At 41.7% G+C, this 126642-nt stretch overlaps 2 protein-coding genes across 3 annotated transcripts; both read left to right on the forward strand.

Moving 5' to 3' along the window:
- Positions 1–12430: 12430 nt before the first annotated feature.
- Positions 12431–104076, forward strand: LOC142659104 (discoidin domain-containing receptor 2-like). Of its 2 annotated transcripts, none has more exons than XM_075834863.1 (18): positions 12431–12604; positions 61311–61417; positions 83784–83927; positions 84244–84346; positions 86657–86885; positions 88744–88891; positions 89052–89157; positions 89754–89940; positions 92238–92484; positions 93101–93202; positions 93762–93919; positions 93999–94197; positions 96907–97151; positions 97777–97898; positions 98815–99012; positions 99693–99927; positions 100031–100180; positions 101567–104076. In XM_075834863.1, exons 3-18 carry the CDS (start codon positions 83864–83866, stop codon positions 101705–101707), a joined length of 2634 nt encoding a protein of 877 aa, XP_075690978.1. In that variant the 5' UTR covers positions 12431–12604; positions 61311–61417; positions 83784–83863; the 3' UTR covers positions 101708–104076. The 2 variants fall into 2 exon arrangements, with proteins under 2 accessions (XP_075690978.1, XP_075690979.1); XM_075834864.1 differs by lacking the exon at positions 12431–12604 and adding an exon at positions 12610–12678.
- An 11709-nt stretch (positions 104077–115785) lies between these two features.
- On the forward strand, positions 115786–117365 carry GLIPR2 (GLI pathogenesis related 2). Its single transcript, XM_075834555.1, has 3 exons — positions 115786–116014; positions 116917–116994; positions 117202–117365. The coding sequence occupies exons 1-3, from the start codon at positions 115786–115788 to the stop codon at positions 117363–117365; spliced, it is 471 nt and encodes a 156-aa protein (XP_075690670.1).
- Positions 117366–126642: the final 9277 nt, after the last annotated feature.

The raw sequence follows: 126642 nt of genomic DNA on the forward strand, positions 1-126642 counted from the left end.
CCCACACTGTGACAGCCACAGATTTCCCCATACTGTGACAGACACAGATGTCCCCAACACAGTGACAGCCACAGATGTCCCCAACACAGTGACAGCCACAGATGTCCCCAACACAGTGACAGCCACAGATGTCCCCAACAGTGACAGCCACAGATGTCCCCAACACAGTGACAGCCACAGGTGTCCCCAGTGACAGCCACAGGTGTCCCCAACACAGTGACAGCCACAGATGTCCCCAACACAGTGACAGCCACAGATGTCCCCAACACAGTGACAGCCGCAGATGTCCTCCACCAGTGACAGCCACAGATCTCCCCCATACAGTGACAGCCACAGATGTCCTCCATCAGTGACTACCTCAAATGCCCCATACAGTGCCCGCCATAGTGACTTCCCCAAATAACATATCATATTCCCCATTTCAGACCAGAAGAAGAGAGGTCAGCCTCAAGCCTCATAGCAATTATCGAAATGGGCCCATTACTGTGGTGCTGGGATTTGCCACCCAGCACAGAAGGGCCTGGTCTTTGTTTTCCCTTAATGACCTTTCCACAACTGCTGGCCCAATTCCCCACCCCATTTTTGCATCTATGTGGTTCCTCTGGAGAGGGGAGTCCTTAACATGTTCTCATTACCTAATAGCAAAGGGAACCAAGACTGAGCCCCCATTCTCCAAGGGTCCCATGGGCTGCCCATATAGTATGTAGGCCCTTGACTAATATGCACACATTTCCCGTTCTACGTGTGACGTTGTGTTTGCCGATTGTGCACCATTGTGCGGTCCATTATTATTGTATGAATCATTATCCCTTCGAATAATCTCAGTTACCAAGAAAGAGGAATTACCATTACAAATCTCATTACATTATTTTCCCTTGGCACCGTAATAATGTGAGATTATTGTTAGTTGTGACATACTTCTGATGACCAGAGAGTACAACAAGAACACAGGATACACATTTGGTACAGTTACATTGCCAACCTCATTGAATGCCCGGCTTTCCTGCCCATATTTATATGCATTGGGTTATAAGAGCGCAGAATGACGACTATCTTACACTATCTTCGACACATGGTCATCTTGATGCCACCTGAGCCGGAACCACTCTTTCCAGCAGCGGTCCGATTGGCTCATAGGAGGAGGTCCAAAGTGGAGTGGTTCTTCAGAATGGGTAATCCATTCAATAAAGGGGAACGCCACCTGAAGCCAAAGAAATCTATTGCTCCACATAAGCATTTAGATATTTCAAGCCCGGGATAAACCATACATACATTCATGAATTAAACCAGCAACTCTTCTTACACAACTAAAGGTCTGTGGAGGCCCCTCAACGAAAGATTTGTCACCGGAAATTTTTGGGAACGGTAATATGGCCCCAATACCAATGCATAAAGAATATCACCATACAAGTCAGAAAAAAAACGTAGCAAAGAACTCTATACAGTTCTTAAATAATACCATCACCGGCACCAATGATGGGTCCAGCCTGGTGGAGATCCAAAGTAATAGAGGCTCTAGTGCATTTTTCCCCATGCTATAATCTTGCCCAATTTTTGGAACATTTATGTATTTTGTCTTAATTTAAAGCATTGGCACAACCTGAGAAAAGGGGAAGGTATAAGAAATTAGGTGGAAAGACAAAAAGGAGAACTGGAATGGATACCAGAGAGGTCACCAATAGTGAGAATTCAGAAGATGACACCGTCTTCACCGTGCCGGTCAAAATGACAAATACATGAAGGACTTAACATTGACACATGTAATAAGTGAGTTCAACTTTTTGGAACACCCTGCTTCATTCTCATGAACATCAGCCCACAGTTTGTCTCCTAATATCGATTAACTGGACTAAATGTGAGGGCTGCAGAATCATATTTTGAAATGAACAGATTTATCCAAGTTTCTGTTGAAATCCGCATTCTTTTTAGGTCAAAATGTGGGCAATTTGATGTCCCAGAGACCATCACATAGCCTTCCAGTCCATATTAAGCTAAATAAATGGAGGGAACATTGTAACATTCCCGGGCTAAACTGCTAAAGGGCCTGCCATGGGGTCCAACATCACCCCTCCAGACATAGCAGCAGGGCTCAATGAAGCATATGTCACATAAAGCTGTTAATTAAAAGGGTTGTCCCACGACAACCCCTCTCAATCAGACAGGTTTTAAAAAAATTTAAGTTGGGGAACCAACATCTTGAGCCCTTACCATTGCAAAAAAACAAGGGGACCTTAGTCCCCAATCATGGCTAGAGAGCAGGATGAGCATGCGCTGTCCCTCTCCATAGACTTGAATGGGGCTGTCGAATTAGTGTGTTTGGCTATTTCCAATGCTTCCATTCTATGGAGAAAGATCGCTCACGTTCATCCTACTCTTCAGGCACAACCAGTAACTAAGAGCCCCTCGTTCTTTGCAACAGTGGAGGTCCCAGAGGTCGAGCCTCCATCATTCTTGACAGGTTCTAAAATTGAAAGAGGGGATGTAGTGGGACAACCCCCTTTAAAGGCATGGTGTCGCCCCAAAAACATGTTTTTTTTTTAAAATTTAAACATTTAGTGTGTGGGTGATTAAACATTGTTCAAATTTTTTTTATTTTTTTCGCGAGTCAGGAAATATTATAAATTTTTTCAAATTTTTCAAAATTTATAATACTACCCATTTTTGGTCACTAGATGGAGCTGTTTGGAGCTAGTTCCCAAAATTGCAGCATTGCAACATTGGGTTAAAAGCTATCGCTCTAGTGAGCGCTCAGCATCCCCCCCTCCTTTATCCTGGCTAGTGCCGGGATAAACGAGGGGTTTGAAAGGTTTAACCTGCTACACTGTGTGTCGCCATTTTTTGAGGTAACTCACAGTGTAGTAGGTTTACATGCAGTAGTAAACACACACAAACACTAACATACATTGAAATCGCTTACCTGCTCCTGCCGCCGCGGCCCGTCCGCTCCCTTTGCTGCCGCTGTCCCATGTGCACTTGTCCGGAAGCCGCGACCGGAAGTAGTAATATCACTGTCCGGCCGCGACTTCCGGTCCACAGGAAAATGGCGCCGGACGGCGCCAATTTCGAATAGGACTGTGTGGGAGCGGCGCATGCGCAGTTCCCACACAGACGCCGTACACGGCAGTCAATGGGACGGGAGCCGTTCGCAGTCCCTATGGGACTGTGGCTGCCGTATTCCATGTCTGTGTGTGTCGTTAATCGACACACACAGAAATGGAACAAAAAATGGCAGCCCCCATAGGGAAAAAAAAGTGTGAAAAAAAGAAACAGTAAAACACAAACACACAAATGAAAATAAACGTTTATATTAAGGCACTAACATCTTTAACATATAAATAAAACATTTGTGATGACACTGTTCCTTTAAAGGAAATTTTTATTTCATTGTTTTCCTTTGTAATGAAGCATAAATACCAGCCTAGTTGCCGTCATGTACGTGATTAAACAAGGAAATATTGCAAATAGCTGACCCACATGTAACAGGAAGATAGTTGGCCGATACCATTATTAGTTATGCCTGGCATGTCAACATGTTGAGTAAAGCGAGAAGTGGAAAAGCTGTAAGATCTCGGAGCTCATCAACAGGTATTGAATGACCCATCTATTTACTTGTAGCTTCTGTGAGCATTGTCTTGTGTCAAGTATGAAGAAGATGTAAGTAATCAGCATGGCATCACCCACAGTATGCAAAGTGAATAAGGAAGAGATTTCCCCTTTGTTACATGAAAATACATTTCACTGACTGAAGTACAAAGAAATCAATAGTGCAATCTGCTCAGTGATCTACATTCAGGACCATAGCTTCATAGCAACGATAAAAATGAGGTGCCTTTCAGGAGCTGCTTGACACTAGCACACATTCCTAACCAACCTTAACAGGAGGTTCTGGTGCCCCCATCCCATTTTCATGATACGAATACATTTTCCACATTGCAGCCCCGGTGGAGATCGCATCCCTCTGTCGGTTCTCACCCCCCCCCCCCCATCAAGAATGGGAAAAGACCAACGTGGAATGGGTTGTCTCACCAGGGGTCCCATTGGCTGCTAGTATAGTATGAACCACATTGAATCTTACCTTCTCAAATGCTGACCAATAGCTACGATTCCTTGAAGAATTTAATAAAATATCCCCTATTAAAATTATTAGGGAATTATTGTTTTTGGACTTTGGCGCCTGAATAGTCCACTGTACATACAGAAATCTAGCTCAATAAATGGGATATTTAATGTTTATATTGGAATACGATTCTGGATGATATTATCGAGCTTAGAGAGCTCAGTGGTGTTATTCAATGTTGAGATGGACTAACATAGAAGCATGGTGGTTGGTGTCTACCAAAGCATGGAAGCATCATAAATGGAGTCGGCCTATGTTAAAACTGGGTTTACTTCCCAATTTATAAGCTTTGTATAGTAATGCGGATTGAGCAGACTACTGGAGTAACTCCTTGGTCAGGCTGCAGTATAGAGGTGTTCACCCCATGATGGAATCTGATTTTATGACACAACCACATGATGTTATACCCTCTGAATGTTCTAAACGAGCCTTGCCCAGCCTGCACCCAACTTGTCTCAGTGCTAGCCTTCAGACCCTCCATGGACACTTCAGATACAGAATAACACCCTGACACTTAAAGGAAAGGATAATGACACTGACACTTGGGGGACAGGATAATGACACTTAAAGGAAAGGATAATGACACTGACACTTGGGGTACAGGATAGTGACACATAGTGACACACTGACACTTGGGGAACAGGATAGTGACACACTGACACCTGGGGTACAGGATAGTGACACATAGTGACACACTGACACTTGGGGAACAGGATAGTGGCACACTGACACTTGGGAGACAGGATTATGACACTGACACTTGAGGACAGGACAATGATACACTGTCATTTGGGGTACCATTGTGATTACTTGTATTATTTGTAGTGTTGACATTGGCAGACACTGAGCTGACCAGTTGCACAATGCTTTGTGATGATTGGGGAGATCTATATAATGGAGAAAATGAGAGTCCTGGATACGTCAGTAGGAGGGTGATACTTGGTATCTGAGTGTGTTTCACAGGCGTCTGCTTCTATTCTGCTCTTCATGAAGACCACACACAGTCGAAGATAAACCATCACTACACACTTCACTATTTCAGGACCTTACTGTTCACATCCTCCTTTTTTATGATCTAACTAAACCTGCAGGTTATCTTCTCTCTAATTTCTGTGCATTTGCATACCATCCATTGTTCTATGTTATCAGCAATTTCTGGCTAGGGAGAAGGCGACTGTAGTGTATTCAAAGGGATGATTGAGAAGGGTCATAAATGTTCTCTGTGCCCCCGATCACTACTTTATGTCACATGTCTACAGTGCTGAGAACCTCCAAAAGACATTTAACGGGCTGTGGACGGGAAGTTTACTGGCCCTTTAAATACAAGGGGATATATATATATATATATATATATATATATATATATATATATATACACACACACACACACACACACACACATATATATATTTTATTCTTACTGCTCCTCTGAGGAATGTAGAAGAGAAAGTCTGCAGATAACACATGTCTTCGCAGCCAGCTCTGAGGTCTGAACCACTTCCATAATTTCACAATTTCTTGAAATGCTTCTCTAAATGTAAAATTGTGGGCTCAAAGGGTGTTAAAACTTTTGGGCAGTAATGTATAGAAGATAAAGGAAGTGAAAATACATACAGAATTGTTTGTGAGTATAAAATTGTTACAAAATACTTTGAGGAAATAAAACCTGCTGATTCTGGGCTTTGGAGAGATATAGCAACTTCAACAAAAATCAATTCACTAGGTGGCGACATTTACACACATATAATTCTCTTTCTATGACATGAGTGGCTTAATGATAAATGGGGACTGTTAGTCTAAGCATGCTACTAGGCTTGTAGCCTCTACATGTTAACCAAGTCTGCTGCATGTAGTGGCTGCTATGGCTCACACGACTGCCTGTAGAATCCCTTATGGAAAATGACTTTATTGCTCATCCTCAGCCATCACCTGCATGTTCTCATACCAGGGAATCTTAATGCTCAATTTCTCGGCCTTGCAGATCCCTGGAGACCTCAGAATGATGTCATGTGTCTTTGTAAAACTGGAATTATACAAGAAAATTCCACTTTTTTTTTTGTTCACTCATCAGTAGTGGCATTTTAGTGACATCTAGTGGTCATGTGTGTAATTACAGCAGTAGCTAGTATAGGAATTAGAGCTGTAATAGAAAAGAATGTGGATAAAAAGAGGAGGGAGAATTTAGTGGTTTGCAGGTTGAAAGTCTGGATAAGAAATTATCAAATAATAATAATGATAAATTATTTATTATTATTCAGCAATATAAGTGGCACAAATTATTTAGGGTCTTCTCTTTGCCACATATTTTATTATTGTATTTAATGATACACTGACACTTGGGGTACAGGATAATGACACGCTGACACTTGGGGACAGGATAATGACACACTGACACTTGGGGTATAGGATAGTGACACACTGACACTTGGGGTATAGGATAGTGACATACGGACACTTGGGGACAGGACAGAGACACACTGACACTTGGGGTATAGGATAGTGACATACGGACACTTGGGGACAGGACAGAGACACACTGACACTTGGGGTATAGGATAGTGACATACGGACACTTGGGGACAGGACAGTGACACACTGACACTTGGGGGACAGGATAATGACACTGACACTTGGGGTACAGGATAATGATACACTGACACTTGGGGTACAGGATAATGATACACTGACACTTGGGGTACAGGATAATGATACACTGACACTTGGGGTACAGGATAATGATACACTGACACTTGGGGTACAGGATAATGATACACTGACACTTGGGGTACAGGATAATGATACACTGACACTTGGGGTACAGGATAATGATACACTGACACTTGGGGGACAGGATAATAATACACTGACACTTGGGGGACAGGACAAGGATACACTGACACTTGGGGGACAGGACAATGATACACTGACACTTGGGGGACAGGATAGTGATACACTGACACTTGGGGGATAGGATAATGATACACTGACACTTGGGGCACAGGATAACGTCAAACTGACACTTGGGGGACAGAACAATGATACACTGACACTTGGGGGACAGGATAGTGATACACTGACACTTGGGGGATAGGATAATGATACACTGACACTTGGGGCACAGGATAACGTCAAACTGACACTTGGGGGACAGGATAATGACACACTGACACTTGGGGGACAGGATAGTGACACACTGACACTTGGGGGACAGGATAGTGACACACTGACACTTGGGGGACAGGATAGTGACACACTGACACTTGGGGGACAGGATAGTGACACACTGACACTTGGGGGACAGGATAGTGACACACTGACACTTGGGGGACAGGATAGTGACACACTGACACTTGGGGGACAGGATAAAGATACACTGACACTTGGGGGACAGGATAATGACACACTGACACTTGGGGTACAGGATAATGACAGACTGACACTTGGGGTACAGGATAATGACACACTGACACTTGGGGGACAGGATAAAGACATAGTGACACTTGGGGTACAGGATAATGACACACTGACACCTGGGGGACAGGATAATGACACACTGACACTTGGGGGACAGGATAATGACACAGACACTTGGGGGACAGGATAATGACACACCGACACCTGGGGGACAGGATAATGACACACTGACACTTGGGGGACAGGATAATGACACACTGACACTTGGGGTACAGGATAATGACACACTGACACCTGGGGGACAGGATAATGACATACTGACACTTGGGGGGACAGGATAATTATACACGGACACTTGGGGGACAGGATAATGACATAGTGACACTTGGGGACAGGATAAGGACAGTGACACTTGGGGGACAGGATAATGACATAGTGACACTTGGGGGACAGGATAATGATACACTGACACTTGGGGGACAGGATAATGATATAGTGACACTTGGGGACAGGATAATGATACACTGACACTTGGGGGACAGGATAATGACAGTGACACTTGGGGGACAGGATAATGACATAGTGACACTTGAATAATGACACAGACCACTGCTTTGAGACTAGTAGAGCTCCTCACCTCAGACTGGTTCAATGCTCCTTGCCTAGAAATGATGGGACCCTCTCTTTATGGATGTGGTATTACCTGATGAGGGGGAAATATTGTGAGTTGAGGATATAGGGGACCCCCTCTTCTCTATGTTCACCCATCACTGTATAGTTTCGCTCAGCAGCAGATCCTTGTATCTCTCTCTGACTTACTCCCCTGAGATCATCACTAGAACATTAGACTCCGCTATGAATCATTCCTGATGTTACATCCCAATTAATCCATTTTGACAGGTTACTAATTTGATGTGATTACGAGAAGATTCCCAGTAACCACATCAGCTCCGGCTGCGAAGGGAGATTTAGATTATCAAGAAGGTAGGAACTCAAAGTATCCTACACACGGGGTAAATCCCAGGAGTAAGTATAACATGATCTTACTATACACTGGCCTGTCAATAGAATAGTGGGCATCCAGAGATAAGAAACCTTAGAACGGGATTCTTTACTGTAAGAGTAGTAAAACTATGGAACTGACCTATGTGAGTGACAATGGTATGCTAGATAACGTTATAATATATCTTTATAGAGGTCAGAGCTCCCGTTTCCTGTTTCACATCTCCAAATGCTCGGCGGAAGCCCCTTTACAGCTCCCTCCTGACACTGTGCATTTATGTGAATGGCACTGTATTGCATACCAAAAGAAGCATGGCCCTTCATTCTAGGGATCTGTGTGGGTCCAAGTTGTCAGAACCTCCCCCGCCAATCACTAAGTTATGACACAGCCTACCTATATGCCATAATGTGTTATCATGGAAAAATGCTTTACAGGCTAAACATCTAGCTGCCTGCATCTGCCACTAGAGGGAGCTCACTGCAAAAAATTATAGAACACAAAGGGGTTGTAGAGTCATAAGAAATTGATGGCCTATCCTCAGGATCGGTAGGCGACACACTTGTAGCGGCAGTTCACGGTATTACAGCCTTCTCCTATTCACTTGAATGGTGACAACCAATATGGCTGCACTTCCTTTTGTTCCTTTAGTAAAAATTTGTGCTACAAAAATCACAGGATATGTCATAAGTGTCAGATAGATGCGGGTCCCACCTCTAGGACGCCCCCTAAAACCCGTTCTAGCTTTTTGTGCTCACGCGGACTCCCATCCACTTGCTGATTATATGGTCGGGAATTACAGAAACAGCGTAGCTCAGCGAGCAACGCTGTTTTCTCCTTCATGGTCGGAAGTCAGCTGAAACAGAGCGGTAGAACAGGGTTTAGGGGGCGCCGTTCTAGAGATAGTAGCGGGTCCCAGAGGTGGGACCTGCATCTATCTGACATTTCTGACCTATCCTGTGGATAGGTCATAAATGTCGCTTGTGGGAAAACCCCTTTAATAACATTTGGCCGGTTTTACGTTTTAGGTAAAATTCCTCTTTATATCCAGCAGGGAGCGCCATTTCAACACCGCTAGAACTAGAAAACACTGCGAATACGCGCTCTAAGTAGGAAACATCCCCATTAACTTTTATTGCAATCTACAAATTGAATTCAGTTTGAGAACAATTCATCAGGAAGAAGGGATCTCATAGGCTTCCATGATGAGGATGATGAGGATGCTTCGGTTCCAGACTACAAGGCATCATGGGCGATTAATGCTGATTGTATAATGTGACCTCAGTATGAAAAAACTAAGGCCGATAGCAGCACATGAAAGCCAATGGCAGATCAGTATAAGAGCCGTCCTGTGATGTTCATAGCTATGAAGACTCCGCTGCCCTTCCTCCGCTCTCCCTGCTGAGTTACAGATGTATTTCTGGCTCCGAAAACATTGTGTGTGGCTGTGAATATCTCATCTACATATTTACTGCCGATTCATGCATGCTTCTATGAGGTTAACAGTTCTGGCAATTTTACTCTTTCCTGAAATACTCTGTGCTACTTCCACTATCAGTCTGTGACCTCCCATATCATGACACGGGTACAGTCACTTTATGTCCTGTCCTCACCAACACTTATCTATATGGGACGATAGGACACTGCCATCCACAAGATCAGCAGCATACTCCGTACCTGAAATACTATGTGCTGCTGTGAGAGTTTGTACTATTCCACAGCCAGTCTGGGACCTCCCATCCCCTGTCCTCAATAACATCAAAACACAAGTAAACAGGTCACTGCCTTCACAAGATCAGTGCAATCATCTCCTGAAATACTCTGTGCTGCTGGGATCACGCTCCTCCCACTTATCTCCGTTCTCCTTTTCACATCATAATTCTGTCCCGGTCACATGCAGCCATGTCCTCACTAACATCATCACATGAGTGGACTGGTCATTGTCCCCCTCCAGATCAGCGTACCCCTTTCTTGAAATACTCTGTGCTGCTGGGACCCTGCTCCTCCCACTCGTCTCCATTCTCTCTTCATATTATGGCTCTGTCCCATGCAGTCCTGTCCTCACTAACATCATCACATGAGTAAACAGGGCACCGACCTCACAAGATCAGCACAATTCTCTCCTGAAATACTCTGTGCTGCTTGGACCCTGTTCCTCCCACTTGTCTCCATTCTCCACCTCACATTATGAAACTGTCCATGTAACATGTAGCCCTGTCCTCACTAACATTATCACATGAGTGGACAGGTCATTGTCCCCCTCCAGATCAGCAAAGCCCTTTCTTGAAATACTCTGTGCTGCTGGGAGATCTTGCTCCTCCCACTATGGCGGCACATTGCTCTTCTCATATATAACCTGTTCCCTTCCTGGCCTCTCTTGGGTCAGATGTAAATGACACATCTTCTTATGATAACATCTTGACTTATTGCTGGGACATATTGATCGCTCTGTGGACATATAAATCTGCAATTCCCTGAGCTGGAAATATTCAGGATTTACCGGGATCATCTCAAGGCGTGATCGACGTTCTCCACCTACTTATATCCCTAGAAGAATCGGAATAATAATATAGACCAAGATGGGGGATGGTATGACAGGACTCCTCCACTCCCCTGGACAAGCCAGTACTTGAGACAGTCTTGTTGCTATGGACACACTGCCTAACAACCAGAGCGCTTTCAGGCAGGGATCAGGCGGTGATGCAGCAGGGAGCGCCATCCCTACATAGAGTATAGGTGACAGTATTTCTTTAAAGGGTAACTAAACTTTTAAAAAACTTTTGACATGTCAGAAGTTCTGATCGGTGGGGTCCGAGCACCGAGACCCCCACTGATCGCTAAAACGAAGCGACAGAAGATCTCAGGTGAGCTCTGTGCCGCTTTGTTTTCTGATCGGCTTTGCTGAGTGGCCGGTGTACGGACTCCTAGACTTCCTATCGAGCCCGTACACCGCTCTGAGGAAAGCCGTTTAAAAACGAAGCGGCACAGCGCTCACCCGAATGCTTCAGACGCTTTATTTGTGCGATTGGTGGGGTTCTCAGTGCTCGGACCCCCACCGATCAAAACTTCTGACATGTCACTATGACATGTCAAAAGTTTTTAAAAAGTTTAGTTACCCTTTAAGGAAGCAGCACTAGCAATGTGTCCTAGAACATTTCCTTCAGGCTTTACGCCGGAGATCTCTGAGCTAAAGGCCAAAAATAAAAAATAATGACATCCTGTTAACATTGCACTTGCTCTGGGGGTTGCCATGTTAACATGAACAGATAAATGTTACCCAGTCTTGCTGATTTACCCATTAGAGTGTAGCCTGATTTAATTTCCACATGCCCGATCCTTTATTTCCACGGGAGATAAGTGGCGCCAGATATATCTGACTGCCGCTTATCTCTATTAAATTAATCATGCATGCTAGGCTGATCCAAAGAGGGACTTTCCTGGAAGTAGTACTGACCTATACCACTGAGCTTTCAGGTGCATGAATAGTATGCCAGTACTACAGTGAAGACTGACACACAGAGCGCTAAGTAAAAGGTAGCAGGAGGCGGATGCAACATATTGATGTCGTTTTATCTGTCTGTTAGGGTAGGTGGATAACGAGGTGATGACCCTAATAAGAGCTCTGTAATGGAAAATAATTTTTGTACCGCAGCATCTACAGCGATGATGAGTCAGGGGCTCATTCCAGGTAATTTTAGGGATAAATTGAGGAAATTAATTTGCTTTATATATTTCGGCCCTACAAGTCTCAAAAGATTGCATCCTGCCGCTCAGGAATAAGAATCGTATCCAGACTTTTCCCAGTGTACTGTGTCTTTAAAAGGCAAAGCCAATGCAGTGGCCCCCTCTATCTTTCCCTTTTCCCCTCCTCCTCCTCCTCCTCTCTAGCCGGAAGGGGGATGTGATGTAAAATCACAGTAAACTTTTGGAAGACCTCTCTGATTATTATAGAAGAGAACTCAACAAATCCCAGCAAAAAAGGCAACTGGGGGACTATCCGTAAAGCAAAGAAAGGGGGGGTATCAAGTCGGAGGCCGTGGAGACCCCCCGGGACATCTGCTCTTTATACACAGGTCAGTTGGAAACTTTTTGGCTGCTGGGATTATGTGATCGGAATGACAAACAGCGAGATGTTGCAGGAACAATGGTGAGCGCAAAAAGTTGCTAGACGGCAGAATTTTGGGAAATTGTCAAAAACATTAGAATGTTTTTTGAATTTTTGAATGGTAAAGTTTGATGCTTGATGTAGAATTTGGACATGTGAACGTGTGTTACATCAGTTGACACTGAGCCGGCCATAGACCCTAAGATTGACCCCCCCCCCCCCCCCCGATCAGCCGATCGTTCACGATCGAAGGGTCAGATTTCAGTCAAACATTTTGTCACCGTAAACGGCAGGTGATCGGTTCAGCCGCGCGTTACTGGTATACGGGGCTAAATTATCGATAGTCTATGGCCAGTTTAGGTGATGGGCGCAGAACGTTTTTGCCCCTGATACCATTATAACGATGGTTGTTGTTATATCTCACAGTAGACCAAAAATGAAATGTTGTCCAGCGTAGAACTGGTAAAACTCAACCGGAAAAAAGTTGGCGCAATGTTTCGTAATCCCCAATATTTTGTCGATAATATTATTAGATATTGTACATACTAATTCTAGTTACCCATTGTTTATATAATATACAGTATAGTAGACAGATTCCTCTATTTCAGCATTTGACAATCCAGAACAGAACTGCAGAATATTCTTCAATTTCACAAAATTAAGATCAGAATTAAAAGCTAAAAAGCGATTGCGCAGTCTTCTTAACGGTCCACTGTCTTTACAAGTAAAGTTGATTAATATACTTTTCTATTACTATCCAATAATCCAGAATATTTCATCATTTAGGTCTATTGATTCCGGATAAGAGGAATTGTACTGTATCATTGTATTTTATATGGAATACATTGTTATTTTTTTAGGAACAGCGCCACTCTTGATTATAGGCCATGCCTAGTATTGCATCTCTGAAATGTAGTAGTAATAATAATAATAAGAAGAAGAATTGTTCACCTTATGTTGGCAAAGGGAATATAACTAAAGCTGCATAAACCTGTCAGCCATTCAGATATAAAGTGCAGAGTGATGCATTGTGGGTAGCTAGTTAAGGACAGGGTGGAGTGCACATATCTGTGACCAGGTCAGGTCAGGTACGGGCCATGGTTATGTGGCACAAGTCTCCTTGATGAAATACGTTTTCAAGGCACACAACCTGGGAATGTTAGGAGCAAGTCAGATGGTCCAGGGCAGTGATCTCCACAGAATGGGTGCAGCACGGGAGAAGTCCTGGAGACGGGAGTGAGCGGATGTAATAAGGGATGATGAGAGTCGTGGGCCATTGGTTGAGAGAAGAACACGAGTGGCTTAGTAAAGATAGATTAGAGCGGATATGTATGTGCAGCATAGGGGAGAGCCTTGTAGAAGAGTCATGAATATAATTCTACAGGGAACCAGTGTAATAAGCGGCAGAGAGCAGCGGCGTTCGTATAAATGCTAGAAAGAGAGATCACCCTGGTTGCTGCGTTCATGGTGGAGTGAAGTGGAGCCAGTCTGTTTAGTGGATACCAGTTAGTAGTGAGTTACAGTAGTCCACTGCTTAGGGCCCGGATTAGTGTTTTAGCGGTGTCCGTGGTGCTGTAGGGACGGATATAGGATTTATAGGTGAAGGCAACAAGATTTGGCAATGGAGTGTATGAAAACAAGGACAGATCAGAGTCGAGGATAACTCCAAGACATGGGGCGTGATATCTAGGGAGGGCGGGAGTGTTACAGACGGGGATGGAGATGTCCGGTTTAGATGATGGAGGAATGGACAAGAGGGGTGCTGGTTTGTTTTTTTTTGGGGGGGGGGGGGGGAATCATCCGTCATTAATCTCAGCCATCCCATTTAACCATAAAATATTGAAGGGAAGATATTTTATGACGCACTGCAGACCTGTCTATATCTAATTGAAGGACATTATAATCAGCCTCTTCCCGACCTAAAATGCTGAGTTCATCCTGAGCCTCCTGCTTCACGAATAGAATGTCAAAGCTAAAGTAAGGACTGACACTTACACAGGCAGAGCAGTAAGGGAGAGGGAGGATGTAACTCTGTATAACATTGTAGATTTATATGTCATCTGTGGAAAGATCAACCCCTATGGGCACTATAATGGCGGCCATTTCTGGTTGTCACCCAGCATCTATCACCCGATACGAAGACAACCAAGAGGACAATTTGGGGGGGGTTATATTTCTGGGAAGTCAACACTTTGGAGGACGCTGAAAAAACTTGCACCATTAAATTTTGCTGCTTCTGTGTTTCCAGTCCTTGAAAATGTTTTCCAAATTACATTTTACATATTTTTGTACGTAATTAAGAAGTTCTGACAGAATCCCTCAGATATTCCGCGGTAACCACTTCGTTGTTATGACTCACCTTCCCTAGCAACCAGTCGCTAGGGTAACCAGCTTGCCCAGGACTTGTCAGTGACCGCTACTTAAAACTGTGTCGTTATCCTGTTCTAGACGTGGAGTCATTTGAGTAGAATTCCCCTTTAAATTGAACTCATTCCCTTAGCCTGTGTTAATATGTAGCGTAACCGTCAAACCTCATCCACACGCGTGGAGAAATTGAACTGCGGTGCAGGGTTACATTATTAAACTCAATGGGGACGTGAAAATCCGCAAAAATATTTCCGCTTTAAAATTAAAAAAAATTGGCCATAATCACCTCCCCTGATCGTCCCCGATCCCACGACTGTTCTCCTAAGACGTTTCCTCTTATGTGACCGCCGCAGCCAATCACAGGCTACAACTGTCACGTGAGATAAAGCGCCATTCCAGGAGGCCAACAACAGTCAGGGGAGCCGGAACGCGTCGCTACGGGAGGCCAGGTGGAGGCGAGTATAGTCTTTTTTTTCGCCCTCTGCTCTTAGTCGGACGAAAATCAAACACGATTTGGTGCGGACTTTCGGACAAAATTCCCAGTGAAATGCGGATCTGATTTGCTGCAGAGTTTTCCCATGTGAACATACCCTTAAAGGGGTTGTCCACTTTTTATTTTTGTTTATTTGTAGAATAGGAAATTATATAGTTTTCGAATATACAAGTATAAGAAATTCTGCTCTCGTACCTTTCTTATATCAGTATAGTTGGCCGTTGTCTCCTCATAGCAGAATGGTATAGTCCACAGATTAGTCCTGTGTAATGTATCCAACTGAATAGGACTAAACATGGCGTCCATCATGTAACCTCACACATCATGTGACCCCTCACACTCATCATGTGACTACGAGCATTCACTTAGTAACAGGGTTACATGACACACACGTGTTGCGGTAACACGGCGGGCACATCCATGGGCTAAGTGAACAGGTCTAATGGTGGAATAATGATAAACCTCTACTTCACTGTGCCTGTATTTGTATAAAATGTCTGTCTGTCTCTAGGTGATGTTGTTAATAAAGTTAACAGTCTAAAAAAAAAAAAAAGTGTAAAAGTTCTCACAGACACTGGCAGCCATGATGAGACCAGTGGTCACATAATGTGTGTGGGTGTCACATGACGGACACCATGTTTAGTCCATACAGTTATAACATAGATTGATTAATATGGACTAATATGTGGACTGCACCATTATTTTTTTAAGACAGGTCCTATATTACTGATATAACTAATGTATGGGAGCAGAATGTCATATATGCATACCTCCCAACTTTTGAATTTGGAAAAGAGGGACATTTTTAAGCCACGCCCCCTAACCACGCCCAATATCCCGCATAAACACATCAAATGATGAATTTCATTTAAATTTGTTGCCACACACAGCCCTCTGTAGATAATGCCACAGCCCCCCTGGTAGGTAATGCCACCCAGCCCCCTGCAGGTAATGCCACCCAGACCCCTGTAGGTAATGCCACCCAGACCCCTGTAGGTAATGCCACCCAGCCCCCTGTAGGTAATGCCACCCAGCCCCCTGTAGGTAATGCCACCCAGCCCCCTGTAGGTAATGCCACAAAATCCCCTATAAGTTACACCCATCCCCCCCCCTTCCAGGAGAAGTCACTGACTTCAATGCCCATATATGGACAGTGTAGTCACTGTCTTCTCCTGGAGAGGAATCCCCGGCCACAGGGTCGGGGCTTCCGCTTCAGAAGTGAGTGACGTCGCTGTGTCCATATATGGACAGTGTAGTCACTCACTTCTCCTGTAGCGGAATCCCCAATCCCCGGACAGGGATTGGGGATTCAGACTCCTACAGGGAGCAAAAAACGACCCTCCTCCTCCTGATATGCACTCTGTACTGTGAGGAGGAGGAGAGAGAGAGAGAGAGCGCGAGCAACGGAAGACACGGCCGTCACTCGGGACACATCCGGTGATGGCCGTGTATTACCCTGCCCCATAGACTTCTATGGGGGCCGGGTAAACTAACGAAAATAAGGCATGTCCCATTTTTTGACGGCCAGGTTTCCCGTGGCGTCAAAAAAATTGGTCGTGTGAATAGCCCCATCACTTACCGTCAGAAGAAGGCAGGAGTCTTGCAGCGGCGTTCTCACTGGTGTCGATGCCGGCCCGGGAGTGAACCAGTCCAGTCACCTGACCGGTGAGGTCAGGTGACTGTACTGGTCCACTCAAGGGCCGGCATCGATCCCAGTGAGAACGCCGCTGCAAGACTCCTGCCTTCTTCTGATCGCTGCTGCAATCAGCATCGATCAGCTGTTCTGATGCAGCACCCAGCGGGACATTTACAGACCGCCCGGGACGGCGGGACAGCGGTGAGAAACCGGGACTGTCCCGCCGGAATCGGGACGGTTGGGAGGTATGTATATTAGAAAATGGTAAGTTTTCCTATTGTACAAATAAATAAATGAAACAAATAAAAACGGGACATCCCCTTCCAGGCCAGGATCACACATGCAGTTTTTGGTTAAATGAGCCAAAAACTGCACTCTTAGGCCGGATTCACACGAGCGTGTGCGTTTTGTGCGTGCAAAAAATGCGGCGTTTTGTGCGCGCAAAAGGTCCATAAAAGCTCCGTGTGTCAGCAGCATATGGTGAGTGATTTTTGCTCAGCCGCCATCATTATGACACTCTGTTTGTATGTTTGTAGCACGTGGTGCTTTTCTGTTTTCATTCATAGTTTTAACTGCTGTTGCGCGGCACCCGGAAGTGCGTCCGTGTGCTGCGCGTGATTTTCACGCACCCATTGACTTCAATGGGTGCGTGATGTGCGAAAAACGCACAAATATAGGACATGTCGTGAGTTTTACGCAGCGGACACAAGCTGCGTGAAAATCACGGACTGTCTGAACGGCCCCATTGACTAACATAGGTCCGTGCGACGCGCATGATTTTCAAACACGTTAAACACGTTCGTGTGAATAAGGCCTTTAGGCTATGATCACATAGACAGTTTTGACGCAGTTTTTTGACCAAAAGCCAGAAGTGGATCCAAAAGGAAGGAAAAGTATAATAAAAAAATATCTGATGCCTCATTTATTTTGTGTTCACTCCAGCATTTGGCTGAAAAAACTGCACCAAAGTTGTGTGTGATCCTGGCCTAAGGGGTTATTATATAGATTGCAGCTACAGATGTTGCATTGCTGACCGGTCATAATCATTCATTTTGCTTCAAAATATATACAGGACCGGCCTTTGGGGTGCGCAACCTATGCAGTCACACAGGGTGCACCAGCTATCTCTACTAAAGGGGGCACCAAAGAAGGCCTCCTAAGACTTGTGTCAATTCATATCGTATTAATTGAAGAGCATTATTATTTAGATATGGTATAGCACTGTTATTAGCTTACTTTACGTATGAAGCTTTTATTTGAGCAGTGTATGGCGGTATTATATGGGCAGTGTATGGCGGTATTATATGAGTAGTGTATGGCGGTATTATATGGGCAGTGTATGGTGGTATTATATGAGCAGTGTACGGCGGTATTATATAGGCAGTGTATGGTGTATTATATGAGCAGTGTATGGTGGTATTATATAAGCAGTGTATGGTGGTATTATATGAGCAGTGTATGGTGGTATTATATGAGCAGTGTATGGTGGTATTATATGAGCAGTGTATGGTGGTATTATATGAGCAGTGTATGGTGGTATTATATGAGCAGTGTATGGTGGTATTATATGAGCAGTGTACGGTGGTATTATATGGGCAGTGTACGGTGGTATTATATGGGCAGTGTACGGTGGTATTATATGGGCAGTGTACGGTGGTATTATATGGGCAGTGTATGGTGGTATTATGTGAGCAGTGTGTGGTGGTATTATATGAGCAGTGTACGGTGGTATTATATGGGCAGTGTATGGTGGTATTATATGATGAGTGTATGGTGGTATTATATGAGCAGTGTATGATGGTATTATATGGGCAGTGTATGGTGGCATTATATGAGCAGTGTGTGGTGGTATTATATGAGGAGTGTATGGTGGTATTATATGAGCAGTGTGTGGTGGTATTATATGAGCAGTGTATGGTGGTATTATATGGGCAGTGTATGGTGGTATTATATGAGCAGTGTACGATGGTATATGAGCAGTGTACGGTGGTATTATATGAGCAGTGTACGGTGGTATTATATAGGCAGTGTATGGTGTATTATATGAGCAGTGTATGGTGGTATTATATAAGCAGTGTATGGTGGTATTATATGGGCAGTGTATGGTGGTATTATATGAGCAGTGTATGGTAGTATTATATGAGCAGTGTATGGTGGTATTATATGAACAGTGTATGGTGGTATTATATGAGCAGTGTACGGCGGTATTATATGAGCAGTGTACGGTGGTATTATATGAGCAGTGTACGGTGGTATTATATGAGCAGTGTACGGTGGTATTATATGAGCAGTCTATGGTGGTATTATATGAGCAGTGTACGGTGGTATTATATGAGCTGTGTATGGTAGTATTATATAAGCAGTGTATGGTGGTATTATATGAGCAGTGTATGGTGGTATTATATGAGCAGTGTATGGTAGTATTATATAAGCAGTGTATGGTGATATTATATGAGCAGTGTATGGTAGTATTATATAAGCAGTGTATGGTGATATTATATGAGCAGTGTATGGTGGTATTATATGAGCAGTGTATGGTGGTATTATATGAGCTGTGTATGGTAGTATTATATAAGCAGTGTATGGTGGTATTATATGGGCAGTGTACGGTGGGTATTATATGGGCAGTGTACGGTGGGTATTATATGAGCAGTGTATGGTAGTATTATATGAGCAGTGTATGGTAGTATTATATGAGCAGTGTATGGTAGTATTATATGAGCAGTGTATGGTAGTATTATATGGGCAGTGTATGGTGGTATTATATGAGCAGTGTATGGTGGTATTATATGAGCAGTGTATGGTGGTATTATATGAACAGTGTATGGTGGTATTATATGAGCAGTGTATGGCGGTATTATATGAGCAGTGTACGGTGGTATTATATGAGCAGTGTACGGTGGTATTATATGAGCAGTGTACGGTGGTATTATATGAGCAGTGTACGGTGGTATTATATGAGCAGTGTACGGTGGTATTATATGAGCAGTCTATGGTAGTATTATATGAGCAGTGTATGGTGGTATTATATGAGCAGTGTACGGTGGTATTATATGAGCAGTCTATGGTAGTATTATATGAGCAGTGTATGGTGGTATTATATGAGCAGTGTACGGCGGTATTATATGAGCAGTGTATGGCGGTATTATATGGGAAGTGTATGGTGGTATTATATGAGCAGTGTATGGTAGTATTATATGAGCAGTGTATGGTGGTATTATATGAGCAGTGTATGGTGGTATTATATAAGCAGTGTATGGTGATATTATATGAGCAGTGTATGGTAGTATTATATAAGCAGTGTATGGTGATATTATATGAGCAGTGTATGGTGGTATTATATGAGCAGTGTATGGTAGTATTATATGAGCAGTGTATGGTGGTATTATATGAGCAGTGTACGGTGGTATTATATGAGCAGTCTATGGTAGTATTATATGAGCAGTGTATGGTGGTATTATATGAGCAGTGTATGGTGGTATTATATGAGCAGTGTATGGTGGTATTATATGGGCAGTGTATGGTGGTATTATATGAGCAGTGTACGGCGGTATTATATGAGCAGTGTATGGCGGTATTATATGGGAAGTGTATGGTGGTATTATATGAGCAGTGTATGGTAGTATTATATGAGCAGTGTATGGTGGTATTATATGAGCAGTGTATGGTGGTATTATATAAGCAGTGTATGGTGATATTATATGAGCAGTGTATGGTAGTATTATATAAGCAGTGTATGGTGATATTATATGAGCAGTGTATGGTGGTATTATATGAGCAGTGTATGGTGGTATTATGTGAGCTGTGTATGGTAGTATTATATAAGCAGTGTATGGTGGTATTATATGAGCAGTGTATGGTGGTATTATATGAGCAGTGTATGGTAGTATTATATAAGCAGTGTATGGTGATATTATATGAGCAGTGTATGGTAGTATTATATAAGCAGTGTATGGCGGTATTATATGAGCAGTGTATGGTGGTATTATATGAGCAGTGTATGGTGGTATTATATGAGCAGTGTATGGTGGTATTATATGAGCTGTGTATGGTAGTATTATATAAGCAGTGTATGGTGGTATTATATGGGCAGTGTATGTGGGTATTATATGAGCAGTGTACGGTGGTATTATATGAGCAGTGTATGGAGGTATTATATGGGCAGTGTATGTGGGTATTATATGGGCAGTGTATGTGGGTATTATATGAGCAGTGTACGGTGGTATTATATGAGCAGTGTATGGTGGTGTTATATGAGCAGTGTACGGTGGTATTATATGAGCAGTGTATGGTGGTATTATATGAGCAGTGTATGGCGGTATTATATGAGCAGTGTACGGTGGTATTATATGAGCAGTGTGTGGTGGTATTATATGAGCAGTGTATGGTGGTATTATATGAGCTGTGTACGTTGGTATTATATGAGCAGTGTATGGTAGTATTATATGAGCAGTGTATGGTAGTATTATATGAGCAGTGTATGGTAGTATTATATGAGCAGTGTATGGTAGTATTATATGAGCGCAGTATACTTTTAGAAAATTATGTTTAATTGAATATTACGATTTATTTTACTTAATTGTATTTATTTTTAATGTAATTGTATTTGAATAATAAATGTTATAGTGATTTTAGGCAATTCTATTTTTAATTTTTTTTAATTTTGCTTTATTTTTACTCATTTATTTGACTTTTACTTCATTCTATTTTAATTTTTTATTAATTTAATGTATATTATTTTTTTAATTTCATTTTATAGTTACCCTTATTTTATATTAACTTCATTTTATTTTGATTTTATATTAATATTAGTTGTAGATTTATTTTCTATTTTACTTTATTTTCATTTTAACAATTGTTTTTTTAATTTGCTTTATTTTTACTCATTTATTTTACTTCATTTTATTTTAATTTTATATTAACTTTATATTTATATTTTTTATTTTACATAATTTTCATTTTTTCTCTTATTTTTATTTTGCTTCATTTTATTTTGCTTTTATATTAAATTTCTATAATTTTTTTTCTATATTACTTATTTTTACAAAATGTTATATTCATTTTATTTGAATAGATCACATCCCTATGTTTTATATAACAAGGAAATGATCCCCGGCTTATAAACTGGGTATACTGTCCCCGCCGTGACACAGATCCGCTTGGAACATTTTGTGCTGTTCCTATAAACTATATCCCCTTCTACCTGCCAGACGTAGTGTCGTCCCCCGACTGCTCCGCTGTGCTGACACATGAACTCCCTGCAGCCACCACAACCGTCCTTAGCTGTAATTTGAGCGAATGGAAATCTTGTTCCCCGCTGCCAGCTGCTTAGCTCAGGCATTTTAACAAGGCCACAAATATGAAGTGGTAGAGATAGCGGGTCCGTCTCACCCGGCGATGAGCGCAGGATTGTCTCAGGAATCTGGCAGTCACGACCACTTAATAAATACATCCTGATTATTTATCAGGACACATCCGTCTTTTGTTGTTGTTGTTTTTTTTTAAAGAACGCTTCCCCTTTAAATGTTTTTGGGAAGGTTGGGTGACAACCAATATGGCCATCATCACACACTCTCAGTGGTTGTCACCTAGCTTACTTGGACTTCCAAACAGAATTTGACTGGCCTCTAGGATCAGTCTGCAGTCAATGTTATTAAAGGGGCAGTGTCATTTATTTATTTTTTAAAAACTCAGACATATCATTTAGAAGTTGGGATTAGCGAGGGTCTGAGACCCTAAGATCGATAAAAAATAGGGTCTGCAGGTGCGCTACTTAGTACCTTTTCCTTGCTTTCATTGGAAAACTGAATACAAGCCATAGATAGTATATGACCCATACTCAAATCCCCAAGGAGAGCAGATGATGGGGGTCTCTGTGCCCGAACCCCACATATTCTGCCATGTCTCTACTTCCTATGATATATCAGATATTTGCCTATCTATCCTGATTGTCGGCCTCATAATGAAAGGTATGGACCTTTACTTAAAGGGATACTAAAGGGGGTTTTAGACTGGGCAATTATCTGGCAAACGCTGGATCATCCGCTGGTCGTATCGTTTTAAAAAACTGAAATATTCTCGTTGTCGGCAGCGCATCTTGGTGTGTAAACAGGGAGACGCGCTGCCGACATAATAATGTATGGGGATGAGCGATCAGAGTAACGAGCGCTCGTCCCCATCCATAGCTCCGTGTGACAGGAGCAAACCAGCGCCGATCAACCATCTGTCTCGTTAAACGGCGCTCGCTGCACCGGCCAAAATCGTCCGGTGTAATAGGGGCTTAACCCTGAATTCTGTCTTATCTCTATTTGCTGTGCAGGTCAATACAATCTATTGTTCCCTGTTATCAGCCATTTCTGACAGGGAGGAGCCTGAATTTAGTGTTCTTTAATGGGATGAGTACCAGGAAGTGCAGAACACATGATCACTAATTAATGTTCCATATCTCCAGTGCTGAGACCCTCCAGAGAAATTTACATCCCTAGGTGAGTCTTATAACGCTGCCGCACTATTATAAGCTGCTGATTTTAGGGTTAGTTGCCCTTTAAATGCAAGTTTAATATTGACATATGACTGTAACACTAGGGATTCCATATATTCAATCCCACACTTTTCGGTAGGATCAGCCAATAAAAACTGTATACATCAGGTTTCATATTTTTAGGGGTGGGTGGCACCCAATTTAACCCCTGATTTAGGCCTCATGCACACAAACGTAGCCATGTGCACGGCCGTGATTTTCGGGTCGGCCGGCAGCGGACTGTCACCCGCAAGCCGCCCATAAATCGCGGGCCGTGTACATGGCCGCGGCCATTATTTTCAATGAGCTCGGACCGCAGAACACGGCCGTAATAAGACAGGTCTGTTCTTTCTGCGGTGCGGGCTCCCGGGCCATGCATGGACCGTAAAAACTACTGTCGTGTGCATGGCCCCATAGAAATGAATGGGGCCGCAATTCTCCCGTGGATTTTCGGGGGAATTGTGGCCGCAAAAGCACGTTCGTGTGCATGGGGCCTCAAGCTCTGGCCTGGTCATTGTTATATAAGAGCGCCGGTCTGAAGAGCATGAGATCATCCGGTTATCTCATCCAAATATTCCTGTACGCACCTGGGACAAGTGAGAACATTCGGTGGATTACTTTCTGCACCAAAAACACATTATATTACTACAACCTACTCATCTAATAATACCAAGCAACATGATCAATCCCTGTAGTGACCTGGCCCCATGTGGTGATTAGATAGATAGATAGATAGATAGATAGATAGATATGACAGTAGAACAAGAACCGCTCTCCCCTTTGGCTAATAGAGGGGTCCGGTGACCTCCCTTGTATCATGTCCCATATGCCCTGTGGACAGGAACCCCCTTTCCTTCTATATTGATCACACAGGGCCCCCAGTCAGTGATAGTCAGCCTCTGTTTACCAGGATGAGCAGAGATGTAATATTTCTTTAATACATTCAGTAAGGACACTGGATCTTGTTTTATTCTTGTCCTGAGCCCCCCAGGGCTGTTATGTTGGGGGGAGGGGGAGAGGCCCCGGATGATTGAACGCAGAGCTGGTCAGAACACATACACTCCTCTGCAGGACCAGAGGAATCAAAGAGAAATTGTCTGGTGTGTAAAGTGCTAGGAATTAGATGATCTTGGAAAAGACATTATGGGGGGAGGATAACCACTTTTCTTATCCTACGGATTTATGAATATAATTCCAGAAGAGTAGTGAAGACTGACACACAATCAGACAAGTAGACAGGAACCATAATGTGATGAATACTTATGTGGCATTCAGGCTCTTTAGAAAGAGCTGGATGGCAACCTTAATGGGCACAGTAATGGCAGCCATTAGTAGCTAGCCAGCATTTGTTAGAGATCGTAGCTCAGTAGCGATGGTCCCTAAAGCAGGATTATCAATGTGTGTGTGTGTATGTATGTATGTGTATATATATATATATATATATATATATATATATATATCGCAATATTACACTACAGTATACAGGGTAAGTCCGGTCAGTTACCCTTACCTCACAACCGTCTCGGATTCAGCGGGACAGTCCCAATTCTGGCCGGCGTCCCGCTATCAACCTAATTCTGAAGCAGGGAACCATCAGCTCCCTGCTTCAGAATTAGTTCATAGCAGAGGGAGCTCCTCCGCTCGCCGAGGACTCCCTGGGGAAAAGCGCAACTTTAAGCGCTGTGCTCGCGCAAGCCCTTGGCATTAATGTCCATATATGGACATTGACGTCAGGGACTTCTCCTGGAAAGGAAACCCCAGCCGGAGTCGGCAACAGGAATTCCGCTCAAGGAGTAGCCGCTGACGTCACTGTCCATATGTGGACAGTGACTTCAGGGCTTCCTTCTAGGAGCGGAATCCCCGGCCTATGCTCTGGCTGGGGATTCCGCTCCTAGAGGGAGTCCCAATGGCGCTATCTACGGGACGGGAGGGGGGGGGGGGTGGCGCTATCTTCATGGGGGGGGGCACCATCTACATGGACACTGTGGCGCTATGTACGTGGGAATTACCTACATGTGCACTGTGTCACTATCTACAAAGGCACTGGCACTAGGGGCAACTAAGGGGGCATTATACTGCATGGGGGCATCTGTACGGGCATTATAATGCATGGGAGAATCTGTGTTTGCTTTGTACTGTATGGGTTCATCTATGGGGCAGTATACTGTATGGTGGCAGCTATGGGGGCATTATATTCTGTGGGGGCAGCTAGAGGGCATTATACTGGGTGGGGGCAGCTATTTGGTATACTGTGAAGGAGGCACTATGGGAGCATGATACTTTGTGGGCTGAATCGGGAGTGTATGGCTGGGGATCGGGTGGGATTAGAGGCGTGGCTTAAAAGAAAAAAAATTTGCTGCATCGGTCGTCCGTCTTTGTGATACTTGAAAGTTGGGAGGTATGCAGTTACCCCCAATATGGCGAATTTCAATATGGCGGGTCAGTAAGGCATCATATTAGTCTATCATACCCCCTCTGCCTGCACGATCATATGGCCGTGACATGTTGAAGATGCTGTATCCTATCCCCGCTGCCACCCCTTGTCCTTGTGTGCATGTTTTGAAGAGGTTGCCTGGCACGGGGGAAGAGATTCCTGTGGTTGAGGGGTCATCTAGGGAGCTTGTTCATCTGCTTTGTCCTTGTGTAATTGCCTCCCCCCTGTCCAGCATGTACAAAACATGTTCCTCCTTCATCCAGATGTTCTCCATCTCTTTAAGTATTCATTAGAATATCCTCGATGCTCTAATTTGGCACTGAGATGGTTAAAAGGGTCCTATACTTTTGTTTGTAAGTATGGCTCACGTATACATAAGGATGAGGAGTGTTGCGGTTCTGTTTGGCACGCTGGTTGCTCGGCTGTTTCCGTAACTCCCATAGGTGTGAATGGAGAAAGCCGCTCTCCGTCTGGATGCAGCGGCCGGCTGGTTTATGAATAAAATGCCAGAACCGCAGTAAATACTGATATGTATGCAGGATGTGACTATATTTAGCATTCAGAGTCTGTGGAAAGCTGGGTGACAATGGGAAGGGCAACATTTTTTTTTTTTTATCTTGATCCTTCATGACCAACAAAATGTTTTGCAGATATAATGATGCTGGATTTACTATAGAGTTTAAAATAGAGTGTATAATAGAATGGGAGCTTACTTTAAAACTTAAAGGAACACCCCAGTTAAAACTGATACATGTATGATGCCTTGTACAGGGTCTGGGGGTCGGAGCATGACACAAGGATTCTCTCTTTGGTGTTATTTGAGTCATACACTAGACATAAACAAGTGTATCAGTTTAATCTGGAGTGTTCCTTTAAGGGGTTATATAGTATCACTTTTAACAGAGATTCCTATAGACACAAAATGACATTTTTGGGGGATGGTTTCCCGGTATAATGAGCCACAGAGCTCCGTAGAGAGCCTGAACCCCTTTACTGCTGCCCAGAAAGTTCCTTCACTGGCGATAGAGCTGTAATTATTTCAAGAGGACTTCCCCTTTAAGTCGCAGATATTTATTTAACAGACTACCCCCTCAAGCAGACAGTCCATGCTGATGACTCCTTTGTTTCTTTCATCTGCTCTTTCCAAACAAAAAACAAAGGACACAGAACTTAACCCCTTAGTGACCAAGCTTGTTTGGACCTTAACCCCTTCCCTCTTTAGCCACTTTTGACCTTCCTGACAGAGCCTCATTTTTCAAATCTGACATGTTTCACTTTATGTGGTAATAACGTTGAAATGCTTTCACCTATCCGGGCGATTCTGAGATTGTTTTCTCGTGACACATTGGACTTTAAGATAGTGGTAAAATTTGGTCGATACATTCAGTATTTAATTGTGAAAAACACGAAAATATAGTGAAAAATTGCAAAAATTAGCATTTTTCTCAATTTAAATGTATCTGCTTGTAAGACAGGCAGTTATACCACACAAAATTGTTGCTAATTAACATCCCCCATATGTCTACTTTAGATTGGCATCGTTTTTTGAACATCCTTTTATTTTTCTATGACATCACAAGGCTTAGAACTTTAGCAGCAATTTCTCACATTTTCAAGAAAATTTCAAAAGGCTATTTTTACAGGGGCCAGTTCAGTTGTGAAGTGGTTTTGAGGGCCTTATATATTAGAAACCCCCAAAAAGTCACCCCATTTTAAAAACTTCACCCCTCAAAGTATTCAAAACAGCATTTAGAAAATGTCTTAACCCTTTACACATTTCACAGGAATTAAAGCAAAGTAGAGGTGAAATTTACAAATTTCATATTTTTTTGCAGAAATAAATTTTTAATACAATTTTTTTTATAACACAGAAGGTTTTACCAGAGAAATTCAACTCAATATTTGTTGCCCAGTTTCTGCAGTTTTAGGAAATATCCCACATGTGGCCGTAGCGTGCTACTGGACTGAAGCACCGGCCTCAGAAGCAAAGGAGCACCTGGTGGATTTTGGGGCCTTATTTTTGTTAGAATATATTTTAGGCACCATGTCAGGTTTGAAGGGCTCTTGCGGTGCCAAAACAGTGAAAATCCACCAAAAGTGACCCCATCTGGGAAACTACACACCTCAAGGAAATTATCTAGGGGTGTAGTGAGCATTTTGACCGCACAGGTTTTTTACAGAAATTATTGGAAGTAGGCCGTGAAAATTAAAATCAACATTTCTTCAAAGAAAATGTAGGTTTAGCGATTTTTTTTCTCATTTCCACAAGGACTAAAGGAGAAACAGCACCGCAAAATTTGTAAAGCAATTTCTCCCGAGTAAAACACTACCCCACATGTGGTAATAAATGGATATTTGGACACACGGCAGGGCTGAGAAGGGAAAGAGCGCCGTTTGGCTTTTGGAGCTCAAATTTAGCAGGAATGGTTTGAGAGGCGATGTCACATTTACAAAGCCCCTGAGGGGACAAAACAGTGGAAACCCCCCACAAGTGACCCCATTTCGGAAACTACACCCATTGAGGAAATTATCTAGGGGTATAGTGAGCGATTTGACCCCACAGTTTTTTTGCAGAAAATATTGGAAGTAGGCCCTGAAAATAATAATCTACATTTTTTCCAAAAAAATCTAGGTTTAGCTAATTTTTTCTCATTTCCAGAAGGACTGAAGGAGAAAAAGCACCACAAAATTTGTAAAGCAATTTCTCCCGAGTAAAACAATACCCCACATGTGGTAATAAACGGCTGTTTGGACACACGGCAGGGCTTAGAAGGGAAAGAGCACTATTTGACTTTTTGAGATCACATTTAGCAGGAATGATTTGCGGCGGCCATGTCACATTTGCAAAGCCCCTGAGGGGACAAAACAATGAAAACGCCCAAAAAGGGACTCCATTTAGGAAACTACACCTCTTGAGGAATTCATCTAGGGGTGTAGTAAGCATTTTGACCCCACAGACGTTTCATAGAATTTATTAGAATTAGGCAGTGAAAATAAAAACAGTCCTTTTTCTTCAATAAGACGTAGCTTTAGCGCAAATTTTTTCATTTTCTCAACAAATAAAGGAAAAAAAGAACCCAAAATTTGTAAAGCAATTTCTCCCGAGTACGGCAATACCCCATATGTGGTCATAAACTGCTGTTTGGGCAAACGGCAGGGCTCAGAAGGAAAGGACCGCCATTTGGAGTGCAGATGTTGCTGGATTGGTTTCTGGGCGCCTGTGGGCCCAAAACAGTGGAAACCCCCCAGAAGTGACCCCATTTTGGAAACGACACCCCTCAATGCATTTACCAAGGGGTGTAGTAAGCATTTTAACCCTGCAGGTGTTTTGTAGAAATTAGTGTTCACTCGATGTTGCAGAGTGAAAATGGGATTTTCTTCCATAGATATGCCAATATGTGGTGCCCGGCTTGTGCCACCATAACAAGACAGCCCTCTAATTATTATGCAGTGTTTCCCGGTTTTAGAAACACCCTACATGTGGCCCTAATCTTTTGCCTGGACATATGACAGGGCTCAGGAGTGAAGAGTACCATGCGGAGTGGAGGCCTAATTTTGCGATTTACAAAGTATTGGTTCACAACTGCAGAGGCTCAGATGTGAAATAATAAAAAGAAACCCCTGAGAAGTGACCCCATTATGGAAACTGCGCCCCTCAAGGCATTTATTAAGAGGTGTAGTGAGGATTTTCACCCAACAGGTCTTTTCCATAAATGAATGCACTGCAGATGGTGCAAATTAAAAATTTATATTTTTCCCTAGATATGCCATTCAGTGGCAAATATGTCATGCCAAGCTTATGACACTGGAGACACACACCCCAAAAATTGTTAAAAGGGTTCTCCCGGGTATGACGATGCCATATATGTTGACGGAAACTGCTGTTTGGGCACGCTGTAGGGTTCAGAGCCGAGGGAGCACCATTTGGCTTTTGGAGAGCGGATTTTGCTTGGTACTAAATTTTTTGAGTATTGCTGGTGTTTTATAATGTGGGGGTACATGTAAGCGGGGCGGAGTATATAAGGGGCATAGTCAGGTGGTATGAAAAAAAATTAATAATCCATAGATGTGTGTTACGCTGTGAAGCAATCCTTTCCGCACAGGCCGGTCTCGCACTGATAAATGGTGTAATTTCTTATCCCCCTTTTGGTCCACACTCCGCACCTTTGTAGTTTGGGGAATTTTGCTAGGAAGTGTTGTCCTGGTATAATACGGGCACCGTCGCTTCCAGCGGATATGTTTGGGCCCTCCCTTTCCTGGTTCCCTAATTTTAAGTCCTTGATAAATCGCCTCTTCAAACAGATGAAATGTTCCCCTCGGGCACAACTGCATATTTTTTTATTTCCTGACTTATTGGAGCCATAACTAATTTTATTTTTTCATAGACGTAGCGGTATGAGGGCTGGTTTGTTGCGGGACGAGCTGTAGTTATTATTGGTACCATTTTGGGGTACATGCAACTTTTTGATCACCTTTTATCCTATTTTTTGGGATGCCAGGTAAACAAAAAAATGCAATTCTGGCACAGCTTTTTTCGTTTTTTTTATACAGCGTTCACCATGCGTTATAAACTACATGTTAACTTTATTCTGCGGGTCAGTACGATTCCGGCGATACCTAATTTATAGCATTTTTTTATGTTTTACAACTTTTTTCACAATAAAATTACTTTTGTAAAAAGAATGTATTTTTTTTCTGTCGCAAAGTTGTGAGAACCATAACGTTTTAATTTTTTTGTCGACGGAGGTGTATGAGGGCTTGTTTTTTGCGGGACGAGCTATAGTTTTTATAGGTACCATTTTTGGATACGTGCGACTTTTTGATCACTTTTTATTCTAATATTTGTAGGGCAAAGTGACTAAAAAACAGAAACTCTGGTAACGTTTTTTACGGGTTTTTTTACGCTGTTCACCGCGTGCAATAAATAATACAATATTTTGATACCTCAGGTCGTTACGGTCGTGGCGATACCAAATACATATGGTTTATTATTATTTCTCAATAATAAAGGACTTGATAAGAGTAAAAGGGGGATTGTGTTTTATTTGATTACTTGAAACTTTTGTTTTCAAACTTTTATTTTTTGCACTTTTTTTTACACTTTTTTTACACTTTTCTTCAAGTCCCACTAGGGGACTTGAAGGTCCAACGGTCAGATTTTTTTTTTTTCTAATACATTGCACTACCTATGTAATGCAATGTATTAGATCTGTCAGTCATTCACTGACAGCAAGCCGATTAGGCTTCGCCTCCCGGCGGGGCCTAATAGGCTTCCGTAATGGCAGAGCAGGAGACCATTGTGTCTCCTGTTGCCATAACAGCAGTCGCCAGTCCCGATTGCCTGTCAGGGCTGGCGATCTGCTAGTAACCGCTACGATGCAGCAATCGCTTTCGATTGCTGCATCGAAGGGGTTAATGGCAGGGATCGGAGCTAGCTCCGGTTCCTGCCGTTACAGGTGGATGTCAGCTGTACAGTACAGCTGACATCCACCGCTGATGACGCCGGATCAGCTCCTGACCCGGCGCCATCTTGCCGGCAGCTACGGAAGCCGATCAGGCTCCGCCGCCGGGCGGATCTTGACCGGCTTCGGTGCTAGGCAGACCGGGAGGCCAGTATTAGGCCTCCGGTTGCCATTGCAGCCACCGGAACCCCGGCAATTTTATTGCTGGGGCTCCGATGAGCTGCAAACACCTTAAGTGCAGCGATCGCGTTTGAGCGCTGCACTTAAGGGGTTAATGGCGGGGATCGAAGCTAATTTCGGTCCCCGCCGTTACCGTCGGATGTCAGCTGTAAGATACAGCTGAGATCCGGTGATGATGGCACCGACTCAGTTTCTGAGCCGGTGCCAAACATTTGACGTACATGTACGGCATTTTGCGGGAAGTCAATGCTTTCCATGACGTACATGTACGTCAAATGTCGGGAAGGGGTTAATGACCAAGCCAAATTTGTCAAATCTGGTATGTGTGACTTTATCAGAGAATAACTCTGTGAAAGTTTTGAATATCCAAGTAATTCTGACATTGTTTTTTCGTCACATGTTGTACTTTATTTTAGTGGTAAAAGTAGACTGATACGATTTGCGGAAATAACTTAAAAAATAGAAAAATTGAAGAAATTTTGTAAAAATTATCATTTTTCCCTATTTTTAACTGCAATATGTCACATATGTACACACATACTGTACAATTTTTTTTATTAAATATATATTTCCATCTCTTTACTCTATTTTGGCAGCACTTTTGAAAAAAAAAAATAATTTTTGAGCAATTTAGAGGACTTACAAGTTAAGTAATAATTTTATACATTTTGTAGTACATTTTGTTTTCCTGCACCAAGCCAGGTTTTCATAGGCTCATAGGTGTCAGAATGGTGGAAACCCCCACAAGTGACCCCATTTTGAAAACTAGACCCCTTAAGGTATTTATTAAGGGGTGTTGTAAGTATTTTGACCCCACAGTTTTTTTGTAAGAATTCATGCAAAGCAGGCATAAAAAAATATAATTTAACTTTTTTCATAAAAGTATCACTTTGAAGACCGATTTCTTTGTAAAGCGACCATGAGAATGAAGAAACACACCCAAAAATCTATCACCCTGTTTCTCCTGTTTCCAAAAATGCCCCCATTGTGACCCTAATGCGTTGCCTGGACACACGACAGGGCCCGAAAGGGAGGGAGCACCCAGAGGCTTTCAGGACTCCTATTTTGCTTGAAAATGTTTTAGGCCCCACTGTACATTTGGAGAGGTTTTGAACTACCAGAACGATAGAAACTCCCCATAAACGACCCCATTTAGAAAACTAGACCCCTTAAGGTATTTATCTAGGGGTGTAGTGAGTATTTTGACCCCACAGTTTTTTGCTAAATTTAATGCATAGCAGGTGAAAAAAAATAAAAATTCACTTTTTTAATAAAAGTATCACTTTGAAGACCGATTTCTGTGTAAAGCGACTATAAGAATGAAGAAACACACGCCAAAATCTATCACCCTGTTTCTCCTGTTTTCAAAAATTCCCCCATTGTGACCCTAATGTGTTGCCTGGACACACAGCAGGGCCCGAAAGAAAGGGAGCACCCGGAGGCTTTCAGGACTCCTATTTTGCTTGAAAATGTTTTAGGCCCCACTGTACATTTGGAGAGGTTTTGAACTACCAGAACGATAGAAACTCCCCATAAACGACCCCATTTAGAAAACTAGACCGCTTAAGGTATTTATCTAGGGGTGTAGTGAGTATTTTGACCCCACAGTTTTTTGCTAAATTTAATGCATAGCTGGTGAAATAAAATAAAAAAAACACTTTTTATATAAAAGTATCACTTTGAAGACCAATTTCTTTGTAAAGCGAACATGAAAATGAAGAAACACACCCCAAAATCTATCACCCTGTTTCTCCTGTTTTCAAAAATACTCTCATTGTTGCCATAATCTGCTTATTAGACCTGTGGCTGGGCCAAAAAGAGAGGGAGCACCCTTTGGCTTTCAGTGCACAATTGAATAAATTCTAGGCCCCATATCATGCATTTAGAGGCATTGAGCTGCCTGAACAAAAAAAAACCACGCAGAAATGACCCCATTTTAAAAACTAAACCCCTAAAGGTATTCATCTAGTGGTGTAGTGGGCATGCGGACCAAAAATTTTTTAAATGAGGAAATAATGGGTATCATTTCAGACACTATGGGTATATAATGTTTTCTTCAAGCTTTTATTACGTTTCCACATGAAATAGAGGAGACGTGGTAGAAGGTTATTTTGTTAGAAATACGCCACATTAATAAATTTGTGCGGCACAGAATAGAAGTGAAGCCGTGTATTCATAATGGATACATGTCGCTATAGACGTATTTGCCTGTACTTGTGACTATGTCTTGCTGAAGAAGCAGTTGGTGCCATTATGATGTCATTGTGGACAGAATTCTGTCCTAATATAAAATCAGTCAGAGAGGAAAAAATAAACTGTACTGGAGTGACGGGCAATATCTTCAAACAAATGGAGGAAAATGTATCCAACTATGTTGCAAACTCGAGTCTGTTCACTAGATAGAAGAACACCTGCAGGGCTGTCATGACAAGGATTTTTTTTTTCAGTGACTGGTTGTACAACGTCTCTTTAGCTCCATCAATCCTTATGAGGGACGAATGTGCCAAGTGACGCGGTACACCATAACAGGCCCCTGCCCGGCAAGGTAGGAACCGCTATGTGCACAAAACAACCAATCACCTACAGAATATATAAAAGGACAGTGTCCAAAACCATCTATAGGAACAGTAAAGGATCACTAATCCCCAAAATGATGTCAGTATTTCCAGAAGAACCGTAACAAAGCCCATGGTGTATTGATAAGGAACAGCTCAATTATTAGAAATCCTCCAAATAAAAAAAAAAGATCATGCCCGTATCACGGTACAGAATTAGGAATGTAACAGCTGTATGTGGCAGGACATAGTCATAAGAACAGTCAAAATAAAAAAATTGTGGATGTGGGATTTTGTACTGGACAATTAATTCCAGCACTTGATCACCCACAAATAAATAAAAAAAAATCATAAGGGGTAAAATTAGTTTCACGGTCTGAAAAAAATGTGCTCTACAACCTCTCCCACAAGAAATAATCCCTACTTGGAAAGCCCACGAACTAAAAAGAAAATATAAAGAAATTGACTCCCTAAAAAGGCCCCCAACCCATTATTTTTTTTGTGTTAAATTCTAGTAATTTGCAACCGTGTGAAAGGTTTCGAAACAGGGATAGTTACAAAGGGCTGGTTTTGATGGACACATGGGGCAATAAAAGCGGGTATCCCTCCTCCTGCCATGCTTGCTACATACCCGACACCTTTTTTGGGGATATTTTTGGGTCTCAGTGGAGGGAATAGGGTGTAAAAAGTGGCGCTCTGAAAGCCTGCGCACATCCTCAGATTCGCAGGATTGTGCCGGTATAGTGGACTCAAAAAGGAGATGCTCAATGACCTTCTCCTGAAATTGAAGGAAAGTGAGCGTTCCTTGGGCTTTTTTGAAAATAACAAAACTGTTATAGGTAGCAACCTGGATGAGGTAGATTGCTACCTTTTTGTACCAGGCCTTATTTTTGCGCTTCACCAGGTAAGGCTGAAGCACCTGGTCGGAAAGGTCTACACCCCCCATAAATTTGTTGTAGTCTGTTACACAGACAGGTTTCTGCTTTGCAGTGGTAGCCCCCCTCTCCGTAATTGCCACAGTGGTGTCCGTGTGTACGGTGGACAGCATGTAGACATCCTTCTTGTCGGCCCACTTCACTGCAAGCAATTCCTGACTTGCAAGGGCCATGGATGTTCCCTTTCCCAAACGCCTGGACACCAACTGTTGTGGGAGTCCCACTCTGTTCTTCCGTACTGTCCCACAGGCCCCTGTATTTGCAGCATGGAGGGCTTTATAAAGGGCAACGCTGGTATAAAAATTGTCTGTATAGACGTGGTACCCCTTGTGCAGAAATGGCTCCATTAGGTTCCACACAATTTTGCCAGAGGTGCCAATAGTTTCTGGGCAGCCTGGGGTATAAATTTGGCAGTCCCTGCCTTCATAGATTTTGAAACCGCAGGTGTAACCCGTTGTGCTCTCGCAAACTTTGTACAATTTCACCCCATATCTGGCTCGTTTGGAAGGGATGAATTGACGAAAGGAAAGACGCCCTTTGAAGCTCATGAGCGATTCATCTACTGACAAATTTTTGTCAGGGGTGTACAACTTTAAAAATAAATCATTTAGAAGGGTGATTAATGGCCTTAATTTATTAAGCCGATCATAAGCTGGGTCACTTCTTGGGGGGACTTGGGAATTATCAGTAAAATGCATGAATCGCATTAGGGCCTCATAGCGGTTTCTGGACATCACTGCTGCAAATACAGGGGTAGCGTGGACAGCACTACAAGTCCAGTAGGACCGGACAGAGGGTTTTTTAACCAAACCCATATTGAGGGTAATGCCTAAAAATTTTTTTCTTTCTGGGACACTTGTGGGGCTCCACATTCTGGAGTACATAGACACAGGCTTTTGTAGAACAAACTGCCTAGCATACAGATTAGTCTGCTGGACTATCAAGTCTAGGACCGTATCACATATAAATAAATTAAAAAAATTATAGGGGGTAAAATTTTGGACGTCGACACTAATTCCTGGGGTCGCTTCAAATTGGGGTACTTGGGGGGAAAATGATAGTGCAGGATCCCACATCACGGGAGGGACTGCAACACTCGGCCCTGCACTTGACACCTCTACAGCGACTGACGTATCCACCACCATAGGACTATGGGGTTCAGCGGTGGAATTAGAATCGTCACTGTCACTGTCTGGAACAAATTCTGAAGCGGTGTCTGTTTCGCTTTCAGAAGTGTCGGAACATAGCAAGGCGTAGGCTTGCTCCGCGCTGTACATACGCTGAGACATATTTATAGATGTGTATGTATATATATATATATATATATATGCCCTATAAGTCCTAACCCTAAAGTAAACCTAAAATCCTAAAAACGACACAAATTTTTTTATTTTTTTTATATATATATTTTTTTTATATATTTTTTTTTTTTATATAACAGACGTAAAATTAATTCTAAACGGCCCTAAACACGAACGCTAAACTAGCCCTAACCCTAAAGTAACGCTAAACTAACGGTAAACTAGCACTAACGCTAAACTAGAACTAACGCTAAACTAGCACTAACGCTAAACTAGCGCTGACGCTAATCTAGCGCTGACGCTAATATAGATTTGATATATTATATATATATATATATATGTATGTATAAGAACGATGATTTTTTATCACTTTTTTTCTTTCTTCACAGCACAGGACTTAGACTGATTTCTCTCTCCTCTCAGAACAACTACAATGGGAGGAGAGAGAAACACAGCCCATGTCCTGGCTGTGTTTTGAAAATAACTGTCAGTGATCTCTGTGATAGGTTTTATCACAGAGATCACCTGATCAGGGACCAGTCACAACGGTCCCTGATTGTTGCTGTGCCAGATGACGACACAGGTAAGTTATGCAAAGCGCACTCGGGCGCCATTTTGGGGGGGGGGGGAATCGGACCGTGGGGGGGGGATCGGACATGAAGGGGAATCGGACGGGGGGGGGGGGGGGGCGCACTATTTACCCGTTCTCTCTCCTCTCTAAGGAGTTATTCCATGAGAGGAGAGAGAAATGGCGATTATCCGCCGGTTTAGCGTGAACGCCGTGAAATAGCGATTCACGGCGATCACGTGACCAGAGACCACTCGTTATGGTCTCTGGTCGTTGCCCCGAACTCTCAGCTACCTCCGGTAGCTGAGAGAACGGAGCCCCGATCTTTAATTTCGGCGCTACTTTAGGCTAATGCGATCACGTTAAAAGGCGTCGCATTAGCCTAAAGCCCATTAGTGAGGAACGTAAAAAGGCGTACTGTTGGTCACTAAGGGGTTAAACAACACAAAAACTCCTAATAGACCGACCAGTTCCAAATACCAGATCAGGACGTTACCAGTTGTTGACTGTCGACCAAGAGTCTGATCCTATTCAAAACATTCATTGTGAGCCTGGAAGTGAAAATAATTTTACTGGTGTACGGGGACGGACTTACTGGTTTGGGAGTGGCTTATTATCATTTGGGAGGAGCTATATTAATAAGGCGGGATCAGTTTCTCCCGCCAATTTGAGCACCAAGAAGAGGTGAAATAGAGGAACTCTCAGAGCTGGACTATATAGTATGGAGAAAAAGGGGCAGTTGCCCTAGGGCCTCCACCATTTAGGGGCATCCATCTCTGTCTCTGATGTCATAGCGGTCCTAATTAAGAAAAGCATTTCATAACGTAATTATTTGGACACTATTTTGGCACTGTTATCTGCTCACTGTATGGCAGTATTATGTACTATGATATTTAGATACTTGAAGTCATATTATTCTTCTATTATTCTCCATTTTTCTTCTTCCACAAGCAATTGCACAAGGCCCCCATTCATGTTTGCCTAAGGGCCTCTACAGACTATGAGCCAGCCCGGGTCACACTCATTCTGAGCCAAGAACATATTGTAAGTACTATGGAGAAAGACCTCATAGAAAAATCAGGAATGGAGGTCCTAGTTCAGGTTGACTCCATCTCTTGCCCAATGGCGGACGTGAATCTGTTCAGGGCTCCCCCAGAGGGTGTTACCAGGTGTAGCGTTAGGGGGTAACCAAAGATGCAGGGTGGGCACGACACTGTGGACTAATGCACAGCCAATGATTGCAGCACGGACGGCTGCGGAGTGTCATCCGCGGGCCGCCTGCAAATCACAGACCGTGCACACATTGATTTCAATGAGCCCGGACCGCAAATGCGGCCTGTATAACTACTTGTCCTATCTTTTTGCGGTCAAGGCTCCCGGCCAATGCATGGACCCTGGAAACCATGGTCGTGCGCATGGGCCCATAGAAATGAATGGGTCCGCAATTAATCCACAGATTTGCAGGTGAATTGCGGCCGCAAAAACACGTTCGTGTGCATGAGGACTATATGTAAAAAGGTGCTGGGAGCACAGACTCAACAAATGTGTAACAATTACACAAAAAGAAAAAAAGTCGCACATCCAAAACAATATAAATTACTAAATTATATTACACATTAAAAAGTACAAACAATGAGCACAAAAAGTACTCAAAAGGAAAAGACATCGAAAAACCAAGAAAAAGAGAACACGTCCCCGGCCTGAATAAGTGCCCCACCATTGCCCCATTGGAATTTAATCAGGAATATGTCACTAAAAGAAAGGACAAGTCTGCATTTGGATACGTTGAAATGCAATGTCAAACATAAAATGCAGAGACAATGCAAATAAATTAAGAAACAAGTGTGCAGGATAAGAAAAATGTCCCATTACCAAACCATGCTGGTGAAATCAACGACCGGGCAAAGACCCCACGCGTATCGCCGCTGGTACGGCTTCCTCAGGCATAGCGTTGGCAACCAAATCAATGCCAGTCCTTCCTGGTTTGGAAAATAGGGTGGACTTGGATTTAAATAGCCAAAAACACAAAATTGACCCAGTTTTCAAATGATAAATCCCATGTTTTTGACCTGCTTTTATATGGAAGGTACAACCATAACTAATATCCAGGCCTGCTACACAACATTGTTTTGCTAGCTCATGTCCACAGCTTGTAATGGTATAGTGGGGGGATGGGAAGGGGGTTACGTGTTAAAATACTTTCCATCAGGTCGTTGCCTCTCAATAGACATATCTGACTGAATGAGATCCCACAGAGTAATGAAGTCATAAGCTCGAAAAACCACAGGAATAATTTAAGATTCTTTATGTCTGTGTTAGTTTCCTGATTAGATTTCTGGTCCTGGAGAGCCACCTGGATTTATTAATCTACAAGTCCCAGATCAGAAATCATGTTACCTTATATCAACGGCTGCGGGACCGGAGTATTTATTTTGGTTTATTCTAATTACAGTCATTGTTGGTGAACAAGAATATAACTACTAGAATACTGCCCCCTATAAACAAGAATATAACTACTATAATACTGCCCCCTATATACAAGAATATAACTACTATAATACTGCCCCTATATACAAGAATATAACTACTATAATACTGCTCCTATATACAAGAATATAACTACTATAATACTGTCCCCTATATACAAGAATATAACTACTATAATACTGCCCCCTATAAACAAGAATATAACTACTATAATACTGCCCCCTATATACAAGAATATAACTACTATAATACTGCCCCTATATACAAGAATATAACTACTATAATACTGCCCCTATATACAAGAATATAACTACTATAATACTGCCTCCTATATACAAGAATATAACTACTATAATACTGCCCCCTATATACAAGAATATAACTACTATAATACTGCCCCTATATACAAGAATATAACTACTATAATACTGCCTCCTATATACAAGAATATAACTACTATAATACTACCCCCTATATACAAGAATATAACCACTATAATACTGCCCTTATATACAAGAATATAACTACTATAATACTGCTCCTATATACAAGAATATAACTACTATAATACTGCCCCCTATATACAAGAATATAACTACTATAATACTGCCTCCTATATACAAGAATATAACTACTATAATACTTATCCTATATACAAGAATATAACTACTATAATACTGCCCCTATATACAAGAATATAACTACTATAATACTGCCCCCTATATACAAGAATATAACTACTATAATACTGCCCCCTATATACAAGACTATAACTACTATAATACTGCCCCTATATACAAGAATATAACTACTATAATACTGCTCCCTATATACAAGAATATAACTACTATAATACTGCCTCCTATATACAAGAATATAACTACTATAATACTGCCTCCTATATACAAGAATATAACTACTATAATACTGCCTCCTATATACAAGAATATAACTACTATAATACTGCCTCCTATATACAAGAATATAACTACTATAATACTGCCCTCTATATATAAGAATATAACGACTATAATACTGCCCCCTATATACAAGAATATAACTACTATAATACTGCCCCTATATACAAGAATATAACTACTATAATACTGCCCCCTATATACAAGAATATTTCTACTATAATACTGCTCCTATATACAAGAATATAACTACTATAATACTGCCCCTATATACAAGAATATAACTACTATAATACTGCCCCCTATATACAAGAATATAAGTACTATAATACTGCCCCTATATACAAGAATATAACTACTATAATACTGCCCCTATATACAAGAATATAACTACTATAACACCTCCCCCTATATACAAGAATATAACTACTATAATACTGCTCCTATATACAAGAATATAACTACTATAATACTGCTCCTATATACAAGAATATAACTACTATAATACTGCCCCTATATACAAGAATATAACTACTATAATACTGCTCTCTATATACAAGAATATAACTACTATAATACTGCCCCTATATACAAGAATATAACTACTATAATACTGCCCCCTATATACAAGAATATAACTACTATAATACTGCCCTCTATATACAGGAATATAACTACTATAATACTGCCCCCTATATACAAGAATATAACTACTATAATACTGCCCTCTATATACAGGAATATAACTACTATAATACTGCCCCCTATATACAAGAATATAACTACTAGAATACTGCCCCCTATATACAAGAATATAACTACTATAATACTGCCTCTATATACAAGAATATAACTACTATAATACAGCCCCCTATATACAAGAATATAACTACTATAATACTGCTCCCTATATACAAGAATATAACTACTATAATACTGCCCCCTATATACAAGAATATAGCTACTATAATACTGCCCCCTATATACAAGAATATAACTACTATAATACTGCTCCTATGTACAAGAATATAACTACTATAATACTGCCCACTATCTACTATAACAGCAGTCAGCAGAGGTGTAATTACTATGAATGATACAATGTAATCTGGGGCTGCCTTCCTTCCTGTACATGCCAGTTAACATTCTCAGTCATTGTGTACTAGTGATTTCTGTACATAGGAGGGTTGTGTGGCTGTTCGAACAGATAGCAATTTATGTGGAGCAATAGTTTCTGGGAAACAGGAGAACTATCTTTATTTGTTTGGGGGGGTTTTGGGATATGAGCAAGATCCTGTCAGGAAAGAAGCAATGCAGAGAAAATGTCACAAACTTTGAAAAATATTGAACAGAATTAATTATTATTAATAATAATAATTCAGAATTAATACCAACTATATTGGTCTTCTCCAATAAGATAGGTCTTCTTATTATAGGTCTAGAAGACGATGACCCTTCACCCTGGTCACACGTTTTTCGTTGAAGGTTCTCCTCCATGTGGTCAAGAATTTGTTTTCCTGTTTTCCTTACTGTCCAATGTAGTCTAAAAAAGACTTCTAAGGTGTCATTACCTTATCCCAAGGGGGACAATGGGGTTACAAGGTTGTTTAGACTGGCCCTTAGCCGCCTTCACCATGGATCAGGTGACTCAGGTGTAAATATTCCATCTTCACAACCTTCAGAATGGTAACACACAAAGAGGGTCAAACTGGCTTGAGATCTTTCTCTGCCAAAAATGGTTGGGGTGGGGGCTTCTGACATCAGGTCCATTAGGTTCTTAGGTTATAATCCTTTAATACGGTCAATTGACAAGTGGGACTGTGGACATTGTAGGATGTATGTTAATGTATGTAGATGATGTGCACATTGAGTAGGTCTTTGCATTCCTGAATGGAAATCACTAATATGGTGCTATGGAGATCGGGGTGTTTGGGACAGTGTGGGCCTACACTTGACCTAGGGTTGATTGCAAAAAAGTTTATTTTGGCCATGAGGCCTTCCCTAATTTACAGTCAAGTTAGTGTAGAACATCATTAATAGGGACATGAAACTGATCTTGACAGCTATCGGCCTTCTCCTAGTGGTGGTCCACTAGCTTGAACATGACTCAACCCAATGTTTCTTAAGATACATTGATGTTGCATACGGCAAGTTGTCCCTCGATGCCTGCTCTCATCTGTGAAGGCATTTCCATTAAAACCGTATTCTAAGGGGTTAATGGACAATAAGTTGATAATCCAGTTTTGGTAGATATGTAGCATTTTCATTAATAAATTCTCTGCAACAGCACAGATTTCTTCTCTCTCATATATGCACTCAGGAAGAAGTTATGGCAGCTATTTTGTGTAGCTATAGAGCTATCATTTAGTCTTAGAGTCACCCCGGCTTCATAGATATTCACAGTCCCTGCTCTCTACTCCCTTTACACTCTCTCTCTATGACTCCTCCCATTAGTTTTTACATTGATTTCATTCCAGCGCTAGAGCTATGGCAGCCCGGGTAGTGAAAAACTAGAAAAATCACGCTACACGAAGTATGACAGATGTACCCATTGAGATCTAGGAACCACCGTGCCGCCCATTAAGTTCAATGAGTATGCCTTCAGTTGGTCCTCCCATGCTCGGGCACAGATCACCCCTGTACAAAAATGTAGACGTATCCCCTTTAAGGAATAGACAATTTTACACGGACCCCTCTCTGGCCACAGCCCTGTAATATCAGGAAAACAATTGTGGGTGAATTGTAGCTTTAAAGCTTTTCTCTTTCCCGAGGTCTTGCTTTGTAACAGAATATTACTTGGCGCCGTCGCCCGGTATTCATTTTTCTCCAGTGGTTTTTCTGACCTGCTCTGAACCTCTGAAACGCTGAACATCACATATAACGTCTATTACTTCTACCCCTCTGTTGTCTGCGGACAAGGGCTCATTTCATGACCTAACTACCCGTCATGTTGCAAAAGAATGGTGTTTATATTACAGAGATGGATATATAGAAGACACATTACAGGATTAGATACACCTGCTCATCAGACCGTATCACACATAAGTCTTAGATATTCCAGATGAGTATACAGTATCACACATGACATGCTTAGATACACTGGCTCAATAGACAGTATCAAACATTATAGGAATAGTTACATCAGCTCAGCAGCACAGTATCACACATGATAGGCTTAGCTACACCAACTCAGTATACAGTATCACATATGACAGGCTTAGATACACTGGGTCAGTAGACTGTATCAGACATGATAGGCTTAGCTACACCAACTCTGTATACAGTATCACATATGACAGGCTTAGATACACTGGGTCAGTAGACTGTATCACACATGATAGGCTTAGAAACACTGGTTCAGTAGACAGTATCACACGATAGGATTAGATAAACCGGCTCAGCTGCACAGTATTACATATGATCGGCTTAGATACCCCGGCCCAGCAGACTGTATCAGCACATAATAGGCTTCGATACACCAGCTCAGCTGAACATGGTTGGCTTAGATAAATTGGCTAAGAAATCAGTATCAAACGTGATAGGCTTAGATACACCAGCACAGTATAACACATGATAGGCTTAGATACACTGACTCAGCAGCATAGTATCACACATGAAATGCTTAGATACATGATAAGCTTCATGCCAGGAGACAACTTTGGTCTATGACATGAGACATTACTGCCCATGTGTGACCTCCAGTGGTGGGATATAAATCTGTGGAGTCAGCATCAGGATGTGTGATTGTCTCATTGTGATGCAGGAAACGTCTGATGACTCCTCTGCTGGGAACATGATAGGTCTCTGCACCAGGTCTCTGGGCTGGTGGTGATGTCGGCCATTGATAGTGGTGATTTATGATGATGGGGGTGATGCTGTGGCTTGGAGTGATTTTTGTATGTGGGTTGGCAGAATGGAACTCTTGGCCGTCTTCCCTCCCTGCCATGGATTGGTGCCAGGTTAAGGAGTGGCACTTTCAACATTGCTCCCCACGGCTCTCTGCAAACAAAGACCTGCTTAATTCTACAACTCGCTCACCCTGTTCTTAGCAGGAGAATGATTTTTCTACTGTCTCATTTCATCCACTGGACTCCAGACAAGTCTGGTGGTTGATGGACAGTGCCATGATTACCTGATTAACCATTTCAATAATCACTCAGATGATCAAAAACTCGAAGCACAACTTAAAGGGGAATGGCCAACCGAACCCTTTATCTTGGCACACTGATCTATACGATAACTATGAAAGGTTTTGCTCCTAACTATCCGGCCCAATCAAGCACCGATTGAGGAGAATGAGAGGAAGAGCACCTCATGCTAATGACTCCTCTTACCCCCTTGGTCACATTCACTTCTTCTAGGCCTGTTCTGGTCTTCTCTATGGACCAGGAGAGCCCTTTTACATGTGGAAAGAAAAGTGACCACCACTTGTCCCTTTTTAATATGGATCTCCAGTTATTGCTACAAAGCTTCAGGTAGAGATGTCTCCCAGGAGAACACTACAAAAAAACTCTTTCTATCTTTTGAGTACCGGGCTGCATTGAATTCAGGGTATAACCGAAAAGGAGGAGCCACAGAGAGAATGTAGGGGGAGGTCAGAGCAGGGACTATGCAGGTCTATAAAGCCTGGTTGACTTTGTGACTAAATGATAGCTCCATAGCTGTAAAAAATGGCTTCTGCACCATAGCTACTTTTGGAGACCAGATACAGGATGAAGAAGAGATTGGTAGCATAATTGACTGATCGTGGTATACACAAAAGTGAGGGGGGGGGGCTCTCCATGGCAAAGACTAAACTGGGCCCCCTATTGTGGTGCCAGATTTTGCCACCCAAGACAGAAGGGAGTAGTGATTCTTTCCCCTTTCAATGATCCTCGGGCCTGTTCCTCACCCCCTCGTTTGCTAAAAATGTAGTTCTTCTGCAGAAGGGAGTACTGGATATTTAAACCGGAAACTAAACAGGACAGGAGCCTCCTCTCTCCAAGGGCCCCGTTACCCCTGTTAAACAGACAGGACAGAGGAGTAACTTAAAGTGCCAGGACCCAAATTCCAAACCTGTAATGAGGCTCCCAACTATGACATGTCGGTGACAAATTGGGCCCGTCAGGCATCAAGGCCCATGTACAACTGCAACCTCTCCACCCCCCATAGTTATGCCTCTGGTACTGAAACCTGATTAGTATGACACCATTCCCCCAAAATCAGCACTGCGCTACTGTAGGGAATGAATCTGTATACAGATAATACAGATCTAAGAAAACTGGATAGCAACCTATTCCTTGTGGAATTCAGTGTCTAACCTCACAGGCAGGGCCAAAAAGCAGGCACAGTATTACTGTGAAGCCTGGGTGACTCTGTGACCAAAGAATAGCTCCATGGCTTCTAAACATGACTGCTGTTATTTTCCAACTTTCTGGACCCGGCCAAAAGAGGAAGAATAGAAAGCTACATCTCCCTGCCATGTTGTGGACAGAGTAACCCAAGCCTCATAAGGGGCTGTTCACAAGTACAACTACTGCATAGCCCCAACCTTAGATATTCGGGCTGAGCAGCAACATGGGGGGAATTATTGTTTAATATTGTTATCTAAGTAAAGAGGGTTATAAATTATAATAGGCGTACAGTCACGGATGTGTTCCACTTGTCAGTAGTGGATGTGGTGTAACAGGGAGATATTTGTCTCCGTCTGGACCACACAAGGATGAATACAATCCTATATTGTGCATCCCCGACCATAGAATTCCTTTATACAACAAATTAAAAGCCCCGCAATGTTTATCCGAGCTGAATAAACTCATTCATTTGTTGATAGACGAGCGGCGTCCTGGAACCGCTGCATCAATGTTTTCTGCCTCTTCCACATGTAAACACACAAGCTCTTATGAGCAGCATATCATAGCTCCAACCACTCAAGGAGCAGGCCCGTCATGTACCGGGAAGAGCAGATGGTCCTAAAAGCTCACCCCGCACTAATGTAAATGAAGAGAAGAAATTCTCTAGACGTCCTTAGAAGGTTATGCAGATACGGTGCAGCGGCCAAAACACCCACAGTCAACACAAGAAGGTTCACATGGGAACCCACTGGTCACTCGGAGACCACAGGAACATTTGCTAAGGATAAAATGGTTGGGCAAAGAGTTTTGCAATGGCTAGCAAAACGGTCAATACTGTTGAGGGGCCACATGCAAGGTTTGTACTCTGTTGTATATACCTTTAGGTTGAGATGGGGATGGCCAGGGGGGTTGTCCACCTTTGCGAGAAGTCAGGATCAGCTTTGTAGGCGGTAGAGATGTTTTTGTTCACAATAGTGAGAACTCGGTTGCGTTACCCTTTTTGGGAGTAAAGTTATGCTCATACCCTTTTAGGGAAGTTTGGATTAACTTGTCCCACTTCAATAAGAAGTAGGGATCAGCTTGTCCCACCTTCATGATAGGAACCCATCAACTTGTTCCGCCTTCTTATGTAGTGTACATTACCTTGTCCCACTTCAATAAGTAGGGATCAGCTTGTCCCACCTTCATGATAGGAAGACATCAACTTGCTCCACCTTCATAAGTAGTATACATTACCTTGTCCCACCTTCATGATAGGAAGCCATCAACTTGTTCCGCCTTCTTATGTAGTGTACATTACCTTGTCCCACTTCAATAAGTAGGGATCAGCTTGTCCCACCTTCATGATAGGAAGACATCAACTTGTTCCACCTTCATATGTAGTATACATTACCTTGTCCCACTTTCATAAGAAGTAGGGATCAGCTTGTTTAACCTTCATGAGAAGTAGACGTCAGCTTGTCCAATTTCCATAAGAAGTAGGGATCGGCTTGTCCATACTTCATGATAAGTGGGGATCATCTTGGGGCCTTGAAGTTTATGCACATTAGGAGCAAAGAAGCGGATATCTGCCTGTGAGGATGCGTTCAGACTTTGTGGGTAGGTCATAGATTTTCCGTGCGGACTCTGCGCTGAAAATCTGCGACAATTTACAGTACAATACATGCGGATAGGTTTTCAAAACCCAATCAGTATGACGTAAAAAAAAAAAAAATCATGTCAAAATTCAGGGCATGCTGTGGATTTAAATATTTGGGCTGCAAAAATGCCCTAAGGCTACGTTCAGACGTGGCGGAAACGCAGCAGGTTTGTGATGCGGATTTAGCCCTGCACATCTGCGGAATTTCTAGTACAATACAAAATTATAAAACCCCATCCACATAGTGAAGAAAATTCACACGGAAATCGGGGCATGCGGTGGATTTAGAAATTCGCATCGCGCCCATACTATCGCACCGACGCATATCCGCAATAAATTCCTGATGTAAACCATGTAAATTTGCGACAGAAAAGGTCCGCCGTGTCTGGACGTAGCCTATGTATGGTTAAGCTATTTACACACGTTTTATTATTTTGATTTACTTTGCCTTTTAAATATTTTTTTTTTATATTTTTCCTTCACATTTAATTCACTTTTATCCTCTCGCTCCATTATATGTTCGCACTTCATTTCAGAATTTCTTTCTCACAAGTGTCACAATGGGATCAGCTCCTAATCTAAACAATAATGAAATCCTGTTATAAGACCAATCCCCGACACCCACTCTCAAGCCAACAAGAAGCTGGACCGCTGCCATGAGAGACTTAGAGGGATGTCTAATTTTAAAGTATCCGTTCGGACTAGATTTACTTGCAGGATTAGCATTAAGATTAACACGGTGAAAAATCCGGGGGCCCAGCCATGTTCCTGTATTGTAATAACATGATAATTAGAAAGGGTCTTCATTTACTGCTACGTTGGGCGATCACTGCACACAGTGATCAGCATTGTAAAAGATCTTCACAGAGAGACACACACACACAACCTGTGCCAGACATATACAGAGCCTATAGTTTTAGAGCAGAATTTCTGTCTGTCCCCTAAAACATAGTTAGCTGCTCAGCAGTGTAAACAATGGGGCAAGTACAGAATAAGGTTACAATAAAATGCAACATTATCCCTTTAAATAGAGCGGATTTACTTCGCTGATCCATACATTTGTGCATTGTCACCCATAATTGCTGTAGCTCCACTAATTTTACTGGAGACCGACCTCATGGAAATTTGTCATGCTTATGGCTTGTTAAGTGTGAGGGTCATCTTATTAGGAGATCTCTTCTTTCAATCTTACCCAGTGTGTGTGTTTAAATTACTAGACATAACAGAGCCAGGTTCAATAGAATTGGATCCCTTGATTTTGGGCACTGAATGGGATCATATAGGGACTACAGTATATTTAAATTAAGACCTTAAATATGCCATCAGATACATGAGCCACCAACCTCAAGGATCCTATAGGAAGGAACTATAGTGTATATGAACTGTGTGGTGGGACCTTAAGGCTATGTTCACACGGGGTCTTTTGCCGAGTTTTTTGACGCGGAAACCGCGTCGCAAAACTCGGCAGAAACGGCCCGAGAACGCCTCCCATTGATTTCAATGGGAGGCGTCGGCGTCTTTTTCCCGCGAGCAGTAAAACTGCCTCGCGGGAAAAAGAAGCGACATGCCCTATCTTCGGGCGCTTCTGCCTCCGACCTCCCATTGACTTCAATGGGAGGCAGGAGAAAGCGTGTTTTATGCCCGCGGCGCTCAATGGCCGCGGGCGAAAAACGGCACGATAATTGCTGTTCACACGGAGTATTTTGGGGGAGGAATATCTGCCTCAAAATTCCGTTTGGAACTTTGAGGCAGATATTCCTCCCCCAAAATACTCAGTGTGAACATAGCCTAAAGATACCAACAGCTGCATGGGCCACCAACCTCAGGGATCCTACAGGAGGGAACTATAGTATACATGAACTGTCTAGGACCTTACAGATAATATCAGATCATGGACCACCAACCTCAAAGATCCTAGAGGAAGGAGCTTCAGTGTATACGAACGGTGTGGTGGGACCATACAAATATCAGATGTATGGGCCACCAACCTCAAGGATCATATAGGAAGGAACTATAATGTATATGAATGGTCTCAGACCTTAAAGATACCAACAGATGTATGGGTCACCAACTTCAAGGATCCTATAGGAAGGAGCTATAGTATGTATGAACGGTCTGAGATCTTACAGATACCAATAGATGCATGAGCCATCAAATCATCAGAGACCAACATCAATTTCAAGGTTCCTATAGGAACTAGGACCTTACAAATACCATCAAATAATTAGTTTCCAGCTCCAAGGTTCATATAATACAGTGTATATTAAGTGTCTGGGAGCTTACAGATAGAATCAGATCATGGGCCACCAACTTTAACCCGTTAGTGACCGGCCCATAGTCTTTTTACGTCGGTCACTAACGGGCTTTATTCCGATGCAATAGACTTTTTACGTTGCGGCATCGGAATAAGTAAACAGAGCAGGGAGCTGTCAAATCTCCCAGCTCTCAGAGGTAGCTGAGGGCTGGGGGCGTCCCTGCTCGACCGGATGAGATCGATATTAGTATCGATCTCACCCGTTTAACCCCTCAGATACGGTGCTGAATAGCGTGCACCGCATTGGAGTTGTTTTGGAGAGAGGGAGGGAGCTCCCTCTCATCCCACTGACACCCGGCGATAAGATCGCCGAGTGTCTGTGTCTCCGATGGCAGCCGGGGGCCTAATAAAGGCCCACAGGTCTGCCTGTGGTGAATGCCTGCTAGGTCATGCCGGAGGCCTAGCAGATGTCTGTCCGTTTTACACGGACAGGCATAATACATTGCAATACAGAAGTATTGCAGTGTATTATAAATGCGATCGGAGGATTGCATAGTGAAGTCCCCTAGTGGGACTAGTAAAAAAGTTTAAAAAAAAGTTTAAATAAAAAGTGAAAAAAAAAAGTGAAAAAAAAAAGTGAAATAAAAAAGTGAAAAAAAAAAAAAGAAAAACCCACTTTTCCCCGTTACAAAATGCTTTATTATTAACAAACAAAATAAAGTAAAAAAGTTACACATATTTGGTATCGCTGCGTCCGTAACGACCCCGACAATAAACTTATTATTCCGCACGGTGACCGTCGTAAAAAATAAAATAAAAAAACATGCAAAAATTGCTGTTTTCTTTGAATCCAGCCTTAAAAAAAATGTGATAAAAAGTGATCAAAAAGTCGCATCTACTCCAAAACGGTACCGCTAAAAACAACAAGTCGTCCCGCAAAAAAAAGCCCTCATACAACTGCATTGCCGAAAAAATAAAAACTTTACGGCTCTTCAAATATGGAGACACAAAAACAAATAATTTTGAAAAAAATTGTGTTTTTCACTGTGTAACAGTAGTAAAACATACAAAATAGATACAAATTTGGTATCGTTGCAATCGCAACAACCCGCTGAATAAAGTTATTGTGTTATTTATACCACACGGTAAACGGCGTAAATTTAGGACGCACAAAAATGTGGCGAAATTGCTTTTTTTTTTAAATACCCCCCCAAAAATAGTTAATAAAAGTTAATCAATAAAGTCTATGTACCCCAAAATCGTGCGATTAAAAATTACAACTTGTTCCGCCAAAAAAAAAAGACCTTATACAGCTGTGTCGACGCAAAAAATAAAAAGTGTATAGCTCTTTGAATGAGACGATGGAAAAACGTAAAAAATAGCTTGGTCATTAACGTCTAAAATAGGCTGGTCATTAAGGGGTTAAGTTTCCAATATATAAAGTTTCCCGATGTTAATTTTACTATAGGAACTACAGTGTACATCAGTAGGATGACATCCATGGCCAATAGTTCTAGGGTGTAGAGAGGGTGAAGATCCATCATGTTGGCCATAGAGTCTTGCAGATTGTGAACCCTGTTAGAGCAGAACCAGCCTGTCATTGGGTAAATGGGGTAAATTATTTACCCAGCAATTATTTGATGGCCGACTTTAGAGATGAAATGGCTCTAGAGGTGGTGGTTGGGTCACAGGTTTACCAGTATCGGTGTCATAGTCTGTGTAGACAGTGACGGCTGGGATTGCAGGTCAGTCTTTGTAAGACACCAGAGAATATGTGCATTAGACAGCGGAGGACACTGATTGACTCATGTTCACAGAGTTCTGCTGTTCGGAGTACATGGCGACTTCAGCGGTGACCACACGTTGAAACTTCTCCTCTATTGACTATCCCAATAGTTGAGCTTTGTCGAATGGATGAATGCTGATGGACTATGGTGCATAAAGAGCGCCACTATAGGTTCAGGAACACATCCCGAGTCTGCGTCTCTCCTACAAGAGTCCCGTTTCCTGGAGTTGAGGGCTTTGCTGTTGTGTTGTGTTGTGGTTTCGCTCAGTTGTATCCGAGCTTACATTTCTTTGTTTTTATGGACTGACTCCCAGCTGAGTCCAGGCCGAGTGCCAGCCACAGGCCCGGAGTCCGTGTACAGAACAGTGAAGGATCTTCTTGACTTGTATTGCAATAGGCAGGGTCACCCCGTCATTTTTGATTTTCACCCACAATTCCCACTTTAGATGGATGCAATTAGAATCAGTTAAGAAATGCAAGAAAACTTAAGTAGCACTGTCTGTCAGTCACAATGGGGTATGAGGTCATCACGGAGATCCGTCACCAAAAAACCTTAGTGGTCATATGGTTCTCCAACGGTTGTAAAACTACAACTCCCAAAATGCAATATGGAGATCACTGGCATCAATGATGTCAACATCTTGTTTTTAATAGCAGTGTTTCTTTATTCCTCTTACTCCGGTTAACTACATTCTTCTGGTATTTCAGCTATTAATCCAGGAAAAAACATATCGCTTCTATGAAATCATCCATTACACATGGCCACCAGTTGTTTGACATAAGGAACTGGACTCTATGTACAAGCCATTAAGAGATAGATAACTAAATATATATATATACATAGAGATAGAGATAAGAGAATCTGTAGATTAAACCTGGGACATGTGCAGAAACACTTCAGTTTGTGAACTTTGCATGTTTACCTAAGAAGTTCACAATGGGGTTAAAATATAAACTCAACCACTGCAGTATTGCCCCCTATGGACAGAAATAAAACTACTATAATACTGCTCCCTATATACAAGAATATAACTACTATAATACTGCCCCCTATGTACAAGAATATAACTACTATAATACTGCTGCTATATACAAGAATATAACTACTATAATACTGCCCCCTATATACAAGAATATAACTACTATAATACTGCTCCTATATACAAGAATATAACTACTATAATACTGCCCCCTATATACAAGAATATAACTACTATAATACTGTCCCCTATATACAAGAATACAACTACTATAATACTGCCCCTATATACAAGAATATAACTACTATAATACTTCCCATATATACAATAATATAACTACTATAATACTGCCCCCTATATACAAGAATATAACTACTATAATACTGCCCCTATATACAAGAATATAACTACTATAATACTGCTCCTATATACAAGAATATAACTACTATAATACTGCCCCCTATATACAAGAATATAACTACTATAATACTGTCCCCTATATACAAGAATACAACTACTATAATACTGCCCCTATATACAAGAATATAACTACTATAACACTGCCCCTATATACAAGAATATAACTACTATAATACTGCCCCCTATATACAAGAATATAACTACTATAATACTCCTATATACAAGAATATAACTACTATAATACTGCCCCTATATATAAGAATATAACTACTATAATACTGCTCCCTATATACAAGAATATAACTACTATAATACTGCTCCTATATGCAAGAATATAACTACTATAATACTGCTCCTATATACAAGAATATAACTACTATAATACTGCTCCTATATACAAGAATATAACTACTATAATACTGCTCCTATATACAAGAATATAACTACTATAATACTGCTCCTATATACAAGAATATAACTACTATAATACTGCTCCTATATACAAGAATATAACCACTATAATACTGCCCCTATATACAAGAATATAACTACTATAATACTGCCCCCTATATACAAGAATATAACTACTATAATACTGCTCCTATATACAAGAATATAACTACTATAATACTGCTCCCTATATACAAGAATATAACTACTATAATACTATCCCCTATATACAAGAATATAACTACTATAATACTGCCCCCTATATACAAGAATATAACTACTATAATACTGCCCCCTATATACAAGAATATAACTACTATAATACTGCCCCTATATACAAGAATATAACTACTATAATACTGCTCCTATATACAAGAATATAACTACTATAATACTGCCCCCTATATACAAGAATATAACTACTATAATACTGCCCCCATATACATGAATATAACTACTATAATACTGCCCCCTACATACAAGAATATAACTACTATAATACTGCTCCTATATACAAGAACATAACTACTATAATACTGCCCCCTATATACAGGAATATAACTACTATAATACTGCTCCCTATATACAAGAATATAACTACTATAATACTGCCGCTATATACAAGAATATAACTACTATAATACTGCACCTATATACAAGAATATAACTACTATAATACTGCTCCCTATATACAAGAATATAACTACTATAATACTGCCCCTATATACAAGAATATAACTACTATAATACTGCCGCCTATATACAAGAATATAACTACTATAATACTGCTCCTATATACAAGAATATTACTATAATACTGCTCCTATATACAAGAATATGACTACTGTAATACTGCCCCTATATACAAGAATAAAACTACTATAATACTGCTCCTATATACAAGAATATAACTACTATAATACTGCCCCTATATACAAGAATATAACTACTATAATACTGCCCCTATATACAAGAATATAACTACTACAATACTGCTCCTATATACAAGAATATAACTACTATAATACTGCTCCCTATATACAAGAATATAACTACTATAATACTATCCCCTATATACAAGAATATAACTACTATAATACTGCCCCCTATATACAGGAATATACCTACTATAATACTGCTCCTATATACAAGAATATAACTACTATAATACTGCCCCCTATATACAGGAATATAACTACTATAATACTGCTCCCTATATACAAGAATATAACTACTATAATACTGCCCCTATATACAAGAACATAACTACTATAATACTGCCCCCTATATACAGGAATATAACTACTATAATACTGCCCCTATATACAAGAATATAACTACTATAATACTGCCCCTATATACAAGAACATAACTACTATAATATTGCCCCCTATATACAGGAATATAACTACTATAATACTGCTCCCTATATACAAGAATATAACTACTATAATACTGCCCCTATATACAAGAACATAACTACTATAATACTGCCCCCTATATACAGGAATATAACTACTATAATACTGCTCCCTATATACAAGAATATAACTACTATAATACTGCCGCTATATACAAGAATATAACTACTATAATACTGCTCCTATATACAAGAATATAACTACTATAATGCTGCCCCTATATACAAGAATATAACTACTATATATACTGCTCCTATATACAAGAATATAACTACTATAATACTGCCCCCTATATACAAGAATATAATTACTATAATACTACCCCCTATATACAAGAATATAACTACTATAATACTGCCCCCTATATACAAGAATATAACTACTATAATACTGCTCCTCCTATATACAATATAACTACTATAATACTGCCCCTATATACAAGAATATAACTACTATAATCCTGCCCCCTATATACAAGAATATAACTACTATAATACTGTCCCTATATACAAGAATATAACTACTATAATACTGCCCCCTATATACAAGAATATAACTACTACAACTGCCCCCTACGTACAAGAATATAACTATTATAATATTGCCCCCTGTAAGGGCAAAGCCACACGTGGCGGAATTGCTCTTGAATTCCGCTGCGGACACTCCGCAGCGTTAATCCGCAGCGGACCCGTTTCTCCATTGCCTTCCACTTCTTTTTAGTAGGCTTTGTTTAAACGAGGCGGAAAATTCCGCTGCGGAGCATAGGCTGCGGTGCGGAATTTGGTGTCCGCAGCATACAATGGATGTTGCGGACCAGTGGCGGACTGGTTGCGGACTCATTGCGGAAGTTCTCCATTGATTTCAATGGAGATTCTAAGTTCGGCAATGAAGTCCGCAGATGTAATGTACATGTTATGTGTGCTGCGGAGCGTATTGGTTTTTTAACATGACATTTCTTCATTCTGGCTGGACCTATGTATTTCTAGGTTTACAGCCAGACTGAGGAAGTCAATGGGGCTCCCGTAATTACGGGTGACTATGTGTGTGCACCCGTAATTACGGGAGCGTTGCTAGGCGACGTCAGTAAATAGTCACTGTCCAGGGTGCTGAAAGAGTTAAGCGATCGGCAGTAACTGTTTCTGCACCCTGGACAGTGACTACCGATCACAATATACATCAACCTATAAAAAAAATAGAAGTTCATACTTACCGAGAACTCCCTGCTTCTTTCTCCAGTCCGGCTTCCCAGGATGACGTTTCAGTCTAAGTGACGGCTGCAGCCAATCACAGGCCAATCACAGGCTGCAGCCAATCACAAGCCAATCACAGGCTGCAGCGGTCACATGGACTGCCGCGTCATCCAGGGAGGTCGGGCTGGATGCCGAAAGAGGGACGCGTCACCAAGACAACGGCCGGTAAGTATGAAATGCTTTTACTTTCACTAGGGGAAGTGCTGTCCCTTCTCTCTATCCTGCACTGATAGAGAGAAGGGAAGTACTTTCACCGCAATACGCAGCAGCTAGTCCTCATCAATTTACTGCACATTTTGGGCAGATCCGCCATAGAATCTGCAACGCAGATTCTGTGCGGCATTAATGCGGACAGTTGCGGAAGAAATCCGCCACGTGGGGCCATGCCCTAACACAAATATATCATACTGCTTTATGCTTGCATGCAGTCTTTTTCTAGTGCCGTATAGCGGACATAAATGTATTCTTTTCTAGCTGGGTTGCGTATTGTATAGGAGGAAATCTATTCAGATAAGGAGTCAAGTGGTAATAACTTCCAGACTTCATCCTGACCATTCATCAAACTTTAAGTGCATTCCAAAATCTGCGTTACAGCTGACTGTTCTTGTAGATAGGAGCAGTATTATAGTAGTTATATTCTTGTATATAGGGGCAGTATTATAGTAGTTATATTCTTGTATATAGGAGCAGTATTATAGTAGTTATATTCTTGTATATAGGAGCAGTATTATAGTAGTTATATTCTTGTATATAGTAGCAGTATTATAGTAGTTATATTCTTGTAGATAGGAGCAGTATTATAGTAGTTATATTCTTGTATGTAGTAGCAGTATTATAGTAGTTATATTCTTGTATATAGGGGTAGTATTATAGTAGTTATATTCTTGTATATAGGAGCAGTATTATAGTAGTTATATTCTTGTATATAGGGGGCAGTATTATAGTAGTTATATTCTTGTATATAGGAGGCAGTATTATAGTAGTTATATTCTTGTATATAGGGGCAGTATTATAGTAGTTATATTCTTGTAGATAGGAGCAGTATTATAGTAGTTATATTCTTGTATGTAGTAGCAGTATTATAGTAGTTATATTCTTGTATATAGGAGCAGTATTATAGTAGTTATATTCTTGTACATAGGAGCAGTATTATAGTAGTTATATTATTGTATATAGGGAGCAGTATTATAGTAGTTATATTCTTGTATGTAGTAGCAGTATTATAGTAGTTATATTCTTGTATGTAGTAGCAGTATTATAGTAGTTATATTCTTGTATATAGTAGCAGTATTATAGTAGTTATATTCTTGTAGATAGGAGCAGTATTATAGTAGTTATATTTTTGTATCCTGGGTGGGGGGGGAGTAACTGTAGTAACTATATTCTTGAACATAGTGGGCAGTATTACAGTAGTTATAGTATTGTACATAGGGGGCAGTATTATAGCATATGAACTTGTCCCTTTCCTGAAGAACAACATTTAAGATATATTTTTAAAATGTATGCAATCATTATTAATTTCTAGATCTTAGCTATGGGCTGACTGCCCCATGTAGAGTACAGATGGTTTTCTTATGACGTCTCACATTATAATAAAGGAAAGCTTTCGATGATTAAAATGTGATGTCCAGACTTCAGCTTGGTTCCCTGGGACTGATTATTTTCAGCAGATGGACTGAGGAGTCTTTCTCAGAGATGTTTGTAGAAATCAGGAGATGCACATCTGTGTAACAGAACACATTCTCCAGATGTCAATACTGACCCGGCCGATGACCTACAGTTTATTGCCATTCAAACTATTTTATGGATGCTTCAAGCTCTTTGGCCCTGAAAAGATGAAGTAGAACGTTCTAGATCCATTCTATCTGTAGTGTTCTTTAGTAAAAATCCTGCCCCCTTTATTGCTACTTGTCTGTGAACGTCCAGGAACGTTTACGTCCATACAGGTGGCTGATCATGTTAGCCCCTTCAGAAAGCAATTAATGTATTTTGAGCATTTGACACAACTAGATCTCTCCAAAAATCCAGATTCTATTAGAAGGTCCCAATTCTGGTTTCCAAAAATAGTCGCATAGATCTATGGAAAAAGGAGGAGTTTTTGTTTTTAAGATGGGGCTTGGAGAAATAACGTAGGGGGTGTATGGCTTAACTTAGTAACCTGGACGTCCAGAAATGATCCAGAACTGGAGTACTTAAACTTCTTAGCTGCCTATTACAAAATGGTATATTGAGAATTTGAGAGTTGTCCCAAAGTCATAGTTTCTTCTACGAAAGTACATAAGATATAATAGAGCTTCGTTTTAGTGATCGGTGGGATCTTGGTGCTCAGACCCCCCCCCCCCACTGATCAAAACTTATGACCTCACTATGATATATCAAGAGTTTTTTAAAAGTTTAGTTACGCTTCAAGAGTGTGCTAGCTGGCCCACACCCTTTATAGCCACAGGAACTTGGCAATTAGACGGTCTGATTGTGTCCGTTTTTACACCCGGAGTCATAGCTTGGCCTAGACCTTTTTTTTTACCCAGGGCAGGTTTAGTTTCCTGCCCTTAGTCCTGCATCTAAATACCCTGATCAAGGCAGAGTGGCATGTTGGTGCCCCCTCTGGCTAAGGCCCTGGACAAGGAATATGCAAAGTCCTTACCACTGGACCACTTCATATCCTGATAGAACAGTTTATGGTGGACTCTAAAGAAACCAATAAGAATTTAATATGTTCAATAGAATCCTCTGAGGTTTCTTCGCATGTTAAGCATTTGTAATCTGTTAGCAGCCACTTTGTGGGTGTTTGGTTTAGTCTGAAGCCTCTTCATAAATTCATCTCATAACCTAAAACAGATTCTGTGAAGCTCCCTCAGGAGGTCCATGAGTCTTATGAAGGTTCCACTTACGACACCGCTCTACAGCTAAGTGGAAAGTGATGTAATACAACACTTCAGCTCTATTCACAACTATTTTGACAGCTGAAAGAACTGACATTCTCCATCTCAAGGTTTCCAGAGCTCATGGAGGATCTAGCATGGTTATTTTACCCTGTAGGTTATGATTTATGGGATCTCAAAGCAGTTTTCCACTTAATCAATGAGATATTGCTGAGCAGACAGATGAGAACATGGAGCAGAACTATGGTGGATCCATTGGTCTGATCTTTAAGTTTCCAACCCACAAACTTGGTTAGGTCCACCTTTCAACCCAACGATTGGCAGCATAACCTATACTTCCCAAAGGTCTAGCTCTACGATAAGACCCACAGACCAAACCTTAATTAAACCCCTTGAAGTCTATCCTTATGTTCTGTAGTAGCTGAACCTCATCAACCTAATCCTCATGAGCAGTTTGACTTCAACCCGACCACCAAATAGCCCATCTACCAATGCCAAACAGCCTCACCCAACCCAACGTAGGTTAACTCATCCCTCTCCTGGCAATTCACTTACCCACAACCCACCTGTATAAACTTGCCCTACACAGCTCTTTTCTGGTGGATCTGTGGCTTCAACAGTCCTTAATGCTCAAGTGTATAGCACCTAGTCTCTGTTGGCCAGTGGTAACTTTCATGTTCTCAAATTACCTACTCTCTCCTTTAGTTACATCTGGGTGGTCTATAACTGGTGGCGGGCACCATTGGCCAATCATGTAGTAATATCTCCTACCAGTGCATGAAACTTGAAATGGAGTCACTGTCAAATGACAACGTCTCTATTCTCTTCAACACTAGATACCAGGAATCAAGTATATAGCCTGGGGGTATGAATTTGAATCTGAGCGTACCATTTCTATATGTTGGTATCATCCAAATTCTCGGGTTTCTCCCCACATTCCAAAAACATACCGATATGTCAACTGGCTTACTATGAAATTGCCTCTAGTATGTGAGTCCCACTGGGAGCAGGGACTGTTTTTAGGGCATTCCCTGTGGCATACTTGGTGCCATATCAAATGCTTTGGATTATTAGATGGTCAAGGAAAAAAATATATAAAAAATTTTTGTAAGGGTTTCCAAAAAAGTTATGCATAATCTAAATATATTAGTAGTACTGCTATAATGATATTGTTACTCGGCAGTGTGAGGACTCGTGGACTTTTTTCTAGATGGTTATTTAGTGAAATACCTTTTCTGGCATCATCGCTGATAAGAATATCTTTTGCATTTGTTCATTCCGTTACTCACACAACTGTATTTTCGTTTAATCTGCTGCAAAGTCGGCCAAGATCAGCTGTATGGAACACGAGCAAGCAAATTAAATATGGGATTGCAAACAAGTAACCCCTTCCTCTATGCAGTCCATTAAAAAAAAAAAGGGTCACTATTTGGAAACCATCAGCAAGCAGGATGCTAGATCTTACTTTGGCTGAGGTACAATAAAGGAGTTCTCTAGCACTCCTCAGGATAGGCCATCAATGTTTGATCGGTGGAGATCGGACATGCTGATTAGCGCAGTGAGTTGTAAACAACGAAGGGAAAGCAGCGCTAAGACTCCTTCATAGTGTTGACCGGTGGGGTTCTTGTAAGTCAGACCCCCATCAATGAAACGTTGACGACATATACGAAGGTTAGGCCATCAATGTCCATGTCCTGGAGAACACCTTTAATTCATGAAAACCTGAACAGTGTGATTAATCTATGAAGAACTGAAGAAAGACACATAATAACACTAATAGATTTGCCAACAGCAGCTTGTTGACTGTTTCCAATTGGAGATTTTTTTGGTTTCTACACTGCTCAGAGTAAATACAAACTCAAAAATAAAAGTAAGAATAAGATACATTCCAAAGGTGCGTGACCTTTCCTGACCATAGAGCCCGCACTAATGTAATCAATATTAACCCCTAAAGAACTCGTCTACGAATATGATTTGGAGGCTGATCAAATCGGGCTACAGAATTCTATATGTTATAAGGGTTGAATAGAAAAATAGAATATCCACAAACAAATATTTTTAATGGTCTTAAAATTTGGCACCATGATGCTTTGCAGCAGGCATTGCATCCGATCTCTCCCGAAAATGGGCGGTTCTCTAATAGGAAAACTCCGCCCTCTCTGACAAAATCAAAGTTAATTGCTTTGAGTATATTTAGACCGGTGGTTGTCCACTTTTTTGGCTGTGCTTGGGGGTCTACCTATAATATGCCAACTCTACCACTCAGTTATCTTGAAAGCCGTCATCTTGAATGCATTTTAAATTGATAGGATGATCTAGAAGATGTGCAATACGGTGTCCAGAGGGTAAACACACTGCAGAATGCCGATTTACTTGCTTTCCATTTTTATTTATTTTCAATCAGAAATCTCAAAATTTGAAGGATTTAGTGGACGTCTTCGCGTTACTGGACCAGGTCGACCCAGGAAACCTCATCTTTATTTCGGACATGACGGTCTGACGAGAGCTGAGGTAGGTACAGGACACAACATACTGTAATTGTTTCTGTTTTACAAGGAATTTTCTTCTAAAAGAAAAAAACTATTGCTGGGTGACCACCATTAAACACCGCCATTACAGCAGCATATGGGTTGTCATCCGGCTATCCATGGTGTAAAGGACGACACTGTTCCACAGAGTCACGTCTTATAGTCCCTCACGCCAACTTTTCATCTGTGTGTCAGTCTTTACTGACTGCATTCCAGCATTCTATTCAATAACCCGGAAGCTCAGGATAAGCGCTGCCATAGATCAGCGGTACATAGAATTGTTGGCTCATTCCTTGTAGGCCTTTTAAAAGGAGACGTAGCTGATATGGATTTAGATTTGGCAATGATTAGACAGAACCGATTGCAGGCAGGGAATAGAGATGACTAATTTGCTCTCATGTTGAGCACAGCAGCGTTTTAATCTAATAGTTTACATCAATGTTAAACAATTATAAGGAATACATTTGCCGCATATTGTTTTATATTTATGGGAACGGGGCACGGCGCCAGCTCCACACGTCTGCAAAATGTCCCACTGATAGTCATCCCTGAGCCTGGGATTACACTGCTCCCTGTATCTGATCCACCACCCGTCCTCTGCACTGGTACTAATGCCAGGCTAGTGTAAGCTGGGCAGCAGGACCCTACCGGGAATATTCGATGCTTACCGCCATATTAGGGACAAGGACTCTTGTGAACCCCTCTATCACTTCCCTATGTCCTAATAGGATATTTAGACGAAGGTTGTCCTGATGGGAATATTCAAGCCACTATCTGAAAGAAATTGTCTAAGATTAGATGAAAAGAGATCGTAGCTTTTATTCCAGAAACAGCGCCAGTCTTGTCCATGGGCTGCATCAGGTATTGCAACTTAGTTCCCATTCACTTTAATGGGGATGGGCTGCAATACCAGACACAGCCTACGAACAAGGGTGGCGCTGTTTTTGCACTCAAGAACATTAAAAAAAACTGAACACCACCTTTAATGTGGTCCCATCTCACCCAGCTGCAGTTGGTGCTAAGACACCGGTCACATTTCTTTGATAGGGGAATGTAATATTGCATGGCGCCATATAATAAAATCGTTGCGCCGAGTCCTCCAGAGTCAAACACTTTTAGCACCCCCCCCCACCGCTTTGGTTACTAGAGAGGGGATCCCGATCGAGTGACCTCCACATCCATATGTCCTAATAGTCCAACCGCAAAAGTGGTTGCACTGATGGCGCTGTCCCTTTAAGGCAGCCCTACAACGTCCATTGCTGCATTTGTTCTGCAATTATTGTGGTACCACAGGTCCCAGCTTTACCATGCAGATGTTAAGGTCTAGTTATGGTCTGCAGAGCGCAGGCAGATGTGTTGTGGCGTTCTGCATGGCGTTTGTCGGGAGGGCTGTTAGTACATAGTGGGGGTGATAGTTTATGATCTATGTGCATCCTGCCTTATACTGTACACACTGGAACAGAAGAGGCTGAAGAAGAATGAAGTATTTGGGAGACTCTCCCCTGAACTAAGGGAGCAGCTAAAAACACAAAACTTTCCATCCAAATGCAAACCAGGCCCTGGGGCGGCCAAGGCATGGAGAAGATGAGAGTTGCTGGGATTTTTTTCCCGATCCCTGCCCCCAAGTTGCGTGGTAATCAGCCACTCCAGGAATTTTCACTGGCAGTGAACGAATCCAGCTGGGCTCTCGGCCAAGCATGCATTTCATCTGGCCCAGGGAAGTTTCCGGAAAAAAAAGTTTAAGTGCAGTGGGGGAGGAGGTTAGAATAACTTTGTGACGCAGAAGGGAGTTTAACCCCTACAACACTATTAGAACTACATCCAAATATATACACCATTCTGATGGATGTCAATTTCCCCAAATGCCCATTTCATGGTCCAGAAAACCATAACTACATGGTAATAAATAGCAGAAGCCCCAGCGTCTACCCTACCTAGTGCGGGCCCCCTACCACCAGTTTGAGGACCAATTTTAATGCAATATAAACGTTGCATTTCAAAAGTGTAGGAGATGACAACCGCACTATAGCAGCGATATGCCCTCCCTTTATGGCAGGCCTACCATATCCAAGTTGTATGAAGGCCTTGAGAGAGCTACAAGAGAGGTTTGTGGTGAAATTTACCAGATGTTGACTGTAGCGGACCATTGCCACAAGGGCCACCCCTATTATCCAACGGGCATCATGAGATTTGTCACCTCCGCTGTTACAACACTTATGTACTGACCCTAAGTTACCTGCTGTATTATACTCCAGAGCTGCACTCACTATTCTGCTGGTGGAGTCACTGTGTACATACATTACATTACTTATCCTGTACTGATCCTGAGTTACATCCTGTATTATACTACAGAGCTGCACTCACTATTCTGCTGGTGGAGTCACTGTGTACATACATTACATTACTTATCCTGTACTGATCCTGAGTTACATCCTGTATTATACTCCAGAGCTGCACTCACTATTCTGCTGGTGGAGTCACTGTGTACACACATTACATTACTTATCCTGTACTGATCCTGAGTTACATCCTGTATTATACTACAGAGCTGCACTCACTATTCTGCTGGTGGAGTCACTGTGTACATACATTACATTACTTATCCTGTACTGATCCTGAGTTACATCCTGTATTATACTCCAGAGCTGCACTCACTATTCTGCTGGTGGAGTCACTGTGTACACACATTACATTACTTATCCTGTACTGATCCTGAGTTACATCCTGTATTATACTACAGAGCTGCACTCACTATTCTGCTGGTGGAGTCACTGTGTACATTACATTACTTATCCTGTACTGATCCTGAGTTACATCCTGTATTATACTCCAGAGCTGCACTCACTATTCTGCTGGTGGAGTCACTGTGTACATACATTACATTACTTATCCTATACTGATCCTGTGTTATATCCTGTATTATACTCCAGAGCTGCACTCACTATTCTGCTGGTGGAGTCACTGTGTACACACATTACATTACTTATCCTGTACTGATCCTGAGTTACATCATGTATTATACTCCAGAGCTGCACTCACTATTCTGCTGGTGGAGTCACTGTGTACATACATTACTTATACTGGACTGATCCTGAGTTATATCCTATATTATACTCCAGAACTGCACTCACTATTCTGCTGGTGGAGTCACTGTGTACATACATTACATTACTTATCCTGTACTGATCCTGAGTTATATCCTGTATTATACTCCAGAGCTGCACTCACTATTCTGGTGGTGGAGTCACTGTGTACATACATGACATTACTTATCCTGTACTGATCCTGAGTTACATCCTGTATTATACTCCAGAGCTGCACTCACTAATCTGCTGGTGGAGCCACTGTGTACATACATTACATTACTTATCCTGTACTGATCCGGAGTTACACATCCTGTTATATACTCCAGAGCTGCACTCACTATTCTGCTGGTGGAGTCACTGTGTGCATACATTACATTACTTATCCTGTACTGATCCTGAGTTATATCCTGTATTATACTCCAGAGCTGCACTCACTATTCTGCTGGTGGAGTCACTATGTACATACATTACTTATCCTGTACTGATCTTGAGTTGCATCCTGTATTCTACTCCAGAGCTGCACTCACCATTCTGCTGGTGGAGTCACTATGTACAGTGAAGGAAATAAGTATTTGATCCCTTGCTGATTTTGTAAGTTTGCCCACTGTCAAAGACATGAACAGTCTAGAATTTTTAGGCTAGGTTAATTTTACCAGTGAGAGATAGATTATATAAAAAAACAAAAAACAGAAAATCACTTTGTCAAAATTATATATATTTATTTGCATTGTGCACAGAGAAATAAGTATTTGATCCCCTACCAACCATTAAGGCCTCATGCACACGACCGTGATTTTCGGGTCGGCCGGCTGCGGACTGTCAGCGGACTGTCAGCCGCAGGCCGCCCGCACATGCACATGGCCGCGGCCATTGTTTTCAATGAGCCCGGACCGCAGAACCGTGCCGTAATAAGACATGCAATTCTCCCGTGGATTTTCGGGGGAATTGCGGCCGCAAAAACACGGTCGTGTGCATGAGGCCTAAGAGTTCAGCCTCCTCGAGACCAGTTACACGCTCCAAATCAACTTGGTGCCTGCATTATAGACAGCTCTTACATGGTCACCTGTATAAAAGACTCCTGTCCACAGACTCAATGAATCAGTCTGACTCTAACCTCTACAACATGGGCAAGACCAAAGAGCTTTCTAAGGCGGGATTCACACGACCGGGTCGGGTCCGAGCCCGAGTGCCGGCCGGTAAAATCGGCCATTCTGCCCGGCCGGTTTGCATAAAGTTATGCATCCGTGCCGGGCCGGGCAGATCCGGACAGTGACATCAGCGGCAGCTCCTGAAGGGGAATCCCCATGTGTTCGGGGATTCCGCTTCAGGAGTTTCCCCTGATGTCACTGCCCAGATATGGACAGAGACATCAAGCGCTCTGTCCAGGAGCGGAATCCCCGAACACACGGGGATTCCGCTCCTTCAAGGAGCTAAAGTGCGGCTAGCACATAGCAGAGCGGGGAGATACCTCCCCGCTCTGCTATAGTGGCGTCGCTGCAGTAGTAGCAGCCGCAGCAGCTGCTGCTACTAGCGGCGCCATCTAAGGTGTCGCCGAGCCAGGGTGCTTTTAACAAGCAGGGGAAGGGAGCCAGCGCAGCGCTCCCTCCACCTGCTGTACACCCCGGCCCTGCAACACAGTGTGCAGCGATGCCATTCGTCAGAATGGCATCAACTCCTCCTCCTCACATGCACTCTGCGCTGTGAGGAGGAGGAGATAGAGCGCAAGCGCCGGGAAACCCGGCCATCACTCGGAACACATTCCGGTGATGGCCGTGTAATACCCGGCCCCATAGACTTCTATGGGAGCCGGGCGGCCGGGTGTCCGGGCAAAGATAGAGCATGTCCTATTTTTTGACGGCCGGATTTTCCGGCCGTCAAAAAATCGGTCGTGTGAATAGCCCCATTAGGGGTCTATCATTCCTAATGCAGCCGGGTGCCGGCCGATTTATGAACGGCCGGCACCCGGACGGGAAACCCTGCCGTGTGAATGAGGCCTAAGGCCTCATTCACACGACAGGGTCCGAGTGTCGGCCGGGAAAATCGGCCGTTTTTCCCGGCCGGTTTGCATCCGTTCCGATTCCGTTCCGGGCCGAGTTGCCGTTTTACCGGCCGATTTGGACCCGATTTGCATCCGTTTTTTTCCCTGTCCGTTTTAAAATCGGATGAATTTCATTTAAATTTGTTGCCACACACAGCCCTTTGTAGATAATGCCACACAGCCCCCTGTTGGCGATGCCACCCAGCCCCCTGTAGGCGATGCCACCCAGCCCCCTGTAGGCAATGCCACCCAGCCCCCTGTAGGCAATGCCACCCAGCCCCCTGTAGGCAATGCCACCCAGCCCCCTGTAGGCAATGCCACCCAGCCCCCTGTAGGTAATGCCACCCAGCCCCCTGTGGATAATGCCACCCAGCCCCCTGTGGATAATGCCACCCAGCCCCCTGTTGGCGATGCCACCCAGCCCCCTGTTGGCGATGCCACCCAGCCCCCTGTAGGCGATGCCACCCAGCCCCCTGTAGGCGATGCCACCCAGCCCCCTGTAGGCGATGCCACCCAGCCCCCTGTAGGCAATGCCACCCAGCCCCCTGTAGGCAATGCCACCCAGCCCCCTGTAGGCAATGCCACCCAGCCCCCTGTAGGCAATGCCACCCAGCCCCCTGTAGGCGATGCCACCCAGCCCCCTGTTGGCGATGCCACCCTGTCCCCTGTAGGCGATGCCACCCAGCTCCCTGTAGGTAATGCCACCCAGCCCCCTGTAGGCGATGCCACCCACCAGCCCCCTGTAGGCGATGCCACCCACCAGCCCCCTGTAGGCGATGCCACCCACCAGCCCCCTGTAGGCGATGCCACCCACCAGCCCCCTGTAGGCGATGCCACCCACCAGCCCCCTGTAGGCGATGCCACCCACCAGCCCCCTGTAGGCGATGCCACCCACCAGCCCCCTGTAGGCGATGCCACCCACCAGCCCCCTGTAGGCGATGCCACCCACCCTGCCCCCTGTAGGCAATGCCACCCTGCCCCCTGTAGGCAATGCCACCCAGCCCCCTGTAGGCAATGCCACCCAGCCCCCTGTGGATAATGCCACCCAGCCCCCTGTAGGCGATACCACCCTGTCCCCTGTAGGCAATGCCACCCAGCTCCCTGTAGGTAATGCCACCCAGCTCCCTGTAGGTAATGCCACCCAGCCCCCTGTGGATAATGCCACCCAGCCCCCTGTGGATAATGCCACCCAGCCCCCTGTAGGCGATGCCACCCACCAGCCCCCTGTAGGCGATGCCACCCACCAGCCCCCTGTAGGCGATGCCACCCACCCTGCCCCCTGTAGGCGATGCCTGCCACCCTGCCCCCTGTAGGCGATGCCACCCTGCCCCCTGTAGGCGATGCCACCCTGCCCCCTGTAGGCGATGCCACCCTGCCCCCTGTAGGCGATGCCACCCTGCCCCCTGTAGGCGATGCCACCCTGCCCCCTGTAGGCGATGCCACCCTGCCCCCTGTAGGCGATGCCACCCTGCCCCCTGTAGGCGATGCCACCCTGCCCCCCTGTAGGCGATGCCACCCTGCCCCCCTGTAGGCGATGCCACCCTGCCCCCTGTAGGTGATGCCACACAGCCCCCTGTAGGTGATGCCACACAGCCCCCTGTAGGTGATGCCACACAGCCCCCTGTAGGTGATGCCACACAGCCCCCTGTAGGTTGCACCCATCCCCCACCCTTCCAGTATGGACAGTGTAGTCACTCACTTCTCCTGTAGCGGAATCCCCGGCCATAGAGTCGGGGATTCCGCTGCAGAAGTACGTGACTTTGCTGTGTCCATATATGGACAGTGTAGTCATGCACTTCTCCTGTAGCGGCATCCCCGGCCATAGAGTCGGGGATTCCGCTGCATTAGTGCGTGACTTCGATGTGTCCATATCTGGACAGTGTAGTCACGCACTTCTCCTGTAGCGGAATCCCCAATCCCCGGCCGGGGATTGGGGATTCCGACTCCTACAGCGAGCAATAAAAGACCCTCCTCCTCCTCACATGCACTCTGCACTGTGAGGAGGAGGAGAGAGAGTGCGCGAGCGACGGTAGACCCGACCATCACTCGGGACACATTCCGGTGATGGCCGGGTATTACCCGGCCCCATAGACTTCTATGGAAGCCGGGCGGCCGGGCACCCGGCCGAAAATAGAGCATGTCCCATTTTTTGACGGCCGGTTTTCCCGGCCGTCAAAAAATCGGTCGTGTGAATAGCCCCATTAGGTGTCTATTATTCCTAATGCAGCCAGGGACAAGATCATAGACCTGCACAAGGCTGGAATGGGCTACAAAACCATAAGTAAGACGCTGGGTGAGAAGGAGACAACTGTTGGTGCAATAGTAAGAAAATGGAAGACATACAAAATGACTGTCAATCGACATCGATCTGAGGCGCCATGCAAAATCTCACCTCGTGGGGTATCCTTGATCCTGAGGAAGGTGAGAGCTCAGCCGAAAACTACACGGGGGGAACTTGTTAATGATCTCAAGGCAGCAGGGACCACAGTCACCAAGAAAACCATTGGTAACACATTACGCCGTAATGGATTAAAATCCTGCAGTGCCCGCAAGGTCCCCCTGCTCAAGAAGGCACATGTACAGGTACGTCTGAAGTTTGCAAATGAACATCTGGATGATTCTGAGAGTGATTGGGAGAAGGTGCTGTGGTCAGATGAGACTAAAATTGAGCTCTTTGGCATTAACTCAACTCGCCGTGTTTGGAGGAAGAGAAATGCTGCTTATGACCCAAAGAACACCGTCCCCACTGTCAAGCATGGAGGTGGAAACATTATGTTTTGGGGGTGTTTCTCTGCTTAGGGCACAGGACTACTTCACCGCATCAATGGGAGAATGGATGGAGCCATGTACCGTCAAATCCTGAGTGACAACCTCCTTCCCTCCACGAGGACATTAAAAATGGCTCGTGGCTGGGTCTTCCAGCACGACAATGACCCGAAACATACAGCCAAGGCAACAAAGGAGTGGCTCAAAAAGAAGCACATTAAGGTCATGGAGTGGCCTAGCCAGTCTCCAGACCTTAATCCCATTGAAAACTTATGGAGGGAGCTGAAGATCCGAGTTGCCAAGCGACAGCCACGAAATATTAATGATTTACAGATGATCTGCAAAGAGGAGTGGGCCAAAATTCCATCTAACATGTGTGCAAACCTCATCATCAACTACAAAAAACGTCTGACTGCTGTGCTTGCCAACAAGGGTTTTGCCACCAAGTAATAAGTCTTGTTTGCCAAAGGGATCAAATACTTATTTCTCTGTGCACAATGCAAATAAATATATATAATTTTGACTGTGATTTTCTGTTTTTTTTAAAAATATAATCTCTCTCACTGGTAAAATTAACCTAGCCTAAAAATTCTAGACTGTTCATGACTTTGACAGTGGGCAAACTTACAAAATCAGCAAGGGATCAAATACTTATTTCCTTCACTGTACATACATTACTTATCCTGTACTGATCCTGAGTTATATCCTGTATTATACTCCAGAGCTGCACTCACTATTCTGCGGGCGGAGTCACTGTGTATATACACGTTACTGTAACTCAGGATTAGTACAGAATTAGTCATGTATGTACACAGTGATTCAACTTTTTCACGATACTGATCTATATGAAATCTATATGAATGCTATAATGTGGACATACCCTTTAACCTTATTTTCTATAAGAAGATAGAGATACATCTGGTTATATAAATATTCTATTAGGCCCCATGCACACGACCGTGCCCGCAATCACGGCCCGCGATTGCGGGCACGGCCGGCCGCTGACTGACAGCCGCATTTTCGGGCCGTGCTCCCATACAAAGTATGGGAGCACGGCATGCAAAATGCGAAAGAACGGACATGTTCCATAATTCCCGGAACATTTCCACGGCACTGACACCCTTCCGTAGTGCTACGGAAAGGTGTCAGTGTTCAATGAAAGTGGATGGCTCCGTTTTTGCAGACCGCAATTGCGGTCCGCAAAAACGGAGGTTTTTTGCTGTCGTGTGCATGTGGCCTTAGATAGTAGCACAAGATTCTTAAGAAATCAAAACGTCTTTCACGGCATGCGAGTTGAGGCAAAGTTATTTTTAGAAAGTTGGAACCAAGGTTAGAGTTCTGCTAAGAATTGCTTTACAGATCAAGCTAATCCTATATATAGAACGTAATATGCGCTGTGATTTTCGGGTAAGCCCTTGTTAAACTGTTTGGTAGAACAAGAGTAAATATATGTATTATCTCATCAATGTAAATAGCTTCAATATATACTGTAGATTTACAGGGACTGTATTAATGACATCTTACCTCTTTGGTGGACCATTGCCCAGGTTATACCAGCATGCTCCATATCACTATATACAAGAAGATGTATAACTTATACAATTATATACAGAAGATACCCAGGTTATACCAGCATGCTCCATATCACTATATACAAGAAGATGTATAACTTATACAATTATATACAGAAGATACCCAGGTTATACCAGCATGCTCCATATCACTATATACAAGAAGATGTATAACTTATACCAGGTGTACATATATAATTATATACAGAAGATACTCCGGTTATACCAGCATGCTCCATATCACTATATACAAGAAGATGTATAACATATACCAGGTGTACATATATAATTATATACAGAAGATGCCCATGTTATACCAGCATGCTCCATATCACTATATACAAGAAGATGTATAACTTATACCAGCTGTACATATATAATTATATACAGAAGATACTCCGGTTATACCAGCATGCTCCATATCACTATATACAAGAAGATGTATAACTTATACCAGCTGTACATATATAATTATATACAGAAGATACCCAGGTTATACCAGCATGCTCCATATCACTATATACAAGAAGATGTATAACTTATACCAGCTGTACATATATAATTATATACAGAAGATACCCAGGTTATACCAGCATGCTCCATATCACTATATACAAGAAGATGTATAACTTATACCAGCTGTACATATATAATTATATACAGAAGATACTCCGGTTATACCAGCATGCTCCATATCACTATATACAAGATGATGTGTAACTTATACCAGCTGTACATATATAATTATATACAGAAGATACTCAGGTTATACCAGCATGCTCCATATCACTATATACAAGAATATGTATAACTTATACCAGCTGTACATATATAATTATATACAGAAGATACCCAGGTTATACCAGCATGCTCCATATCACTATATACAGGAAGATATATAACTTATACCAGCTGTACATATATAATTATATACAGAATATACCCAGGTTATACCAGCATGCTCCATATCACTACATACAAGAAGATGTATAACTTATACCAGCTGCACATATCTAATTATATACAGAAGATACCCCGGTTATACCAGCATGCTCCATATCACTATATACAGAAGATGTATAACTTATACCAGCTGTGCATATATAATTATATACAGAAGATACCCAGGTTATACCAGCATGCTCCATATCACTATATACAAGATGTATAACTTATACCAGCCGTACATATATAATTATATACAGAAGATACCCAGGTTATACCAGCATGCTCCATATCACTATATACAAGATGTATAACTTATACCAGCTGTACATATATAATTATATACAGAAGATGCCCAGGTTATAGCAGCATGCTCCATATCACTATATACAAGATGATGTGTAACTTATACCAGCTATACATATATAATTATATACAGGAGATGCCCAGGTTATACCAGCATGCTCCATATCACTATATACAAGATGTATAACTTATACCAGCTGTACATATATAATTATATACAGAAGACACCCAGGTTATACAAGCATGCTCCATATCACTATATACAAGAAGATGTATAACTTATACCAGCTGTACATATATAATTATACACAGAAGATACCCAGGTTATACCAGCATGCTCCATATCACTACATACAAGAAGATGTATAACTTATACCAGCTGTACATATATAATTATATACAGAAGATACCCAGGTTATACCAGCATGCTCCATATCACTATATACAAGATGTATAACTTATACCAGCTGTACATATATAATTATATACAGAAGATACCCAGGTTATACCAGCATGCTCCATATCACTATATACAAGAAGATGTATAACTTACACCAGCTGTACATATATAATTATATACAGGAGATGCCCAGGTTATACCAGCATGCTCCATATCACTATATACAAGAAGATGTATAACTTATACCAGCTGTACATATATAATTATATACAGAAGATACCCAGGTTATACCAGCATGCTCCATATCACTATATACAAGATGTATAACTTATACCAGCTGTACATATATAATTATATACAGAAGATACCCAGGTTATACCAGCATGCTCCATATCACTATATACAAGAAGATGTATAACTTATACCAGCTGTACATATATAATTATATACAGAAGATGCCCAGGTTATAGCAGCATGCTCCATATCACTATATACAAGGAGATGTATAACTTATACCAGCTGTACATATATAATTATATATAGAAGATACCCAGGTTATACCAGCATGCTCCATATCACTATATACAAGAAGATGTATAACTTATACCAGCTGTACATATATAATTATATACAGAAGATACCCAGGTTATACCAGCATGCTCCATATCACTATATACAAGAAGATGTATAACTTATACCAGCTGTACATATATAATTATATACAGAAGATACCCAGGTTATACCAGCATGCTCCATATCACTATATACAAGAAGATGTATAACTTATACCTGCTGTACATATATAATTATATACAGGAGATACCCAGGTTATACCAGCATGCTCTATATCACTATATGCAAAAAGATGTATAACTTATACCAGATGTACATATATAATTATATACAGGAGATACCCAGGTTATACCAGCATGCTCCATATCACTATATACAAGAAGATGTATAACTTATACCAGCTGTACATATATAATTATATACAGAAGATACCCAGGTTATACCAGCATGCTCCATATCACTATATACAAGAAGATGTATAACTTATACCTGCTGTACATATATAATTATATACAGGAGATACCCAGGTTATACCAGCATGCTCCATATCACTATATACAAGAAGATGTATAACTTATACCAGCTGTACATATATAATTATATACAGAAGATACCCAGGATATACCAGCATGCTCCATATCACTATATACAAGAAGATGTATAACTTATACCAGCTGTACATATATAATTATATACAGAAGATACCCAGGTTATACCAGCATGCTCCATATCACTATATACAGGAAGATGTGTAACTTATGCCAGCTGTACATATATAATTATATACAGAAGATACCCAGGTTATACCAGCATGCTCCATATCACTATATACAAGAAGATGTATAACTTATACCTGCTGTACATATATAATGATATACAGAAGATACCCAGGTTATACCAGCATGCTCCATATCACTATATACAAGAAGATGTATAACTTATACCAGATGTACATATATAATTATATACAGAAGATACCCAGGTTATACCAGCATGCTCCATATCACTATATACAAGAAGATGTATAACTTATACCAGCTGTACATATATAATTATATACAGGAGATACCCAGGTTATACCAGCATGCTCTATATCACTATATACAAGAAGATGTATAACTTATACCAGCTGTACATATATAATTATATACAGAAGATTCCCAGGTTATACCAGCATGCTCCATATCACTATATACAAGAAGATGTATAACTTATACCAGCTGTACATATATAATTATATACAGAAGATACCCAGGTTATACCAGCATGCTCCATATCACTATATACAAGAAGATGTATAACTTATACCAGCTGTACATATATAATTATATACAGAAGATACCCAGGTTATACCAGCATGCTCCATATCACTATATACAGGACGATGTATAACTTATACCAGCTGTACATATATAATTATATACAGGAGATACCCAGGTTATACCAGCATGCTCCATATCACTATATACAAGAAGATGTATAACTTATACCAGCTGTACATATATAATTATATACAGGAGATACCCAGGTTATACCAGCATGCTCTATATCAGTATATACAAGAACAAACAATTTTTGGTGACCAAAGAACAAAAAAAACAAAAAAAGAAAAACTTTAATGAGTATTGCATTTTCACTGGACCTATTCTTGCCACAGACCATCCTGTCATGTGACGGCGGGCTATTGGTGACAGAAGTGTAATCACCAAATTTTACAAGAGTTTCTTAATTTTGATGATTTCTCTAACTAAAAATAAATGATTCAAAACAAAGTTTGAAAATTAATGCAATTAAAAGGATGTGACTCACTCCTTCCCTTATATCCTTCCTGGTACACATGACACAATATATGTGCAGACACAGTGCGGTTTGGATAATACAGCGTGGAATCGTGCAGTGCTTTTCACCCATAGGAAAACTTACAGATCAGACTGCTAAACTGGCTGTATCAACAACAATTAGCCTAAATATTATGTTGCTGCCATCTAGTGGCGATCTATCAAAATATATGACATTTCATCTCATCTCAATCTATCTATCTAATATCTCTCTCATATCCATCTATTCATCTCACATTCCCCCGCATAGTGAGATTTGAATCCAATACCCCAGAGCGTTTGAGACCACATTTCTTAACCCACAGCCCCTGATTGAATATATATTGCTGTATCTTGAGGTCATGGTTATAATATACGGCGTGAATTAATCTGCGCTCACATGCGCTCCTTCCGCTGACATGACATTTTACCATTTTCTCACACTGTGTGTGAATATTCTCCTCGTTTTCATCTGGTCTCGTGGAGTCTGTTGTACATTTCACCCCAAGGCAGACAGATGGTTATAATCTACAATGCGATCTACAACTAACCCTTTCTAGTGAACGCAGGACATGGGAATCCTGTATACGCCGCACAGCCACATTCATGTATGTGCTCAAAGGAAAAGCATTAGGGATTTCACTTGCAACTAAGGCCCTATTCCCAAAAGGGCCATTTGCCCCCTTGCAATATAGTCCACGATGCAGTAATCTCTCCAGCTATATGGAGCGGTCACAATGTATACTGGATTATAATGAACACTGTATAGGGTGACAACATCATATACGACATTGACTGATAGGTGGTAGGGCAATATATCATTTTTATACAAGAGCCCATGAGATTATAGGTATTCTTCTGTGTGTGTATATATATATCATAGATAAAGCCTATTTAGCTTGTTTCACCATGAAGCGAGGGTCCAACTCAGACCAGCGTTATATTCACCCATACGACCACCATATTCTCCTACATTGAATGGGAAGGTAATAAGTTCTGGGTTAACCTGTCCCAGGATGATCGGGTGTATCAGAGGCCTCTGTTTTGAGCTGAAGGGCTAGTTGCTACGGATACATTGCCTAGCAACTAAAAATGGGATTGTCAGGCAACATGTCCCTAGTAACTAGTCGGTCTCAGATTCTGATTTTCTACATGGTGTCTTGTAGTGTGTGGGCAAGGTAAACCCTCTCACCACCCAATAGCAGTTGGCATGGGACCAAACATGGCTGGGTCCTGTCTCTCCAAGGGCCCCATAGCAGACGCATGGGCTTCCATTATAAAAAGACGCAGAGCACAGGATGGCTGTGACCGAATTATTTTTTTTAGCCTAATGAAAAGCTCTGCAACTCTCTAAGGGCCTGTTCACATCAGAGTTCGATTTCCGTTCCAGGGTTCCGTCGGAGGTTTCCATCGTGAAATCCCGCAACGGAAAGTCAAACGCAAACCACAGATTCCGTCTGCATCACCATTGATATCAATGGTGATGGAAACACTGCTAATGGTTTCCATTTGTTCTACGGAATCAATAGCGCAGTCAACTGCGCTATGGATTCCGTCAGAAAAACGCAAACCTGCTGGAGCGGTGACAAACGGAAATCATATGCAGTATTTCCGTCACCATTGATATCAATGGGGATGCAAACGGAAGCTATGGTTTCCGTTTGACTCACCATTGCGGGGTTCACCAGACGGAACCCCGGAACGGAAAGCGAACAGTGATGTGAACAGGCCCTTATATACTATGTGTTCCAATTCCCCACCATTTTCTACATCTCTGCTTGCTGCCATTGTTTACATTCAGAAACTTAAAACCTATTTTGGTCACGACCAACCAACACAAAGCTTTTTACAAGAGAGATCTCCAAATATGTTAAACAAGAAGTGTAAGTGCAGCTGCATGAGCAGGACTAGGTCTCTACTGTTTTCACTCTCAATGTAAAAAAACCAAAAACGGTTACATTCACGGACATCAAGCAGAGATCTTGAAAAGGAGGAGGACTTGACACAAAGCATATTAGAAAAATGCATTAGTTTTCATTATATAATGATAAAACTTTGATTACATAACACTGGACAAACCCTTCAAATAAGATTATGTTCCTGATGATTTTGGCATAAGGGGCGGGGCTGCGACTACCTCATTTATAAATAGCTATTGCTGTACTATGTGTGCGTGTGTGTTGGACTGATAAATATAACACATGCTCAGGCGTAAAACGACAAAGAAACCGAGCGTTAATTAGAGTAAGTTCACATTTTGCGATCAAATCGCCATTTTTTGCGGAAGTTTATGCAACGTTGCGATATGACTGCAACGTGTAAATAAACCCTAAATTTCGGGTAAAGTTATTTTTATTTTTAAGGTGTTTGTAGTCCTTTAAATATCATTTTGTGTAAATATTCCATCGGTAGCCCTGCGCCAAAATCCACCGCCAGCGTTTGTTCAGCAGATTTCCGAGCGCCATCTTTTCTTATTGTAATTAGTATTGTTCAGAGAAGCGTTTAAATATGTGAGACCCTAGAATTCTGCAGGAAGCCGCCGCTGATCATTATAATACTAAACCATTAGAAGATCTCCGAGGAGTCGTATTACACAGCAGCTGTTTTCTCAGGCAGCGCAACCAGGACGATTTTTTTGGTTCCCATTTGTGAGAACGCTTCTACTCCCGAGTACAACGAAAAAGCACCAAAACGGCAAAAAAATGACTTTGTAATATTGCAACATATTATTTAATTACGCCAAGGAATGTGGCGAAGATGTCGCAATATTGTATGTAAGTTGTAGAATATTCCCTTCTCATTTCTGCCAAATTTCTGATGGACTTTTTTGGGCGACATTGTGATTACCTATACGTTGCATTAGTCGAGTCACCTCAGGAATCCGATGCGAAACAGACGACGACATTACACTGACACAATGTTTATGCTTTATTCAATTATCACGTAGCAGCATCGAGACCCCTAAATGATATCCTGAATGTAACCTTTATCCGAACATTTTCCTTGACCTTTAAGCCTATCCTATAACCACACTTTTCACGTATACCAACTAATCCTAATACCTAATCCTGTACCCCAAGACCCTAATGATGTATTATAACCCTCATCCTGTAACCTAACCCTAATATCTTATAACCCTCTACTCTATAATAATCCTTTACCCTAACTCTGTACCTTATACCCCCATACTCTGCCCTAACCATTTACCATGTATGTAACCACAGACCCTGACCACGCTTTTTTTTTTTTAGGGTAATAGGGGTTGTTCCCACTTCCTCTGTATTCTGTGCAGTGTGGTGTCAGGGCACATTAGTGCTGCGCGCCTGTCGCCAGATCTCCGGTGTCACTTTTTACTTCTTCCCCTTGTTCTGGTCCCTGCTGTGTTCTGTACTTTGCATCATCTCTGCCCGCACCCAGATTTATGGCACATAACACATTCCATATCATTCATTTTCCTCTTCGTTATGCCAAAACGCTGTCCAAATGTAAGATGGCACAATCTGCGTCATGTACAGGCCTGTCCTAATGAGAGGGACAAGTGCCAAGGTACAACCCGTACATGTAAGCTGCTCGCTCCTCATGTGCCAACAGTAAGGTTATGTTTCTGCCTGCCATATAAGACTGGGTACAGGCATCTTGAAGAGCCACCAATTATTAGGGGAACCCCCTATGAGTCAAACCACCGACTAAGGCCTCATGCACACGACCGTAGCCGTGTGCACGGCCGTGATTTTCGGGTCGGCCGGCTGCGGACTGTCAGCCGCAGGCCGCCCGCACATGCACATGGCCGCGGCCATTGTTTTCAATGAGCCCGGACCGCAGAACCGGGCCGTAATAAGACATGCCCGTTCTTTCTGCGGTCCGGGCTCCCGGGCCGTGCACGGACCGCAAAAACTACGGTCGTGTGCACGGCCCCATAGAAAAGAATGGGGCCGCAATTCTCCCGTGGATTTTCAGGGGAATTGCGGCCGCAAAAACACGGTCGTGTGCATGAGGCCTTAGAGGTTCTAGGTCAACCCAACAGTCCCCCACATTCTAGAGAATATCTGTGGAAGAGAATTCATGTCATAAGTTCTTGATGCAATGTTGACACCATGTGCAGATCTGAGTTACGCCACCAGGGGTGCAGTTCTATTTAAATCTCAAAATGTTATTGTATTTTAGGCAATGATAAAATACTTAAACGAGTTCTGCGCTTTGGACAATGCCTACTTTTTAGAGGCGTCCCTTGACAATAAGCTTACCCTAAAGTGTCCCGATGATGGGACCCCTAGCGATCAGCTATAATCTGTAGAGAAACCTGGCAGTAAGTGTTCAGTTTCCCTGCAGCGCCACCACAGGGGAAATGAAGCATTACACAGTGTCCATTCATATCAATGGGTTGTCTGTATAATACAGGACAGGGCAGGTCCTCCAGAGGCGCTCTATGTAGACACTCTTCACTCTGCCCAAGAGATGAGGATCCTGTACAGATGACCCCCCTCTATTAACTCAGAATTCCATAATAGGGTATATGAAGATAGGCTTTCTAAACTGGATGACCCCTTTAAGCGAATTTAAAGGGTTTTTCTATTAGGACAACCTCAGAATACACTACAGGCTACTGAAGTGAAGCTGATTTGGGACGAGGGTCTTGGACTATTTATTTTTTATATGGGTTAAACATGGGCAAAAGGGGCATTTGCCAGAGACCATCCAACCCTGCAAAATATAACAGTCACCCTTACTATAGACCCCTGGCCATGACAAGAATATAGAGGAACAGTGATGGTAGATGGGAAAACATCTCCACTTTTTGGGGATATTATTTGGGCACTGTATATTTTGGATACTGTATTGGGGTATTAATTAAGCACTATATGGCACGGTTATGTGGCCTTACTTTGGTGACATTATTTGGGCACTGCATGGTAGAATTGATTGAGCACTGTATGATACTATGATGTTATTTGGGCACTATATGTTGGTTCATAGTAATTATGATATTTTTGAGATACTGGATGTTGGCATTGTTTGGGCACTATGGTGGTATTATTTAGGAGCTATATAGCACTTTTACTTGGGCTTTGATATTATTTGGACACTGTATGGTGGTATTAAGTGAGCACTCTATGATAGTATAATTTGGGCAGTGTGTGGTTATATTATTTGGTAAGCATGTTTTTTGGGTGCTGTATGGTGGTCTTATATAGGAGCTATATGGCACTGTTATTTGTGCTCACGTTGGCGATATCATTTGGGCACCGAATGGTATTAATTGATCTCTATATGATATTTGGGAACGGCATGGTGGTATTTAGCAAGTGTATGATTTTTGGGTGCTGTATGGTGGTATTTAGCAAGTGTATGATTTTTGGGTGCTGTATGGTGGTATTTGGGCACTGAATGAGATTTGGGTGCTGTATGGTGGTATTTGGGCACTGAATGAGATTTGGGTGCTGTATGGTGGTATTATTTGGGCACTGAATGAGATTTGGGTGCTGTATGGTGGTATTATTTGGGCACTGAATGAGATTTGGGTGCTGTATGGTGGTATTATTTGGATACTGAATAATAATATTATTTGGGTACTGAATGAGAATATTATTTGGGTGCTGTATGGTGATCCGGTGCCTTCTTGTGTATACTGAGGTCACCTCCACCAGTCACTGCATATTCGATGGCTCTAGGTGTTATATCTTGTCACATCTTATATATAAATTTTTGTATATAAAATGATGAAGTGAAAATTTCTTACAAATCCTGATTACCTTCCTTTCGGGATGATCTGATAGCAAATTAAAGAAATCCTACGTTATTATGACCCAGTGAAAGACGGAGGCGGGAGCCTGAACTCCTGTCAGGTTAATCATACATCACACTCCACCATCCTCATGGGGGGGGGTCTTCCTGTGCTGATCCCTCCACGCGCGTAAATAATCAGCCTAATGTCATCTCCAGGGACAGGGCTGGAGCAAAACTTTGTCCTGATATCTGCACTTGCTCCACTGGCCCATCTGTATTCCCTCCCCCCACCCTGTATTTTTATTGGTTGTATGGAAAACAGTTTAACTTGGAAGGGAGAAATGTGTGGATGCAGCAGAGCTGGGTTTGTCACACGCAGTACAGCGGAGTTGGTCATTTTATCGCACTGTTCGATCTGGTTTTCCTATAACTGCATATAGACCTAGTTACAGAAAAGACTGTTCAATCAGCTCTGCTACACTTTTTTTGTAGCACACATGTAGCATAGTAGAATTTGTCATTGAACTGCATGTTTTATACAGCACGACAACTCACTAAGATAATGCATTAGGATTAGTAGTATAATTGTGGCACAACGATTCAGCTCTGCTACATCTGCACATGTAAAGATGTAGGAAAGCAAAATATATATTTTATCAGTTTCTATTACCTGCCCCACGTGTGTGCTCGGTGTATAATGTAGAACACGTGCCTCCATCACAGCTCTCTTGGGGCTTCTCACCCAACTTTCCCAGACCCCCTGAAAGACAAATTGCCTAGTGATTTAACACAGGAGTAGAGATCACTTCATACTTTCGGAGTCTGCGAAAGATGAGGGGAAAGCCCCTGTTCTAGCTATTTTGGTGGCCATACTAGTTGCCACCCAGCTTTCCCAGGAGCAGAAGTAGCTTAACAGATTACTTGATAGAAGAGGATGACTCCAGGAAAATAGGAGGAAGAGGCTGGGGTTTATGTGATGAGGAGCAGAGGGGAGGACATGGCGGTGGCATGAGAGCTGTGTACAGATAATTACATATGTTTTCTATTACGGTCACTCACGAGACTATTCCAGGAATTTTAACCCTGAAAATATCCAGAACAGGAGAAAAACAAGGAGGCGGAGAAGATGCAAATTCCTAGATGACAGGGACCTAAAAATCATCGCTCTGTAGGGCCGAGGCAAAGGGGGGGGGCTACTCCAGGCACCTTAGTAGGACGGTTACCCGCAAATCCAGGAGAAGGTAAATGAAGCGGACTGCGACTTTCTAATATAATTTGTACTTTCATTTCTCACCATTTTCAAGATCTCTGCTTGCTACCATTGAATATAAATTGTCTTGTTTATAACCAAAGGTTGAAAATCTATGCAGAGCCCATACTTACCACAGCTGAGAATATATTATAATTGTATTCGTCTAGACAATCCTCTGTGTACTAAACAGTCTGGACATTTTACCTGCACTGATACGTTGTAACAAACTATCAGTTTAGGAGAGAGATTTTTGCTGCTGATGTATTTAGCACACAGATGATTGTCTAGACTGGATACAATTGTAGCAAACCCTCAGTTGCGAGAAGTCTAAATGCTGTAATGTAAACCAAAATTTTCCTATTCACTGAGAGCAAGCAGAGTTTAGAAATAGTGAAGAATTGAAACACAATAGTATATTAGAAAGTTACAGAACTTTTCATTATACAAGGACTCCGCTTCATTTATGTATAACCCCTATCTTAATATAGATCAGTGGTCTGCCTGCTGTAACTCTCCAGGGGTTCTGAAACTACAACTCCTAACTTGCTCACATGCTAGGAGTTGTAGTTTCTCAACAGCTGGAGAGCTGTAGGGTGCGGACCTATTATATAGATTTATGTGATGCACAATGTCCCTCTTCTGTCAGGCCATAGCTGCTTCTGTTTTTGGGAAAGCTCGGCACCCAGCTTTCCTAGGCTTCTGATTGACAAATCTGCTTAGTAATGTTGTTGTACACCCCCACATTGCCAGGAATTATCCATACAGGAATCATATTGGGATCAGAAGTGTTTATATATCCAAGGACATATTCTACTGGAAGAATTTTAATTTTACTGTGTTTTATCACGTGATTGGCACAATCCCCTCCTGAAATACTCTGTGCTGCTAAGGATACTGCTCCTTCCATTTTCAGTCTGTGTCCTTCCACCTGTCTCTATTCTCCTCCTCACTGTTGCGTTTTTGCAGAATTGTCCCGTGAAATTGACTTAAAAAAATAAAAATAAAATAGAGGTGGGGCTTATGAAAGTGGCGTTTCTGGGAGGTTTTGTGGGCGTTCCTGGGCTTAAAACGTCTTACAAATGAGGATTCAAATGTTGGCAGGTATATGCCCCGGTTAGCATGCCCTTACTAACATCAACACCACATGAGTTGACATGTCACTGCCTCCCACAGGATCAACACCATCATCTCCTGAAATAATCTGTGCTGCTGTAAACACGGTCTTGTTTGTATCGCCTCACATTATTCACATTCGCCCCATTAGCTGTAGAACTAGAGGTCACAGACCATTTGCCTATGAATTAGCCAGAAAAACATACAGGAAATATGTAGATATATGCTGCCATCTAATGGTCACATGTAGTATTACATGATTAAATAGACACTACAGGCAAAACATATACATTGTGTTATGCCTACTGCAGGGCCTGAGGGGGCGGAGCATGACTCAGGGATTCAACATAGGTTCCTGGACCAGGTATAACAGTGTGTCCGTTTTGCCCGGAGGTATCCCTTAAAGGAATCTGCCATTTTTTGTATGAATAAAGATGAAAAGTTCTAAAACTTTCTAATATACATTTTCAAGATATCTGCTTGCTATCAGTGAATGGTAACTTTTTGGTTTACACCCAAAGGCAAAAAAATAAATAATCGGATTTAAAATATCTAGAATATTCATGTTGCATTGTATTGCAGCCATCTCAGATCCTTATTGCTCAGGGCACCAGTAGAGGTGTCATTGTGTAACTTCTCTACCCCATCATCATTGCCTCCTCCAGAATCCTCATATAAGTATAGCCACAGTGTGAGATAATAACCCTGCCACCACAAATCTATTCTGCTTTGTGTGATTAAATGCCTTCTATTTACAGAAATGTAGCGGAGTGAAACCGGCGGCCGACAAGAGAACTGGAAAGCCAGCGGGGGTCACCACACGCCTGGGCTGCGCAGAATGTATCTCCGCCTTTTACTGCTGACTTTTCTGACTGGACGCTCCACCTCAGAAGTTATACCCTGTAAGAATAGAATCTGCAACTTCTACAATTTAATTGCTTGCTGTGTGTGAATAGAAATAATTGTAACATCCAGAGACTGAAAACCTGTCTGACCTAAAAATGTTCACAGCTGAAGATTTGTTACTATTGTATCCATTCTAGACAATTTTTTCTGTGTTAAACAGACTGGAACCCAAACGGTTACATTTTACCTGCACTGATACATTGTAACAAACTATCAGCACAGTCTAGAGATTAATGCTGCTGTGAGTTTATGCAGGATTTCACATCTAAATATTACACCTCCCCATTTATGTCTCTTTTGCTCTCCCGGCAGCAATATGTCGGTACGCCCTGGGCATGCATGACCGAACGATACGTGATGAGGACATCACTGCTTCCAGCCAATGGTATGAGTCAACGGGGCCCCAGTTTGCAAGGTATGGAGTATAGCTCATCTTTGTAAAGCAGCTAGAAAATTTTGGGACCAGATTACCTTGTAGTCTTAGCAAATACAAAAGCTGGCCTATAACCAATCAGAACTCACTGGACTAGATCACTGTTTAGCCAATGGGAGCATTGCTAAGTCAGCCATAGACATTCAAACTCTTCGCTCCCTGCTATGTAGAAATAACATGCTGTTCCATGTAAATGGGGGAGTCGGGCTGATCTAATGTCCATGGACCGCTTGACCTTCATCCACAAGATTCAAGGAACTAGATCTGCTTGTAGCCAATCACAGTAAACAGGATGAGGGGAACCGGCAATAGCAGCCAATCATGGGGGTCTGACTGCTAGCTCGTTGCTTTGAGACCTTCCTACTAAAAAGGGCTGTATTAGTATATGTGGCACTCTGGATTCTATGTGTGGCACATTACATCTGTACGTAGCACTCAATGTATTTTATACGTGGCACTCTATGCAGCAATCTGTTTTCTATATGAAACACTCCATATTCTGTATGTGACACGGTGCACACTTTGCTACATGTGACACTATGTTCTATATGCAGCATTCTTCTCTATATACAGCACTCCATATTCTCTATGTGGCACTCTATATTCTCTATGTGGCACTCTATATTCTCTATGTGGCACTCTATATTCTCTATGTGGCACTCTATATTCTCTATGTGGCACTCTATATTCTCTATGTGGCACTCTATATTCTCTATGTGGCACTCTATATTCTCTATGTGGCACTCTATATTCTCTATGTGGCACTCTATATTCTCTATGTGGCACTCTATATTCTCTATGTGGCACTCTATATTCTCTATGTGGCACTCTATATTCTCTATGTGGCACTCTATATTCTCTATGTGGCACTCTATATTCTCTATGTGGCACTCTATATTCTCTATGTGGCACTCTTCTATATGCAGCATTCTGTTTTCTATATGTGGCATTTCTATATGCAGTATTCAGTTTTCTATATGTGGCACACTTCTATATGCAACATTCTGGTTTTCTATATGTGGCACTCTAAGTTTTGCCTTTGGCCCTCTTCTATAAGCAGCAATATATTATTTACTAACGTTTTACATGTGACACTACTTTCTAGGTTGCCTTTAGGGTACTGCATCCACTAGTCCCGCTTTGAAAGGGCATTTTTCCAGTCACCCTGTTGACAGGTTCCCTTTAATTCTGATTCACCATGCCAGTACAGACTGCGCTGCCAGCAATGATGTAACAGTGAATCCTTGGCAGCGGCAGATGCCGTAACTGGAATCTCACCGTTTCCCTTTTTCCTGCATATTCTGGATCAGCTTGTATTACGGACTAGACATTAACAGGCAGAATATGTGATGGGGAGGGGGTATAGGACTTTATGCCCTGCACTATTTACTGTGCACAATCTGCTTTACTCCGTACCCACCATGTGCAGGAATTTTAAAAACACAGACCTTCCATGAGCTAGGACAGTGAGCGGTCACTGGATGGACAGAAAATCAGGGCATACACATTGAGATTGAATAGACATCACCTCCAGCCAGGACGCGATGTCTATTCACACTCCCGACACTTCAGTAAAGTTAATGTGTGAGTAAGTGACTGCACATCATGATCTCGCGAGATCACGCTGCGCTGAGTACAAATGGACATGAATGGAGAGAAGTGGATGACGCTGATTGGTCACTGATTGGTCCGCGTCATACACTTCTCTCCACAACCCCCACATGGTCAAAAGTAAAAACACGCCCAGTTGGGCATTAAGAAACTAATTAGCATAAAGCTAAAACTGCTCATAAGTTGCTCAAAAACGATAGTTTTTCTAAATAAAAAACACATCTACATTACAGCGCCGATCAGATTATGTAGGAGTTAGGGCATTTATAATCTGGTGACAGAACCTCTAAAATATCTTGTAGCATTTAAGTTATTCTTCATTTCTTATACTCCAGTCACTTCTAAAGCTGCATTCCGAAGTCTCCTGGTTACTTGTTGCCATAATGCAGTGCATTGTGGGAGCTCAAGTAACCTTCAAGCAGTTCTCTATGCTGTAAAGTCATGTGGCAGTGAGATTCCAAGTTGCAACTAGTAGAATTTTTGTGATTGCTTTGAAAGTGAATGGAGAAGAAAATAATCGTTAATGATTATTGGTATGTCTATGGTATGAAATTTGTGTAAGTGGTACAATAGTGAAAAATACGGGGCTGCTCTGGGGCGAGTCTCATCCAGGGGCAAGTTTACCGTGGTTGATTTAACGGCATGTGGCGGTAATATCATGTAACTCTTCTCCTCTCCCAGACTACAAAGAGAAGAAGGTGATGGAGCGTGGTGTCCTGCGGGTCTCCTGCAGCCTGAGGACGTGCAGTACTTACAGATACATCTACACAAGCTCTTCTTCATCACCTTGATTGGAACTCAAGGCCGTCATGCCCGAGCCACGGGGAAGGAGTTTGCCAAGTCTTACCGGGTGGACTACAGTCGCAACGGAGAGCGTTGGCTTTCATGGAAGGACCATCAAGGGCAGCAGGCAAGGACTCCATAGAAATAATTATACATTACGTGTGTAAAGGGCATTTACCCTTAAAAAATCACCAGTCCTGGAGCCGCAATTATATTCGTTTTGGGGAAAATTGGGTGACAATACGGCCTCCATTACTGCGCATTCTCAGACCCCTGAATGTCAAATCTCCCCAGCTATCCAGATCCCCTGCTCCTGTATCACTCCAAAAGGTAGGCAGCCTTTTTCTCTAGGACAGATGGGTTTTAACCCCCCCCACCGGTGGCTATTTTGGTTGTTTTACAATTTTTCATCGTTCGCCCTCTCCTTCCCTGTATGCCACAGCTAAATGGGCATTAAACCAACACTATATATTTTGCACAAGTTGAGGTATTTATCATTTATTATACTCCAATCACTCCCAAAGCTGAATTTAGAATTCTGTTCTGGTTACCAGAGGTGTAAAATGTAAGCTCCTGAGCCCAAATGCAAAATCTATAACAGGGCCCCTATCACGTATCATTTATAACGCTGCGCTTCTGCAACTTTATAATTACGCCCCTGCTAGTTACCGCTGTGTAGTGCATTGTGGGAGCTTGTGTAGTGGTCTCTAAGATGTCAGGTCATGTGACTGCCAGATTGCTGGTAGTAACTGGTAGAATTTTTATTTTACTTTGAAAGTGAATGGAGGAGAAAACATTCTAACCACCATTGGGGATTGATACCTAGATTTCCGAGCGAAGAACAAGCAGGATATCACGGTGGTCATACTGGTTGTCGTTGTACAAGGCGGCCGAAATTCGCCATCCAGCTGAGTAAGACCCATGACATTCATGTGGTCTCTGGAGAAGGCAATGGAGACACTAGGTTTTCTTCCCCTGGGAACACCTCATCCTGCCCTAACACATACACAATGCGGCCAGTTACTCCACCACGTAGCTCAACAGAAAAACAAAAACAATTTTTCAGCTTTACATCAAAAATAACTACGACATCTGTGCGAGCTGCACAACCACAGACTGACCCTGAGGCGTCAGCCTGGTTAAGTGGTGAGTGACTGGCCGCTTATCCTTGACATAACTTCTGATAATGCCCATCCAGCCAAAGTGAACGCTGACCTTGATTATTCATGAGTAACCCGACGCCTGGATTTCCTCAAAGTGTTTCATTTCCTTCCCAATAACGACTCTGCTGATGGGGAGAGAAAAAGGTAATAGTTAGTAAATCCGGACAACAGTGTCAGAAAAAAATAGATAAATAGATACGAGATAGTGATGGATAAGAGAGAGATAGATAGATATGAGATAGATAGATATGAGATAGATAGATATGAGATAGATAGATAGATAGATAGATAGATAGATAGATAGATAGATAGATAGATATGAGATAGATAGATAGATAGATAGATAGATAGATAGATAGATAGATAGATAGATAGATAGATAGATAGATAGATAGATAGATAGATAGATAGATATGAGATAGATAGATAGATATGAGATAGATAGATAGATAGATAGATAGATAGATAGATATGAGATAGATATGAGATAGATAGATAGATATGAGATAGATATGAGATAGATAGATATGAGATAGATAGATAGATATGAGATAGATAGATAGATATGAGATAGATAGATAGATAGATATGAGATAGATATGAGATAGATAGATATGAGATAGATAGATAGATAGATAGATAGATAGATAGATAGATAGATAGATAGATACAGACAGACAGACAGATATGAGATAGATAGAGATAGATAGATATGAGAGAGATAGATAGATAGATATGAGAGATAGATATTAGATAGATAGATAGATAGATAGATAGAGATATTTGATTAATGATAGATGACGCGGTTTTTCTTCTATTTAGGTTATCAGGGGCAATGTAGATGAGTATGAGGTGGTCCTGACTGATCTGAGACCTCCAATCATTGCGAGCCATATCAGAGTCATCCCGGTGACGAAGGTCTCCATGACGGTGTGTATGAGGGTGGAGCTGTACGGCTGCGTGTGGCTCGGTAAGAACATTATCTCCATCTGCTGTTATAATCCCTAATATTCATCATCTATGGTCATCTATGATCCGGTCAAGGTTTAGAAACGTTAGGGCATGTTGGAAGTTGTGGCGTCACAGCGTCTTGGAGAACCATAGAGTGACCTGTATTATCTGTGTCCCAGATGGTCTGAAATCCTACAGCATTCCAGAAGGAGAGACCTTTACATCTCCCGGACATCCGGTCGCCTTCCTGAATGACTCTACCTACGATGGATACCTAGAGAAGAGGTAACGTACTTTAGCTCATAGTACCTGAACTTTCCTTAAAGGGCCGGTGAGTTATTACCAGCAATATTAGACAAGTTGCTATCATCATTAATAAATCTGTAAGTAAAGGTCTCTGCACCGGAGATATGGGGTCATCAATTGTCATGGCGGCAGAATTTGTAAGCCATACTGTGGGTATGTAAAGGAGGTTAATATGGCGGCTTCGTCCATTCCATTGTGTGAACTGTGACCATATTGATATTATAGGGCCCCTAGGGAAATTGGCCCTTTCAACTCTCCAAGGAGCTGTGCGGACCAGTGGCGGGATTGACCCCTTCACAAGAACCTTAATGCTAGTAGATGAAGGGAGGAAACGTAATATTTAGATTGCGCCAAAATATTCCGCAGCGCTTTACAATTAATAGGAAATATGTACAGACAATATCAGACATTACATAGTGACAAACTAACAACTCAAACAAGAGGAGGGCCCTGCTCGCAAGAGCTTACAATCTATGACTGAGGGCAATGACAACCTTCTCTCCCACAATAGTAGAATATGGGAAACAAGCCCCTCCCCTTTCTTTAACAAAACCCCTTCTACTTTTGACATGCAGGCGGATGTTTGATGGTTTGGGTCAGCTGACAGATGGAGTGCATGGGTTGGATGACTTCACTCATAGCCACCAATATCGTGTTTGGCCCGGCTATGATTACGTCGGCTGGAAAAATGAAAGCACACGCAACGGATATGTGGAGATAGAGTTCCAGTTTGATGGACCCAGAAACTTTACATTTATGAAGGTAAATGAGATGTCGCAATGTATGTGCTGCTCAGGCTGTGTTCACTTCTGGTAGATCCCGAAACATTTGACCAAAGTAAAGACTGACATCTTGGCTGGACCCAATGGACCCCATTATAAGTCAACGGATACATCGGGTGCCACCGGTGTCAGTCGTGCGATGGAAGCCACAAAGCTGTACCGAAACCATTGTAAATGGAAGCCACAAAGCAGATGTGAACACAGCCTTAATGGGCCTTGAAAATCGAGTACAGCAATCAGTACAGAGCTATCATACTAATGACATTAAAGATGTCAGTCTCATTACTATTATCTATATCCCAAGGTCATTCTCATTTGAGTTAACTTTCTCATGAGGTCACTCATTACCGCCCACTGCGATCACCCTCATTACCGCCCACCCTCATTACCGCCCACTGCGATCACCCTCATTACCGCCCACTGCGATCACCCTCATTACCGCCCACTGCGATCACCCTCATTACCGCCCACTGCGATCACCCTCATTACCGCCCGCCGTCTACTGCGATCACCCTCATTAACGCCCGCCGTCTACTGCGATCACCCTCATTAACGCCCGCCGTCTACTGCGATCACCCTCATTACCGCCCGCCGTCTGCTGCGATCACCCTCATTACCGCCCGCCGTCTGCTGCGATCACCCTCATTACCGCCCGCCGTCTGCTGCGATCACCCTCATTACCGCCCGCCGTCTGCTGCGATCACCCTCATTACCGCCCGCCGTCTGCTGCGATCACCCTCATTACCGCCCGCCGTCTGCTGCGATCACCCTCATTACCGCCCGCCGTCTGCTGCGATCACCCTCATTACCGCCCGCCGTCTACTGCGATCACTCATTACCGCCCGCCGTCTGCTGCGATCACCCTCATTACCGCCCGCCGTCTGCTGCGATCACCCTCATTACCGCCCGCCGTCTGCTGCGATCACCCTCATTACCGCACGCCGTCTACTGCGATCACTCATTACCGCCCGCCGTCTACTGCGATCACTCATTACCGCACACCGTCTACTGCGATCACTCATTACCGCACACCGTCTACTGCGATCACTCATTACCGCACACTGTCTACTGCGATCACTCATTACCGCACACCGTCTACTGCGATCACAGACTACTGCACACCGTCTACTGCGATCACTCATTACCGCACACCGTCTACTGCGATCACTCATTACCGCACACCGTCTACTGCGATCACTCATTACCGCACACCGTCTACTGCGATCACTCATTACCGCACACCGTCTACTGCGATCACTCATTACCGCACACCGTCTACTGCGATCACAGACTACTGCACACCGTCTACTGCGATCACTCTCATTACCGCACACCGTCTACTGCAATCACTCATTACCGCACACAGTCTACTGCGATCACAGACTACTGCACACCGTCTACTGCGATCACTCATTACCGCACACCGTCTACTGCGATCACTCATTACTGCACACCGTCTACTGCGATCACTCATTACCGCACAGTCTACTGCGATCACTCATTACCGCACACCGTCTACTGCGATCACTCTCATTACCGCACACCGTCTACTGCAATCACTCATTACCGCACACAGTCTACTGCGATCACAGACTACTGCACACCGTCTACTGCGATCACTCTCATTACCGCACACCGTCTACTGCAATCACTCATTACCGCACACAGTCTACTGCGATCACAGACTACTGCACACCGTCTCGTGCGATCACTCATTACCGCAATCACTGATTACTGCACACCATCTACTGCGATCACTCTCATTACTGCACACCGTCTACTATGATCATTCTTATTACTGTAAGCTGCCTCCTGTGGTAATTCTAATTGCTGCACGCCGTCTCCTGTGATCATTCTCATTACTGCAAATTTCTTTATAGCATTATTATTGTATTCCGAGGTGATTCTTATTACAGTACACTGTCTCCTGCGGTCATTCTCAAAGCTGTAAACTGTCTCTTTTAGTCACTCATTTAGCCAGACTGAAGTCATTCAGGTTCACTTTGCTAAGTGCAGGGAAAAGGAATTAAGGGCCAGGCTACCAGATAGGGATTTGATATTGAGTAGACGGACATTGCATGCAAAGGGAAAAACTATAATGAAAAGGAGTGTCAGTCTTCACTGAAGTTCTGGTATTCTATTCACGAACCAAGTAGTCCAGTATAGCCAATGCCATGATTTTTGTCTATGAAGGAGTCGGCTTGATACTGTGCTGCAATGCACAACATTATTGTGGGAGGACAAGCAAAAAAAAAAAATTTTTTTTCTCTTTTCCAGGTGCACTGTAATAATATGTTCACCAAAGGGGTAAAGATTTTCCAGAGGGCTGAGTGTTTCTTTAAATCTCAGCAACAGTCTGACTGGGAGTCAGAGCCAGTGGGAGTGGTGACTGTTCTGGATGACAAGAACCCCAGTTCTAGATTCGTCATTATCCCATTGCACCAGAGAGTTGGGAGCTTCATCCTCTGCAAGTTCTACTTTGCCGACACGTGGATGATGTTCAGCGAAATCTCCTTCCAATCAAGTGAGACAATATGTTCTGTGTCTAAGAGAAATGTTACAGATGTAGCAGAGTTGAAAGTTAATAGGTCTACCTGCAGTCTATGGAAATAGAACACATTGCATTACAGCATATTGCGGCAAATATCAAATCAGCCCTGCTACATGTGACAAAATCTGCTATATTTATAGATCTCTCTCTTCACATAGTGTGTTTTAAATATATTTAAATATCTTATTACAATTTCAAATAGTTCCCATCGCAACACTTCCTGTCCTTGTCGCCAAGTCATATCAAAGATACTGGACCTCAGTGCGGATAAAACAAAAGCTGGGTTCTGATTGGCTGCCATGAGGCTCAGTGCTTCTTTGATGGCATCAAGATTCCAGAGAGTAGTGGCAGGAAGTGTTGTCTTGGGGACAGTCATAAAAGTTAATATAATATAACAGCTATGAATAGTACCCAGGAGAGGAATAAAATATTTACATAATAAATATTATAACCTTTTTACAAGGGGTCCAAACCTGACATCCCCCTATAAGGGTCAACACATGAGCCACCATAGGGGGACTCTTCAAAGTACGTATCAGCATCTTATTCTCTACACTAACAATTTCATGTTTGTTCTTCTTCCTCCCAGACATGGATATTGAAGTGCCCACCGCTGTTACTCATCTTCCTACTACCGTCAAGGCTGCTAACACTGCGATCCCCATCCTGAACGCTACTGAGAGTAAATCCGGTGGGTGTACAAGATAACTATGACCTTCACAACTTACCACCACCTCAATATCCTACAATGCCTACTCACAGCCACCTTAATATGATTGCCGATTAATGGCTGCAAAGCGATCAATGCCGACTACTTGCCCTACTATAAACACAAACCTTCACCTACCCAGATTAAATACCTACTATTAGTTTGCCATGAACGCGAGCCTCCACCTGCCTTACTATGAATCTCAACCACCACATGACCAACCATCAATAGGAATACCAACCACCGCCTAACAATGAAGGCCACACTTGCCTATGAATTCCAACAGTCTCCTGCCATGCCAATCATTACTAGTCTATGACCTCCAACACTCATCAGTTCGGACCAATGTATAAAAACTAACACCTCTGCCCACCACCTCCCTAATTATGAAGCCTACACTAATCTGCCTAGCTATCAATGCCCAACATCACTTGCCTATTTAACTCCCAACCTATTTGCACGCTACAAATTTGACCTCGAAATACCAACCAGCCTGACCATGACCCTCCACCAACCATTAATTGTCAGTTTCCATTTCCAGAAACCACTTTCCCATTCACCATCAGCAGACCACTGGACAAACCGGATGAGCCAAAAACCTCAGTTCTGATTGGCTGTTTGGTGGCCATAATCCTTCTTCTACTCATTATCATAGTTCTGATCCTGTGGAAACAATATATACAAAAGAGATTGGAGAAGGTGAAGTACCGAGGGAAGGAGTATCATATAATCCTGAAAATCCAGACATTCCTTCTAATACTCTTATTATACTTTTCAGGCTCCTCGTCGAATCTTGGAAGAAGACGCCACAGTACGATTGTCCTTCTACAGTTATACGATCGGCAACACCAACCAGACTCAGACCCACCAGTCTAACCCCACCTATGAGAGAATCTTCCCTCTTGACCTCGACTACCAGCAGCCAACCAAACCACCACGTAAACTTCCCGAGCTGTCCCAGAGTGCCGAGGATTCAGGTGTGTCCCATAATACACAATATGAAACTATATAACCTCAGGACACCAACTATACACAGGAGAATGGTCCTGTGAGGAAACATGATGAATGACTGCCAACAGAGCACAAAAATTTAACTACTGTAATATTGACCCCTTTGTACAAGAATATAGCTACTAAAAAGCCAATAAACAAATATATTAATAAAAATAACGATAAAAATAAGTAATTCAAATATGCAAAACATATGTAAATTTATTTTTATTGGCTTCTAACACTGGTTGGTCTACCTAACTATTCTAATAAATATTAAGGCTCAATGTAAAGTGCGAAAGCACTAGTAAAATAAAACTATTAGTGATACATGGATATCACAATTTAGGTTTTGCTATTATTAAACAAACTCAACATTAATGGTTACGTTGTAACAAAACAAGAATCCCCAAGGGTAAAAGGTATAGTGAGAAACAAATTAGATGTTCCAGGGAAAATAACGATGTGGACAGTGAAAAACATTGCCCCCTATGTCCAAGAACATAACTACTATAATACTGCCCCCTATGTCCAAGAATATTACTACTATAATACTGCCCCCTATGTCCAAGAATTATAACTACTATAACTGCCCCCTATATACAAGAATATAACTACTATAATACTGCCCCTATATACAAGAATATAACTACTATAATACTGCTCCTATATACAAGAATATAACTACTATAATACTGCCCCTATATACAAGAATATAACTACTATAATACTGCCCCTATATGCAAGAATATAACTACTATAATACTGCCCCCTATATACAAGAATATAACTACTATAATACTGCCCCCTATATACAAGAATATAACTACTATAATACTGCCCTCTATGTACAAGAATATAACTACTATAATACTGCCCCCTATATACAAGAATATAACTACTATAATACTGCCCCCTATATACAAGAATATAACTACTATAATACTGCCCCTATATACAAGAATATAACTACTATAATACTGCCCCCTATGTCCAAGAATATTACTACTATAATACTGCCCCCTATGTCCAAGAATATTACTACTATAATACTGCCCCCTATGTCCAAGAATTATAACTACTATAACTGCCCCCTATATACAAGAATATAACTACTATAATACTGCCCCTATATACAAGAATATAACTACTATAATACTGCCCCCTATATACAAGAATATAACTACTATAATACTGCTCCTATATACAAGAATATAACTACTATAATACTGCCCCTATATACAAGAATATAACTACTATAATACTGCCCCTATATGCAAGAATATAACTACTATAATACTGCCCCCTATATACAAGAATATAACTACTATAATACTGCCCCCTATATACAAGAATATAACTACTATAATACTGCCCTCTATGTACAAGAATATAACTACTATAATACTGCCCCCTATATACAAGAATATAACTACTATAATACTGCCCCTATATACAAGAATATAACTACTATAATATTGCCCCTATATACAAGAATATAACTACTATAATACTGCCCCCTATGTCCAAGAATATAACTACTATAATACTGCCCCCTATATACAAGAATATAACTACTATAATACTGCCCCCCTATATACAAGAATATACCTACTATAATACTGCCCACTATATACAAGAATATAACTACTATAATACTGCCCCTATATACAAGAATATAACTACTATAATACTGCCCCCTATATACAAGTATATAACTACTATAATACTGCTCCCTATATACAAGAAAATAACTACTATAATACTGCTCCCTATATACAAGAATATAATTACTATAATACTGCCCCTATATACAAGAATATAACTACTATAATACTGCCCCATATACAAGAATATAACTACTATAATACTGCCCCATATACAAGAATATAACTACTATAATACTGCTCCTATATACAAGAATATAACTACTATAATACTGCCCCCTATGTCCAAGAATATAACTACTATAATACTGCCCCCTATATACAATAATATAACTACTATAATACTGCCCCCCTATATACAAGAATATACCTACTATAATACTGCCCACTATATACAAGAATATAACTACTATAATACTGACCCTATATACAAGAATATAACTACTATAATACTGCTCCTATATACAAGAATATAACTACTATAATACTGCCCCCTATATACAATAATATAACTACTATAATGCTGCCTCCTATATACAAGAATATAACTACTATAATACTGCCCCCTATATACAAGAATATAACTACTATAATACTGCCCCTATATACAAGAACGTAACTACTATAATACTGCTCCTATATACAAGAATATAACTATTATAATACTGCTCCTATATACAAGAATATAACTACTATAATACTGCCCCTATATACAAGAATATAACTACTATAATACTGCCCACTATATACAAGAATACAACTACTATAATACTGCTCCTGTATACAAGAATATAACTACTATAATACTGTGCCCTATATACAAGAATATATCTACTATAATACTGTCTCCTATATACAAGAATATAACTACTATAATACTGCCCCCTATATACAAGAATATAACTACTATAATACTGCCTCCTATATACAAGAATATAACTACTATAATACTGCCCCCTATATACCAGAATAGAACTACTAGAATACTGGAATCTAGTAATGTAGACTTATTGTACTTCTTGTTTGTAGCCTGCAGTGGAGACTATGCAGAACCAGACCTGACCAAGTCCACTCCGCATCAAGGCTTCCAGAACAGCGTCCCACACTATGCAGAGACTGACATTGTCAACCTTCAGGGAGTGACTGGGAATAATATGTACGCTGTGCCGGCCCTCACTGTGGACTCACTTACTAAGAAGGACATCAGCGTAGGAGAGTTTCCACGTAACCAACTACAGTTAAAGGAGAAACTGGGGGAAGGACAGTTTGGAGAGGTATGAGATTCGGGGTCACAGTAATGTACATCTCATAAATAATCTATGTGAAATTCAAGAACGTATCATTTAATTCTAACAATGTTTAAAGCAAAGTTTTGGCCTGCAGATGTTGCAGCTTATGTGTAATGCATTATTTTGGCCTGCAGATGGCACTGTTGCAGCTAATGTATATTGTGACCCTGATGAAGGTTTTAGATTTCTTTGGAACTGATCGCACTGCAGAACATGCCAGTGCTATACAACAGGAGTATATAACTGCATGGAGACTTGACTGGTCAACAACACGTCGTCACCATGGTGAAAATCTATAAATCATAATGTTTGCCTCACATGAAGATCAGACCCACAGCACAATCCAACCACACAGGGTTGATTCTGAGATATGATAGGCGATAGTGAGAAGGAAATGCTTGGTTCAGGAAGCAGATACAGAACACTCATTTCCTCCGGCTGATTGTATAGAACAGTAGGATTCTAGTTCAGGGTTACGGACATGACTCGTTCTTCGGTCGGTTCATTCCGGGAGATAATCACGGACTGTAATCGACTGAAATGTAATGTACAATCATGACAGTACACAATAATGCCAGTTCAATCACGCGTTAATATGTCGCTCTTCCAGGTTCACCTGTGTGAGGTGGAAGGGCTGCAAGGCTTTCTGGAGATGTCCTCAAGTGACTGCAGCAACCAACCTGTTATGGTGGCGGTGAAAATGCTGAGAGCCAATGTCACCAAAACCGCCAGGTACTTCATTAAAGGAGCACTCCGAACTGAAGCTATGGTATGTCTAGTGCTGGTTGCGAGGGGGCGGAGCATGACAGGGATTCTCTCTTTGGTGTTCTTTATATCCCGGTGTCATGTCCCGCCCCCTCGGAGCTCTATGAAGGTTGGTGGAGGTTGAGTGCAAAAAATGATGTGGGAACTCGAACCCCATTAGCAGTGTCATATAATAAGTGTGTAACTTATGTTGTCCATACGCTTCAAAAAATTGTGGGCAGATCCAGTCGACGTGAATCAGTACGGACAACAATCTTATGTGTATGGAGGCCGCACTATTGTCTGCTAGGGTTTGGCTTGTTGGATACCAGGTGTTACAGATAACCATTGCCAGATGTATCTCCCAGATACTGGCAGTAAATGGGTGTTGGAGGCCCTTACATGGTGGAGGCCTAGGGGCAATTGCTCTTTTTGCCCTCCCTATAAGCCAACTTTGCTCAAAGTATTTCATTAAATGGATTCTCATTCTTAGTTTTATCGTAAAACAACCAGTCGTCACTTTGGAATTTAAACCTCGTTTTAATGACCTCTGGATGCAGCCTGCAGTGTAAAGAATAGAGGTTTTTATTCTGGTAGCAATGACTACGCCCAGGAACAGGTCTATTCACAGACGTCACACCTATAAAAGAGTGTATTTTGGATACATATAGACATAATCCTGGACATAGCCATGATAACCAGAGTAAAAACCTCCATTCTTTACACTGCTGGCTGCATCCAGAGACCTGGAAAAAGTTGATAGAGATGCGGTAAATGTTACAACGTGACTTTTTTTTATTTATGTCTAAACAGTTTTATATATAAAAAGCTTTAGACCCCCATTATTGCGGTCTGAGCTGTTCATTTCCAGATCTCAGCCCCTCTGATTTTTTTTCACCTACAGAAAGGATTTTCTCAAAGAGATCAAGATAATCTCCAGGCTCAAGCATCCGAATATCATCCGCCTGTTGGGTGTCTGTGTCCAGGACGACCCCCTCTGTATGATAACGGAATATATGGAAAATGGCGATCTCAATCAGTTCCTGTCCCAGAGGGAGATCCGCAGCCAGTTCACCACTGCCAACAATATACCGTCTGTAAGGTAATGACAAGGGGGTGTACATAATGCAGAGGGGTCCTACATGGGGCCCCCTGTCAGTTCAGGCCATGCATTGTTGTCGCTCTCTCACGATCGCCTGGTCCTCGCCCTTTTTGTCTTTAATACCATTGCTGGGTATTGGGGGCGCCTTTTTTTGGGCGCCATAGCAGCTGCATTTTTGCCCAAGTAATTGTCCGTCCCTGCCTGTTCTGTGAGTGGTCCTGATATCTGCATTATAGGTGCCCAGGTCCCACAAGGAGCCCCAAAGGAAAGATCAAAATGGGGCCCCTTCCTGGAGCTGGTTCTTATCACTATAGGGTCCAACTAAATCTGGGATAGAACAGCCTGGTCTAGTAACCGCTGTGTGGTATTAAAGGAGGGAGAGTCCTGGACAGGTTTACACAACCCAAAAGGAAAGAGGGTTTTCAAAGGACCCCATAGCAGATGATGCCACCATGTATGTACACCCTTACCCTTTGACCATTATGTCATACCACATTGCATAGCATCCATTTGCAGTTGCTTTAGATCTAGGTCGGGATGGGCGATAGCCATGGTGGCTCGGTGGTTAGTAAATTGCAGCACTGGTGGTCTTGCATTGGACTACTACCCGGGCAATATCTTCCCAATCTATTAAATATCAGGCAATCAGTAAATGCCCCCTCTGTGCTTTCTTCTTGCAGCCTCCACAACCTCTTATACATGAGCACGCAGATTGCCGCCGGGATGAAGTACTTGGCCTCACTGAACTTTGTACACAGAGACTTGGCCACAAGAAACTGCCTGGTGGGGAACAGCCATACTATTAAGATAGCAGATTTTGGAATGAGTCGGAATTTATACAGTGGCGATTATTACCGTATCCAGGGGCGGGCGGTGCTGCCGATCCGCTGGATGGCCTGGGAGAGTATTCTATTAGTAAGTGACACCAGACAGCACAAAGATGTCCGTTCTAAGATACTGAATTGCTTGTTGTATTCTGTTCAACTTCATACTAAATCCAGATCTGTGTTGTGTATAGGGAAAGTTCACCACTTCCAGTGACGTCTGGGCGTTTGGGGTCACCTTATGGGAGATGTTCACCCTGTGTAAAGAGCAACCGTACAGTGTTATATCGGATGAGCAGGTCATTGAAAATACTGGGGAGTTCTTCCGGGACCAAGGACGGCAGGTAATTTCCTACCCCATTTCATTATAACAAATACGATCTGTACATATATAATTATATACAGAAGATCCCCAGGTTACACCAGCGTGCTCCATATCACTATATACAAGGAGATGTATAACTTATACCAGCTGTACATATATTATTATATACAGAAGATACCCAGGTTATACCAGCATGCTCCATATCACTATATACAAGAAGATGTATAACTTATACCAGCTGTACATATATTATTATATACAGAAGATACCCAGGTTATACCAGCATGCTCCATATCACTATATACAAGAAGATGTATAACTTATACCAGCTGTACATATATAATTATATACAGAAGATACCCAGGTTATACCAGCATGCTCCATATCACTATATACAAGAAGATGTATAACTTATACCAGCTGTACATATATTATTATATACAGAAGATACCCAGGTTATACCAGCATGCTCCATATCACTATATACAAGAAGATGTATAACTTATACCCGCTGTACATATATAATTATATACAGAAGATACCCAGGTTATACCGGCATGCTCCATATCACTATATACAAGAAGATGTATAACTTATACCCGCTGTACATATATAATTACATACAGAAGATACCCAGGTTATACCAGCATGCTCCATATCACTATATACAAGAAGATGTATAACTTATACCAGCTGTACATATATTATTATATACAGAAGATACCCAGGTTATACCAGCATGCTCCATATCACTATATACAAGAAGATGTATAACTTATACCAGCTGTACATATATAATTATATACAGAAGATACCCAGGTTATACCAGCATGCTCCATATCACTATATACAAGAAGATGTATAACTTATACCAGCTGTACATATATAATTATATACAGGAAATACCCAGGTTATACCAGCATGCTCCATATCACTATATACAGGAAGATGTATAACTTATACCAGCTGTACATATATAATTATATACAGAAGATACTCCGGTTATACCAGCATGCTCCATATCACTATATACAAGAAGATGTATAACTTATACCAGCTGTACATATATAATTATATACAGGAGATACCCAGGTTATACCAGCATGCTCCATATCACTATATACAAGAAGATGTATAACTTATACCAGCTGTACATATATAATTATATACAGGAGATACCCAGGTTATACCAGCATGCTCCATATCACTATATACAAGAAGATGTATAACTTATACCAGCTGTACATATATAATTATATACAGAAGATACCAGCCCTCGTTATGTCCGGGTTTTTTTAGTTCACGTCACTTTACTACTCCCCGTTTCTCCATCCAACATTCCACAAATCTCATTAACGCCTTGATGTCTGAATGTTCACATTGTTTGGTGTCTCTTGCTCTTCAGATCTATCTCTCTCAGACGCCCCTCTGCCCAAGCCCCATCTTTGACCTGATGATGAAATGTTGGAGCAGAGACATCAAAGATCGACCTACGTTTGAGACCATGCACCAATTCCTGATAGAGCAACTGGATGCCATTGTGTAATCTGTGTACAAGGAACGTTTCAAAACACTTAACAGGCGAGCTCTTGTTGTAGCCGACTCATCTGGAGCTATACTGGACGTGGCCTTTAGATATCTAGATGTAGATTGTAGAAGGACCAAGAGACAATGTTCTCCTGCGGCGCTGGTAGAATTCCTGGGACCCCACCGGAACCCTTAGTCTGTTAAGAGTTCCAAGCCACTTGAGATGTCAAGACAAAGTGACCCCAGGGGGGCAGAAGATGCAACATTGCACTTCCCCAGAAGGGGAGAAACCAGCTGGGATCGAGGACTGGAAAAAAAATAAATAAATAGATGTGAGAAGTAGGACAATTTCCCACTCAAAAGTACCACTACATTCTGTGTATATATCTATGGGGTTTGTGTCCCTCTATCAAGTTAACATATTGCCATGACCCAATTGTAAAACCTTTGTAAGATATTTATATGGCCCTGCGGTCTTGAGGCAGAATATGTACATATAAATGACTCCTTTGGATTATCCTATGTCATGGGACCAACTAAGGCGATCATAGCCATTGTTTTGGAACCCTCCTTAGATGCCACTATCCATAAGATAAATTGTGTGTGAGGAGCAGTAAGTCTACACTAGACGCCATATTCCCCCTTTTTTTATGAATGTAAATATAAAAAGATGAATTTATAATTATAGTTACATGACAGGACTTGATTGAGCGCCTTCTATCTTTGTTTTCAGTTTACGGCTCTTCCTACCATCATTCCATAGACGATGTCCTTGTTTCTTTGGTCTTCCACCTTATTTTAACTCTTCCTCATGAGTACTACTTCTTGTTTCTGCGGACTACTGGTGAGGGTCTAGAGGCCACTTTGGAGAAGAAGCAGAGATCGTGATTGCAAACTTCTCCATAGGGAAAGATAATGCCCGTTTACTGGGCCTCTGTAGCCCTCACAGCCTGAATTCAACTCAAGTTGGTCCCATCCACTGTACCAATGTGTAGAGACTAGACTGTTCCTCTTCACCAAAAACAAAAAGGTAGAAAGACTAGCTTGAGGGACGCTTTTATAATAGATGGGGGTGCATAAGGGTGCCAGGTCCTCATGATTTAGGATTAGGGATGGGTGTGGTGACATAAAATTGCACGTGTGAGATCCAATATTTTGATTTAGTGTATGGCCCCTCTCTTGAATATCTACCCACCTTTAAATTATGTGTCGGCTTTAATACAAATGAAGCCAAAGTAACGGATGAGTCATAAGATTACAATGACTTGGTGGGTCTAAGGTCAGAGCCACACCATTTCCCCCTACACTGGGTCCATCGCTGTATTTTGGACTCAATTTCTTTCGGTACCACAAAATCTCCATTTGGAGGATTGATGCCAATCAATCTATAGGGCTTCTCAGATAATAAATTTGGCTGGATCGCCCTTTAAACCGTGTCGCCAAACAGATAATTTTCTGTTAATGTGCACATGCTAATGAGGCTGAATTTTTTTTATTGTAAATGGTTTATTGAAACAGGATAGTTATGCAACATTTCTGTGTATAGGAGCGTGTGGAACCACTGGGTATGGACAGTTCTGTAAATCTTTGCTTTTCCAGTCAGACACTTCGTTAACCAACAATTAGAGAACCGGTTGAGGAACTAGGTCAAACCCCCCCCCCCCCCACACAGACACGAAGAGCGGCTCTACCTCTGGCGAATGCAGCACGTCCATGTCTTATATAGTCGACAATTGATATGTATGGCCAGAGGGTTTTTGAAGCCAGTCTTGATGAGACAACCCAGAGTGTCCAGTCCTCACCCGAAAAATTATATGTGGTCTTTCTTTGATCCAGATTAGGAACCATACAGCCTTTCAAGCATAAACAAATTGGCTTTACCTCCCCAGACCTGTTTGTATAATTAAAGGATGATCCGACATGGAACCCAACGGAGAAGTATGGTCACCATCCTCCAACACTACTATGGGCCATGCTTGTAATGATCCTCATGATATCACGAGGATGTTCATTAAAGTTTATGATCATTGTAAGGTAAGGTCAGTGATAATGGCTCAGAAGAGAATTTGTTTCCGTATTGTAGCCTTCTAATGGGAAGCTTTAGAGGTCAATTCATTACCATGTAAGTCATACCTAGTGAGTAAACTTCTCCCTGTCGAAATCTAGGCTTAACCCTATGTGTGGTCTGGATAAGCCAGTTGATCTTTATACCTAATTTTGGTTTGTTGGTGCCTCTTATTCCTCCCTGTACTATGGCATTCATGTGCAAACAAAAACATCTTGGCTCCCAATCCCAATATAATCCTACAAAAGCCGTGATGGCTCAATTTCTGCATTTTTGGGATCATACAGCGTCATAGCTGGATTTGTGCAATCTGCATCAGATGTGCGTGCATTTGTGGACATGTGTTTACATAGACTTTACAGTTGGAGACTCGGAGGGTCGGACATTGTCCCAAAATGTTTTCAGTTACCGCCTAATCGCTTTGGTTGCGTTGTTTCCAGACCACAAGTTAGGCTCTGCCTCACCCAGTTCATTGTCGGATACACTAATACACATACATGTATACATGTACACACTTCCGAGCATGACCCCACAAGATATATAGATATCTCCATATCTACTCCATCAAAGGCCAGAAATGACTGATCGTACCATAGAGGATTACACCACTAGGCACTGAGGACTGAATGGGGTAGTGTTGGTCAGGGGGATAAATGCAACGTTGGCCGGAGTGCCACCAATGAAACACCAACCCAAAACATTAGGCCGGGACATAAAATTGTCTTAACTATTTTCGTGGGACCGAGAATTGGTTACATTCAATGTTCTTTGGGACGATGCCGAGATATAGATACAGATTATTCAAGAGCACACAAGACGTGCTATGCCTGCACCATAGCGAAATATTCTAAAAGGAGTTCATAGACTAAAATTGAGAAAAGTCCACCTATGAGGGATGAGACTTACTATTTCTAAAAAAAAAACAAAAAAAAAGAAACCCTCTCCTGCCCTCTAGATTAGATCTAGACAATTGCACCCATGGGTTGAGTTTTGATACATGTTACATGTGAGTAGAAGGGATAACACTCACGGAACTGTCTACATGGTCCTCTCAAATGCACTTAGTTGACCAGACTTGACCCGTCTCGAACAGCGGTGGCCTCAACCACCAACAATGGGCATCTTTAACCACCGAGTCATCTTCCCTATGGAGAGAGCATTTTGCTAATGGACCGCTACACACTTAGTTACGGTTATTTTGCACTACAGGCTTCTGCTCCTTTTATTGTGCACAGGAATTTTCCATAGAGAAACAACCCGTCATGTGTCTCAAGCAGTAGAGGGCTCAGTTAACTAATGAGAACTTGTATAAAATGCCATATTTCTTAGAAGTCTTAAATAGTTTCTCGATCAACAGCTTTGAGAAACAAAATGTTCCTCAAGGTGAGGTGGCCATAGACAAAGGATACCTCAACCATCAGTTACGAGTCATGATTTACCCATTAAGATGTCAAGTTGGCATCAGGATAAGTTACTGCCAGACACATCCAGTGCTGCTCATCTGTAACGTAAAACAAAAGAAAATCCATCCTGTGGGAACCTTGTCCACATAGACATGACTGTTGGTTCCTTTTGACGGGATCCATCAACATAAATTTATTGTCTATGTCAAGGTTTAGTCTAGACCTAGACAGAATCTTATATAAATGAGATCTGGTACAAGAGCGTACAGATAATAAAGCCCAGGATGAGCAGATCTTCACTAATCAACCCCAAGTCTTACCCAGAATGGACTTCCTCATGACCAGCATCCATTCTCCATACCTATTCTTCTTGGGTTACAAGTATCAGGACATCATTTTTAGAGCATATAGTCCATTAGACACAGCTTGAGTGATCATAAGAAATGACATTTGTTGGGTCGTGGCAAACTCCAACTTAATAACTGGATTACTTGGACCTTAATGAGAAGTTCTAGGTTCGACAAAACCAGTGTTTACAGTGATTTCTTTAGATAGGTGGGATTATGGGGTCCACAGAAGAGCAACATTTCCAAATGTTGGTCCACGCATAAAAAGCCATAATATAGTTTACGGCTCCTGTTACTACCAGTTGGCCCTAATTTCGTTTGCATAGCCCGGTAGGATATAACACTCTGTTAAAGGGAACCTATCACCAGAACCGACACCAGGTATCTTACAGATTCTCTACTAATACTGAACTTTTTCCGGCTAAATGACCTCCTGCAGGGTCTATCAAGTAGCTGGGAAAAAACTACTCCGAATAAGCCCCTCCCCTGTGTGTCCCATGCACCAGAGATCACATGACTTCCTACAGGAAAAACCATGAGTCTACAGAAGTTGGGGTGGAGCCTTATTACTTTTCCCTTTGATTGGCATTTAAAGGGGGTCATTGAGTGGACACAAGCGTACCCACTAATACAGCTTTCATAGAAAATAATACAGATGTCCTAATCTAAACGGAACCTTCCCAGGTTTAACAGTTCCTTTAAGATACAACGGTGCAAAATTATGCAAATGAGGCCGTGTAGCATCACAAGTCCGAGATGGAAGGCCATTTGCGAGGCTTAGGTTCTTGGCTAGAACGGTTACGGAGGCACGATGTGTCTCATAGCGACATAACTAGTTCCATATGATCTACTGGGCTGTAATTAATGGTCATGGTTGTGACATATATAAGATGGTGGTGGGTAACCAAAGGCTCTGCCTCCCTTCCCCCAACCAAGCGGAAGCATTGCTTTATTTCTCTCTGGTTTCGTTCTGGTCTCTTCTCACATTTGTGTGTATTGAATGCCTATTTTTTTTTCTCCCACACTGGATTTTATTTGTTATTGTCTTACACATGAATGTTATAATGGTCATTAAAATAATAAAATGTTATGACCAGGAACAATGGGTGGGGGATGGGAAGGGTATTTGTTTTTTTTTTATATTGTACTACTGTCACTTCTGTAGATAACGAATCTATATTTACCTGTAGCCAGACTGGACTGAAGTGCAATGAAACCTGTATTGACGAATAAATGAGCCTGATCTGTGGACAATCTTGTATGGTCTCTCTTGTTTTATTTACCCCGTGCTTCCATATATAGAGCTATATTTTGATTTATTAATATGGGGTCTACATCAGAAAATCTGAAAACATGGTCTTCAATAAACTCCGGAACCAGTCTGGAATAAACGGTAATCTGGCATTGAGCAAAAATAGTCCCAATAACAGACTGCCAGGATAACACTGTAGACTTTAGTCTGGGAGGCTCACTGGAGGTCGGGACCATTCATCTCAAATGCAGGAAAGGGTAAGGGCCAGGGTGAGTATTTTTTTGTCACATGCTTAGCTATTATCAGACCCTTCATGAGTGGTGATCCCAAGTATTCAAAAGTATTGGAAATTATTAATGATATTGTCCAACTTTCCTAGGCAAGTCTAGCAAGATAGTATCGGAGGCTTCCTTCTTATGGTTTGTCCAGAGGTTTCCACCCTCATCGTTCACAACACTCTCCGTGATACCAGAGATCCCAAAAATAGATTTTGGAATCCTCTTGAGATGTTGACCAGCAGAATAGTCTCCTTGCTGCACTCTTTTTGGCATTCACCAGGGCTTACCACAAATACTACCAAATATTTTTGGAAAAATTCTGTAGAATTTTTGATGAAGCACCAATCAAAGCGATCATCATCATATTGAGGTTTTTACCCATTACCTTTAACTAGAGTTCCAAGTGGGAGACACACACTTAGAATAGGATGGAAACCCAGTAACTACATGTCTAAAACCGAGCTAAACAGTAATATATAGATGGATAATGCCTCGCTACTGGCGGAGTTTTAGCCACAAGTGACACTGCAGCTCTGCTTGTTCAGACTGGCTGTTGAATTTAAGCACAAGCCCTTCACAAGTCAGAACATTGTTAGTTAATGTCCATTAAAGATGCAACAAAACAAAGTATGGGAGAACAGCCCTTAAAACGCAAAAGACAGACCATATTCTATATTTTGCGGTACAATTCTACGGCATGGACACCTATCCATAGCGATAGGGAATGGTGTGCACGGCCAATTGAACTGAATGGGTCCGTAATTGGGGACCGTATTACTGTCCACAATTACAGAGGTTATTTACGGTCGTGTACATGGGGACTTAAGCACCATGCACACGATCGGACTTTCAGCTATCAGTAAATACTGTTGGTAAATACGGATCCGTAGGCATCCGTAATTAATCAGTATTTATGGAAGAGTGTCCGTACATACGGTCTATATTGCATCCGTATTTGAGCCGTATATACGGATCCATAAACAAAAAAAGAGGTTGCAAATGATGTCAACATGTTGCCTAGCAACGCTTCCATAAATACGGACGGTTTACGGATACACATCCGTATTTACGGAAGCTACCATAGACTTCTATGGGAGAGTCCGTGCCGTATTTACTGACAAGAATAGGACGGGTTCTATCATTTTTTTCAGCATGGCAAGCCATCAGTAAAAATACTGAATGGTGTCCGTGGCCAATAGAAATTAATGGGTCCGTAATTACGGATGAAAAATACTGTCATGTTCATGGATCCTAAAGATTATAGTATTGTGGTTACCAATCTCAACATTGTGACATAGTAAAGGTCTCTCCACTGAATCCACCTCAAACGCCACATTAGCAAAAACCACAACTAAGCCTGAGCTTCGCCCAACCCGGCCCCACGCCTGTCACCGACTAAACAAACAGAGCAACAGGTATTGTGTCATCCACAGGTTAGCCTTATAGGACTCATCATAGTTTCCCATTCCTGTGTGATACCCACCATGTTGAACCTCTGCGAGCCTCTTACACAATACAACATAAGAATAGATTAGTATTATAAACGGTGACTTGAGTTATTAAAGGGGATGTCCTCTTTAGAAAACCCAACTTATTAGGGAATTCTAGGGGGGAGTCCTCTGGCCCAGAGATGAGGATCCTGAACAGGGTGGAGAGTGGTTACTAAGAGCGTCTCTCTCTGGAGGACCCGTCCTGTATTACACAGACAGCACATGCATATGAATTAACACTGTGTAACGCTTAGTATCCCCTGTGGTGGCGCTGCAGGGAAACGGAATACTTACTGCGACTTACTGCTATGGAGTCAAACTTTCTCACAAGTTCCATTGACCCGGAGGTCTCCTGGTCCACCTTCATTGTGTCCTAGTCCATCTAATGTAATTGTTATGGATCCCTCACCATCCTCTGGGCAGTGGGTGTCCATGTTTAAGGAGGACTTCCTCAAGACGACAAAGTTCCTTGTTTTCACATGAGTTTCCCTTTATAAAAATGGATGATGCCTCTGGCGCTTCTCTTGGCCATCAGAAGACTCATCAGATAAGTTGTAGCTTGCTCGGCTATTTCCATAACGCCTGTAGAATTGAATAGTGAGAGACACGGGGGGGGGGGGGGGGAGGGGATAACGACTCTCCAGATAAGTGCAGGTTCCGCACTTAAAAGGCTTCACTGGCAAGCTGGATGACACTCACCACTAGGGGGAGCTAACTGCATACTGTGTTATAGAGTTCAATGCATAAACCGTATACAGTAAACTCCCTCTAGTGGTGACTGCAGGCAACCAGAATTTTATCATGTCACTATATCTAGGCAGGAGATTTGGAGCGCTGTATAAGAAAAACGGAGCAGTGGCCATATAGATTTCTTAAAAAACATGAATCTGCACATAATTTTGGCGCGATTTAGAATAGAAACAAAAAAGTGTTCAAGGATGGACAAAATAAGGCTGTTTATTATGGACCAATAGTGCAGGCATATAAATTTTTTCAAGCAGAGAAGTAGCCGTGGTGCATTAGTACGAATTCCCAACGCGTGCGTGCGGGTGTGTGTTAAATCCGGTACCACAAACAGCTCCAGGCTATTGACTACACCCCTGCACTAGATCATGTGAATAGTGGATCCTGGTATGAGTATATTTAATGACAGTCAGAACAGGAAAGAGCAGCGGTGATAGCTAATATTCGCAACATCCCAGGCAGTACTACATACAGGTAAGAGACACCACAGTCCTATTACCTGCTTATATAACACGCCTTCTGCTTAAAAGACTTGTCCCGGTGTAATAAAAAGGATCTATAACTTTCTAATAGACTTTTTATTTTCATTCCTCAGCATTTTCAAGATCTCTGCTTGCTGTGAGTAAGGACATGTTGTTTACATCCAAAAGCGTTTCTGCTCCTCCTGACATGGTCCTGCTCACACAGCTAAGGACTTGCTACAATGTATCAGTGTAGATAAAAGCTATTCAGAACAAGTGTAAGATTTACGCCTCGTGCACATGACCCTGTGTGTCGTCCGAATCCAGTCAGCGGACTCCGTTCATGGGCATAGGTTTCCATTTGCATCACCATTGATTTCGGTGGTGACGGATCTGATGCAAATGGTTTTCAAATTTGTCACCGTTGTATAAGGGTTCTGTCATTATCACAGAATATATAACGCAGTCGACTACGGTATGGATTCCGTCAAAACGACTGAACCCTTAAACAGTGACAAACTAAAACCATTTGCACCGTATCCATCACCATGAAAATCAATGGTGATGCAAACTGAAACCTATGTTTTACCGTTTGGATTCCATTCATGGGTTCCCGACTGAAAGGTCAGATGGAACCCATAACTGGAGTCCCGACGCAGATGTGAACGAAGCCTTAGCTTGCTACAATGTATTAATGCAGGCATCAGGATAGGAAATTTATTTTTGCAGATTATAGATCCCACAAGATTGTCTAGATTGGATACAACTGTATCAAACTCTCAGCTGTGAGAAGCATTAGGTCTTTATAGGTTTTCAGCTTTTGGATGTCAATGAGAATGTTCTTATTCACAGCAAGCAGAGATCTTGAATATGGGGAGGAAATAAAACAGATACAATGTACAAGAAAATAACTACTATAATACTGCTCCTATATACAAGAATATTACTACTATAATACTGCTCCTATATACAAGAATATAACTACTATAATACTGCCCCCTATATACAAGAATATAACTACTATAATACTGCCCCCTATATACAAGAATATAACTACTATAATACTGCCCCCTATATACAAGAATATAACTACTATAATACTGCTCCTATATACAAGAATATAACTACTATAATACTGCTCCTATATACAAGAATATAACTACTATAATACTGCCCCTATATACAAGAATATAACTACTATAATACTGCCCCTATATACAAGAATATAACTACTATAATACTGCCCCCCATATACAAGAATATAACTACTATAATACTGCCCCTATATACAAGAATATAACTACTATAATACTGCCCCCTATATACAAGAATATAACTGCTATAATACTGCTCCTATATACAAGAATATAACTCCTATAATACTGCTCCTATATACAAGAATATAACTACTATAATACTGCTCCTATATACAAGAATATAACCACTATAATACTGCCCCCTATATACAAGAATATAACTACTATAATACTGCTCCTATATACAAGAATATAACTACTATAATACTGCCCCCTATATACAAGAATATAACTACTATAATACTGCCCCCTATATACAAGAATATAACTACTATAATACTGCCTCCTATATACAAGAATATAACTACTATAATACTGCCCCTATATACAAGAATAGAACTACTATAATACTGCCCCCTATATACAAGAATATAACTTCTATAATACTGCCCCGTATATACAAGAATATAACTACTATAATACTGCCCCTATATACAAGAATATAACCACTATAATACTGCCCCCTATATACAGGAATATAACTACTATAATACTGCCCCCTATATACAGGAATATAACTACTATAATACTGCCCCTATATACAAGAATATACCTACTATAATACTGCCCCTATATACAAGAATATAACTACTATAATACTGCCCCCTATATACAAGAATATAACTACTATAATACTGCCTCCTATATACAAGAATATAACTACTATAATACTGCCTCCTATATACAAGAATATAACTACTATAATACTGCCCCTATATACAAGAATATTACTACTATAATACTGCCCCCATATACAAGAATATAAATACTATAATACTGCTCCTATATACAAGAATATAACTACTATAATACTGCCTCCTATATACAAGAATATAACTACTATAATACTGCCCCTATATACAAGAATATTACTACTATAATACTGCCCCCATATACAAGAATATAAATACTATAATACTGCTTCTATATACAAGAATATAACTACTATAATACTGCCTCCTATATACAAGAATATAACTACTATAATACTGCCCCTATATACAAGAATATTACTACTATAATACTGCCCTCTATATACAAGAATATAACTACTATAATACTGCCCTCTATATACAAGCATATAACTACTATAATACTGCCTGCTATATACAAGAATATAACTACTATAATACTGCCCCCTATATACAAGAACATAACTACTATAATACTGCCCCCTATATACAAGAATATAACTACTATATTACTGCCCCCTATATACAAGAATATAACTACTATAATACTGCCCCCCATATACAAGAATATAACTACTATAATACTGCCCCTATATACAGGAATATAACTACTATAATACTGCTCCCTATATACAAGAATATAACTACTATAATACTGCCCCCTATATACCAGAATATAACTACTATAATACTGCTCCTATATACAAGAATATAACTACTATAATACTGCCTCCTATATACAAGAATATAACTACTATAATACTGCCCCTATATACAAGAATATTACTACTATAATACTGCCCCCATATACAATATAAATACTATAATACTGCTCCTATATACAAGAATATAACTACTATAATACTGCCTCCTATATACAAGAATATAACTACTATAATACTGCCTCCTATATACAAGAATATAACTACTATAATACTGCCCCCTATATACAAGAATATAACTACTATAATACTGCCCCTATATACAAGAATATTACTTCTATAATACTGCCCCCATATACAAGAATATAACTACTATAGTACTGCCCCCTATATACAAGAATATAACTACTATAATATTGCCCCCTATATACAAGAATATAACTATAATACTGTTCCTATATACAAGAATATAACTACTATAATACTGCCCTATATACAAGAATATAACTACTATAATACTGCCCCCTATATACAAGAATATAACTACTATAATACTGCCCCTATATACAGGAATATAACTACTATAATACTGCTCCCTATATACAAGAATATAACTACTATAATACTGCCCCTATATACAAGAATATTACTATAATACTGCCCCTATTTACAATATAACTACTATAATACTGCCCGCCATATACAAGAATATAACTACTATAATACTGCCCTCATATACAAGAATATAACTACTATAATACTGCCCCTATATACAAGAATATAGCTAATATAATAATACTGCCCTATATACAAGAATATAACTACTATAATACTGCCCCCTATATACAAGAATATAACTACTATAATACTGCCCCTATATACAGGAATATAACTACTATAATACTGCTCCCTATATACAAGAATATAACTACTATAATACTGCTCCCTATGTACAAGAATCTAACTACTATAATACTGCCCTCTATATACAAGAATATAACTACTATAATACTGCCCTCTATATACAAGCATATAACTACTATAATACTGCCTGCTATATACAAGAATATAACTACTATAATACTGCCCCCTATATACAAGAACATAACTAGTATAATACTGCCCCCTATATACAAGAACATAACTACTATAATACTGCCCCCTATATACAAGAACATAACTACTATAATACTGCCCCCTATATACAAGAATATAACTACTATATTACTGCCCCCTATATACAAGAATATAACTACTATAATACTGCCCCCCATATACAAGAATATAACTACTATAATACTGCCCCTATATACAGGAATATAACTACTATAATACTGCTCCCTATATACAAGAATATAACTACTATAATACTGCCCCCTATATACAAGAATATAACTACTATAATACTGCCCCTATATACAAGAATATAACTACTATAATACTGCTCCTATATACAAGAATATAACTACTATAATACTGCCCCTATATACAAGAATATATCTACTATAATACTGCTCCTATATATACAAGAATATAACTACTATAATACTGCCCCTATATACAAGAATATAACTACTATAATACTGCCCCTATATACAAGAATATAACTACTATAATACTGCTCCTATATACAAGAATATAACTACTATAATACTGCCTCTATATACAAGAATATAACTACTATAATACTGCTCCCTATATACAAGAATATAACTACTATAATACTGCCCCCTATATACAAGAATATAACTACTATAATACTGCCCCTATATACAAGAATATAACTACTATAATACTGCCCCCTATATACAAGAATATAACTACTATAATACTGCCCCTATATACAAGAATATAACTACTATAATACTGCTCCTATATACAAGAATATAACTACTATAATACTGCCACTATATACAAGAATATAACTACTATAATACTGCTCCTATATACAATACTATGTCCTGTCCATGCAGTTTAGAGTTGCGAGTTGTTCTCTGGTGTAATGTCTATTAGGTCTTCTACAAGAGTAACAGATGCCAGGTGAAAAATGCTATTGGGTTTAAATTGAGGTGGTCACCCAGCTTTCTATGGATCCTGAGTGGCATATCAATATGTAGTGATTTGAATAGTCATTCAGGGTCTGTGGAAAGCTGGGTACTGTACCTGTGTGATATTTAGGGGAGAGGCTCTTGAATTGAATAATTTCTTGGAATATCCCATCATGTTCTTTTCTTTTTCTTTTAGAGCAGACATGGCGTCTACCGTGCAGCCTCAAGGACAAGGTGATCAGAAGCCATTACTGCATTCATATACAGTGGTTGTAACTTGCAGAGTACAAGCGGCCGTAAAACTACAACACGTCTGGACAACCTTCTGCTTGGACAGCAGATGTGTGGCTATCAAAGCATGCTGGGAATTGTAGTTGTAGCAAAGCTGAAGAGCCGCAGGTTGCAGATCACTGATATAAACGGATTAGATTTCAGATTTTCCACATGGCAATTATTTTTCCAGTACTGCCGACTCACTTTTAATCGCCCCTTTAGTTAGAAGGGTTCTCCGACAATTAACTGATCACAGGTTACCCTACTGCTAGGACCTTCAGCAATCACTTGTAATCTATGGGAAAACCCAAGAGAAAATGTTTCATTCCCCTGCAGCACACCCCTACAGGTGAAATTAAGTATTACACAGATCTCATAGAATTAAATAGGATGTCTAATGTACAGATATGCCAGGCCCTACAGGGCAAGGGACACACTTTGTAGCCATTCTCCACCCTGGCTAATAGAGAAAGGTCCTGAACAGATGGCCCCTTAACTCAAAATTTCCTAGTAGGGTATTTGGAAATGGGTTATCTAAGCCAGACGGCCCTTTTAAGGGACCCAAAATGTAAAAACTGGATATTTTGGTTCAGTTAAAATTAATCTATTGCCCTCTGTTATCAGCGTGGCCTGTAGTATTTGTTAATCGGATTAAAGACCGGAAATCTGGAAATGTTTTTACAGGGATGGTCACTACTTTAGCGGTATAGCTAGGTGGGGAGGGGGAGCTGGCGGGCATGTGCTGGGTGTGAAGGAAAGGGGGCTCTACCAAGCTACTATTTAGGTCCAGGTCTAGGGCAAACTGAATTTTTAACTCTGGTAAAGGAAAACCCATAACTCCTTGATGGACACGTAATGAACTGTAATATGGTTACTCGCCACGTGAGGGAGCCAGGAGCCATAAATTAATTGGATAGATAGATAATTGCTAACAGAGCTCAGTCTGACAGTGTATAATATATATGCGCGTGTGTGTGTGTGTGTGTGTGTATGTATGTGTGTATGTGTGTATGTGTGTATGTGTGTATATATATATATATATATATATATATATATATATAATAACATGGTTGTTAACTGTCAATCAGGTGTTGATATCAAGAAGTTTGAGGAGGATTTCTTGTCTGCTCATAATAAATATCGGAAGTTGCACGGATCGCCTCCTCTGCAGCTGAGCCAAGACCTCTGCAAATCAGCGCAGAAATGGGCCGACCACCTGCTCTCCATCCAGGCCCTGGATCACAGTGACTCTGAATATGGAGAAAACATACACTCCTACCAATCAGTAATTGCAGGTATGGGGTCAATGATAATCCACCATCCTGAAGAAAGGGGAGTCAACCAGGAGACAAACTGCAGCTGCAACAGAACTTCTCATTAGGCAAAAATGAAGTAATTGTTGAACATTAGAAAAACATGGCTGCTTTCTTCCAGAGATAGCGCCACTCTTGTCCATGGATTGTGTCTGGTATTGCAGCTCAGCAATGGAGCTGAGCTGCAATACCAGACAGCCCATAAACAAGAGTGGCGCTATTCCTGGACGGAAGCCGCCATGTTTTTCTAATCTCATACAACCGGTTTGATCATTGTATAATGAAAAGTCCTGAAACTTTCACATCAACTTTTTGTTTGAAATCTCCACCATTGCTTGCTTTCAATGAATGGGAATGTTAATTTACATTCGGAGGCCGAAAAATGGTCCTGACCTAATATCTGGAGCAGTTTGTTACAGTGTAGACAATCATTTGCAGGCTGAAAGCAGCAGCAGCAAATTAAATCTCTTACCTATATTGATACAATGTAGCAAGCACACAGCTGTGTGAGGATGGTGTAATGTGTACTGATCTATTACATCATGTGGTATACTCCAGTCACATCCAAAGCTGCGACACTAGTCGGTTATCTACAGATTCAGCGCTCGTATACGGCAAGCTCTGCTGTAGTACATTGTAGGAGATGTAGCGCTAAAACCAGGCACTATACAGAAGTCTAATGTAGGCAAAACTACAGCTTCCACAATACCATGCATCCATATTCAGGCTTTTGCTGTAGCTGAGGTCCATGAGATCTACTGTCCGGGAACAAATTCTTATTAGGTACTGTAGATAATGTATGTATGTATGTATACACAGCGCACTCTTCAATCAACTTTATTTGTACTCTGTAACACTTTCAGCACAATATCTTAATCATGTAGGTAATGAGCCGGTGGACAGTTGGTACAGCGAGATTGAAAACTATGACTTTAATAAACCTGGCTACACCAAGGGCATAGGTAAGGAAAGCACGGACTGTCAAAAATAGTTAGTATTCTGGCACAGCGCCTCTAGTGGTCAATATATACATAGTTAATCTGCACATGGCAAGTCTGACCTCTAGTGGCCAAATGGAAAACTGCATCAATAGTAGAAATTATTATATATTAATTCTCCTTGCAAGCGATGTCATGTTGAGCAAGAAAATATATATTTGTTTCCTTAAGGTCACTTCACCCAAGTTGTCTGGAAGGACTCCAAGGAGGTTGGAGTTGGCGTGGCTGCGGGCGATAAACCATTTCGCTATGTAGTGGCCCAGTACAACCCAGCTGGAAACATAGACGTGCCCGACTATTTTGAGAAGAATGTTCTACCTGGTGCGACAGTGTAACCTACTGCCAGTGTCCAGTCTGACACCTGTTTAAAACCTGCAATCAACCAGGAACCATCTGTAGCCAGTACATATGAGACTACACCTATATCCCGTGCAGACCCAAATGAAAAGTCAGGACAAGGGCAATACAATACTAATATAATAGCGCTATACACTGCAACACTACTATTACATCACCACAACCTATCATAGAGAACCAATATAACAGTGCCAATATAATACTAATATAATAGCGCTATACACTGCAACACTACTATTATATTACCGCAACGTATCTTATAATGTGCACTTGATAATAAATCTTAGATCTGAAAAATGTAGTTACTTTGTGTAAAAGGTTTATTGAACCAGGATCACTAAGCAACATTTCTCTTTATATGTGTGTATGGAACGGCTGGATATGACAGTCCTGTAAATTGATTAAATCCCAAGTCCTTTTTTAAATAGACTTTTAGATTTCATTTTCTAAAAGGAAATTTTAATGTATTCTTTAAAAACGATATTTGGGCATGTTATCATTTCACCTATAGTCCGTGCCGATTCGAAATCCTGCTCCTCCCCTTCCCGGTCTTACATCATTTCCCCTATGGAATCCTTTATATTCTGTCTCTCTGGAGCTCCTGTTACATGAAAACAAATTCAAATCCATCCAGCTCTCACATTTAGGCCTCATGCCCACTTCCGTTTTTTTCGGCAGGGTGCGATCTGTTTTATTAACGGATAACACTCTGACACATTCATTTCAATGGGGCCATGCACACTTCTGTTTTAACTGAACCGTGCGGCTGTTCCGTCAAAAGTAGTGAAGCTCCTACTCCCGCCCGTTTTTGACATAACAGTCTCGGCCTTTGCATTGATTTGGTCCGTGAAACAACGGGATGCACACAGAAGTCAACCGTGTGCGGTCCGTGATTCACGGAACAGTCATTAGCGGCCGTACAACGGCACACGGAAGTGTGTATGAGGCCTAAGACAGCGAGAGGTTCATGAGATATTGATTTTATATCCTCCAGTATCAGATGGTCTTTATTGGCTCTTCTCGGACTCCTCTTGGCAGCTCATACATTGCTCCGCAGAGGCAGGAAAAGCTCCTCCTAGGGTAACGAGAACAGGACATATGTGCTCATCCTTAGGCATGATGGGAAGGATATCCAGAGGGAAAAAAAAACTATTTTCAAATATTTTTGTATCATTTAACTTTTCCATTAATATCAATATCAACTGGAATTCTTCTTTAAATCACCTCGGTCAAAATTTTTGCTGTTCCAGTCAGACACTTAGTCAACCAACAATTGGAGAACCGGTTGGGAAGCTAGGTGGAAACCCCCCTCTATTAGCTGTAGCAGAGAACCCCTAACAGAGCGGCACTGACTCCGGGCAAATTTATCAGGTCAATGTCTTACATGGTTGGCCATTGATGTGTGGCCGGAGGGTTCTTGAGGCAGTCTTGATGAGACAACCCAGAGTGTCCAGTCCTCACCCGAAGCGTTATATGTGGTCCAGATTAGGGACATACAGCCTTTCAACCATAAACCAATTGGCTTTACCACCCCAGATCTTACTAAGACCTGTTTGCATACTGAAAGGATGATCAGATATGTAACCCAATGGAAAAGTATGGTAACCATCTTCCAACACTACTATGGGCCATGCCTGTAATGATCTTCATGATCAAGTATTATGGTCATTGTAAGCTAAATTCAGCGATAATGGCTCAGAAGACCATTGGTTGCTGTATTGTAGCCTTCTAATGGGAACCTTTAGAGGTTGAGGCATCGCCATGTAAATCATACCGAGTGAGTAAACATCTCCCTGTCGAAATCTTGGCTAGATCCTACATGTGGTCTTGATAAGCCAGTTATCCTGTATACCTCATTTTGGTTTGTTGATGCCTCTTATTCCTCCCTGTGCAATTGCATTCATGTGCAAACAAAATCATTTTAGCTGCCAATCCCATTATAATCCTACAAAAGCCGTGATGGTTCTCATACAGCGTCATAGCTGGATTTGAGCGATCTGTACATTGGCGCATGGCAATATGCAAACGTGTATGTATGGACATAGGCGTTTACATAGACATTGCATTTGGAGACTCGGAGGGTTGGATATTGTCCCAAAAATGTTTGGGTACCGCCTAATCTGTTTGATCAGTTTGGTTGCATTGTTTCCAGCCCACAAATTAAGCTCTGCCTCACCCAGTTCATCCTCTGGTTCACTTATACACACATCTCCATATCTACTCCATCAAAGACCAGAAAGGACTAATAGTACCATAGAGAACTATACCACTAGGCACTGGGGAATCAATGGGGTAGTCTGGGTCAGGGGGAAGTAAATGCAATGTTGGCGGGAGTACAACAAAATACCAACCCAAAATAACATTACAGCGGGGCTTGACATTTTAACTATTATGGTGGTACTGAGGGTTGGTTACAATCCATCAATGTTTTTTGGGACAATGCTAATAAAGTTTATTGAAGAGCACATAAGACGTGCTATGGCTGCACCATAGCAAAATATTCAAAAATTGTCGATTTTGGCTAAAATTGAGAAAAGTCCACCTATGAGGGATGATGGGATTCTACAGTTTCTAAAAGCTCTCCTGTCCTCTGGATTGGAATTGGGCACAATTACCCCCATTGATTGAGTTTTGATAGGCAATGATGCAGATGGTCTAACCTAAAGGGCATCAGTCTAAATACTAAAAGGTGAGAATAGGTTAACAAACAAGAGATCCCCTTTAATCCGTGCAACACAACCAAGAAGAGGCGTGGATACGAGACTTGGGTGGGCGATTACAGTAGACGACCTTAGTTCCTGGAAAAACCATATTTGACTATTGAAAGTTTGATCTTGAACCAGTAACGTGGACCAACTTTCCATGAACGTTACATGTTAGTAGAAGGGAACACTCAGAAATGTCTACATGGTCCTCTCATACGCACCTAGTTGACTAGACTTAGTCTCTGGCAGAGGGGACCTCAACCGCCAACAGTGGGCATCTAGAGCTAAACAGAACCTCATATGAATGAGATCTAGTAAAAGAACATACAGATAAAGTCCAGGATGAGCAGATTTCAACTACTTAGCCCCAAGTCTCACCCCACCTTGACTTCATGACCAACGTCCACTCTGAACACCCATTCTTCTTGGGTTTCAAGAATCAAGACATCATATTTGGAGCATAAAGTCCATTAGACAAATCTGGAGTGATTCTAAGAAATGACAGGTGTTGGGTCTTTGCTGACTCAAACCTAATGACTGGATTACTTGGACCTCAATGATTAGCTCTAGCTTCCATAAAACCAGTGATTACAGTAATTCTTATTAGAAGGGTCCACAAAAGAGAGTTCCAAAAGTAACCATAACCCAGTTTACTGGTTCCGTTGCTACCAGTTGGTCCCAATTTAGTTTGCATTTCCCCATAGGACATGTAACTACGTTAAAGGGAACCTATCACCAGGACACCAGGTATCTTGCGGATTTTCTACTGATACTGAATTTTTGCCCGCTAAATGACCTCCTGCAGAGCCAATCAGGGAGCTGTAAAAAAACATTTTAGCATGAGACCCTCCTCTGCTTGTCAGTAGAGATCACATGACTTCCTACAGGAAGAGCCATGTGTCTACAGAGTTAGGGGTGGAGCCTTATTTTTTCTCTCTTTGAACAGCATTTAAGGGGGTCATGAAATACCCACTAATTCAGCTTTGATAAAACATTGTACAGATGCCCTAATCTAAAAAGGGAACCTTCCGGGTTAGCGCCCTAAAAAGGAGATTAGAACTTTGCAGAATTTTGCAATTATGTAAACGAGGCCGTGTAGTGTCACTGGTCAGTTAGGCCATTTGCAAGGCTTAGGTTCTTGGCTATAATGGTTACGGAGGCACGATGTGTCTTATAGCGACATAACTAGTTCCATATGATCCACTGGGCTGTTAATGATCAAGGTTGTTATGTATATAAAGATGGTGGTGGGTAACCAAAGGCTTCTCCGCTCCCCCAACCAAGCGGAAAGCAATGCTTTATATCTTTGGTTTCACTTCTTGTGTATCTCACATTTTTGCATATTAGATGCCTCTTTTTTAGTTTGGAGATCCCAAAATTAGAACCTGGAAACCTCTTGAGATGTTGACCAGCAGAATTGTCACCGTGCTGAAGTCTTCATAGCATTCCACAAGGCTTACCACAAATACTAGCAGATATTTTTGGAAAAACTCTGAAGACTTTTTGATGAAGCACCAACCAAAGTGATTTTTACACATTACCTTTTTAATAGTTTCAAGAGGGAAACACTTCCTTAGAATAGGGTGGAATTCCGGTAACTTGAATGTCTATGGCCCCTTATGGAAGTTTCGGTTACTCTGGATTTCCAAACTAGAGGTTCTTCACAAGTGCTTCCGGTTGCAGTCGTGCCCTACTACATATGTCTAAAACAGAGCTAAACAGTAATGGATAGATGGATAATGCCTCGCTGCTGGTGGAGTTTTAGCCACAAGTGACACTGCAGCTCTGCTTGTTCTGACTGGCTGTTGAATTTAATCACAAGCCCTTCACAAGTCAGAATATGGAAAGTTAATGTCCATTAAAAAAGAAGCTACTAAACCCAAATTCTCTTCTACAATAGTCAATTCTTGTGTAAAGATTATAGTATTGTGGTTACCAATGTCAACATTGTGACACAGTAAAGGTCTCTCCACTGAATCCATCTGAAAAGCCAAATTAGCAAAACCACCTAAGCCTGAACTTAGCCCTACCAGGCCCCGCGCGTGACTTATACACCAACTAAACAAAGACAGAGCAATAATTCTACAGGTATGTCCTTCACAGTTATCCTTATATGATTACTCATAGTTTCACATTCCTGTGTGATACCCACCATGTTATACAACCCCTGCGTGCCTCTTACACAAGTTGGCCCTTTAAATACCATGAGTGGGCCATATAGCAAAAAACAGGCCCCACTCATGGTGTTGGTTCAATTCAATATACCTTCAAACAGCCCAGGACTAGAGGGTCTTGTTTGCCGTCACTTTCCTCAGCTGGTAGGAGAGAAGAGTGCCATGATTCCTGGGTTCGTTTACCTCTACGCTTTTTGCCAACGCTGTAAAAAAGAGCATTTTGCAGGTTCACCCATAGGGAAGGTGGATAGTTGTGCCCTGAATCTTCCACCCTCAGATTTAAAGGACCCTTATAAAGGGGCAGCCAACATACTTACACGCTGACCAGAACAAACTGGTCAGTGGTCCCAGGAGGGCCTAGCTAGCCCCCAGCTAGTTCCCAGTCTTAATCTGGTCTCCCAACGAAAAATTGTAAGCAAATAGGATTCCACACATAGAATATAGCCATAAAAATAACCAGTAATTCCAAATCTTGATGGTAGTCCATTTTTTAGGCAAAAACAGTCCCAAATACCAAGAAAAACAGACGGGTCTTGAAGCTCGGATGGTTAAACTCTGGCAAGTCGCCATAAGATCTAGCAAACCCCATGATAACCTTCCAACTCCACTACTTTCTATGGTCTGGTATTTTTGTTAATTTGACACCTTGGTGGTCCCAACCATGCCAGAGTTTTAGAAATTTTAGCAGAATTTTTTTTTTTTTGTTAGAATATTAGACTAAGGAAGCAGAACCCAGAGCCTTATAAAACCCCATCCCTGTTACATTGTAGTCGAAGTGAGAAACACTTGCGTAAAGGTCCTATTACGTGGCCCGATATGGGCCGTGAAAATGAGCGCCGACAAAGGGAGATGCGCTGCCAACGATCATATTAAATGCTGCATAAATTATACGATCAGCCGATGAACGAGTGTTTGGAGGGCAATGGTTGGAAATGAGCGTTCATATGACACAAAACCTATAAATTGGAGTCTGACACGAAGGATGAATGAATAAAACAATGGAAGTTTATTAAGTCAATTAAAATAAACAAATATATAACAACATAGAGATGATTACCACATGGACAATGGACAACCAGAACTTTAAGTATAAATGGCGGCACTATGTAGATAGGCTAGAGCACAACTGTAACAGATAACATTGGTGATTGAGAAATAATGTGCAAGCAGCCTACTGTCTATCACTAAATACCGCTGGATGATGCATGCAGTGATGAGTGCACTGTATAATGCCTCTGTATAATAAATCTGGGACAACAGCCCATAGATGGTACAGGTGAGTAACTACAACTATATGCACATCATAATGCAAATGCCTATAGCAATGTATCGAGAATGGATCAATGTCTCTTACCCATTTTCAAGTGTCTGGCGTCCACCATATGACACCTGTTTGCCCGAGAATAGGTCTGTGTATAAGGGCCTTAAAGAGGCTCTGTCACCAGATTTTGCAACCCCTATCTGCTATTGCAGCAGATCGGCGCTGCAATGTAGATTACAGTAACGTTTTTATTTTTAAAAAACGAGCATTTTTGGCCAAGTTATGACCATTTTTGTATTTATGCAAATTAGGCTTGCAAAAGTCCAAGTGGGCGTGTTTAAAGTAAAAGTCCAAGTGGGCGTGTATTATGTGTGTACATCAGGGCGTTTTTACTACTTTTACTAGCTGGGCGTTCTGACGAGAAGTATCATCCACTTCTCTACACAACGCCCAGCTTCTGGCAGTGCAGACACAGCGTGTTCTCGAGAGATCACGCTGTGACGTCACTCACTTCCTGCCCCAGGTCCTGCATCGTGTCGGCCACATCGGCACCAGAGGCTACAGTTGATTCTGCAGCAGCATCAGCGTTTGCAGGTAAGTAGCTACATCGATTTACCTGCAAACACCGATGCTGCTGCACTTGGACTTTTACTTTAAACACGCCCACTTGGACTTTTACTTTAAACACACCCACTTGGACTTTTGCAAGCCTCATTTGCATAAATACAAAAATGGTCATAACTTGGCCAAAAATGCTCGTTTTTTAAAAATAAAAACGTTACTGTAATCTACATTGCAGCGCCGATCTGCTGCAATAGCAGATAGGGGTTGCAAAATCTGGTGACAGAGCCTCTTTAAGTTAACAGTATTGGTGGGCTCATTGTCTTCTTGAATCTCTGTCTTAATCCCTTAACTCTCTTCACTCAATGGTTTAATTAAAAAAAAAAAAGTAGATAAAATCATCTTGAGTAAGAATTTCCAAGGAATTCACACCCATTGTGATTTTGCTGAAATAGAAGAAAACCTGTAACCTTTACCTGGAACTTAGATATTTCTGGGCCCTACATAGCAAAATTGGTTAGGGCCCCCTCCCACAAATGTTAGTACCATACATGTGCCAACCAACTGCAGAGTCAGGACCACCACAAAAAGTACAGCACAGACCAAAACTACAGAAATTATCCCCTATAAATCTGCCCAAAGGGGCACACAGTTTCACGGCACAGGGGCACAGCGAGAGTGTAAGTGTGGGGTGGAATAACAAGCTCGGGCACAAAGCACAAATGGCAAATCGTGTCATGGAATCTGGATCCAACAACAGCAGAAGAACAACGTTGGGGCCCGTTCAGCAAACTGTGCAAGTCAGGACCGCCATGGCAGTAGAGCTGGTCAACAAACACAGCAATCATCACCAACACATGTCCAGCTGTGGCTCAAGGTTGGACCATACATGTAGGGTCAATATATGGTGGGTTAAATTCCCGGCCTGGTGGTAAATACAGTTGTAGCTCACTCTCTCCATGAGCAAAATGTTCCTTGATCTTTGGTGTAGATTCTTAGATGTCACGATCGAACAAATCAGGTAAAAAATTAAATTTAAAAAAAAGGACCTTCTGCAATCACCTTCATCAAGAGAATTGCCGATAGGAGGTTCTTCCGAGATGGAATGTTGCAGGAACGTGTAGGAGACCGTAACACTTTCCACACTAAATGAATATGACTGTGTTGGGGCCTCCACCCTCTTTTGCTGATAGAGGTTATTTTGTTCGCCACCACACCCCGAGGTCCTCATAGTACGAGTTATCTACAGCCACTGATAACATACAGCAGCCAGCGAGGACCAACGCTCAGCAGAAACCTCATATCATACACGTTACTTCATGACGAGCTCCATATAGAGGGGACCTGACAACATGCAAGAAGCTCCACCACTTGGAGAGGACCCAGAACATTAGTAAGGAGGTGCAGTAACTCTGGACTTGCAAGGTTGGTTGAGTTGGTTTCATCAAGGAATATGACAGGACAGGTGGGGCGGTGGTAGTAGGGCAAAGCTGAAATTCTGGGATAGTTCTTAAAATACTCAAGCTTGCTCCACAATACCTGCCGTCCAAGGGCGTAGAAAACCTAATTATGAGGTTATAGATGAAGACCTCTGTTCAGGATCATAATTTCTTGGCCAAATTAGAGAGCGGTTACAAAGAGCTTCTCTCTGGAGGACCTGTCCTGCCCTGCATTACACAGACAACCTCACATCTATGCCATGCTTAGTATCCCGTGGTGGCGCTGCAGGGAAACTTAATACTTACTGCAACGGAGTCAAACTTTCTCACATGTTCCATTGACCCTGAGGTCACCTGGTCCTTCGTGTCTTAGTCCATCTAACTAATGTAATGGTTATAGGTCCCTCACCATCCTCTGGGTAGTGGGTGTCCATGTTTAAGAAGGAGTTTTGCATGGAGATGAAGTTCTTTCTTTTCACTTGAGTTTCCCTTTATGAAAACGGATGATGCGTCTGGAGCTTTTCTTGGCCATCAGAAGACTCATAAGTTGTCACTTGCTCGGCTATTTCCATAACTCCTATAGAATTGAATAGTGAGCCATAAGGGGGGCGGGGGCAATTCTCCAGATAAGTGCAGGTCTCCTGTGGATATTCCATGAGGGTCTGAGATGGGAATACACCAGGATCCCCACAACTGCATCCCAAATGTCCAGCCCCATTACTCTAATGTAAGGTGAGTGAGATATAGTCGTGGGGTTCCTGGCCTCTGTTACCCCCCCCCCCCCCCCCCAAACATGTATTTCCACCTCCACATGTCTACAGTATTGTACATTTTGAGTGGTTTCTTAGGTTTTCTGCTTTTGCATAGTCTTTGCCAACCTACTGCCACTAGTTGCATTGGCGCACTTAGTAATTTCAGATGCATTATTATATTTATTATAATCTCAAGCCTGCCGCTTATTAAGGACGGGAAATTTAGCAAATCTGTCATTTACTTCTAATTTCACAATGGACAATGTAACAATGGTTGTGTTACCCAACTTTCTCAGATTCCTGAAAAGTAAAATTTACCCCCTACACAATTCTGGGAAGGCTGGATGACCGCTCTATAGGAAT

This window comes from Rhinoderma darwinii, chromosome 8 (genome assembly GCF_050947455.1).
Source record: "Rhinoderma darwinii isolate aRhiDar2 chromosome 8, aRhiDar2.hap1, whole genome shotgun sequence".
NCBI lineage: Eukaryota > Metazoa > Chordata > Amphibia > Anura > Rhinodermatidae > Rhinoderma > Rhinoderma darwinii.

Excerpts from the sequence above, each read along its gene's own strand:
- LOC142659104 (XM_075834863.1), top strand. The coding sequence starts at position 83,864 with ATGTATCTCCGCCTTTTACTGCTGACTTTTCTGACTGGACGCTCCACC. Across the intron at positions 94,198-96,906 it reads CCAGAGTGCCGAGGATTCAG|CCTGCAGTGGAGACTATGCA; the intron begins GTGTGTCCCATA and ends TCTTGTTTGTAG. Across the intron at positions 99,928-100,030 it reads CCTGGGAGAGTATTCTATTA|GGAAAGTTCACCACTTCCAG; the intron begins GTAAGTGACACC and ends TGTTGTGTATAG.
- GLIPR2 (XM_075834555.1), top strand. The coding sequence starts at position 115,786 with ATGGTTGTTAACTGTCAATCAGGTGTTGATATCAAGAAGTTTGAGGAG. Across the intron at positions 116,015-116,916 it reads CTACCAATCAGTAATTGCAG|GTAATGAGCCGGTGGACAGT; the intron begins GTATGGGGTCAA and ends TTAATCATGTAG. Across the intron at positions 116,995-117,201 it reads TGGCTACACCAAGGGCATAG|GTCACTTCACCCAAGTTGTC; the intron begins GTAAGGAAAGCA and ends TGTTTCCTTAAG.